Consider the following 144,179-nt stretch of genomic DNA (forward strand, 5'->3'; position numbering starts at 1 on the left):
ATATATTTATTTTTATTTATTTTTTTTACAGAGAGGAAGGGAGAGAGATAGAGAGTTAGAAACATTGATCAGCTGCCTCCTGCACACCCCCTACTGGGGATGTGCCTGCAACCAAGGTACATGCCCTTGACTGGAATCGAACCTGGGACCTTTCAGTTCTCAGGCCGACGCTCTATCCACTGAGCCAAACTGGTTTAGGCAAAACCATCTGATTTTTAATTTTTTTTAATATAGCCATCAAATTGTTTGTTATACAAATCCTCTGAGTCCTACTTACCTTCTATTTTTCTAGATAAATTGAAATTCTGAGAGATTTATCTATTGTTTCTATAACCATGCATTTTATCTCTCCTTTTATTGTTATGGGTTTTATTTTTTTATTTTTAAATACTTTATTACTTAAAGTATTAGATATGGCCGAAGCCGGTTTGGCTCAGTGGTAGAGCGTCGGTCTGCGGACTGAAAGGTCCCAGGTTCGATTCTGGTCGAGGGCATGTACATTGGTTGCGGGCACATCCCCGGTAGGGGGTATGCAAGAGGCAGCTGGTCGATGTTTCTCTCTCATCGACGTTTCTAGCTCTCTATCCCTCTCTCCTCCTCTCTGAAAAAATCAATTAAATATATTTAAAAAATAAAATAAAATAAAGTATTAGATATGTTTCTTTTATACCCCATTGACCTCTCCCCAGCCACTCCAACCCCCCACCCCCCAGCACATGCCCTTACTCCACTACTGTCTGTGTCCATTGATGAGTTCTATTTATATGTCTTTTACCTTAATGCTTAAAATATTTTACTTTAAAATGTTTAAAACGTACAGAAATGTAGAGAAAAGAGTGTGACAACATTGTCCACAACTCAAATTTTAAAAATTAAAAGCTGTACATAATTCAATTTTATAATCATGTCACATATTTAATACTGTACTTCAATTATAAGTATATCATTTTATTCATAATCAGAGGACTGGCATTCAAGAAGGGAAGATGAAATCACCTATCGATGAATAGAAATCTTTTAAAAAGGAGATGGATAGGCAAAGGTTTTCCTGTACCAGTGGACCAGCAAAAAGTAATAGATAAAGTGTCAAAACTGAAAATAGCCTTTGCCAGTTTTTCTCAGTGGTTAGAGCATCGGCCCAAGACTGAAAGGTTGTGGGTTTAATTCTGGTCAAGGGCATATATCTTGGTTGCAGACTCTATTTCCGGCCCTGCTAGGATGCATGAGGGAGGCAACCAATAGATGTTTCTGTCTTACAAAGATGTTTCTCTCTTGGTGTGTCTCTCCTCCTCCCTCCCACTCCCTCTAAAAACAAATGGGGGGAAAATATATATCCTTGATACAAAAAAAAAAAAATTAAAATAACAACAACAACCTGAGAAGTTTCCCAGGTAATTAATTTGGTTAGAAACCATCTTCAGGTAAAATTTACCTTCATATCAGCAAAAATGTATTGGTTGTATAAGTAAAGATACAACCAGAGAAATGAAGTCTGTTGAATATATATATACTGAGTGGCCAGATTATTATGATCTCTGAATGCATAATAATCTGGCCACTCAGTGTATATCCTACATTAGGGGTGTCGAACTCAATCAGAGAAGGGGCCAAAATCTAAAATCCAGCCTAAATCGCGGGCCGAATGGTTTACTGAACAGTCATAAACTGTCATTGTGATGGAAACGCAGCGGAGTGCAGTGATGACAGCGCGGTGCGGGCCACATTGCAAGGCCTGGCGGGACGGATTTGGCCCGCGGGCCTTGTGTTTGACACATGTGTCCTACATAATAAAAGGCTAATATGCAAATTGTCCCCTCTACTAAGAGTTTGACCAGCAGTCAGGTTGGCCAACTGCCCATGTCCCCTCCCCTTGGCCAGGCTGGCTGGACCGACCCATGCACATTGAGTTGCCAGATTATTATGTGTTCAGAGATCATAATAATCTGGCCACTCAGTGTTTATTAAGAGATTTATTACATGGAACTGGCTTATGCAATTGTGGGGATTGGCAAGGTAAATCTGAAACGCATAGGGCTGAACTCTGAATTTCAGAAAGGGTAGCCAAGAACTCTCAGGCATGAACTAAAGCTGCTTCCCACCTGTGGAATTTCTCCTTTCTGAAGGAACCTCAGTTCTGTTGTTAAGATGATAGAATGTTGCCAAGGATAGAATCAGCCTCCTCTGGATTATCTAGAATAATCTCCAATACTTAAAGTCAATTTATTACGAACTTTTATCATGTTGACAATATATCGATACCTTCACAGCAACACCTAGGTTAGTGTTTCATTGAAAAACTAAGGCTAGCCAGGACCGGTTTGGCTCAGTGGATAGAGCGTCAGCCTGCGGACTGAAAGGTCCCAGGTTCGATTCTGGTCAAGGGCATGTACCTTGGTTGCGGGCACATCCCCAGTGGGGGGTGTGCAAGAGGCAGCTGGTCGATGTTTCTCTCTCATCGACGTTTCTGACTCTCTGTCCTTCTCAATTCCTCTCTGTGTAATATCAATAAAATATATTAAAAAAAAAAAAGAAAAAAGAAAAACTAAGGCTAAAGCTTAGTTGATACATAAAACTGACCATCACTGAGACATGGAAGCATGGAACAGAGTGCGGAATCTTAGAGGGAAGGTGGGTGGAGCGTGGGTGGAAGGTAATCAACCAAAGAACTGTATGTATATATGCATAACCAATGGACACAAACAATAGGGTGGTGAAGGCCTGGGCGGGGGTAGGGAGTATGGGGGCAGGCTAGAGGGGGTCACTGGGGAAAAAAGGAAAACATATATAATACTTTCAACAATAAAGATTAAAAAAAAACACACACACAAAAACCCAAAAGCACAAAACTGACCATCACAGTCCATCCCTTGACAACTTGATATTTATACACATCTTCAAACATTTTTTGGTAAAAATTTCACTTCATGTCTGTTCTGACATCTTTGTTTTAATGGGAAGTTCTAGGACTAGTCCCTCAATCCTTCTCAGGGATATCAGGCATTTCCCCATGACCATGCTACCCTCCCCAACTCTTTCTGATCTCCTTCCCTATTAGCTTGTCTCCAGCCATTCTATTCCTCACTTGTTCCTGACATATAGCAATGTAAAGACTTTGAATGGTGTTTCCTGCCTGGTTTCACAGCATTGGACCAGAGCCTGATTTCCATAGCATGAATGAGCACGAACAATGTTATGCCAGATAAGACACTTTATGCAGGAAGCTATTAGGGCTGCATTTGGTCTCCATAAAGTGGCCCTCCCTATTTCCACTGTTGGTGGTGTTGCCTAAGTTTGTCCTCATCTCAACTATCTTGGCTCTATGATCATAAGGCTTCATCATGCCTTACTCTTGAGCACTGCTGTCAAGTCTCGCTTCTCTGATCCAATGAAGAATTTAGGGAAGAACTAGGATTGTGGCTGTAGTATGATCTAAAATGTTCTCTTAAAATATTCTTACTGCTTAAAAAAAATGATAAAAAATCTCCTGGAAACATAAAAGAAAAGTTAAGTATTGGTTCTGCTTCTTGATGAAAGTGAGTCTGCTGATTGAAAAGTAAACTAGAGCCGAAACCGGTTTGGCTCAGTGGATAGAGTGTCAGCCTGCGGACTGGAAGGTCCCAGGTTCGATTCCAGACAGGGGCATGTACCTTGATTGAGGGCACATCCCTGGTGGGGGGTGTGCAGGAGGCAGCTGGTCAATGTTTCTCTCTCATCGACGTTTCTAGCTCTCGATCCCTCTCCCTTCCTCTCTGTAAAAAATCAATAAAATATATTAAAAAAAAAAAAAAAAGAAGAAGAAAAAAGAAAAAAAGAAAAGTAAAGTAAACTAGAAAAATGGGGGGCAAAAGGAGGACAATCCAGGAGAACTCTATATTTCTTAAAATCCAACAAAATGTAAGCTAGCTTCAGTAGGAACATAAGAATAGAAATTTTAGACATTTAAGTGTCTTAAATGTTTACAAGAAGTTTTTTTAAGCAAATTAATTTGCTTTTCCAAGGAGATCGTCACTTTCAGCATCGGGTGCTTCATCGTCAACGTTTAATTGCTGCATTTATTGTAGACAGGAATACACATCAATGAGCGCAAAAGACCAAACCTATCTTACTGAATTCATCTTGCTGGGCCTCTCTTCAGATCAGCAGACCCAGATCATGCTGTGTGTGGTATTTCACGTCGTACCCGCTGACTCTATTTGTAAATCTCATCACTGTGCTAATACACCATGATTTACAATTTCATGCCCCATGTACTTTTTCCTTAAAAAACATATAATTTAACTCTCTCTGTTTCTCTATAATAATTGTCCTCCAAATGCTATTCCATTTGCTGGTAAAGGAAGAACATTTCCACCGAAACTGGTTTGGCTCAGTGGTAGAGCGTCGGTCTGTGGACTGAAAGGTCCCAGGTTTGATTCCAGTCAGGGGCATGTACGTTGGTTGTGGGCACATCCCCGGTAGGGGGTGTGCAAGAGGCAGCTGGTCAATGTTTCTCTCTCATCGATGTTTCTAGCTCTCTATCTCTCTCCCTTCCTCTCTGTAAAAAAATCAATAAAATATATTTTAAAAAAAGAAAGAACATTTTCTTTGCTGGGTACTCAATTCAGATGATTTTTTTTCCCTAGTAGCTGGAGGTACAGAGAGTTCCCTCCCAGTAGTGGTGGCTTATGACCATTATGTGGATGTCTGCAAGCCCCTTTACTATTCCACCTTCATAATCCAGAGGGTTTTTCTCAAGCTGGTCATAAAGTCTTAGGCCAGTGGCTCATTTTTGTCTCTAGTAGACACAGCTTTTACTTTATGTATCACATAATGGGAATAGAATGTAATTAATCATTATTTTTGTGAACCTCCAGCAGTCTTAAAATTGACTTCAGTAGAAACCTACTAAGCTGAAATGGCCCTCTTTGCAATGGGTGTTGTAATCCTTCTAGGTCTCCTCTCCCTTATCCTGGTCTTCTATCGGAATATTATCTCCACTGTGATTCAGATACAGTAAGGTGAGGGAAGGCTCAAGCCCTTTTCTACCTGTGGTTCTCATTTCCTTGTTTACTTCTCCTAAGGCTTGACCACATTTACTTACATGCATCCAAATTCCAAAAAAATGAATGGAGGTATACAAGAGGCCTGCATGTTTTATTCAGTCATCACATCCATTATGGACCCATTTATTTACAGCCTGAAGAACAGGAACAAGCATTTTTAGAAAATAGTTGGAAGATCAAGCCTCTCGGAGACAATCCTGTATAATAAAAGTCTTATGTGCTAAATGTCTGGTCATCCATTCAACCAATCAAAGCATAATATGCTAATGATGTGCTAAAGTCACTCAACTGCTTGCTATGATGCGCACTGACCACCAGGGGGCAGACACTCTGATCAGTAGGTTAGCTTGCTGCTGGGGTCTGCAGACTGGGACTGAGACCGGCTGGACATGCTCCAGAGCCCTCCCATGGTCCTTCCTGGCTGGCCAACCTCCTGTGTCCCTCCCTGGCCCTGATAGTGCACTTCTGGGGTCCCTCGGCCTGGCCTGTGCCCTCTCACCATCCCGGCTGAGAGCCCCTCACCCCCTGAGTGCACAAATTTTGTGCAGCAGGCCTCTAGTTATATTTATATTGATAAAGAGTTGTAGAGATGAAGCCATTCCAAAGTGATTTGACATATTTAACAATGTTCTCTCTGAACTGTTTCTAAGGTGATACATCAATAGGGGTCATGAAAGTACCCTGGTATATCTAAGATGTTTTTAAGTTTGATTACTGCACTTTTCTCAAACTTCTTTGTAGTTGTAGCTCACCTGCCTCAAAAGAAAAAGCTTTTTTGATATATTATTAATCTATTTGAAAAATATATAAATATTAAAAATATTTAACATTCTTCATTTACACTGTATTTTATATTCACTAATTGATTTTCACCCAGAGACATTACCTTTGAGTTCTAAACTCCACATCTTGTCAAACCCATCTGTCAATATTACCTCTAGCCATCCACAGACCTTGGAATTCTAACTGATGTCAATATGCTAGATGCTACATTTCCTATCAGAAAATATCAAAGATACCTTGAAGCTCTGATATGGAATCTTATTTTTTATTCTGTAGAGTCACAAAATACTGCTGTTGTCAATTCAGCCACACCTGGGGGAGCTGTTAGCACATAGACAATAATCTTTCATATATCACACACTGCTTCATTTCAAGGACAACTGCAAGCTTGAGGAAACAAGGATTGAGACATAGAACTTTCAGGGTCAGAAACTCCTGTGACATAGCTATTTCCTTTCAGACATGTTCTCCCCTCTTCTGCAGGCTTGTTTATGCCAGTACCCACTAAGTTCTCTTTTGAGGGGAAGTGAAAGAGAATGGATGACATGTGAGAACTAACTCCAGAAGTTGGGTGTTGTTCTGAGGGGTGACATGGCCCTTTTGTTCTTTTCAAATTACCAGTATAACCCTTTGTTCTGGTAGAAGCACCACCAGGGACCTACCTGTAGCTTTTCACCAATATTCAGCATATATACTGCCCCACCCCAACCCCCAATATTTTATTAGTGTTTAGAAATACTACCAATTCCAATTCCTGCTTGTGGGGCCTATAAGCATGAAAAGCATAACTGGGACCATCACTGTCTTGCCCATTTCTACTCATTTTTCCTAGCAGAAGTCCCATGACACAAACATATTCCATTATTTTGTGCTTCATTACATATATTCCCTGACTCGTCTCACCTCATCTGCCATGGAGCTTTTTGAAGGGATTATGTCATATAAAGATAGTGATGTTTACCACAGCCAAACCCTCCTTCCCCAAAGTGAAAAGAGTATGGGAGCAAATTATTTTTTTTCCTGGAACCATCTCAACTTTAAATTCTACTCTTACTTCATGACCTTCTCTTAAGGCACATGTGTCAACCACAAGGCTCGCGGGCCAAATCCGTCCTGCCAGGCCTTGCAATGTGGCCCGCACCGCGCTGTCATCACTGCACTCCGCTGCGTTTCCATCACAATGACAGTTTATGACTGTTCAGTAAACCATTCGGCCCGCGATTTAGGCTGGATTTTAGATTTTGGCCCCTTCTCTGATTGAGTTCGACACCCCTATCTTAAGGCATCTGCAAACAGATTGTGGGTGAAGGCATGCGCCAGAGAAAATGAGAAGGCCCCGAGGAAAGTCAGGCTTGCCATGTTGACTTCTGGCTGCTGCAGCTTCAATGTCCACGGCCTGTTCTGAGGAGCTAATGCTATTAATTCTATGATGGTATCCTTGCAGAACTGCATGTATCATGCATAAGAATGATTCTGCATGGAACTGTGGGCAAAACTACAATAGATTCACTATGTACATGTGATGTGTATTGTTTTCAGATTATGTGGACTAGTATGCATCTATACAAGAAAAAAAAAAACTGTTCATGCACTAAAGCTTCTTTGAGAAGCTCTGTTATAGATAACAGCAATTTCTTTTAGACATGCTGCTGCCTCATTGTCACCAGAAAGGGGCGGGCTTGTAGTGTGTGGGTTCTTTGTGCAGGAAAGATTTCACAACAGCCGTCCAGGCTATTTTGAATAGATGTTTATTAAAGCTGGAGACAGTGAAACAAGGAGGGCTTAGGAGAGAATCTAAGTGGGGCTGCTTTGGGTTTCTACAAATATTAAGTGAGCTAAGGCAGGGCTGTGGTTAGCTCACTGAGAAGTAAAAGTCACAGTGACACGAGTGAACCAAGGTGGGACTGTGGTAACCTCATTGAAAAGTCAGAGAAAAGGTTGCCTTGGAGGTTAGCCACAGGTTCAGGAACAAGCTGCTGAGGCCTATTGCTCCCCTGGTTGTAAGTCTCTTGGAGACACTTAGAATGTAGGAGAAAGGTGGGCTTTCTCCTGAGGCAGCTGTGCTGTTTTTTGTTGTTGTTGTTGTTGTTGTTTTTGTTTGTTTTTTTTCCCTTTTCTCTTTTGCAGATAGAAATCTTAGAGGAGATCTCAGGGGTGAGTTTCAGCAGAATATTCATCAGCTTTCCAGTTTTTTTTTTAATATGTTGATGTACCAAATGAGCACATAAAGGAATAAAGGTCATTTTCTGGAAAGCTTTGCCTCTACCTTGCATTTGTTTGGTTCTAATTGTTTTGTTGTTGTTACTTATCTCCCTGACTTCATCCATCCTTCAGTTTGGCTGGCACTAATTGGGTCTCTGTTATCTATCTCCCTGACTAAGGTGATTTAAGGAGAAGAGGTGTAAACCTTTTGCTCTCTGGTGTTCTTGGTTAAGGAAGATAAGATCTTGTGATTCACTAGATGGCTGTAAATTGCTTGAATTGTTTGGCCCTATTTGTCTAACCATCTGTTTTCCCTTTTCCCACTATTCAAAAAATTTCCTAACATCTAACTATCCTGTCTCATCATGACCATTCAAACAGAAGCTCACCTTTCCACTTCCTCTTTCTTTGAATTTAAGTAGCAGGGAAGTCATAACACATAATTGGAATGATCTTTGAATTATATAAAAACAATGTAACTGACCTCAATAGGAAAATGGGGGCATCAACAGAGTAAGAAAACAGATACTGACAGATATTTGTAAATGACTGGATGCCACACTATATTAATGACTGTGCAGTAGAGGCTAGATGAATTACTACATCAATAGAGAAACTAACAAGCTCCTGAAGTTACCATATTCTGGGAACAACTTGTTTTCTAAAGCAGTGTTTTTCAACCTTTTTTGGGCAAAGGCACACTTGTTTCATGAAAAAAATCACGAGGCACACCACCATTAGAAAATGTTAAAAAATTTAACTCTGTGCCTATATTGACTATATATAAAGTAATTCTCTTGAATAGGAATCAAATAAACACAAAGAAAGTATTTTATAATTACTTTATTATGAAATATTAAGTAAACAAAATAGTGAAAAATTATAAAATTCTTGTCTTGTCTGCACCTACGGCACACCAGGCAACATCTCGCGGCACACTAGTGTGCCGCGGAACAGCGGTTGAAAAACGCTGTTCTAAAGCAAATAGTATTCAGTTTTCAAAGGAAATAAATTTTCTTTTTTTATGCCCAGGTTGTATTACTGTTACTTTGTATTAGATCTACTCATAAGACATTGATTTCAATAGCACAATTTGAGTTCATTTATTAACTAAATATTTACTGAGAACTCTTCTAGATGGTAAATATATATTGCAATGAAAGAAGTTCAAAATTCCTATCCCCATAGACTTACACCAGAAGAAGGTGGTAAATAAATAAATTTATAACATAATATATCTGATAGTAATAAGTGCTATGAGAAAATAAAATCAAGGAAGGGTGGGTTGGCATTTTAAGTAGGTGGTTAGGAAAGTCCTTTCTGAGAAGTTGACATTTAAAGTTGAAAAAAAGGACCAATCAAGGAGAGCTTTGGGGGAAAAGGGACCAGGCAGAGAGTACAGAGTCTAAATGGCTTGGATCAGAATGAGTTTTTTGACATCAAGGCAGAGAAAAGGTCAGATTGGAAGGTGATGAGTGGACTGGGAGAGGACAATGAATGAGATCACAGAAACAGGCAAAGACTCAAGTGGGATCTTTGCATCCATTTCCTGGGGCTGCCATAATAAATTATCACAAGCGCTGTGGCTCAAAACAACAGAAATTCATAGTTCTAGATGCTGTTAACGAAAAAAAAAACATTGAAACCTGTAAAGAATTTTTTTGTGAGTTAATTTGAGCCAAAATTGTCGACACGTGCCGGGAAGCAGAACCTCAACGGATTGAGATAATGCTCCGGAGAACGGCGGGTTACATTTCTATATTGCAATCAAAGGAAAGGGACGTAGTTGAGTTACATGAAATTCATTGGTGATAGATTAGGGAGGTGGGACAGAGCGAAGCGGGGAAACCTCTGGGATAGGGTAAAAGGTTAAATGATGGACATGAGCTTCTTTCACAGAGATGGATACAGGATACTCTAACGTAATTAACAGTTGACAATTAACTTGATAACAATAACAATGAGGAATGTCTCGAGGCCATTTGTTGTGCCCTGAGGGGTCCGGGGTAAAAGGAAGTTACAAGTTACCCAGACATCTCGCAGATATGTTATCTTAGATGCAGGAAGGCAGAGGGGCTCAGTAAAAGATCAAAGTTGATCTTTGTCAGGTGAAATCTCTGGGACGTGACTACCTACTATAACTTGTTAGATATTTAATTTTCAAACCATCTCTTGTGGTTATCTTAGGTCTCTGGGTTTACAAGACCGCCACACAGGCCTTCCCTGAGCTTGTCAGGTTGGCTTGTGGATCTTTTCTTTCACAATGCCAAAAGTCTAACATCAAGGTATCTGCAGTCTGTGCTCTCTAAGCCTTCCTTGTACCTTCCAGTTTTGTATTCCTTGGCTATGGCAGCGCAGTCCAGTCTCCACCTCTTTCTTCACAGTGCCTTCTTTCCTCTGTCCTTGTTTCTTCTCCTCATCTTAAAAGGACATCTGTCACTGGTTGAGGGTCCACCCTCATCCAGGATGATCTTGTCTTGAGATTTTCCTTAATTACATCTCCACAGACATTTATTCCAAATAAGGTCACATTCTGAGGTTCCAAGTGGACATATATTTTTGGATGATACAATTCAACTAAGGCTGTAGCCTTAGAAATCCTAAAAAAGAGATTGGTTCTATTTTATGTTCAATAGAAAGCCATTCTGATATTATACTTTTAAAAGGTCACTTTGAGTCATTGTGTGGAGAATGGATAGTAGGTAGAAAAGCATGGAATCAAGAAAAGCAATCAGAAGGTCTCAGTAGTAGCCCAGGGGAGAGATGACCATCTAAACTAGGTAGAGAAGTGGAGAAGCAGAGATGGTAAGACATGTGGGTTGATAGCATGTACAAGATGAAAAAAGAGAGAAAGAAATATTCCTACTAAGTCTTTGAACTGAGCAATTCTGTGGATAATGGGAAAGACTCAAAAAGGGGGTAGTTTGGTGGGAAAATCAAGAATTCTCTTGTGCGCTTGCTCATGTGGTGCTTGGTTCACACAACACTTAGTATTTGTCTCACTACAATAAAGCCCACATTTAAACAGCCCATGTGTCTTGAGCAACATCATGGATTTCTTGCTTTGTTTGTTTGATTTTCCCCATTAGCAATTAAAGCATTTTGAGTACAATTGCAGACAAGAGTTTTGAAATCCCCTGGCTTCATCCAGACAATGGAGACTATATTGATGTCAGCTGCCTTTTGTGTTAGCATCATTATTGAAACACTATTTTAAAAAAAATTTTGACAGAGTACCTGGAGACTCCAGAGGTCCTTAGAATGATTTGAGAAATTGTAGTGTAATATCTGGCATCAGATAACATTCAGGTATTTTAGTTTGTGATAGAAATTAAAAAAAAAAAAAAAAAAAAAAAGGCCCCAGGGTATCTCTCCTTGTAGAAAGGTTAAGAAAAAGTTAATAGCACTGATTGCCCCAGGGGATTCCCTGTTAACAATGGCTCTTAGGACCTCAGGTTTAAATACTTCCTTCTAGGAAAATCCTCCACCCTGGTTCCTTGGTGAGTTGGGGATTTTAATAAAATGGTGCTCCTTGGCTTGGGATAGACTAAGACTCAGCCCAGATGATGTCCCAACCATCAGTTTATTTGGTAAACTGTAGTAGAGTTTGCCTATTAGGATATGAATAAGCAAACTGCAGAAACCACACCTTCCTTCATCCATTAACTTAACTCTTCATCACTGACCCCGTGGTCCGGGGTTTGCCTCCTGCCAGGCCACCAGGTGAGTGGGTGGGATGATGAGGGGGAATGAATCTTTTGAGAGAGTCTGAAATCTTGATTCCATTAATCTGGAGTAGGCTTTGCCTTTGATTTTCCATTTGGCTTCTATAGAGAATATGTGGGGTTTTATTGTTGTTTGTTTTGTTGCTTCTGAGATAATAGCCTCAGGAATCCCGTTCTGCAGTTCCTCTGGTGAGGATTAAGCTATGGATCAGGGATAGCAGAGTGCCTGCAAGGATTGTGGACACCTATTGCCTCTTCTTTTGCATTAAAAACTAATCTGCCAGATTCTCTTCTGCCTCTTGCTGTCTCAATGCTCTCCATTCAGGGATTTCTTCCTCATTCCTTTTAGTCACTCGTGTTTGGACACGGAGAATAGGCTGGAATGGATAAAACCTGAACTTTCTGCCCCAGGGTTCACAGATAGGATCTTCTTGTGGTCAGGAATCCCTGGACGGCCACACAAGGCTGTGTGAGCATGCCAACCTGTGTGATACCAGGCATCTGGTATCTGTCCCCTGTCACACTGAACTAGCCCTTCTTCATTTGGATGCCACTGATAGTCAGATCATTCACTCTCTTTAACCTGGTGATTGATCCTGGGATTTGTTTGTTTGTTAGTTTGTAAGAGATCATTTATTTAGTAAATCACAGAGGTAGAAAAAGTAATTCCCAAAATAAATGGGCTTAGGAAACAAGCTATAGAAGTAAAGGAAGGGCCTTTGGAGCTTGGAAATGAGGAAGCTAATGGTAAGGTGTCTGGGGCAGGGAGGTGGAAGGGAAAGGAGAAGGGAGGGGAAAGGTATGCGCATGCTCCCAGGAGTGAGAGCACCTACAAATAAAGTTTCAATCCTGGGGTTTTCTAAACCAAGATCCTTCCAACCTCAGATCAGAATTCATATCTCAATAGCAAACATAGTAACCTTTTCTCACATTTCTCTTGAGAGAATGAATGTGTTGGTGTGAAGTGTTGGCATGAGTCTATTTATTCAACTCACTTGGAAACCCCTTCTATGTGTCAGGTGATATTGCTATACAGATACTAGAGATAAGTGATACACACCTTACTGCCTGAAGAAGCAATTCAATCCAAGGAGACAAATACTTAATCCCATATTTAAAAGACACTGTATTACCTATCACATTTGGTCTTCACATTAAATTTTCCTAGCAACACACTGCTAGTTCCCAAGAATGGACCAAGAGCTAAAGAATGCAAAGGGTAAAAATAGTGAGGATAAGCATTTTCCTAAGCCAAACACTGGAGCCATGTGTTACCATACTTTGTCTTTAACAACTCTTTTCATTATCTTGCAGTTACTTCTAGATCATGATCTCACTATCATGAAATATTATATAGTATTATGAGCTAGCCTTTGCTGTCCTAAATTCTTTAAGTGGTTTACATTTTATTTAATCTCTAGATAAACATTATGGGACAGGTATTACTTATGTCATTACTTTACAGATGAGGAAAGCTAGCCACAGAAAAGCTAAGTAATTTGCTGTTGGTTGCCCATTAACTAGAAATCAGGATTCAAGACCTTCAGTTTAGCTGCAGACTTCCAATCAGTGAGCTATGTATGCTCTCTCCTTATAAATGAGGCAGTCCATGCTCAGTGGACTCTCACTACAGGAGAAATGTCTCTGGAAATACACAGACACTCCAAATACACATGTACACATAAACACCCCATTCACACTCCATTTAAAAGATTATAGTAACATCACACATAGTCTGATGGTTAGTTTTTCACTTACTAACCTGTCATCAAACTTGATAAGTCATCAAACTTGGATGAACAGCATTTTAAGTTTCACCTAAAAGGCAAATCAATCTCATTTGTTTTAATGTGCATGTTTTTATTTCGTGTTTATTATTCAGTTTTACTTTTTTTTCTTTTACTTATTTTTTGTGAATTGGATACTTAAATCCTTTGCCCACTTTTTGTAATGTGTTATATGTCTTTCATTATTGATTTTAAGAGATCTTTATATGTTAGGAATAACTTTTTTTCCTATTAAATATTTTCTTAGATTTATTTCTTTTAATTTTGTTTATGGTGGTATCCACTAAATAGAAGTCTTATTTTTTATTTGTCAATTACTTCATCTTACACCAGATCACATTTCTTATCAGTTATCATAGGCTTGAAATTGGCTCTTTTTAATTTTTAAAAAGATATACAACCAGATTGTCTTCAAATAATCTTTATCACCTTTCTTAATATTTGTTGTTGTTTTTTCTATTCTCATAGGACAAGACCCCTCAAAAAAGTTTTAAAATATCTGTTAAAATATGCCTGACTGTTATTTTTATGCTTACAGAGAGTTCTGTCATAGCAGATTAGCTTGAAAACCCTTAAAATTGAGAATGTCTTGTCTTCAGGGAGTGAGTGTGGGGAATAAGCATAGAGAATTAGGTGAAAGTTTAACCTCCTCTACAACCAATTTTTGATTAAGAAAGAAAAAGAATTGCAGGCTACAGAACAAGTGAGGAAGGCTTAGAGGAAACAGTTTGAAAATTTCTCCGAGTCTTTTGTTTCATCATCTGTATACTGTGAATAATAACTACCTCATATGAACTTAAAGAGGATGTAAAATAAAAAGTAAAGAATGTAAAATAAATATTAATAACTATTGGCACCAGAAAAGTGTCCAATACATGATATATAGTACTATTGTTGCCAAGGGCCTTATACAAGCGTGAAGAATAGATGAGGGCATGTTTAAAAGATGCTACTAAATGCACTGACCAATGAAGCAGTTGTTTTTCTTGATGTTTCTCAGCACCCTCTTCACATTGAAAGCAAATGACTGGTTAAGGACCGAGATTACAGACTACTATACCTTCCTTTAAATTTTCATTTCTTGCTTAGAGTATTTCTTTAGAATTATTTTGTAAATATGATGAAAAAAAATCAGCCTTCATAAATGCTATCATACAGTTTAATGCACAAAAATCTAATTGGCTTAAAGCAACATCCATTTGTGTGACTCTCAAACATACAAAAAAGGAAGGATGCACTGTGAACACATTAGAATCTTTTCAGGACTATGTGTTAGTCCTACAGCCTATGCAGGATAATTTATGCCCCTCTGATGCTAATAAAAAATTCAGGAAGAGAGAAAATAAAAAATATATTTTAATTGTCAGAACTGAGCAAAAAGAGAAGTCTATCTTCTAACATTTGATAGCTGTTAAGAATGAAGATCAATAGCCTAGTTTTACATACTGTTTATAAAATATCTAAGTTACACAGATTTTTCAAAAATAACTGAAATGTTTCTTTTCTTGGTGCTTCCTATAAACAGTAATATAAATACTCATGGGAGAAGAAAACCAAACCTATGTGACTGAATTTATCTTCCTGGGCCTTTCACAGGACCCACAGACACAAGTCCTGCTCTTCTTCCTTTTTCTGATCATCTACCTGCTGACTGTGCTGGGAAACCTGCTCATCATTGTGCTCACTCACATGGACTCCAGACTCCACACACCCATGTACTTCTTCCTTAGAAACTTGTCTTTTGCTGACCTCTGTTTTTCCACTACTACAGTCCCCCAGGTGCTAATCCACTTCCTGGTAAAGAGGAAAACCATTTCCTTTTTTGGGTGCTCAACACAAATGGCTGTTTTACTTCTGGTTGGGTGTACAGAGTGTGCTCTGCTGGCCGTGATGTCCTATGACCGGTACGTGGCTGTCTGCAAGCCCCTGCACTACTCCACCATCATGACACATTGGATATGTGTCCAGCTGGCTACAGGGTCCTGGGCCAGTGGAGCGTTTGTGTCTCTGGTGGACACCACATTCACATTGCGTCTGCCCTACCGAGGGAACAATATCATTAACCATTTCTTTTGTGAACCTCCTGCACTCCTAAAGCTGGCTTCAGCAGATACCTACAGCACAGAAATGGCCATCTTTGCAATGGGTGTGGTCATCCTTTTAGCTCCTGTCTCCCTGATCCTTGTCTCCTACTGGCATATTATCTCCACTGTGGTCCAGATGCAGTCTGGGGAGGGGAGGCTCAAGGCTTTTTCTACCTGTGGCTCCCATCTCATTGTTGTTGTCCTATTCTATGGCTCAGCAATATTTGCCTACATGAGGCCAAACTCCAAGATAATGAATGACAGGGATAAAATGATCTCTGTCTTCTATTCTGCAGTGACACCCATGCTGAACCCCATCATTTACAGTCTGAGGAACAAGGATGTCAAAGGGGCTCTCAGGAGAGTGACTGCAAAATAGTCTTTTTGAAGGTAGGGATCTTTGGTTCTGATAACAATTTTAGAAATATGGAGAAAAGTGATTTTGTTGTGAACTTGTCCCATTTCATTCCATCCCTCCCCTTTTTTTCTTTCTTCTCCTATCTCTTTTTAGATAAATTCAAAAATATTACCTATTCAAAACATAGGAAAAAAATATAAAAAGGGGGGGAAAAAAGAAAGGAAAGGTATAAAAAGAAAGGAAGGAAGGAAAAATGGAAGGAAGGAAATAAAATGCAGATAAGCAAGCAGTCACTCTCTCCAAGCCCATATAAGCTAATAAGCAAATTAAAACAAGTAGACATACAACTATATATAAAAAAAGCACAAAATAAACAAATAAAAGTATCATAAATATGATAAATGCATTTCTGGCAAATGGAGTCATTTCCTTCATTCTTGCATGAACTTATTAAAAATATTTTAAAAAATATATTTTATTGATTTTTTACAGAGAGGAAGGGAGAGAGATAGAGAGCTAGAAACATCAATGAAAGAGAAATATCAACCATCTGCCTCCTGCACACCCCCTATTGGGGATGTGCCCACAACCAATGTACATGCTCTTGACTGGAATCGAACCTGGGACCTTTTAGTCCACAGACCGCTGCTCTATCCACTGAGCCAAACCGGTTTTGGCTAAACATATTTTGAATGCTTATTATATACCCCAGCTATATTTCTAGAAACTTGAAATATGAATTAAAAAGTCTTCATGGTATTATGTTTCTAACAACATGCTATTATATTTCAGAAATTTAATAATTTATGAAATTTAAAAGAGAACACATTTAAAGATAGAAAATGGTAGAATTGTTCTAAGAGTATGCATAACAATAGGAAACTTGTGAAATACAAGCTGAAAGGGGTTCAATCAAGATGGCAACATAAGTAAATGTTGCTCACATCCTCCCACAACCACATAAAAATTACAACTAAAGTACAAAACAATCATCATTGAGAACTGCATGAAGTCTTATAACTAAAAAATAAAGAAGCAGCCACATGGAGATTGGTAGGAAGGGCAGAGTTGCAGACTAGGCTGGTCAAATACCCATGTGTAGTAGCTAAAAACTTGGAGGGATATATCAGTGGTCTAAATGCCCCTGATAAGCAAGTGGTCCCAGCCCCTCACCAGGCCCCCAGTCCAGGTTTCCAGCCCCTGCAATGAGAAGTCTTCATAACTTCTGGCTGCAAACACCAGCACAGACTTTTGGCTGAGTGAGACAAAATGGTGCCAGAGTCCCAGGTGTTCCACTTAAAAGGCCCTCACAGACTCATGCACTCTGGCTCCAGCACTGGGGCAGCAGCTCAAAAGATGCCAAAGTCAGACAGAAAGGAACTGAATTGTGTGGCATCAAAGAGCAAGGAATGGAGAAGTGCTGGTAGAAGCCATTGTTAATTTGCTGATACCAACCCTGAAGGTACAGATGGGTGCCATATCCGAGTCTCCATAAACCTGGCTAATGCTGTTTGCCCCATCCTTGGACTGAGACTCCACCCCACTCAACTTTCAGGCCCACCAAAGCTGTTTTCAGTGGCTTTTCCATACAAACAGCCTGTCTTAGCTCATGCTTTGGACTTTCCTAAAATCTCTCAAATAAGCAGCATCTGACCTTTGTGTGCTCATACTTCTTGCTAAGTGACTCCAGGCTCAGCACTAGTAGTAGCAGCTGGCCTTGGTTCACAGTTTGGCCTCTCCCGGGCACCTCTAAGCCCAGCATAAGTAGAAGTTGCTCTGTAACTAATGGTGGGTGTCCCCAAGCAGGGCACAAGTGGTGGCTGACCTTTGCCTGCACCTCCTGGGAGTGCCCCTATTGCTGAAGCACATCCACAAGAAACACACTCAATGGGGAGACATGGTGGGCACCAGGGCCCTGCTAAAGTAAGTCCTGTTCTATGGGGTTGGCCCCCATACAGCAAATCCTTCACAGTTGTTTTTCAGCTGATTGGCCTGGGGATAAATCCATCCCATTGATGCATCAACAACAATTAGGGCTTAACTACTATAGGAGAATGCACACAGCCCATACCAGTGGGGGTTGGGGGTGCACCTGGAGAACCCAGCTCAAAAGACAGGGCTCTACAGGACACTTACTACACAAGGCCATTCTACCAAGACTGGGAGACACAGCAGCTCTACCTAATATATAGAAACAAATACAAGGAGGCTTCCAAACTGAGGAGCCAAGAAAGAAAACATGTCCCAAATGAAAGAACAGATCAAAACTCTAGAAAAAAAAAATGGAGATAAGTAATCACCAGGTTGCTTAATGAACTTAAGGGAAGAGTAGATGAAGTACTTCAACAAAGGGTTAGAAAACTGAAACAGAACTAGAAGAAACACACACACACACACACACACACACACACACACACACACACACAAAACAATAGTAAGAAATAAAGAAATGAAATGAAGAATACATTACAGAGAATCAACAATAGAGTAGATTAACAAAGGATCAAGTCAGCAATTTGGAAAATAAGGTAGCAGAAAACACTCAATTAGAACATCAAAAGAAAAATAATTTAAGAAAAATGAGGATAATGTAAGAAGCCTCTATTACAGCATGAAATGTACCAACATTCACGTTATGGGGATAGCAGAAGGAGAAGAGAGAGAACAAGGAATTGAAAACCAATTTGAAAAAAACAATGACAAATACTTCCCTAACCTGATCAAGGAAATAGATATACAAGTCTTGGAAGTGCAGAGACACAAACAAGATGAACCCAAAGAGGCCTATACCAGACACATCATAATTACAATGCCAAAGGTTAAAGATAAAGAGAGAATTTCAAAAGTGGCAAGAGAAAAGCAGTTAGTTACCCACAAGGGAGCTCCCATAAGACTGTCAGCTAATTTCTCAACAGTAACTTTGCAGGCCAAAAGGACTGGCAAGAAATAAATTATGAAAACAAAGACCTACAACCAAGATTACTCTATCCAGCAAAGTTATCATTTAGAATAGAAGGGCATATAAAGAGCTTCCCAAATAATAAAAGCTAAAGGAGTTTATCATAATCAAACCAGTATTACAAAAAAAATATTAAATGGTTTCTTTAATTACAACAAGAAAAATGATAAAATACATATCTATTAACAATTGCTTTAAATGCAAATGGATTAAATTTTCTGATCAAAAGACATACAGTGGCTGAATGGATAACAAGACCTTTACATATGCTGTCTCCAAGAGACTCACATCAGATTTAAAGAGATACAAACTGAAAGCAAAGGAATGGAAAGAAAATACTTCATGAAAATGGAAACAAGCAAAAAACACTGGGGTAGCAATACATATATCAGACAAAATAGACTTTAAAATAAAGATTATAACAAGAGACAAAAAAAGACCCAGCAATTTCACCTCTGAGTATTTATCCAAAGAAAGCCAAAAAACACTAAAATGAAAGCACACATGCATCCATATGCTCATTGCAATATTGTTTACAATAGCCAGGATATGGAAGCAACCTAAGTGTCAATAGGTGAATGGATAAAGAAGAAGTGATACAATGGAATATAACTCAGCCATATAAAAGAATGAAATCTTGCTAACTGCAACAATATGGATAAACTTAGAAGGTTTTATGCTAGTAAGATAAGACAGGCATGGAAAGACAAATACCATTTGTGGAATATATAAAAAAACAAAAACAAAAACACAGAAAAACAAACAAGCAGAACAGAAACAGACATATAGCTACATAGACATACAGTTGCCAGAGAGGAGGGGACTTAGGGGGATGGGTGAAAAAGGTGGAGGGATTAAGAAGTCCAGATTGGTAGTTACAGAATAGTTACGGGGATGGAAACTATAGCATAGGAAATATAATCAATAATATTGCAATTGCTTGTATGATGTCAGATAGGCAGTAGACTTATTGGGGTGATAATTTCATAAGGCATATAAGTGTCTAATCAATTCGTTGTACACCTGAAACTAATAAAATGGACATTAACTGTAACAACACAATGTATACTAACTGTAATTAAAAAATAAAAAATTATTAACATTTTAAAAAATAAAGCTGAAAAGTTAGAGTCTAAATTGAGAAATGATTTGAATTGAATTCTAAAGAACTGGCCCAGCATATAACCCTGAAAATGCTGAAGATTGATGAATTTATAGGATAATGATGGAAAATGAGGGGAAATTTTCAGAAAAGGAGGGATGGGACACTGTTTTGTGCTGTAGTAAAGCATTTATGATGTAGACCATAGTTTTGCACACGATGACTTGAAGTGATTCTTGGATTGCTTTGTAGAAAGTATTTCTCAAGACAAGATGGGGTAGGGCAGTTGATCTCAGGAGCCTACATTTGTAACAAGACCCAGATGTTTCTTGAGCACATTAAAAATGTTATACTGCATTTTAGGCAACGGAACGGCTTTTATGTAAACTAATTATGTAATTACCTGCTTAATGTCTGACTCGTCCACTAGACTATAATTCCAAGACGGACTGCTTTGTTGGCTTCTGTATTACCACTTGTAGGGAAAGTGCCAGACACTGTTAGAGTTCAAGAAATATAATTTTGAAAAAATGACAAAAACCTAGAGTTTAGAAGAGAGATATTGACTGGAAAAATATATTCAGAAGTTTACTTCAAGTGGAGTTTGACAAACCTAAGGATGCATACCAAAATTTTTATCCAAGAAACTAAGTGCATGCATTGCAATCTTGAAAGAATTCTACTAAAAGGCAAGTGCCTCGTCCTGCTGCAGAGCATAAGGGTGGCAAAAATGGAGGAAATGAATATGTTTTGTAAAAATATTCTAGGGTAATTCTGAAGTGCAATCCTAGATGAGCTGTGATGTTGGAGAAAGACAGTGGGAAAGAATTGATGCCAGAACCTTGGGGTTACGAGTATTTCAAGGTGGATGAAGAGTAGCCAATCAAGGTTGGAGCCGTAAGAATTAGAGAAGCAGAGAACTGAATAAAGATGTGTCAGAGTGGTGAAAGGTGAAGCCTTCCAGGAAAGATTACTCAAGTGTCTCAGAGTTTTATATATTAATAAAGTGAAGTATGGTAGCAACCATACTTGGGTAAAAGCTGCTGTTTGAATTTTAACCCTGCTATTCTAGCTTCGGCACTCGCTTACTTGCTCAAACAATAGGGGAGCTGCCTCAGCTTCCAGATGGAGACCTGGAGGCTAAGGCAGTTTTCCTGTGCCTGTGGACCAGGACCACAGGAGATTGATTCCCACTGACTTAGTTGCTCCAGGAGTTGAAACTGCAGATAACCTTTAGAGATTAAGTTTGCTCAGGTCTGCTTCTGTACTATCTGCTGTCACAAGATAGGTCCACATTCCAACATCCAGCAGAATGTGGCTGGAAGCCGCCCTGCTGGTTGTTCCCAGTATTTAGAATTTAGAATTTAGAATTTTTAGAATTTTTTTTTTTTTTAGAATTTAGAATTTAGATTTTTAGAATTTTTAGAATTTTATTTTTTGGAAATTTTGGGATTTTTAGAATTTTTAGAATTTTTATTTTTTGGAATTTTTGGAATTTTTGGAATTTTTATTTTTTGGAATTTTTGGAAATTTTAGAATTTTTATTTTTGGAATTTTTGTAATTTTTATTTTTTGGAATTTTTAGAATTTTTATTTTTGGAATTTTTGTAATTTTTGTAATTTTTATTTTTTGGAATTTTTAGAATTTTTATTTTTGGAATTTTTGGAATTTTTGGAATTTTAGGAATTTTAGAATTTTAGGAATTTTTGGAATTTGGAATTTGAAATTTGGAACAAAGGAACATTTTTGTGGTTTGGACCTTTAAAAGGGCTGCCTACACCTGAAACGGCGAGGTCCTGTGGACTCCACCTGTGTGTGGTGTTCTCGCAGGCGTCCTGGCCAGTTCAATAAATCCTTACTGATTAGCAGCCTCCGGTGGTCTTATTTTTGACTCCAGGGTTCGACCCCACAACAAAAGGACTATTAAACTTGTCAACTCAGTTTTTTTTGTTTGTTTGTTTGTTTGTTTTTTTACCTTTGCAAAGATTATTACAGCAGAATAATGGAATGACAGTTACAGCCTTTTAGAAAGCATACAGAATGCATTCCTAAGGAAGTGACTTCTAAGTTGAAAACCAAAGGCTGATAGAGCTAACCAGCTAAAGATGTGCTGGGGTAAGATGCGGGAAAGCAGAGACTAAGCAGGGAGGAATACCTAGAGGGGTTTTTTTTGTTTGTTTGTTTTACACTAAGAGAGGCTTTCCTCACCCCGACCATAATATATGTTCTCCTATGTTACTTTCTATTTCTAGTTCTCATTTTCCTTTTACATAAGGTAATGCTAGTTGCTATAAAATAGGGATCAGCAAATTTTTTCTTTAAAGGGCCAGGTAATAAATACTTTTGGCTTTGTGGCCATACTGTCTCCATCATAACTACTCATCTCTATCACTGTAGTGGGGAAAATAGCCAGACAATACAAAAATAAATGTGTATCAACAAAACTTCATTTGTACAAAAAAAAAAAAAAAAAAAAAAGAAAAAAAAAAAAAAAAAAAAAAAAAAAAAAAAAAAAAAAGCATAGCCTAGTTTGCTGACCCTTGCTCTCACAGATAAATCTCAAATCTGGTGGCTTAACAGGCCGAAGTTTGTCTCATATACATAAATTCTAATTGGATCCACAAACAACGCACCTGCTCACATGCCATTTATTAAAACTCAATCATATAGCCCCACATAAACAAGGGGAACAAGAGGGACATGAATCTGGAGTGGGGAGCCTGACATTAGGACTTGGTTTTTAACCATTAAAATGTCTGGAATTTATTTTAGGAGATTTTAGATGCATTTTATATTACATTTCCCCTTAAACATTTAGCTATTCTAATACCATGGCCACTCATTTTCTCCACTAATTTCAAATGATGCACTAATATATATATTAAATTTCAATATATATAAAGGCATATTTGTCAATTACATCCCTATTGAAGGATCAGCTTTTTTTAAAAAAATATATTTTTTAATTGATTTTTTACAGAGAGGAAGAGAGAGGGATAGAGAGTTAGAAACATCGATGAGAGAGAATCATCGACCAGCTGCCTCTTGCACACCCCCTACTGGGGATGTGCCTGCAAACAAGGTACATGCCCCTGACCAGAATCGAACCCGGGACCTTTCAGTCCGCAGACGCTCTATCCACTGAGCCAAACCGGTTTCGGCCGGATCAGCTTTTGATAGACAGTTGTGAAGGGGAGAGCAGGGCATGAATGTGCAGTACATAGAGGGGAGGTTTGAAGAGGTGAAGGTAGGAGGCTGTCCTTTCTTATTTCCCTTCCTTCCCCTCCTCACCCCCTACTTCACTTTCTATTCCAAGTGAAGTATGGAGTAAGGCCATCAGCTGAGACAAAGGTGTGAAATGGTCACTTTAAGAAAGGAACTGAGACTGGATTCAAGAAGTGCAGTAGTGTGCTGTGTTCTGGAAAGCATGGCTGAATATTGGGGGGGAAATGCCCAAATTACACATTAATTTATTATTGTCAAATATATTTGCAATCAAATTGCCTGTGAGCTTTTAGGAAGTAGATAATAGAATAAAATATCTTCAGAAAGAGTAAAGAGAAAAGAGCTAGAACTGAATAGCCATGAAATGTAGCTTAATACTATGTTTATGAGAATATAATATGTGATGAAAGAAATAGAAGAAATTGACAGAAAAGGGAAGGAATATTTTAAAATATCAATAGAAAAGGGACATCTTTGAAAACAAAGTTAAAAACTCACCATATCAAGATAAATGAGAAATTTAATATAAAAGTTAAATGCAAATTGTAAAAAATGATTAAGAAAAATAAAATATATAAATTGTCATTAAGAGGTAGAATAAAAAATTACATCCTAACATTAAGAGGTAGAATAGAAAATTACATCCTAACAGTAAATTGTCATTAAGAGGTAGAATAGAAAATTACATCCTAACTGAAAGAACACAAGATAAGTGGGTAGATTTCACAACACAAGCATTTTTTAACACCTTTTTGTCCAAAAATCCTTATCATGGACATACTAAAAATTCAAATAACAAGTAAATTTGAAAATAGTTTTTACAATAAATATAACAAAGTGTATATGTAAAGAACAACAACTCAATAAGAAATATCTAAATAAATGAATTATGCAAATTAATACAATAGATTTAAATGTTAAACCTAATAAAATAAATGTACTTGTTAAATATAACATGGGAAAGGTGTGGTGGGTTAAAGTACACTTACATATTGCTGGTAAAAATGCAAAAATGTTTAACATTTTTAAAAAATCAGTATCTTTTTATATTGAGAATATTATATAGATTTGACCTTGATTTGAATAATTCTACTCAAAAATTTATTTTAAAGGGAAAATATTGCTTATACACCTAGAGATTAACATTGTTTCTATACATACACATACACACACACCATCACTATTAAATTTGCAATAGTGATGAAATAGCCAATTCTATTATAAAACATCCATATGATGTAATATTTTGTTAACTCATGAAAGTGTTCTCAATGCTATTTATTCGTGTAGGAGTTAATATTTATTAAATCCTCATTATATACCATATGCAGTTCTGTTATTTTCTATCCTCACCCCGGGATATGTTTTACTGATTTTAGAGAGAGAGGAAAGGGAGGGAGGGGAGAGAGAGCTGTGAGAGTGCAACATTAACCAGTTGCCTCCTGGATGGTCCCTGACCAGGGATCTAAGCACAATGTAGGTATCTACGTACCCTGAGCAGGAATCGAACCTGACACCTTTCGGTGTACAGGACCCCGTCCCAATCAATGAGCCACTCAGCCAGGACACCAGGTCCTAAAAATGCCTTCCTTTTATGTCTACGAACTTAGTTAACCCTCACAACAACTATGAAGAAGGTCTTACTATTACTGCCCAGTCACAGTATGTAGATGTGCGGACTACGGTCCAGAGAGCTTAAGTAACTTGCTCAAAATTATATTCAGTGGTCCCCCTTATTCTCAGGGGATATGACCCCTCAGTGGGCCTCTGAAAGTGTGGATAATACCAAACCCTGCAAATTAGGCACCGCCCGAGATTCACAACCACCACCAATAATGAAAGACAACAATGACCTGTAATGGAAGTTATGTGAATGTGGTCTCTCTTTCCAAACATATTGTGCTGTACTCACCAGGCTTCCGGTGATGATGTGAGAAGATTTATTATTGCCTTACCTGGAGAACGTCCACCTTTTCTCTTAGAGGAAGCAGTTTACAGCTTCTCTTTCGCATATGCAAACTGCCAGCATCGCTCCAATGTGTTTTGGGGCCATAACGAATAACATGAGGATTTCTTGAGCACAAGCATCGCGATATCACGAGGTCGATCTGACCACCGGGAGGGCTACTCAGTGAGGAACTGGTGGAGCCTCTGCAGGAGGCGCTGGGGGAAGGCGTGGGGAGAGACTGCTGATTTCACCGGGCTCCTCACCGTGGGGTGCCATTTCAAACTGATGAATTGTTCCTGGGGTTTTCCGTTTAAATATTTTCAGGCCCGGATTGACCCTGGGAAACTAAAACCGCAGAAAGCCAAACTGCAGATAAGGGGTGGTGGGGATGGCTGTATAAGTTAAGTGTGGGGTGTATTGAATTCAAAGCTCGGTACTCTGACCTCTGACCTCGGGGTTCTTTGTCACTGCTCTATGCTGCCACCATATAATGTAGGGCACATGTGTCAAACACAAGGCCAGCAGGCCAAATCCGTCCCGCCAGGCCTTGCAATGTGGCCCGCACCACGCTGTCATCACTACACTACGCTGCGTTTCCATCACAATGACAGTTTATGACTGTTCAGTAAACCATTCGGCCCGCGATTTAGGCTGGATTTTAGATTTTGGCCCCTTCTCTGATTGAGTTCGACACCCCTAATGTAGGGGGAGAAATCACTAGATATTAATAAATGTCACACACAAATCAACTCAGTAAAATGTATGCCAGCATTAAAAAGGGAAGGAAATGCATCTAAAATATGTGTAGAGATGATCTCTCCGTAAGGAGATTTTAGTTGGCTTTTGCCTACTTCTAGTGTTCTTAATGTTATTACTATTTGAAAGAGAACTTCTTTTAGTGTTAAAGATAGACTAATGTTTTATAATTGAAAAAAGAAAATGTTAGCAAATTTGAAAAAAAAAAAATTCTGCCACTTGCATGAGACATGTTATTTTGAAGCTTCAAAACAACTCACAGCTTTTGTTTAAATGTTTTCAAACCTGTAAACAAAAGGTAGTAGCAGTCATACTTAAGCTACTAGGAAATGAATATAAATTCATTATGTTGACCCCTTGTTTTTCAGAACAAACACGCAGACACACCCACACACATTAAGCACATGAGCCCTTTGCAATTGTAGGGACATTTCAAGACAACCTTAAGGAAATGGAAAAGCAGTTTTGTTTTGAGTCTGTGTTAAAGCAAAGTTATTTACCATGGACCTTGCTGATGAGCTGCCTTAACTTTTTATTTTATTCATTTCAGTAATATTTGGATTTAGAACAGTATAAAAACATTTCCATGCCAAAAACAAACAAAAAAGACAAACAAAAATCACCTGTTGGAGGGCCCAGGTGGGAAAGTTTCCATAATAGCTGATGTTTGGAAAAGGGAATGACACGAATCAAATACATACAAACTACTACTAGTTTGGGCATTAAACAAGGCTGCCTACATGGATCTTTAACAAGGTCAGTTAGTTGAAAATTTGCATAAATCTTAAGGTTCCCGCCCCTGATGTACGGGTCTTGGTACATCAGGCCTCCACTTGAAACTCCCTTTTCTTTGGGGCTAATGTTTGTCTGTTAGGACTCCCAAGGTTAGATGTCACGTCCCAGTTGGCAAAGGTCCCTAGGTCTGTTAAACGCAGTAGTTAACTGGGAAAACACCAAGTGCATTTTTTAATAGGATGTGTCTCATACCTTCTAAGTAGCCTCATGGAAAGATTTAAAAGAGCAGTTGACAAGTCAAGTTATACTCTGCACTCTGGTGTTCCTGTCGTGATTATCTGACTCTCTCAGAAATCTTCTGACTTTGAGGACGAATAAATTTCAGAATCAAGCCACGATCTCTCCCTAGAAGGTGGGGTGTGTCCGCAGCATGCACTTCCCCATGACCCTCCTCAAGGCCCCCATGACCTCCTTATTCCTCAGGCTGTAGATGAGGGGGTTCAGGGCCGGAGTGACAATTGTGTAGAAAACGGAGATGATGTTGTCCTGCTTGGTGCTGTGCAGGGAACTGGGCAAGACATACATGAACGTGGCAGCTCCATAGAACATCCCAACCACAGTCAGGTGCGAAGAACAGGTGACTAGAGCCTTCTGCCTCCCCTCATTGGAGGGCATGCGGAGTACAGTACATAGGATTAGTGTGTAGGAGGCAAGGATAGCAACAAGAGGGGGGATCAGAAAGGTCACACCCATCACATACACCATGAGCTCATAGCTGGAGGTATCTGCACAGGCCAACTTCAGCAGCGGTGGGATCTCACAGAGTAGGTGCCTGATCGTCCGGGCTTTGCAGAAGGGATAGTGCATGGTGTACATGGTATATACAAAGGCGCTCAGGGATGCAAGGGTCCAGGATGTGGCCACCATGAGCCAGCAGACCCTTGTACTCATGAGGACCATGTAGTTCAGAGGATGGCAAATGGCCACATACCTGTCATAGGCCATGAAGGCCAGCAGGAGGTCCTCTGCACCACCCAGCGTCAGAGCCAGAAACATCTGAAGGGCACAGCCCCCAAAGGAGATGGTGTTTTCACTGCGAAGAAAATCCGCTAGGGCCTTGGGCGTGACCACGGACGTGAAGAGGAGGTCCATGAGTGAGAGCTGCCCGAGCAGGAGGTACATGGGCACGTGCAGCCGGGCGTCCACTGTGATGACCAGGAGCAGCAGGCCATTGCTGATCAGAGCCAACAGGTACAGGATTGTGATTGTGGCACAGAGCAGCTCAGGAGACTCACTGTCCTTCAGGATCCCCATCAACATGAAGCCACTTCCCAGGGTGGAGTTCCAGTGCTCCATTCTGTGTTGTTTCTTCCGTTTCCTGGAACCAAATAGATTGGTGGAGAAATTTTGCTAAAATGATCCTTTAGTTTTTTTTGTGTGTTTTTTTGTTGTTGTTTTTTTGTTTTTTTATCTCTTAGTTTTATAATATCGAAGGCTTCTTAGATGGCCAACATGAATCCAATGAGATGATACCTTTCCCACTGGTAACTGACTTTACAGCTGGATCTCTCAGTTTCTGGATCTTTTCATTGTATTTTGATAAAGAACCATGTATAACAGCAATAGCCAAACATTAAGAGATCCCTGTATAAATATATTGTTCAGTCATCAAACATGAACATATATCTTTCCAGAAAGATTAAATCATCTCCCTCTTAATAGAAAGCTATATTATGTCCCCCCATGCCCTTGATTATCCTTGGACCTATCTTACAAGGTCAGACTAATGATTTAAGTACCCAGTTAGTGTTCTGTCCAGACCTTCTTTGAATATGAAATTCTAAAACAGGTACAAAAATAGGTTTGAATAAAGCACTTTCACTTCTTTTTTGCATATAATTTTGGCAATTTTTGCCCATTTGTTTTTTATCACTCAGGCTATAGGTACAAACCTCACTGGAAGAGCTAATGTGTTTCTACTTTAGTCACCTCTCCTGACTGAGAGGGAACACTTCAAGACTATCCCAGACTAGGAGAAGGTGTGTTTGAGTTGCTGTTGCTTTTAGAGTTAATCCTTTAGGATCAATGCAAACATAGGTTCTCTTAAAAAACAAGTCATGATATATATTTTTTAAATATTTTATTGATTTTTTACAGAGAGGAAGGGAGAGAGATAGAGAGCTAGAAACGTTGATGAGAGAGAAACATCGACCAGCTGCCTCTTGCACACCCCTCACCGGGGATGTGCCCGCAACCAATGTACATGCCCTTGACCAGAATTGAACCTGGGACCTTTCAGTCCGCAGACCGACGCTCTACTACTGAGCCAAACTGGTTTCAGCAAAAACAAGTCATGATAAAAATGTGGTCTGGGAGAACTCAGAAATATGATAACAGATGAGGCCCTGCCAAGGAAGATCAGAGTGTTTGTGCTGGAAAAGCTGGTGAAAGGTATAGGCTACAACACAGTATGTAATTATTTTGACATTTTGCTTGTTTCTATTGCCTCTTCTGAGTCCACAATATTTTAATGGTTAAAAAGGTGTTTGAGCATATGACAGGCACGTCATCTGCACTTAGATGGACCTTTGGAGGCATGTGTTATCAGATAGGTGCAAGTATACCTTATCAGAGGCAAGCAAAGACCATGGGATCTAAAGACAGGTCCTGATACTTTGTCAGGAAACAGATACCCAAGCCTGGCATGTAGCACAGACTCATCATCCCCATTGATTCCACTTTCTGGTTAGAGCACCAAGAATAGAGGGTATTGGAAAGGACTACAGAGCCACACACACTAGAGGCCCAGTGCATTTTCAAAGAAAATGAAAGACAGAATAGCTTAGTTCTTGGACTTTGTTTTGCAACAACCTAACTGGAGGCTGCCCCCTTTCCTGAGAAGAGAATCTTTGCTCTTACCTCAGGCTGTGAGGAGCCCAGCTGGCTGACCATACAGACTGCCCTGTGGTTGTTCTAAGGTCAGGAATGTTCCTGTAGAAATGGGAAAAGAAGAGAGGGATTTTCTATCAGCATCCAATTGGTTTCCTTTTTGCTACGTTTTCATAAGATCTGAGGAGTCTGACCAATGTAAGTATCACCAGGCCTTTCTGTGCCTCCTGTTCCTCGTCAGGTCTTTTCTAGTGACGCAGGAGCCACAGTCAGAGAGCTGATACAGTCCTCGGGTTGTTCCTATGGAGCAAGAAGACGGCGTTCCTGCTCTCACACCTGTGGAGAATTAGGAGAAACTGCTTCTGTCATGCAGTTTCCCAGGTAAGGAACCCATCCAGCTTTGGAGCAGTTGTCAGACTGAGTTCTTGGGTCTAGATGCTCAGATGTTCATTTACTGGTGCTACAATCTGAGAGCAAAGATGAAGGCAGCAGGGATCTGGAGGAAGTACATATTGGGAGCTGCCTAAGGGAGACCCTGCCAGGCCTGGCCTCCTTGTCCCTGGGGCCCACAGGAAGCCTGAGCCCTGCCCTGGGGGAGGCTGCTCTGTCTCCTTACCCCATGACCCAACCTCCTCTATCTATTCTACCCCTACCTTCAGAGGGACTTATTTTCTCAGATGAAATGGCCTCCCCTGGAAATGCTGGTCCAGGAAACAGAATATTAATGAATCCTCTTGGGCATGTTTCCTGGACTAGTATCCAGGAAATTCTAACTAAATTTGTCTTTATCCAAATCACCAATTTATGTGCTTTATCTAAGATATTTAAGATTAAAGTTAATAAAGGATTTTGTAAAGACTTTGTAAAGTTTAAAACCAAGTTATTTGTATTTAATTATTTTACAGAGGGGTTGAAATGAAGGGCTTAGGGAATATAGCAATAAATGAAAAATATCTTTATGATCTTTGGGCAGAGAAGAATCTTGAACAAGACACACAAAAAAAACACTAAATTGAAAGGAAAAATTGATGAATTAGACTACATTAACATTTGAAATGTTTGTCTATCAAAAGTAAGTGAAATGACAAGATATAAACCATAAGAATACATTTGCAACATGTATAATCAACAAAGATTTTGTATAAAAAAATGCACATAAAATGCCTGTAAATAGATTTTTAAAAGATACAAAACAACAGAAAAATGGAATAGCATGAAATATAAATTTTACAGAAAATAGGATCAGATTGGGAATAAAATTATTAAAATTCTTTATAATTAATTAGATAATGTTAAAGTCCTTGGTAAGAGCATTTCTGCTCACCAGATTGGTAAAAATGAAGGTGTTTGATAATAACTACTGGTAGTAAGGATGTGAAGTCTTGGGAATACACAGATACTTCTGATGGGAGTAAAACTTGATGCAACCATGTTGGGAAATATTTTGGCCCCAGTTTCTGAATCTGAACATTTGCATGTCTTATGGGCCAGCAGTTCCACTTCTGTTTATATTGATTTAGAGAAACTCTTGCTCATGATTCCCAAATAGATAGATGGATAGATAGATAGATAGATAGACAGATATCATAAAAGCATTGAATATAAAAATAAAAACCTGGGAACAAATCCAATGTCCTTCAACAAGAAAATGTATGTTATAGACTAAATTGTGTCCCAGCAAAATCTGTATGTTGAAGCCTTAACCCTCAATATGTCTATATTTGGAGATAAGGTCCTTAGGAGGATATTATTGTTAAATAAGGTTGTATGGACTCTAATCCTGCAGGACTGCTATCCTTATAAGAAGAGGAAGAGCTATCGGGGCGTGCTTACACAGTCAAAACCCTAGTGAAGGCAGAGAGTGAGAAGCCAGCCATCTGTTTGCCAGGAGGAAAGGTTTCACCAGGAACCAACCCTACTAGCACCTTGATCTTGAACTTCCAGCTTTCAGAACTGTTAGAAGATAAGTTTCTGTTGTTTAAGCACCCTGATCTATTCTATGGTATGTTGTATGGCAGCCCATGCAGACTAATACATAAACCATCTGTGATTATATATATATGATATATATATGTGTGTGTGTGTGTGTGTGTGTGTGTGTGTGTGTGTGTGTTTATTAGTGACCTGTTGCAGGAATATTCCTGCAGGACTTCTGGCGGGCTTCCTTCCACCACCACCTCTCCCGCCCCCCACCTCTCCTGCTGCAGCTAATAGGGCTGTGCCCATTCTGCCCGCCCCACTGAACCGAAGCCACCATTGCAGTCTCCACAGCCTCGTGAGCTACCACTACCGCTGTGAGCCTCGCCCTGCATGCCTGAGCCGCACTCGCTGCATATTGCTACCCTGTTTCCCCGAAAATAAGACAGTGTCTTATATTAATTTTTGCTCCCAAAGATGCGCTAGGTCTTATTTTCAGGGGATGTCTTATTTTTCCATGAAGAAGAATATGGTACACATTTATTGTTAAATGAAAATAAAGGAAATATTTATTACCTGTATAAGGTACAGTAGTACGTTAGTTGTCAACACAAACCAGACAAACTGTGAATCCTACAGTATCAAGAATTTACTCATTTATTCAATGACAATCATGTCATCATCTTCTGGAATATCATCATAACAATCCAATTCCTGAATTTCCTGGTGAATTTCTTGTGACTCCATTTCTTTCAGAATCAGTGGACCAAATCTCTCATGTTTAGCCTGGGGGAGGGGGGGGGGCTTAATTTCGAGGGGGATGCCTTATATTTCACTCAGAAGGAAACCTGTAAGTAGGTCTTATTTTTGGAGGATGTCTTATTTTTTGGGAAACACGGTATATTATCAGGTAGGACACACACACACACACACACACACACACACACACACACGCACACATACTAGAGGCCCAGTGCATGAAATTCATGCACTCAGGGGAGGGAGTATGGGCGTTCCCCGCCCCGGCCTGTGCCCTCTGACAGTGTGGGAGCTCCTGGATGGATAGCCCTAAAGAGGTAGGCCAGAGTCAGGCTTACCTGCCTCTGTGGCTCTGCACAGTGCTGCCAGGACCTGTCTCCCCAATTTTGCATGGTGCGGCCAGGACTTGTCTCTGCCCACTCATGCATGCCTGCTGCACACACAGCCTCCTGGTGATGAATTGTTAGAATGTGAAGTCATCTTGAAATGAGGGCATGACAACTACATAGGCTTTTATTAGTATTGATGCAATCGAACATTCTACAGCAACAAAAATGAATAAACAACAATTACATCCCACAAGGGAATGAATCATAAGAAACATATTTCTTGATAATGTCAAATCAAAAAGAACTTTATTCACACTGTATCGTTTTTATAAATATTAAAAATAAAAGATAATTAACAATGTAGTATTTAGGGACATGTGCATATAGGTTAAGACTAATTATTTTTAAGCAAGGAAATAATGAACATATAATCCAGGATAGTGGAATGACTAAAGCAGTGTTTTTCAACCTTTTTTGGGCAAAGGCACACTTGTTTCATGAAAAAAATCACGAGGCACACCACCATTAGAAAATGTTAAAAAATTTAACTCTGTGCCTATATTGACTATATATAAAGTAATTCTCTTGAATAGGAATCAAATAAACACAAAGAAAGTATTTTATAATTACTTTATTATGAAATATTAAGTAAACAAAATAGTGAAAAATTAAAAATTCTTGTCTGCACCTACGGCACACCAGGCAACATCTCGCGGCACACTACAGCGGTTGAAAAACGCTGGACTAAAGAATAAGATGAAGACACTCATTAAGAAACAATGGCATTGCCGAGACCGGTTTGGCTCAAAGGATAGAGCGTCGGCTTGGGGACTGAAGGGTCCCGGGTTCGATTCTGGTCAAGGGCATGTACCTTGGTTGCGGGCATATCCCCAGTAGGGGGTGTGCTAGAGGCAGCTGATCCATGACTCTCTCTCATCAATGTTTCTAACTCTCTATCTCTCTCCCTTCCTCTCTGTAAAAAATCAATAAAATATATTAAAAAAAGAAAGAAAGAAAGAAAGAAAGAAAGAAAGAAAGAAAGAAAGAAAGAAAGAAAGAAAGAAACAATGGCATTGTTGCCAAAACTGGTTTGGCTCAGTAGATAGAGCGTCGGTCTATGGACTGAAAGGTCTCAGGTTCAATTCCGGTCAAGGGCATGTGCCTTGGTTGCAGGCACATCCCGATGGTGGGTGTGCAGGAGGCAGCTGGTTGATGTTTTTCTCTCATCGATGTTTCTAGCTCTCTAACCCTCTTCCTTCCTCTCTGTCAAAAATCAATAAAATATTTAAAAAAAGAAAGAAAGAAAGAAAGAAAGAAAGAAAGAAAGAAAGAAAGAAAGAAAGAAACAATGGCATTGTCAATGTCTAGTTTTTAAGTCAGGTAATGTCCTCTCACTAAATTAGCTCGGAGACCCTACATTTCTAACCCACCTTAGGGGGGGCACTGAGGGCCCATTTCTAAGTTGCTGACAACAAACCAGGTAGCAAGGGCCCCTTTCATGATCTATCCTCTACCCCAGACCTTAAACTAGATTTTGTGGCACCTGTGAAACATGCTTTCCACCTCCTCCCCTGAAAAATTCAAAGGAAAAGGTGGATAGATGTAACTATATAAATATGGAAACACTTCCCTAACCAACAAATCCCATCACATAGCTAATAATAACTGAAAATAAATGTTGTTACATATATAACTGTCAAATTATGTCTTTTGTCTATGAGAGCAACAAAAAATCATTAGGATCAGAAAAAATAAGTAATATAAATGAAAACATCTGTTATATTTTATTAATACATTAATATATTAGCAAATAGAGTTCATAAGATTACTCAGCACTAGAAAGAGTATAGTGAGGCAGGAACAGCCACATACATTAAAATGTTTTTAACTTTGTGATAAGCAATTTGGCTCTTTATGACAGGATTTTAAAAAAATCTTTTTTTTTATTTTTGATTCCAGAGAGGAAAGGAGAGGGAGAGAGAGATAGAAACATCAATGATAAGAGAGAATCATTGATCGGCTGCCTCCTGCATGCCCCTTACTGGGGATCAAGCCTGCAATCCAGGCATGTGCCCTTGAGTGGAATCAAACCTGGGACCCTTCAGTCTGCAGGCCAACGCTCTATCTACTGAGCCAAACCAGCTAGGGCTTGTGACAAGAATTTTAAATTGTGATTTTGTTTAACTCATAGGCAAAGAAACTATCAGCAAATTCAGTTCTAGAAATCTAAAATAAAATCAAACACTCGTTTAAGAAAATTGATGGGGTACTAAGTTTAATAAATGCCTAAATATAGTACAGAGAACTCATGTAAGACATATCATGCAGTCGTTTAAAATTGTTCTTTCTTTCCAGTTATAAAATAATGAAATCATGGCGATGTAATGGACAGCAAAGTGACTATAGTTAGTAATAATGTGTTATATATTTGGAGTTGTTAAGAAAGTAAATCTTAAGTTCTTATCACAAGAAAAAAATTGTAAATATGTATGGTGATAGAAACTGATTAGACTTACTGTGGTGATCATTTTGTAATATATATAAATATAGAATCATTATAACATATAATGTTACTAGAGGCCAGATACATGAAATTTGAACACTTTGGGGTGGAGGTGGGGTAGGGGGGGATGCTCAGCCCAGCTGTGCCTTGCAGTCCGGAAGCCCTTGGGGTATCTGACTGACGCCTGAGGCCCTCTCTCCAAGGGCAGTGGGCTAAGCTGTCAGTCAGACATCCTTAGCGCTGCCGTGGAGGCAGGAGAGGCTCCCGCCACTGCTGCTGCATTTGCCTGCTATGAGCCGGCTTATGGCTGAGCAGTGTTCCCCCTGTGGGAGCACAGTGACCACCAGGGGACAGCTTCTGAGTTAAGCATCTGCCCCCTCGTGGTCAGTGCTTGTCATAGTGACTGGTTGTTCCACCATTCGGTCACTTTGTATATTAGCCTTTTATTATATAGGATATGTCGATTATATCTCAACTTTAAAAATTAAGTTTTTAAAACTATTTAATATGTATTTATATAGTAGTCAGCATGTTTTAAGCATTATTTCCCAGGCTCTCATCTATGCACTTGACATTTGTTATCTCACTCAGCTATCCTAAAAATATTATGACATCATCAAGAGTCCTATTATTATCACCACTTTTAAGATGAGCAACTAAAGCACAAAGTTCAGTCTAACATCCAAAGACACACAGATGATAAAGGGGGAGCAGAGATTCACACTCAGCACTCTGGGACACCCACCCCACCACTGACTCCCTAACCCAGACTATAGTGGTTCCTCTTAACAAAGAAAAAGGTTCACCAGATTTTAAATAATAAAAAAGCAAGACTTTAATTAACATGTACATAAAAATTCTGTAAAATACATATATGGATACTCTCCTCCCCCACCCCACCCCCGCAAAAATAAATAAATAAATAAATAAATAAATAAATAAATAAATATAAAAAAAGGAAAACTTTACAGGTGATTTTTGCTTCTGTCTAAATTTCTAAATTTTCTTAGTTTTGATAGTGAACTTGGTTTAATTTTATAGAATAGCTTTAGCTTATACATAATGGTTTAGCTTTATAGTTTAAGCAATTAAGATGACTTCTGTCAAGAAAAGAGTATTTGAGATTTAACAGAGCTCTGTCTTAACAATGATTCCTACTATGTAAGCCAGGATATTTTGGAGCTTCTGAACAGATTTAAGTCCCCAGCTTTTGTTCTAAAATTTCCAACACCAGTAAATCAAATGGTAAAATAAACCACATGTAAGTGAACTAAAAAATGATTTGCATATCTGACTCCATTCCTGTGGATACAGATTAATACATATACTCACCTCAAGAATATAAAATTCTCTTTAAATTTAATTTTTAGGTTTAGGCAGTATACAAATGGCCCAATTAGCCTTTTTGTCTATTTCAACATAAGTATTACCTATATTTCTAAATTTATGTATTCAATATGTATTTCTACTTAAATCTGGAGTATAAATCTATTATTGTTTCTAATTGCTAAAACAACCATTTACCTAGTAACCAAGAAGCCTATTATATCTTCTTAGAATATTTCTCTTTATTAATTGTCCTAGAATCTAATTCAAAGGAAAGATGTCCTGTGCCAGAGGCTAAAGCAAACAGCAGTTAGCTTCAAAAAGAGATACTGGAAGGCCAATGCACTCTGGTATCCAGCAAGGCTGAATATCAGCACAAGTTTTGCTCCTACTGTGATTTTAATGGCTTGAGGCAACTTCCTGGCTTGATAATCCTTACATTGTTTATCAAAATTTACCTTTGATCTGCCTGTATGCATTGCTAAAGGGAAAATGTGTATTTAGAGTGTATAAAAAGCAGATGGGATCCAGTCTCAAAGTGCCTCTTCAGGAAAAGAGGTTTCCACCTGGCCCCTCATGCCTTCCAAACTCATATTTCTTGTATAACATTTTCATTTGTGCGTTGGCCCCTCCTTCAGATCTTAAACCTCACCATGCAGGTTGGGGCAGTCTTCCCCTGATGTTAACAGGCTATTGGAGTTTAGGCAGCCTAAAACTATTGCTGCTTGTCACTGCTACATGACACTGAATTTAAAACGTAGTTCCCTGTCATAAACATGGTTATTATGTCAGAAAAGTCCGACCACAGAGGGAGTCTAGGATATCCCCATCCCATGCTTTTCTTTTTTTACTCCTTATATGACATGGGCTCCCAAGATCAGGGTACATATCTCATCCAAGTGCAGTTTAAGTTTCTATACTGATCAGCTCTACAGTAGAATGGAAATGAAAAAATATGTTAAATATTTGTATCATCTCACACAGAGTATCATATAAAGACTAGCTGTGTATAAAATTTTGATTTGGAGAAGGTAAGTTAGAGAGACAAGCCTTGATCCCTCTCTAGAAAGTGGGGTGTGTCCGCAGCATGTATTTCCCCATGACCCTCCTCAAGGCCCCCATGACCTCTTTATTCCTCAGGCTGTAGATGAGGGGGTTCAGGGCCGGAGTGACAATTGTGTAGAAAACGGAGATGATGTTGTCCTGCTTGGTGCTGTGCAGGGAACTGGGCAAGACATACATGAACGTGGCAGCTCCATAGAACATCCCAACCACAGTCAGGTGCGAAGAACAGGTGACTAGAGCCTTCTGCCTCCCCTCATTGGAGGGCATGCGGAGTACAGTACATAGGATTAGTGTGTAGGAGGCAACAATGGCAGAAAGAGGGAGCAAAAGGAAAGTCACACCTGTCACGTACACCATGAGCTCATAGCTGGAGGTATCTGCACAGGCCAACTTCAGCAAAGGAGGGATCTCACAAAGCAGATGACTTATTTTCCGGGACATGCAGAAGGGGAAGTGCATGGTATACAAGGTATGCCCTAGAGCATTCAGGGATGCAAGGATCCATGATGTGGCCACCATGAGCCAGCAGACCCTTGTACTCATGAGGACCATGTAGTTCAGAGGATGACAAATGGCCACATACCTGTCATAGGCCATGAAGGCCAGCAGGAGGTCCTCTGCACCACCCAGCATCAGAGCCAGAAACATCTGAAGGGCACAGCCCCCAAAGGAGATGGTGTTTTCACTGCGAAGAAAATCCGCTAGGGCCTTGGGCGTGACCACAGATGTGAAGAGGAGGTCCATGAGTGAGAGCTGCCCGAGCAGGAGGTACATAGGCACGTGCAGCCGGGCGTCCACTGTGATGACCAGGAGCAGCAGGCCATTGCTGATCAGAGCCAACAGGTACAGGATTGTGATTGTGGCACAGAGCAGCTCAGGAGACTCACTGTCCTTCAGGATCCCCATCAACATGAAGCCACTTCCCAGGGTGGAGTTCCAGTGCTCCATTCTCTTCAGTTGCCTAGAACCAAATGGATTTTCAGTGAAACCTTTTCTCAGGGAGTTCACCCTTATTATCTATGGGGTGGCCAACAGGAATCCCATGACATGGTACCTCTTCCTCCTCGTACCTATGTTTGCTTTATGACTTCTGACTTTTTGAATCTTATTATTGAATTATGTTAAAGCATGTTGCTAATAGCTGATCATTAAGAATTCCCTTTAGCTGAAACCAGTTTGGCTCGGTGGATAGAGCATCGGCCTGGGGACTGAAAAGTCCCAAGTTCAATTCCGGTCAAGGGCATGTATCTTGGTTGCGGGCACATCACTAGTAGGGGATTTGCAGGAGGCAGCTGATCAATGTTTCTCTCTCATTGATGTTTCTAACTATCCCTCTCTCTTCCTCTCTGTAAAAAAATCAATAAAAAATATATATATTATATTAAATGTATTCCCTTTAAATAAGATATCCAAAAGGATGAGCTCAGACTAGCATTATTTGTAGATAGATAAAAATATATCTGTCTGCATAATAAAGAAATTCAGTGGGCATTGCTTTAAAATCTAGCTGGTTTTCTGCTCAAAATATACTTGGATTCCAATTCAGTGTTGAAGTTTTCTCATTATAAAGCTCTGTGACATCTTCTCCTCACATGTGACATCTACTTTATAGATGTGACATCTGCCTTCCCTTTCCAGTCTCACTGTCATTGACAGCTTCCTGAACTGGGGCCTTTCATCTCTTGGAAAACCTGCTCTCTTGTGTTCTTGAAGTGTGCTCACATCTTTGGTGAGCACACTGCTACCCTTCTGGAGGGAAAAAGAATTCTGGGCTGAGTTGAATGGCCAGGTTGGTATAGATTTTGGAAGGAAATCTGCAGGAAAAGAACAGAAGGTGTTTGCTACTTTGCAGATAGTAACAAGATATTTCCCCAGGACGTATCAGGGGAAATGGTAATATATGCTATTTGCAAAGGTGTGGCAAGGTGTTTGTGTTTAGGGCATTTGATAGAAGAGGACAGCAATAAAGGAGGCAACTTTATAGAGAAGGCCCCAAACTTTCCCATCACCTAAGAGTAGAAGCAAGACACTGATCAGGAAAATCAGATTGCTCTATCTTACAAATCTGACTAAATGATGAAGGATGCCGATCCTGCTTAACCCTGAACCATATGATAGTGCTGATGGGAGGGATTAAGGTGGAGAGAAAATGGAGAGAGTGGGGTCTGTGGGTTAGTGTTCACTTAGCTTGCTCTTTATGACTGTAGAACTTTCACACTTGGATGAAGGACTTAGGAGTCACTCTAAAAGAGAAAAATTCAGGACCAAATCCTTCATTTTTCCCTTGTATCATCTGCTCCTAATCTTCTTATCTTCTATTATGTCATCATCCTGATCATCTTAGAATTGGGACCTTTTTAAGGAATAGGATGATAAAATCCTAAAATAAGAAGCCTCAATATGATGTACCTTTTTTTATTCATTCCAAAAATATTTACAAAGGATCTATAATGTACAGGCACTATAACTGTGAAAAACAGTTATTTAAGCACCAACACACATCCACTGGTGATGACTAATATGTGAAGGAAAATAAAACATACTCTGAGTCCATATAAGTGAGGTTTCAGGAAAAAATTCCCTGAACTACAGGCTGGGAATGAATAGGAGGCTGCTAAGAAAGAAAGGGTCAGGGTGTAATAGAGAAAGAGAATAACATTGTGAAGACCAGGACACTGAATCATAATTTAAGAATATCCTGCCTGCCCTTTTACTACAATAAAGTCTGGGCAAGAAGCCCGTCAGAAAAACACCCTCTGTAAATCTGTCCTTTCATTTCTTTGGGTCCGAGATCTTGGCTTTGCATCACAAAACCAAAACGGTAGGTTTAACCTAAGAAACATTGGTTGGACTACTTTCTTTGCCTATTGACATCAACAAAAAGACAAAAATCGAAGATAAGCGCTAGCAATGTTCCTGGTAAATATTTGCCTTGAAATACTTTTGCTTTTGTTTAATTAAAAAGATATATAGATAGAGTAATAAAGGGGAGAAAATAATTAGGTAGGCACAATTATCCTTATTTCTGCACCTGGAGTATAGACAGAGTTTTAAAGAGCAGGGGGACAAGGGCTTAGGTGGCATGGTGATCCTTAGAGCTCTGGGTTCTACCTTTCTCCCTTCTTCCCCTTGAATCTGACCCCTGCTCCATCTCTCTCCTTTCCTGTTCTCAGTCCCTTTCCTTTAGGGACACCTAAAAATAAAGGCCAGAGGACACGCTTTGGTTCTACAGAGGAAGAGCTCCCTGGAAAACTGCTGGTGGTGGGAACTTCAGATCAGAAAAGTCAGCAGAGACTAAGATTAACAAATGGGGAACTATTATACTTCATAGGAAGTGATCAGACCCAGCCAATTAATCAGATGGAGCTAAGACTTTGTAAGCATATTTTAATGTTATTTTTTATGTATCATTGATCAGTATGTTTTTAAAATTTTATTATTTCAATTGGCTTCCCCCCCCCCCCCCCGTGACTTTAGACTTTAGTGTCACACAGACATATAGGGAAGAGCCACTTTAAATGACCCTTTTTTTTTTTTTTTTAAGGCCATACCTCAGACTATTAGAGGCCAGGATAATTCAGGTCCAGAAGGAAGTACTAAGACTTTTACCAGGACGCATAGGAACCCAGGTCTGGTCAGTGGGACAGATAGATTGTGGGTGCACCCACATGGACAGGGTACCTAGATTGTAGAACGGAGTGGGTGAGCTATATACCATGTGTGGCTAAAAAGTCTGAGAAGCAAAGCAAGACTTCCAGGCTCCACATAATTTCACTGAAACAGAGACAGAGTCCATACCTGAGAGGAGCAAGGGCTCAGCTGCCAGACCACACCTCCTGCCCTGTGACTTACTTGAGGGATGAAGATGTTTTCTAAAAGTCAGAGGAAGAGGAGGTGGTTCTCCTGGCAGAGTGGAGTGCAGGTGTGCATATGGCTGAGTCTGAGATTGAGGTCAGCAATTCCTTAAGTTACCGGTACAGCACATTCTCTCGCAGGGTAGAGATGGATGCAGACAGGAAGCTGAAAACCTAGAGCAACTTCCCGGGGAAGCAAGGAGTGGAGTCGCTGCAGACTTCTCTCATCTACTCTCCCTGCGTGAAAGCCTCATAGCCTTGGTGTGGTTCTGGCTGAGTTCTGGCTTGAGGTTCTCAGATTTTCATGTGTTCCCATTCTGGTGGGGTTCGTAATCAAAGATGAACACAGCAGAGATTTGGTAAAGAGGGCATGGGGAGGAGCTGCCCAAAGGAGGCCCTCTGGTGCCCAGCATCTCTGTCCCTCGGGCAACAGTGAGCCAGGACCCTGTCCGAGGGGAGCCATTTGGCCTCATCCCATCAGCTGACATAACCTTCCCTGAAAATGCTGCTCTAGGAAACAAGATTTTAATGAATTCCCTGGGCAGGTCTCCTGACCTCCCATGCCTGCAAATGTCACCCGTTAAATGAACTCTGAGGTCTGAAGCCTTGTTTTGTCCCATATGAATTTGCTAAGGCTGTTTCCAAAATCCTAACTATATATACAGACCCAAGAATTGAGCCCCCCACCCCCAGATAGCCTTATAAAGTATGTCTATGGGTTCTATAAATGCTGCCACTCCCCATGTCACTCTTTGTGCCTCTAGGCTTGGCTATTACCAATTAGAGGGAACTGAACTCTTTAGTGGGTCTATATCAGATCTTCCTTCATTGACCTTTAATTAGCATCAAAGCAGTGACATATTAAACCTTCTATGCTTTTAGGTTAGTTGTTTCTCTTTCCTACTCCCTCTCATTCACGTGCATGAATGTGTAGTAGGGCCTTGCTCTGTGTCCAGTGGGCTCAGCTGCTTCCTGCTCTGGGATGATGACACAACCCTGCCTCTACCCATCACAGCTTTAGTCAAGCCATTCTCATCTCTCCCCAATATTTTGCCATTCTTCAGTCTCTCTTTAATCATGCATTTTGCCAGTGAATGCTGAAACTGCTGCTGGAGTTGCATCTTTTTTCTTTCAACTTTAAGAAAATTAATAACAAGTTTTTATTTTCTGACTAGAGGCCACGTGTAGGATCGAGCCTAAACCGGCAGTCAGACATCCCTCTTGCAAGCTGGGACCATTGGCTCCTAACCACTTGCCTGCATGCATGATCGCCCCTAACTGCCTCTGCCTGCCAACCTGATCACCCCATAACTGTCTCTGCCTTGGCCCCTACACCTTAGACCCAGGCTTTCCTTCCTCTGGCCGGCCACAGGCACCTGGGACCTGGGTGGTCTTCATCTGGGGCTGGCCACACCTGCTGGTGCTGGGACTCCGGGCAGCTTCACTGGGGCCCGGCTTTGTCAGGAAGGATGTCCAGAATGTCATCTGGAAGACATCAGTCTAATTAGCATATTATTCTTTTATTAGTATAGATCATAAAAAGAAAACCCAAGAAAATTATTGCACAAATAAAAGATATATAATACAAGATCTTTTTTGTTTTCTCAGTATAAAAGGAACATATCCCAAAGAAAGTTTTACACATGTAAAATGTAAGAGCAGCACTATTCACAATAGAGTAAAAACTGGAAACCACACTTATGTCCATCAACAACGAAGTGGATAAATATTCACAGAAAGGGACTTTATCCAGCAATCAAAAAAAGCAATTAGAAGGACATACAACACAATAGAAAGTGATAAAAGAGAGTCCTAAGATTACATATCATGATATTCCTTTCTAACATTTAAAAACTCAAATAAAAAGAAACATTTTAGGACTACTTGTAGATTAATACAACTATATAATTTAGAGAAAAAGAGAATGCTGGACATAAGATTTGAGATAACAGTTACTACAATAAAAGGAGACACAGAGAAGGACTGGTGGTGACCTAATGTTTAGATGAAAGACATTGTGAAGGCCCTGGCTCTCATTTTGGGTGGTGAATTTATGATAATGATGAATTAAGTCCCACTTATAATCCTGTTTTCTACTTCATGATAACATAAAGATCACAGGTGAGTAAATTCATCAGATGCTTACTTTGTTCACCTCTTCATTACTCCTTGGCCGTTAGTTTCAGAGGTTAGAGTGCCTCCTCCACTTCAGCACTGATTTCAGTTATTACTGAGATTCTTCCTCCCATTACTGCCTGCTCTATCTGCTTCTCCATTTACACATTCTTTTTGTATCATGAGTTCTCTCAGTCTTCTAATGTAGCTTCCAAATATGGTCAAGACTTTCTTGTTCAAAAAACAATTTGGGGGCTTTCTTTAAATGTTTTCAGACTATTTCTCAAAATGCCTCATATTTTTGTCAAGAAAATTGTTGAAAAGCATTTCTAATAACTAGGTCTACTTCTACTTTGAATTGCTTACTCATTATTTATGAAGTAACCCTTAATATCTGCTATCTCAGAAGACTCAGAAACTATAATAGCACAATCCAATAAAATAATAGCTGTCCTTACCTTCTCTCCTCTAAAGCATGGTGAGTTTACTCAATTAAGAGGGCATTTCCCTTAGGGCAGAACTGCAGAAAGAGACCATAAGATAACAGAAAGGTATAAACATCCCCTGAAGAAAGAGCATGGCTTTCTCTTATCCCAGAGATAATGAAGCCTATTGAAGTTTCACTCACTTTTTAGCTGATTAAATCCAGTATCACCATCTCCTACTCCATCTCAGCTGATTAGCTTTTCACTAGGCTCAGCAATGCCCTAATAACAAATTCAATGACAATTGAATAAATATTCAATATTAATTCAACCATCCTTGTTTAGGTTTCTGAATTATTAAAAAACCAAATGGGTCTTATATTAATTAGGACTATGAGGAAATTTAAATATCATCTAATTTAATTGCTTATTGATTTTATAAATCAGGATTTTTATTCCCAAGAAAAATTGACTGGATTATAGTTAAAAATTAAAGAACAAAATTATTGTTTCAAATTCAATATCTCTTCTTTTTTTGCCAAATAATCTACTTTCAGTCCTCAGCCTTATTCTTTTAAAAAATATATTTTTATTGATTTCAGAGAGGAAGGGAGAGAGATGGAAATATCAGTGATGAGAGAGAATCATTGATCAGTTGCCTTCTGCATGCCCCCCACTGGGATCAAATCATAATCTCTTAGTTAATAGTTCTATGCTCAACCACTGAGCAACATTGGTCAGGCAATCCTCAGCCTTTTTGAGTATTCTTTCACACTTGCTGCGATTAAATACTCCTTATTTTTTCAATATTTTGTATTTTTATGACATACCACTATGGCCAGATTTCCTTGATAGACTTTGGATAATCTTTTATTAACGTAATCATTTCATCTTATTTTAATTTTAGGTTTAAATTTGGCTTTAATCAAGATGTTTCCAAATGAATAAACAAAGGAATTTCATAGATAAGTCCTATAATCACGATAAAACACAGTAATGGAGATAGTGACTGTAAAGAGTATTGCCAAAGACTGGATGTTTGGAAAAGGCCTCTGGAGAGCTGACAATAGTATTGAGAATGAGCTCACACTGTTGAGGATGAGTTGGGTGTGCCAAGAATAACTGGCAAGCATTTCAGACAAAGTGAACAGCAGAGTTCTTCTAATGACTTGGATGTGAGGATGAGCTTTACATTTTTGAGGAAGAAAAATTGTGGCTGGAATATAATGACTATAGATTTTAATACAATGGACTCCGTGTATGTTAATTAAGAAAATTACAGAGATTAAAGCATAAAATAGTTAAATAATATGGTAAATAAGACCCCTTCAGTCTTAAAATTTTTAAATAAGATGAAAATTTTTATTTAAATATTGAACATCACAGATTTAATAGATAAATCTAACAGAATATCTAGGACACAAATCCTCTGAAGAATAGTGATTCTGTGATTATATAAATTGTCAAGATTACTTTTCCATTCAGTCATTGTCTCTCAGAATGAAGCTCCTTATTTGAAAGCATGATCAAGTCATTCTCAATTCTGCCGACAGGTCAAACTGGTTAATCTTGTATATAAAACCTCTTAAGAATACAGTACAAATTAGATAATCTTATGCATAACTTGTTTCCAAACTTTGTTTTCTGTCACACACTCTCACCCACCCATTTCTGTGCTTTGTGTGATAGTCTTCTTTAGGCATTTTCTCTGGCCCATTGCTGCTTTTGAATTCACACATCCCACTAAAACATTAAGTCTCATTTTAAAAGTCCCATTCATAAAATACTCCTAGTCTTCCAATAAACTATTGTCCTTACTTTTGATTCGCACAACATTTTTTCTTTTTGCTTTAAATATTTCTTATTTATTTAGCTTTAAAAATAACTATCTCTATGTTTGTATTATATTGTTAGTGGGTTGAAAGCTCTTTTAAGAAAAGCAATTAATTTTCACTCCTATTGTGAGGTTCTGGGCACAGTGTTTGCACAGAGTAGTTATTTAATGAATATTTGTGGAGAAAAAAATCAATTGAAGCAAATAAAGCAAGAGAAGAAAAGGATGGGGCTAATAGGGGCTATTCTTATCAATCACAATGTTCCAAGTACTAAAGAAAAATGTCAGAAATTACTTTCTCTGACGGTGAACTATTTTCCAGACAGCTTCCTGAGAGTGGCCTTTACATTCTTGTTCCTCCGGCTGCAAATGATGGAGTTCAATATTGAAGTCATTGCTTTAGAAGTCGGTCTAATGTAGATAAATAGTCCAGAGTCATAGTAGAGAACCACAACAGTGAAATGGGAGTCACGGGTAGAGAATGCCTTGACTGCATACTAATCACAGTGGAGATTATGTGCCAATAGGTGACTAGGATGAGGGAGACAGGTGCTAAAAGGATAATCGCACCCTTGACAGGAGGGCCCTCTCAGCATTGTAGGTGTCTATTGAAGCCAGCATCAAGAATGCAGGAGATTCACAAAATTAATGATGAGTTACATTCTGTGTCTGGTAGGGGAGATACAGTGTAAATGCACTGTCTACTGAACATACAAATGTCCCTCTGATCCAGGACATCCAGACACAAATCCCCTGAGTCGTGATAGTGGAGTAGTGCAGGGGCTTGCAAACTTAGGTCACAAGACATAACCACCAGAAGTGCACAATCTGTACACCCTGCTAGGAGGAAGATAGTTATCTGTAGTGAGCACTGAGCAAAGGAAGTGGCTTTCATTTTATAAGGAAATAGACCAGCATCTGGGAAGCAATGCTTGTAGAAAAGCAGAGGTCAGCAAAGGACAAGTTTTTAAGGAGAAAGTACATGGCGGTGGAAGTTGAGATTCAGTTTCAATAAGGATTATTATGAGCAGGTTTCCAAATATACAGAAATGATTAAGAAAACATTAAAAAAAGTAAAATTTGGGTCTTTGGGTCCTGTGAACGTCTCAGCAAAATAAATTCAGCCACAGAAGTTTGGTCTCCTCCCATTGATGTTTATTCCTATTTACCTATCATCAGAAAGAGAACAGATACATTCTTAATTTTCAATTTCACATGATTTATAAATAAGTACAATGTTAACAAGTGCACATCATTGAAATGTTGGTTTTCAGCTCATTACTAGGTGCCAGTTAGCATTAGGATGCATACTGTGTTTCCACCAGTATACATAGCTGTTAAGCACATTTTCCTCACTTTATCTACATGGCAGTCTGAGTTTCGCACTCAATATGGCTTCTTATCTAATCCTTTTATCTATATCTATATTTACCTATATCTATATCATCTATGTCTATATATTTCTTTCTTTTTTAAAAAAAAAATATATTTTTGATTTTTTTCAGAGAGGAGGAGAGAGGGATAGAGAGCTAGAAACGTCGATGAGAGAGAAACATCGACCAGCTGCTTCTTGCACACCCCCTACTGGGGATGTGCCCGCAACCAGTGTACAAGCCCTTGACCGGAATCAAACCTGGGACCTTTCAGTCCGCAGGCCGACGCTCTACCACTGAGCCAAACCGGTTTCGGCTATTTCTTTCTTTATGTATATATTGTTATGAAGATAAATTAAGAAAACTAGGAGCAGTTAGGGGTGACCAGGCCTATGGAGGGGGGGGGGGGGGAAGAGGAGAGGGGGAGCTGTTGAGAGCGACTAGGCCAGCAGGGGGAGAGGGCAGTTGGTGGCAATCAGGCAGGCAGGCAGATGAGTAGTTAGGAGCCAGTGGTCCCAGATTATGAGAGGGGGTGTCCCGGATTGGAGAGGGTGCAGGCTGGGCTGAGGGGAACCCTCTCCCTATGCATGAATTTTGTGTACCAGGCCTCTAGTTTCAAAATAAAAAACAAAGGTCAGTGAAAAATATGTCCATAATAGAGAAGGAGGTTCAAATATAGTTTGGGAGATCAAATAGACACATTTTTGTTATTAGTCCTTGCTTTTGTCCCTAGTGTTTTTAATAAAGACGCTTCCTAAATAACAATACAAACAGGGTAAAAGAAGAAAAGAGAGCTGTATACCCATGCACCATAATCCTGGCCCTTGTACAAACATTTCATATGACAAAGGAAAAGTTTAATACTGAGAAACATAACATAACGAGACTTTAGTGCCTGTTCGAGTGAAAGATGTCAGGACCAAGCAGGAGCTTGAACATGTGAATTGGATATTAGCAAATTTTACAGCTCATGGTACACAATCTCAGCTCACCTCTGAGCCCAGCTTCAGCTGTGGTGGACAGTTCTGATTCACCAGGCACCACTGATATTTTTCCTCAAGGACCATCACTCTGGCTTTCTTTCTGCCCAGGGTGTTGGAAGTATGGGTTGTCCCAGAGGCAACCTTTAACCAATGGGCAATGGGAGTTAATGAATAAATACACCAGACACTTCTGGAAGGCATTCTGTATGCTTCTTAGAGGTTTTATCTCTATGGAATTAAGCTCTGATTGCCTGTAGCTGTGTGTTTTACTCTTACTATTATTATAATCCCTATGGAACTTTTTTTGAAATTTTTTTCCTAACCATCATTCCTCATAACCCTCGTATAATTTTTAAAAATATATTTTATTGATTTTTTACAGAGAGAAAGAGAGAGGGATAGAGAGTTAGAAATATTGATGAGAGAGAATCATTGATCAGACGCCTCTTGCACACCTCCTACTGGGGATATGCCGGCAACCAAGGTACTTGCCCTTGACCGGAATCGAACCTGGGACCCTTCAGTCCGCAGGCCGATGCTCTATCCACTGAGCCAAACCGGTTTCAGCCCTTGTATAATTTAATAGCACAGATATACTATTTATATATGTAGATGTATATATGTATATATATGCACTAGTATACACACATAAACATATTTACTTTTGTACTGCAGCCCTTTGGAGGGCCACAAACCATTCCAACAGCTAAGATTTTTTTCTCCTTCCTATATTGTCCCCATTGAGAATGCATTGTGAACAACTTCATTAATCTACACTTTAGAAGTGTTTAGTTGTTTTCTGTATCACTCTTACTGCTTCCTTAGAGCACTTCTTGGAATTACTTCTCAAATAAACTACCTACACCCAAACTCTTTTCTTGGGCTCTGCTTTCAGGCACCTAAACTAAGAGAAAAGTATGGGACATAAGATAGAGATCTGAAGAGGCGATATTGGTTAGGCTGCCTTCTTGAGCCAGGGAGTCCCAGCTGTGTTTGATAATAATAACCAACACTGCCCAGCTGGTGTGGCTCAGCCACTGAGCATCAATCCATGAATCAAGAGATAACTGAATCAATTCCCAGTCAGAGCACATGCCCAGGGTTGTCAGCCCGATCCCCAGTAAAGGCTGTGCAGGAGGCAGCTGATCCATGATGTTCCTCTCTCATCGATGTTTTTATCTCTCCCTTCCTCTCTCTCTAAAAATCAATAAAAATATTAAAAAAAAAACCACAATAAAGAACAACACTTATTTAGTGCTTAGTTTCCTGGCACTGTCCTAAGTAGTCTATGTGTATTAATTTATTTAATTTTAACAACAATCCTATGAAATATATTTTCAAATCTCTATTTTACAGTTGACAAAATTAAAGGTAAAGATGTTAAGTAACTTGCTAGTCACACAGATATCAATTGTCAAGGTGGAATCCAAAGCTCTAGAGCTTTTAAATCTTCAATTTAATTTCATTCTTAATTCTAATAGCAGCAGCCAGTAGTAAAAAATTCATTCATGCTGGTGGATTTGGCTCAGGGAAACCCAAGCAATGCTCAAGAGACAGAGGAAATTATCCTCAATCTCAAACATGTTCATAAATGAAGCTGGCTAAGGTTAGTTTTCAGATAATGTCAATTAGATAATAATCTACAAAGAGTCTTGAGTCTTGGTCATTATTTCCTTGCTAGTTTGTTTTTGTTTTTCTTTTTTTCTTTTCTTTATGAACTATTGGAGATAGTTCCCTAGTCTTGTACCAATCCTTTTAACTCTCAGTTACATTCAAGGCTATCCCTGAAAAGTCCTTTCACTTCTTCATCAAGACTCTTTGCTGCCCTAGTTTCCTCATCCCAAATGTAATCCCTTTAGGCTGTCCCCTACTGTCCAATGCTACCAAAAACATCTAACTGTAACTTGTCTTTATACTCATACATATTCATGACTTAAGAAATTGGCCCCTAAGAAATCCATCAGAGCCAAATAGTGTTATTACTTTCAGCAATGACCACAGCAGAGTTATATTCTGGTCAGTGTTCAAATATATAATTTCATTTTTCTGAACACTTGGCCAGCAATATCGAGGTTTAAGTTCAAATGAGGCCAGGATGGAAATGTTAGTAAATGCTATGGTGGTACACATTTTGCAATATATAAACATATCAAATCAATATCTTGTACACCTTAAATTTACACAATGATAAATCTCAAATAAAGCTGGAATAAAAAATGAGCTTTACTCCAGTGAAAATCAATAAAGGAAACCTCATCCCTAACCAGTTTAGAGCATTGTGGGAAGTGACAGTGGATGACTTCTGAGGCTAGATCATAAAAGGCCCTACAGCTTTCACCTGGACTTTTTCTTTCTTTGTTATGCAGTTGTTATTTTATTTTATTCTTTCTTTCTTTTTATTTTTATTGATTAAGGTATTACATATGTGTCCATATCCCCTCATTGCCCCCAACCTCACTCCCATACATGCCCTCACTCCCCAGTGTTTTACATCCATTGGTTATGCTTATATACATGCATATAAGTCCTTTGGTTGATCTCTTACCTTCCCCCTCTCCCCAGCCTTCCTGCTGTAATTTGACAGTCTGTTTGATGCTTCTCTGCCTCTGTATCTTTTTGTTTATCAGGTTATAATGTTCTTTATTATCCATAAATGAGTGAGATCATGTGTTATTTTTCTTTTACTGACTGGTTTATTTCACTTAGCATAATGCTCACACAATTTACAATAGCTAAGATTTGGAAACAGCCTGAGTGACCATCAACAAATGAGTGGATTAGAAAACCATCTACACAGTGGAATACTATGCTGCTTTTAAAAAGAAGGAATTTTCACCATTTGCAGCAGCATGGATGGAATTGGTCTATTTTTTTTAATTAAGATTCTGTCTTCAGCCCTGAGATGCCATGAAAGTCCAACTATCCTGAGATTATCATGCTAAGACACAGTCAGGTTAGCTCATGTTGAGAAGCCTGATGGAGGGAAAGAGGAATAACTCAACCCTCATTGAGTCCCCAAAGATATTCAAGTTATATATAGTCTATGCCCACAAACATCATGAAGCTACCCTCACACAAATTATAGATTCACAAGCCAAATAAATGATAGTAGTTCTGGGTTGTTGTTTTTTTTAATGCAGAAATAAATAACAGAAGCACCATTTTCTCTTGTGCCCATTTGCTTTCCTTTTTTTTATTTTACCTTTAATTGATGTGGTCTTGTAGATAAAATTCTTTTAAAATTATCTTAAATTTCCCATGGAGAAGCACAGCATCTATAAAAAAAATGAATGGGAATGTATAAATAAATATTAGGTGTTTAAAATAAGGCATTTGGTTCCCATCTCATCCATATGACACACTCTGTCTCACTCAACAGTTGATTGAATAACCATGAAATTGTGTCACAAACACCTTATATCTCTTCTGTGATGTAAAATTAGGGAGTGTGGCCGGACTTTTTAGAATTTGTTTTTCTGTGCGGCCTGCTTCTTCAGTGTGCCAACTGATGGTCAAGAACTTCACTTGAAGCTACTCTGAAATAAAGATTTCAGAAACAGAAAACAGATAAGATCTATTCACGAGGTATATGAGGTATGTGTGTCTTCTCCATAAGTCCTTGGATATGCTCCCTCAAACTTTCCCTCTCTCCCTGTTTTTTAGATCTGTTATCTCACTTCGGGAGCCGAATCTTGCTTGCTGATCATGACAATTTCTGTTCTGTTCTATCCAGGCCTGTTCTTCCTCTGTCTGCTAATGAGGCTCTGTTCTTTTAACTCCCTCATTTGGGTCAGATAGTCTCTCAGTTTTTCTGGGTTTTTTCTTTTGGCCACTTCATATCCATTCTCAGCCTCTCTATTTTTTCCCCCCTCTAACTTACAGGAAGCTGACTCCTATGGGCTATATCACCCAGGATCTTTTACCCTCTGAACAGGAACAACATTAGCTTGGAAAATGAGAAATCTTGGCAGTTTTATAAGGAAAGAGTCCATAGGAGATGTGCCGCTCCTCCGCACCTCTGCCTTCCAGAGCTCCCAAGTCTCAGTGTGCTTTTTCCTGACAGTCCAGTTTCACCCCATATGAGCCTGGGTTCCCTGAATCTTGCCCGGAACTGGAGTTCAGCATAGAGGGAGGCTTTGTATCCCTCCATTTGAGTCAGCCAGCCGCACATTCAGCTGCCCGCCCTTCCGCATGCACCAGGGCCTCCACACCTTTGTCCTCCACTGAGTCTCAGTGTCCTTTTCTCTTTCCTTCTAGTTGTAGAATTTTCACTTGGCCAATTTTCTGGTCATTCTGGATGATGTCTGCTCTGTCTTCCAGTTGCAGTTTGGTAATTGTTGTGCGAGGCAGCAGTACAGGTGTTTACCTAAGCCACAGTATTGGATCCTCCCACAATGTTATACTTTACCTGGCTAGCTTTGTCAGTTAATGTGTACTGATACTGCTCAAGATTGCTAGGCCCATTCTGTTCCTGGTGTCCACTGTCTCAAGGGTCCAGAAATATCATAATTAATGAAACTAATTTTCTTTTTAGACTGAGGTAAGGAATGGTGAAGGTTTTCTTTTTAAACTCTCAAAACCAGAATGATATTACCCATCTGAGAATAAATGGTGCTGATAGCTACAATTCCTAATGAAGCCAGCTAGTATCAACAAATTCAAGGTAAATGTCTGACATTTCTCTCCCTCTTAAGGAGTCCTTCAGTAGGACTCCCCACTATAATAAAAATAATAGCTAATTATTGTTGAGCAGTAATTAAAAGCCAAACACTATGTTATGTGAGTAACATGGTTATTTCTTTTAACTTTCTAGGATATAAGTACTGTTATTATTCCCATTTCACAAATGAGAAGACAAAAACTTTAAAAAGCAAAGTCACATGTCCTATTTCAATTAGCAAGTGATCACACAGGGTTTTAAACTTAGACTATTCTGACTAATATCCAAAATTTATAAATTACCCAGATAACTCAAAACACACACACACACACACACACACACAACAAAAAACAAAACAAAAAAACACACACATAATTAAAAAGTGGGCAGAAGGCCTGAATAGACACTTCTACAAACAGGTCTTGCAGATGTCCAATAGGTATATTAAAAGATGCTCAACATCATTAATTATCAGAGAAATTCAAATTAAAACCACAATAAGACATCATCTCACACCTGCCAGAATGGCTATCAACAATAAGTTAACAAACAAAAAATGTCAGCCAGGATTTAGAGAAAAAGGAACCCTTTTGCACTGTTGCTGGGAATGCAAACTGGTAACACCACTATGGAAAACAGTATGGTGCTTCCTCAAAATATTAAAAAATGGAATTGTCTTATGATCCAGAGATTCCACTTCTGAGTATAAATGCAAAGAAACCCAAAATAGTAATTTGAAAGAATATATTCACTTCCATGTTCATTGCAGCATTATTTACAATAGCTAAGCTATGGAAACAACCCAAGTTCTCATCATCAGACAAGTGGATAAAAAAGCTGTGATACATACATACAATAGAATATTAACCATTAAAAAAATGAAATCTTACTATTTGTGACAGCATGGCTGAATGTAGAAGATATTATGCTAAGTGAAATAAGCCAGATGAAGATAAGTACCATGTGATTTCATTTATATGTGTAATCTAAAGAACAAAATAAACAAACAAAAGGGAAACAGACTTGTAGATACAAAGAACAGACAGATGGCTGACAAAGGGGAGAGGGGTGAGGGGGCTAGGTGGAAAGGGTGAAGGGATTCAAAGTACTAATTGGTAGTCACAAAATAGTCACAGGGATATAAAGTAAAGCCTAGAAAATATCAACAATGTTGTAGTACTAGTTAACTTTCAGGTGCTAGGTGGGCACTTGAAATATTGGAGTGGAAACATTTTGTTAAGTATATGATTGTTTAACCATTGTGCTGTGCACTTGAAATTAATACTATCTAATAAAAGAGTAATATGAAAATTGAGTATCACTCCAACATACAAGGTGGCTACCCCCATGTGGTCAAAGATGGCTGCCCCCATGTGGACACAAGACGGCTGCCACAAGATGATCAGTAGGGGAGGTCAGTTGAGAGGGACCAGACAGGCAAGGGAGGGCAGTTAGGAGTGACCAGACTAGCAGAGGAGGAAAGATGGAGGCGACCAGGCCCACAGGGAAGGGCAGTTGGGGGGAGGGACTATGCCAGCAGGGGAGAGCAGTTAGGGGTGATGAGGCTGGCAGGGGAGGGCTGTTAGAGGTAATCAGGTTGGGAGGGAAGGGTAATTAGAGGTGACCAGGCCTGCAGGGGAGGGCAGTTAGGGGCAATTTGGCTGGCAGGGGAGTGCTTAGGGGGCGATCAGGCTGGCAGGCAGAAATGGTTAGGGGCAATCAGGAATACAGACAGGCATTCGAGCAGTTGGGAGCCAGCAGTCCTGGATTGTGAGAGGAATCCCAGATTGGAGAGGTGTGGCCTGGGCTGAGAGACACTCCCCTTCCCCATGCACAAATTTCATGTACCGGGCCTCTACTACAAAATAATGTTAAATGCAAATTGTAATTAAAAACACTTAGATCAGTCTGTATCCAATCCATGCTCTTGCCACTAACTAGGTGGTGAAGATCTTAAATTCCAAAAAATTGGACTTGATTCAATAAATAATGAGATGCACTTGAAAAAGTTTTAAATCAGGGATGAGATAACACTTTCATCCTTTTTCTGGTTCTCATTTTTCTCTCATTAGGTGTGGGCTGGAAATTCCCATGCAGCTGGTATCACCACACCCCACATTACTCAATCACTTAGAAAAAAAAAAAAATCAAACTAGTTTTTTACTGTACAACCGCAATCCATAAAGACAGGTAGATTTCTTCTACTTGACGGAGCAAATTTCCATCTCCGTGTAGGACAAAATTGGAAGAAAGATCTAGGATTCATACTGGTGAGTATACTCTTTTTGCAGGGGCCCATGGTGGAGTGAGAGTCTCTTCCCTTAAATGGGACATAGGACTGAGAGATCAGGGAGGCCCCAGTCCTCTTTTTCTCCTGTATTAGGTAAGGAAGTCGACATGTTTCTTCTCTTTGCTTTCCTTTTCCATTCGTCTCTCCTCCTCTCCCTCCCATCTCCTTCCTTTCTGCCTGCTCCCCTTCTCATCCCCCCACTACCCCTCCATGATCTTCTATGGCTCTATTGTGATTTCTCTCTGGCTCTCCCATGTTACTCTCTGTCTTTTTGTCTCCTTTGTCTTATAATTCGGTAAGGTCCTGCTTTAAGTAGTACATGGTTTGGGGCTCTTTGCTCAAATTTAGGAACCCAGGGAGGGAATCCTCATCAAGAACTCCAAGGCTGAATTATCCCTGATAATCTAAATGCACAAAGTGCAACTACAACTTGGGTCAGCCTGAACTCAACTAGGAATTGACAGTGTGCAGCTTAGGGAAGGTCTCTGGACAGACTCAGAGACTGTGTTGGACACATGGCTTAGCCACTAACTAACATGTTATGTGAAACAAGCTTATCATATGCTACCTCTAGGTCCTAGATTTCTTATCTGTGAAGTGGAAGGGTTGCTTAGACAATACCCAAGGTAATTTCCCATGGCAGTCAGAAACTCCTATTGATTATATATAAGAATGTTTTCTATCAACTCATTGAAGTCTTGTCCCACTTTTTGTTGTCATTGTCATGGGAACTGGGCAAAATCATGTCTTCTGCCTATACCTATCTTTGTCCTAAAGCACAATAGTAAAAGAGATCTGTGCTGAGATCCCCCATCAGACACTGAGCAATTGGGGAATGGTAATTTGCCTTACTTGTCTTTGACACCCCAACATATATTGCCTGGCCTATACCAGATCCTTTAAAACAGCTTTGGATAATTATTGAATGAATTAATTAAATAAATTGAATGAATGGCAACAATTGCTATATCCTCTGGACTCTTACACCACACAAAATTACTGTATTAAGTTTAATAATATCTGTGCCATCATTGTGTCTTCCATTTTTCAAAATCTCCTAAGGTTGGTAAAGTTATTCCATTTCTTTTTTATGCCCCATCATCTGCCATAGCACCACAAAATATAATCAATAAATGCTTATTTAAAAAATAAAATTGTGATTATTCCTCCTTGGCAGAGCCTACCCAGGGCTCCTCAGAGCCTGGAAAACTAAGGTAGTAGGAGGTAAACGGGGGTTAGGGAAGAATCTATGTCTCTAGTATGCAAGCACCATATTTCAATACTTAATAGCTGATAAGATCATACCACAACCTAACAGCTGAATATCTGCTCAGCATGAATAGGGCCATTATCCTACTAACTTTTTTTAAGTTATTGAGTAATGTGGGGTGTGGTGATACCAGCTGCAAGGGAATTTCCAGCCCATACCTGAGTGATTTTATCTATTTTTATGATTTTTATTATCATCTATATGCTGGTTATTCCTTAATCTAAATCTTCAGTCCAGATAGGTTTCTGAAATACAGGACTGTGTAACCAGCTTAATAGTAGATGTGGTAGTTAAGGCTGTCATAGAAACTTGAACAAGTTACATCTCTGATTTATTATCTATAAAATACAGAAACAATAATAACTTGCCTCCTAGGATTGTTGTAAGTAAAAAATTAAACAATACATGTATATTAATTAGTAGAGTGCCTGGAAAATACAAAGCACCCATGTTAACCTCAAACTCAATGTATCACAATGGAATCAATCATCTTCCTCCACCACCAGACCTGCCCTATACGTTGTAGTGTCCCAGTCTCAGTAAAGTACCCAATTAGGTATAAACCTAGGAAACAATATCAAGACCCCCATTTCCACAAACAATAAAAAAAAAATCCACTCACTGAAGTATACACAGTTCCCAAAACCCATCTAATTGTATTCTTTTTTAAATATATATATATATATTTATTGATTTTTTTTACAGAGAGGAAGGGGGAGAGATAGAGAGCTAGAAACGTTGATGAGAGAGAAACATCCACCAGCTGCCTCTTGTACAACCCCCACCGGGGATGTGCCCGTAACCAATGTACATGCCCTTGACTGGAATCGGGACCCTTCAGTCCGCAGACCAACGCTGGGAGCCTTCAGTACACAGACCAACGCTCTACCACTGAGCCAAACCAGCTTCGGCTATGCATATTCTTGTATGTAAATTTTCTTTCCTCCATCAAGAGACTATAAATGAACAAACAAAAAGTCCTACTTTTTAGAACTCTTAAATGAGGTTTTGATTCTATATCTTTTTCTCTGTCTTTCTTAACAGAGTTCTACCTTTGTCCCACACCATTTCCTACTTGGATCACAACATTAATTCTCATTCTCTTTGTCTCTCTCTCTGACCCTTGCAATTTTTTTCTTTACCTCTATGATAAACTGAATCATGATCCTCCCCAAAATATATGTATGTTCTAATCCCTGGAACCTGTAAACTTTGCCTTATATGGCAAAAGAGACTTGGCAAGGGTAATTAAGTTAAGGATTGTGGGATGGGAAGATTATCCTGAATTACCCAAAAAGGACCTAAAGGTGATCACACAAGAGACACACAGATAGAGTTTTTTATTATGAAAGAGGAGATAGTAATGTGACATAGAAACTGGCATGATGAGACCACAGGCCAAGGAGTGCCAGCAGAAGCTAGAAGAGGTAAGAAATGGATTCTTCCCTGCTAGCACCTCAATGTTAGCCCCATGCAACTCATTGCAGACTTCCAGCTTCCAGACTATATAAAATAACTTTTTGTTGTTTTAAGCCATTATGTTTATGATAAATTTTTAATAGCATCAATAGAAAAGTAATACAATCTCCTTCATTAAAAATGTCTCCCCCACCCGGCTGGATCATTCCTATCAAATATCTTAATATCGCCAATACCTAAAACAAACACATAAACTAAACTTCTTTAAGCACGTTGTCTATTCCTGTGATAGTCTCTTTCCTCTGCTATAGTAAGAGCAAAAAATATTAAGTATTACCCACTTCTACTGGGCTTTTTTTCTCCACCCATGGGAATAGCTTTTTATCAAGGTCATCAGTGGCTTTCATCTTAAAAGACATATGATCAGTTTTCTATCCTTATCCTCCTGACCTCTCAGAAGCATTTAACATGGTTACTACACTTTCCTTTATAACACATGTGTCAAACACAAGGCCCCCGGGCCAAATCCGTCCCGCCAGGCCTTGCAATGTGGCCCGCACCGCGCTGTCATCACTGCACTCCGCTGCGTTTCCATCACAATGACAGTTTATGACTGTTCAGTAAACCATTCGGCCCGCGATTTAGGCTGGATTTTAGATTTTGGCCCCTTCTCTGATTGAGTTCGACACCCCTACATAACATACTTCCTTCTCCAGGCTTCAGGATCCCAAGTATGTCTCATTCCCCATTTCCTCCTCTGTGGATGCTTCTTTTTAGTCTCCTTTACCTCTGTTCTAAATGGTGCTCTCTTCCAGGGTCCTTCTTTCTTCTCTAATTATCCTTTCTCTTTAGCCAAGCTTACTAGTCCCATGCCTTTAAGTACTCATCCGTTAAAAGATATTCCCCACTTTAGTCTACTTACCATTGCCACTTACTTGCCTAATTGGCATTACAAATTAAATATGAACTCCAATAAGCCTGTTATAAACTTTGACCACATTAAAGTACAACCCCATCATAACTATTTGCTCAGGTCAAAATCCTAGAAATCAGCTGTATTAATTTTCTATCTCTGCATAACTGATTACCATAAAACTAAGCAGCTTAAAATAAGACCCATTTATTACTGCACAGTTTTCATGGGTCACGAGTCAGGTTTGAATTAGTTAGATCTTTTGCTCAAGATTTCAAAAGGTGGCAATCAGCTGACAAACTGAAATTCGCATCCAGGGCTCTGGTCCTCTTCCAGGTTGTTAGCAGACTTCAACTTATGTAGGAATGAGGTTCCCATTTTCTTACTTGCTATCAGTCAGGATCATTTCCAGCCTCTAGGCCAGTGGTTCTCAACCTTCCTAATGCCGCAACCCTTTAATACAGTTCCTCATGTTGTGGTGACCCCCAACCATAAAATTATTTTCATTGCTACTTCATAACTGTGATTTTGCTATTATGAATTGTAATGTAAATATCTGTGTTTTCCTATGGTCTTAGATGACCCCTGTGAAAGGGTCGTTCGACCCCCAAAGGGGTTGTGACCCATAGGTTGAGAACCCCTGCTCTAGGCCTATAGCCCACACAAGCAGTTTGCATTCGCACCCAGAGAATCCTGCTGACTATGACATCCTTGAGTTTTCACTTTCCTTCGCCCATAAAAAAATTATCAATAATTCTAGTTAGCTATGCCTATTAGATAAAGCCTGAATTTGACCATTCCTCATTATCTTCCTTCCTAAACTATTAGTCCAAGTCACCATTTCTTTAGACCATTGTAACAGTCTCTTAACTTTTACCACTGCCTTCTTCCTTGTAATTTCTATTCTCCATCCTCATGCAAGTGACACAGTAATCTTACTAAAGCTCAACCAAATAATGTCATTCTCAAGCTTCAATGTTAAAATTCTCTAATTGGAATTTTGTTAAAAATAAATGAGATCAAGCCAAAAACGGTTTGGCTCAGTGGATAGAGCGTTGGTCTGCGGACTGAAAGGTCCCCAGTTCGATTCAGGTCAAGGGCATGTACATTGGTTGCAGGCACATCCCCAGTGGGGGTTGTGCAGGAGGCAGCTGGTCAATGTTTCTCTCATGATAGATGTTTCTAACTCTCTATCCCTCTCCCTTTCTCTCTGTAAAAAAGTCAATAAAATATATTAAAAAAATAAAATAAATAAATGAGATCAAGTGTGCAAAGCAGCCTGCCCATGATATGAACGATGTTCAATACATACTAGTTGCCCATTTAATGCATAGTGTTACTAACAGAGGAAAATGATTGAAGTACATAGATAAGTATAATTACAAGACAAAATATGTGTCATAAATATTGTTGAATGTTGAAAGATAGGTAGCATTACATCTTTTGGAGAAAAAAAATAGACTTTGGGGGGAAAAAAAATGACATTTTATAGTAACTTTAAGAATAGCCAGGGTTGATGGAGAGAAAAGAGATAGATTGGCGAAGACAGTAGTTTTGCTGATATAATAAGTGGTGGTGATAATAATAGCATTATCATAAAAAATTTATATACCTATAAAAGTTACATTTTAGGAGTAAGAAGCAGAGCAAAAGGTTGAGGATCCTATACGTTACAAAAAAATCAGGAAAGTGATTTTCCATGCCCCTATTATTTATACCAATTTTCACGTGCAAATTTAATCTCCTAAAATCCCTTTTAATCTACCCAACATATACAAGTAATGAAAGTATAAATATTTTTATTCGCTATCCCTATCCATAATGCATTTGCTTTTTAAAAACATTTTTTTACTTAAAAACTTTTTTTAATTTATTGAGAGAGAGAGAGAGAAATATGAATTTATTATTCTACTTACTTATGTATTTATTGGTTGATTCCTGTATGTGACCTGTGCACTGATTGGGCATTGAACCCACAACCTTGGCATAGCAGGCTGATGCTCTAACCAACTGAGCTACCAGGCCAGGGCTGCATTTATTTTTTTCCCTACCTACTGAATAATAGCATGGCTACATTTTCTTTCCTTTTTTCTGCATAACACAAACCTCCATAAGACCCCAATTTCAGTCTCTTCCCCACAAACAGCCATCATCTAATAGAGAGTCTTGAGAATTCCAGCAGTGGAGCACAATTGTGGAGAGTGAGGGGGCAAGGTAAATAGCCCCAAAGCTTTGAGGAATATCCTACATGTATTACCAGCCGTGGCCAGTGCTGCTCAGTGATTAGAGCATTAGCCCATGCACAAATAGGTCATGGTCAAAGGCTGGGTTGCAGTTTCCATCCCCACCCTGATTGAGGTGCACATGGGAAGCAACCAATCAATGTGTCTCTAAGATCCATTTTCCTCTCTCCTTCCCTCCTTCCCCTCCTCCTCCTCCTTCTACCCCCTCCTCATCCTCTTTCTCTCCTTTCTCCTCCTCCTTCTCTTCCTCCCTTCCACTCTCTACAAATCAATGGGAAAAATATACTTGTGTGAGGGTTAGGAAAAAAAAAAAAGGACATGTATTATCAGTTCATATTTTCCACTTCTTTGCCTCACTTCTCTCAAACCACTGGCCTCATGTGTGCTTCCCATCATGCCTATCATTTTCCATAACCAACTCTCTGTTTCACGTCAGTAACTGCCTGATCATCAGTTTCCCAGCATTTAGCTGCACAGAATGGGGAGCAACTCGAAGACAACTCTTCTTTACATCCTCGAGGACCTCTTAGAGGAGGAGTTCACAACGTTCAAGTTTCAACTAGCAAACATAGCTATTTCTGAGGAGTACCGCCGCATACCTCGGAGCACCCTCCATCAAGCATCCCGAGTGAAACTTGCTGACCTACTGATACAGTTCTACGGGGACGGATACTCCAGGATTGTGACCAAGGAGGTCCTGATAACCATAGGCCAGCGCAACCTAGCAGAGAAGTTAAGTCAGGGTATAGAAAACCGTGAGTCTACACCTAACCTACTCCTCTGTTTGCTGGACATGACTCAAGACTTTTTCTGAAATCTTCATATCTTAATTAATTGAATACACATAGAGACAGCATAAAATATAAAAAGAACTGTGTGTCGTGGCACTTTTAAGATTTATTTATTGAGATAAATTTCACATCTAAAATTCCAACCTCTCACCCATGCTTGAGTTTGATTCTGATACTTGTTCAGTATATTCAAACTGTCCTTTTTTTTGCTTATAGTGTGCCTTGTGACTTATCAAAATTGTACATAATGTACTAGGAAAAGAAACTGAGGTAAATCGCCCCTTAGTGTGAGATTTTATGTTTGTCCGGCTTGGAGTTAAGTTCTGCTTACTGTTGGCTGTAGCTGTGGTGTCACGGGCTAAAAATGCCTCTATTGTCCTTGTTTTAGTTTCTCGGTTGTCTTTGGGTCTTCCCGGGAGCGTCTTGAATAAGAAGCTTATACAGAGTCCTTTCATTTTCTCTAGTTATTAGACAAGAACCCTATCAATGTGGTGGTAAGGTAGGGAGGAAGGCAGTATTCCAAAGTCCAATGACTATACAGTTTTATATCATCAGTGGGGTTTTTGGCTTAAAACATAATAAGCATTTCCCGTAGTCTTAATCAATAATTCTTAAGTACTGTTTTATATTTTCTGCTCTTATACAGTAGAATTGACTAAAGAATATTGGGTATTTGACATAAGCTCTAGAAGGGCTTGAAAATCAGGTTTGAGGCTATTGAGCCAGGCACCAAGTCCAACAGCACATCACAGAAGTAGCCCAGGAGGATGCCAATGTCTGTGTTGATAGCTGTAGACATCACAGCTTGTCCGACCTCCCGCCTGAGGCTGGCACTAGAGATGGCCACTGGAAAATGAATGTAGCTTCTGTCCCTGCTAATACTATTGCCACAGGGGACTCTATGCGGTTCCTTCGTCTCTGCTCACTAGCTCCTGGTTCTATTTTGAATGGCTACATATTCTCCATCCTGTTGGTGCTCTTCAATAATGTTGCCAAAAATCCCACGTCAGACATTTTAGTGTTTCCAAAATATCAACACAATGCAGAATGTTGTGAAAATTACCTTCATAATGCATCATGGTGCGTGTGTTATTTCATTCCCTTAAATTCCTAAAAGTTGGAAGCAGTTAAATAATTTTCTAGAATTACTGTACCAGCGCATGAATTATGGTCATTTAAAAATGTTAATTTATGGGAAGAGTTTTATCACTTTAAAAATATATTTTAAATACTTATTTTTATTTTGTTCAAAATGTTATTCATGTATATAGTTAAAAATTAAAACATAACCTTGACCCTTTTCTCATAAAATAACCTCTCTGAACTCAATTTTTCTTTTTTTTCCTTCTTTTTAATCCTTACCTAAAAATATGTTTTTATTGATTTTGGAGAGAGAAACATAGATGTGAAAGAGAAACATTGATTGATTGCCTCCCATATGCACCCCAACTGGGGATCAAACCCACAACCTAGGTAATGTGCCTTGACTGGGAATGGAGCCTGCAACGTTTTGGTGTATGGGCCAGTGCTCCAATCAACTGAGCCACCCATTGTTTTCATTTCAATTTAATTTATTGGGGTGACAATGTTAGTAAGATCATATAAGTTTCAAGTGTACATTTCTACAATACATGGTCTGTATATTGCACTGTGCACCCACCACCAGAGTCAAATCTTCCATCACCATACATTTGACCCCCTTTACCCTTTACTATCTCCACACCCTTTCCTCTGGTAACCACCCTACTATTGTCTGTGTCTATGAATTTCTGTTTGTATTTCTTGTTTGCTCATTGTTGCTTTCAGTTTTATACGCTTTCAGTTATTTTGCTTTCAGCAAAATTTATATAGTTCTTAACTTTTTCTGTCTGACTTATTTCACTTAGCATGATATTCTCAAGATCTATTCATCACCCTGACTGGTATGGCTCAGTAGGTTGGTGCATCATCCCATACACTGAAAGGTGGCAGGTTTAATTCCTGGTCAGGGCACATATCCGGGTGGTGGGTCAGATCCCAGGTCAGGGCATGTGTGTAAGGCAAATGATTGATGTTTCACTCTCATATTGATGTTTTTCTCTCTCCCTCTCCCTTCATTTCTCCCCCCACCTCAAAAAAATTTATAAAAGCATGTCCTTAAGTGAAGATTAAAAATGTTTAAAGTTTTTTTTATAAAATGGCAGAATTTCATCTTTTTTATTTTTTATTGCTGAATAGTATTCTATTGTATATATGTACCACATCTTTTCTATCCAATCATCTATTGAATGACACTTCAGTTGTTTCCATGTCTTGCCCATTATGAATAATGTGGCAATAACATATGGGTACATTTATCTTTGTAAAAAGCCCCTCTTCTGAGTTTTAAAACATTATTTTCAAAGATCAACTTTTTTTTTATGGTAATGACTGCCATATTTCTAACAAGCGTCCTTTTACCACTCTTCATAGGTTAATCAATATCACATCCATTAGTTCCATTAGTTTATCAATACCAATATAATTTCAATATAACTTATTACTATCCTACAATGAGCCTTCTGCTCAGTTTATGCCACCTCTTGCTTGCCCATCCATTCTCTTCCAGATAGACTTATGGCAGTATTTTTAGTTTATATAAAGTTTTCATTTGAATTTTACTTTTTTTAACTTTTAAATTTGGTCCATTATGAGAGGCAATAGCTCAAAACTCACCCAAATACTTTTATTCTTACATGATCAAGTTGAAAACTTTAATTTTCTTAAAATCATAATGAAAGTCTTTCAACTTTTATTTATAGTTTATTTCTAAATGTGCAAATCACTTACCTATACTATTATATTGATACATATGTAAATTCCAGTCATAACAAAATCAAGTATAGTTTAATTATTATAATTTTTTTGTTTTTACTTTTACTTTCATGAAAATTTCTCATTATTTTTTGCCTTGTGCATGTTCATCACATCCTTATAGTCTTCCAATATCTCAACTATCCTATCAAGTTAATGGGCTCTTCTATTCACCTATTTGTTTCCTAATTTCCTCCTAGAGCCTTCCTAAGAAATGGTATGCAGACAGTGAACTTGCAAGGGTGTTACTTCCTGGAAATAACTTTAATCTCTTCTCAAACTAGAAAGGTAACTGGTTTGAGGTAGAAAATTCTTTTACCTTATTATTTTTGAAAGAAATAAGTAATTACTGATAGTGAATCTGACGCCAATCTGATTATCACTTTTTCATCAGTGGTCCATGGACTACCCTGCCCCTGCCATGAATGATATTAGGGTCTTTATGTTAGATGTTCTAAATGTGTAGTGATATAGAGTATTTTTTTTTTTTCCGATTTCTTATACTGGAAACTTCACAAGCCTGTTTGCTATGAACCTAATGTCCTTTAGCTCTATCATCAGTGATGGTGAAGTTTCACAGTCCTAGCCACAAACTAATCTACTTATAGCTACAAAATAAGCCCACAAACCTGTCATTCTGACCCTCCACTCTTGGTTATTAGCAGGTAGGGAAGAGGCTAAGCTTTAGCAACAGGACAATTCTGACTCCATGTTTTAATAATCATGAGAATAATAAACCTTGTTTTCCCTCCAAAGCTGGATCTTCCATTGATAATAAAGCTCCAAAGAAGAGGAAGCAAGATAAAGAAACAGGACCAGATGGATTGCAAAAGGTTTGTAATCACCCCAGATACTTTACTCAGGAAGAGAGAGGGGTTTCCAGGCCATAGAATGCTCACAATCTCAGAGGCTTACTGGCTTCCATATCCTTTGATATAACAGAGTCATTTGGCATTAGAAACAATGTGCCTACAAGGTGTCTTGGTGAAAAGCAGGATCCCAGAGAGGCCTGGTTATGAGTCCTGTCACTTCTGTGTAACCAGGCATTTGCTTGATCTTTTAATGAGCTCTTCTTCTCCAAAATGAGAATAATAATAATAATGTATTATTAAAATTGATGGTTACCGCCTGGCCAGCATGGCTCAGTAGTTGAGCATCAACCTATGAACTAGGAGGTCAAGGTTTGATTCCAAGTCAGGGCACATGCCTGGGTTGCAAGCTCGATCCCAATTGGAGGGTGTGCAGGAGTCAGCAAATCAATGAGTCTCTCTCTTTTTCTCTTCCTTCTTCTCTGAAATCAATAAAAATATATATTTTTAAAATTTGTTGGCTACTAAATGAGTCAAATTCGTTTTCCTTTCAGCTTTCCTCACTACCTTCATTTTTTTTTCTTTTAAAAATATATTTTATTGATTATTTTACAGAGAGGAAGAGAGAGGGACAGAGAGTTAGAAACATCGATGAGAGAGAAACATCGATCAGCTGCCTCCTGCACACCCCCTACGCCCCCAACCAGGGTACATGCCCTTGACCGAAATCGAACCTGGGACCTTTCAGTCCACAGGCTGATGCTCTATCCACTGAGCCAAACAGATTTCAGCACTACCTTCATTTTCTGCTTCTGCCCACACATACTAGATTGCTTTCTGATTCCTATTTATACTCAACCTTCAGACATCTTTTCCTGTGCTTCCTCTTCTCATTATCTAGAATATATCCACCCACTTACTTTGCCTAATAAAATCTTACTCAATTAATAATATAGCATGCACAAACTGGTGAAGACAATAACTACCTTGTGGTAATTGTTTTGCTATTTTTTAAAAAATTATCTTCTCCTCCTTTCCCCCTTCCATGAGTATATGTTACATCAGTTTGGTAAAGCCTTTCCTGGCTTTGCATCCCTAGATAATCTAATCACTTCTTCAAATATGTTGCCAATGCATTTTGAGCTTGTCACCATTTATGTATATCTTCAGTATTCTATTATACAATAGCACAGTATAATTAGCTACATAGTTAAGTTTTAAGCTCTTCAGCCTATATCATGCTTCATCCCTCGGTCAACCCATTACCTAAAACTTAGAAGTACTCTATTATTTGAAAATGAATGAATATATTTACACACTAATACTTGATAAACTTCATACTTGTTAAACTTAAGCCTTTGTTATAGAGAGACAATAGTCATTATCATTGTCTATATTTCTTTCTAGAAAATTAGAAATATATTTAACAAAAAGAAGACATCCAACGAATCTGCTTCTAGTTCCAGAGAGCTTCAATCAAGCAATGATAAAAAAGAAACAGCCCCAAATCAACACTTTCTTCACTTACTCAGACAGCTTAACCTGGCAAGTTATTATCCCAAGAAAATGACCAAAGTCAATACTCTTTTGATAAATAAGACCTCCCTCTGTGACACTCAGCCAAAGGCTGAGGGGGAGCTACCAGTTTGTTTTCTAGAGAAACTTTTGGTATTAGATTATCATTTGCGGTACCTGGTTTACAGAGGCAATTTAGATACAGTATCTACTGGGCCCCAGACACTTAAACCCACAGAACTAGGAAGAACATTTGAGGACTTTTTCATTATAAAAAAAACAAAATCAGCTTCAACACAAACTTACATCCACCCAATGGACATACAAATGGCAATTTTTCACTGTGCAGATGACTTCACAAGACAGTATGTTTTAACCAAACTTTCCATTTGTCAATTTGCTCTCCCACTTTTGGTGCCCAGTCCTTGCAGTCCCCAAATTGAGTTTCCTCTTTGGTCTCTCAGGCAAATCAGGAGAAGCTGGAAAGAGGTGGAACAAATGGGATGGGAAAAAAAAATTAAGAATTATAATAACCAGCTGATCAGTTGGCAGCCTATACACACTGTATCCTTCATAAGCTTTGGAAATTGTGTCTCTACTTCTAAATCACAGATTCTAAATTCACTTCTGAGTAAAGGCAAACACGACCATTTTTCCTACCATCATCCCAGGGAAGGCAATAATAGGTGTCTTTTGATAGAAGGTATGGTGGAAATCTGCTGGTTTTTCCCAGGTGGGAGAGCTGAGGACAGATTTGAAAACTGTATTGCCTTCACCAATCTCCATGGAAATGCTGAAACACATGAGAGTCAGGTTAGATTCCTACAAGAGGTATCCTCAGTCACTGTCATTCTCCTGTCAACTTCTGCTTTTGACAAAGTGAATAGTTCCCTTTTACATGAAATTTGGAATTCATCCAAGCCTCTCATCTGTTTGTTTGAAGATGTAGAAAATATTATGGATGGGAATTCTGTTCACAAAGTGAGAATTGGAATCAAGGATTTAAATAAGGTAGAATTAGCTGGTAAAATTACAGCTACATTATCACAATTGCTAAAGAAGTCTGGATCTCCTCACAGTTTGAGTGACTGGGCCAACGTTGCTAGGAAGTATAAATTTATTATTGACGAGAACCAAGAAGCTTGCCAAGAAGCAGAAAAAAGAACTAAAATCCTTATGGACATCTTGAGAAAAGTGAAATTATCTGAGATAAAGGAAAAGTTACTACCACTTCAGGGAAGTCTGTGGCATGATTGGTGTAAGAAGGATAAGGAACTCCATCAGCTGAGAGAAAAAGGAAATAGGAGCATTGAGAAATACACACAGGAGATTGAGAAGGAAAAGCAGAAAATACGCTGTGAACAGTATCACAAAGTTATTAACCTTAGTGACCTGATAAATTACTTCCTTGAAAGTCTTCAGTCACACCCAGAGACCCATATAGAGCTCTACTTTCTGGAGGGGCTGAGTATGTTAATAGATCAACTAACCACCAGAGAGTTAGACAACCTCCACCAGAAGCACAGTTTCCTGTTGGCTCAGGTGAGAACAGAGAAGGAGAAGCACTCAAAGAGAGAATCCCTCCGAGACTGGGAGGCTGAGCTAGATGCTCTTACCAAAGAGATCAGGGACTCCACCCTGGGAATTGAACATCTCATGAGAGAAGTTGGCCAGATCTATGAAGCTCTAGAAGAAGCTTCCTCCCAAACACATACACTGTTTGTCTCCCTTCCCCAGATGGCTGCTGACCTGATGATATCTGGGATTCCCATTGAGCTGATGGATGGGGATGCATCTTATGTGCCACTGAAATGGGTGGCAGCTGTTTTTGACAAGGTCTCTGAGAAACTTGGAGACAAACGAGTATTCGTTCTCTCTGTCCTGGGCCTGCAGAGCTCAGGGAAGTCTACTCTACTGAATGCAATGTTTGGGCTGCAGTTCAGTCTCAGTGCTGGAAGGTGTACCCGGGGGGCCTACATGCAGCTCCTGAAGGTGGAAGAGATGCTCAGGGAAGAGTTGGGCTATGATTTTGTGCTTGTTGTAGACACAGAAGGACTTCGGGCCTCAGCACTCATTAACAAAGCACAGAATGAGGAGAATGAGTTGGCAACCTTTGTCATTGGGCTCGGAGACCTAACTCTAATCAACATTTTTGGGAAGGATCTATCAGAAATACAAGATATTCTGCAAATAGCCATCCATGCCTTTCTCAGGATGAAACAACTGAATATCTCCCCAAGATGCCTATTTGTTCACCAGAACATAGAAGAAATTATAGATACAAATCAAAGCATGGAAAGACGAAGGTGGCTGGGAGAGAGACTGGATGAAATGACACTTGCTGCAGCCAAATATGAACAATGCTCAGATGTAGCTACCTTCAACGATGTCATTCAGTTCGATCCCAAGACCCACATCCATTACTTTGCTCACCTGTGGGAAGGTTCTCCCCCAATGGCCCCCCCTAATCCCTGCTATAGTCACAATGTTCAAAAGCTGAAGAGCAGGATTCTTAAGAATGCCAAAGAAGAATCCAGGGGAAACATCTTGAAGATATCAGAACTTAAAATCCGAATACGGGATCTATGGAGGGCCTTGGTGAATGAGAATTTCATTTTCAGGTTCAAGAACACCCGGGAGGTCTTGGCTATGAGTAAACTGGAGACCATGTACAACAGGTGGACCTGGGAGCTGAGAAGTCATGTGCTGGACTTAAATAATCAGCTGTCCAGCCAGATTCGGAATGGAGAAGCTGAGGAGATCAAGAGAAGTTTGATCGACAATAAAATTGTAGATAAACATGAAGCCATTAAGCAAGAACTCCAAAGATATTTTCGAGAAGACAGAGATAGAAATATCTTAGCTCAGTGGAAAGTAAAATTTGAAGATGATTTGAAGAATCTTAAAGAGGAGCTTACAGTAGAAACTATGAGAAAATGTGAGGATTTAATTAGCGGAAAGAAAGTACAAGACCTTTGGGAAGAGCATCAATTAAACTTTGAACATATGTTATTAGAAAAAATCGAAGGGATGGCTGTGCCCACCATTGGGAAAGAGCTGCATGATAAGAAGCTGAGAGATCTTTTCAACAAGATTTGGTCTGAGAATATCTCCATTTTATTGCCTGCTACACTCCCACCTGCTGAGGATCCTGATATTGATATTGAGCTAGAGAACATCCTCCTGGAGCATTTTAAACAGCTTCCCAATATTGTGAACAAAATTAGGTACCGTGATACAAAGAAAACGTTTTGTATCAATTACTCTAAACATGTTATCACCTTTCAAAAGTTGCAAGTATATGGGCCCTCTCTGGAAGAGTTTGAAAAAGATATAATAAACAAGACAACAGCTCAAATTGTAAAGCTGGTTAAAGAAATGATGCATAAAAGAGAACAACTGAATGAGGGTTATAGTTCTAGTTATTTCCATGAAATTCTGCAAGTGATCAATCAGGAGGCTGAGGATGCATCTCAAGGAGCCAGATTCATGCTGACAAACAGATATAAACTAGAACTTGCCCTAGAGCTATGTCAAGAGGCAGCAAACAGTTTTAAAAAGATGCGCATCACATTCAAGAAAACAAACAACCCTGTCCTGTACCTAGAAAGTAAAAGGGAGGAATTTTTTACTAAACTTAAGTTGTCCTAGAAAAACCATTGAAACATGGACTTATTTCCTTTGGTGTATAATATAGTTTCTGCTACCTAGGAAAAGGGGGTAAATACTCAAAAAGCTGGTCAGATCCTCACTTAGCTTTTCTCCTCTGTTACATTGCTTTCGGTAATGAGCATTTTTGTGTTTTGTTGTGTTTTGTTTTTTGTAACCCAGGTAATTAAACATTGTATTTTACATCTCCTCTGGGAGTTTTGTAATTACTATGTGCCTGTGTAAATAAGTTTCCAAACTAATATTTTTTAAAAGTTGAAATTGAACAATTACCAGAAATAACACAAAACGTAAAATTCATTTTTTATTATTTCAAAGTAATACAAAATTACATAGCAAAGAAAAATTTAAAAATCAAGACTATATTGGGCATCTTTTCTTCTTCCTCCCCCCCCCCCTTCTTTCCTTGACAAATTCCTTCTTATATTGCTTAATTGTTAATTGAGTCCCTGCTATTTGCTAGGAATTTTGCCAAGTGTTGGGCATATAGAGAAATATAAGACATGGCTTCTGGGTACTGCATGAATGAGCAAAGACAGTCTCTTTATGTTGGACCTTAGGTTGTCTATTTCTTCACAGCAGCCTGCCACCCATTAGAGCAAAAGCCCACTGGTGCCAATTCAACATTTTACACAGCCAATAGTTGTTAATATAGCCCAAACAAGCACATACCATGCTTCCCTGCTCTGTACACTTTGCAAAACTGATCTCATTGAAAGAAAAACTTCAGGGCTATATAGACCCCAAGCTGTGGCTGTCCTTTGGAGCTCTATGATTTAAAGACTCACTACTGAATGGTAGGTCCCTCTTTGACCCCCTGGGAGTTCCTCTCTCCTTTTCCCCTTCTAAGTAGATGCCGCCTCGGGATGGTCTCATGCTGCCAGGGACTCTCCCCCTCCTCTAAGGTGCAAACTTGTCACGTCACCCAAATAAAGTTAAAGTTCTGCTGCTATCTTGCAGTCCTGCCTTTTACCTTGCTTAGCCCTGAACCCCTTCAAACCTCCTATGCTGGAGCCCGCATGTTTTATTCAAGATGTGCTTGAGAGGAGGAAGTAAATATCAGTATCTACAATAAATTACAAGATTTGTCATCATGGAAGTAATTAAAGCTTTGCCTAGGCTCAGAAAAACATCAGGAAATGCTTTTAAGATAAGGCACATGAAGCCTGAGCCCAATCTAGAAGAACAAGGACTGTCAACCAAAGGAAAAAGAAATTCAAGTAGGAGGAAGAGCTTGAACACTCTGAGGAATTAGAAGTCCACTGAAATGTGGTTAGAACACAAATTGTGTATGGGGCCCGGTAGGAGGTTAAATTAGATAGGAAGGCAGGTGCCATGTTATATAGGTCTCTTGGACTCTCATAAAAATATTTTATCCTGGGAATTTTAAAGATGCATAATTGTGCTGGGCAATTTCCTTTTGTCTCTTTGGGACCACTCTCAACTTTCTACATTGAACGCTTTGCATCATATACCATGAAGCTAATCTTACTAGTTTGAATCAGCTAGGCTTCCTTGCCTTCTGACTACAGATTGGTTTTGGCCACTGGGAGGTTTCTGCAGGTGACTAGCAGGGCAGAAGGGGATGGGGAGGGACAGAATATTTGAAAAAGAAATCATAAACAAGACAACAGCTCAAATTGTAAAACTGGTTAAAGAAATGATGCCTAAAAGAGAACAACCGAACGAGGGTTATCGTTCTGGCGATTTCCATGAAATTCTGCAAGTGATTCATCAGGAGTCTGAGGCTTCATCTCAAGGAGCCAGATTCATGCTGACAAACAGATATAAACCAGAACTTGCCCTAGTGCTATGTCAAGAGGCAGCAAACAGTTTTAAAAAGATGCGCATCACATCTTTTGAAATCAACTAGGCTTTCTTGCCTTCTGGTTTCCTGCCTCGTCTTTCTGGTTTCCTCTCTGGCCATCTCCGGTGAGCAGTGATCCTCTCCTTCAAAGACAGGTATTTGAGAACTTTTCCTTCTGGCTCCTGCTAGCCCATGGTGCTTCGCCATCATTTTGACCTTACCCTCTGAAGTACTCTTTTCACTAATTTTTAAAATTACCCCTAATGACAGTCAAAATCACCCTATTTCTGGAAATTGAAGAAAAAAAAAAAAGAATATTTGCTCAGATTAACAGGGAGGAAGCCAAGCAAGAAATGTGGTCATATTTTTGAATCTATGTGTAATTTATCCATGAAATCATTCAAATGTATGAGACAATAAACATTAGTTGTAGAGCTAAAATAGTTTCACTTTGAGGAAATAAGAAGCAGGGTGACATCCGTTCTGGGCCCAGCCCTCTGCACCCCTCCCCATCCCCCACAGCACTGAGGAAGAACAAAGACACGTCATAAGCATGTAATAAGCCCAAAACAGAGAAGAAATGCCTGGAAGACTCTGGGCAAGCTATGAGATCTCTTCCTTCTGGAGGGTTGTGAAAGTTCAAATTACACAAGGAAGAACAGGGAGGCAGTGTGATGCCTCTTGTTCTGCGCTTATTTGATCTTCACAATTACAACCTGATTTGAGTGTAGACTATGTTATAGAGCATAAAGTGAGTGATTTCCCTATATTAATACACAATTTCATGTAGATGAAGTCCAAAACTCAGAAATAATAAAGCTGAATATGTCTGACTTAGAATTTCTTTCTTTCTTTCTTTCTTCTTCTCACCATTGGTGATGCCACCCTCAGAGAAGGAAACAAAGAGTAAGGCACAACTGTTTGGTGAGGCCCTGTGTTAGGCCCATTAAGCTCAATATTCTATTTGTTTCCTTGAGTAAAACCATTTGGGCACTATTATCCACAGTTGCAGAAATTTCAATTCAGAGGACTAAGAGAAAAACCATGAATCGATTTAGCAATTATTTCCTGAACACCTGTTATAGTCCAAGAACTCTGCCCAACAGCCAGCAGAATAAAAATGAATCTGAGAGTGTCCCTCCTTTAGGAGTTGGGGTTGGGGAAAGACCAGTGGAAAACAGACAAACAATAGATGCCAAAAAGATCATGCAGCCACTTACAAAGCTATCATCAACAAGATGGTGTGAGATCAGAGAGGGATGGAAAGACAGAGGTAGTTCCCTGTAGGTGGGTCTTCGGCTAGAGGAGATACTAATACTACATTCAGAATTTGTAGGAGAATCGAATCAAGCAATTATAAATATATCTGAAATAATAGCTTTATAAAAGGTATCCATAAAATAACAATTTGAAAATTAATAGTAATCGTAAATTAATAGTAAAATTTACAGAGCAACAGCAATTAACATTGTATACTACCAGACCAGAAATACAAGGATCAAAGAAATCAATGAAAAAAAGCATAACCAAATAAAATACCATTATAGAGAGATGAGTATTCAACAAATGTGGTTGGGGAAAATGGCATATTATTCAGATAAATGTTTGGTAGATCATTACCTTATATTTTAAATAAAATAAAAATCCAAATGTAAAAAACTCCCATAGAAGTGAAAAATGTTTTGAGTAATTTATAATCTTTCAGTGAGAAAACCCTTATAATAAAACCAAAGTCAGACCATATTAAGGAATAAGATATTGATAGATCTGATTTCATATAAGTTAAAAACCTTTATATAGGAAAAATAAAGCAAAATGAAAATCAAGTTTGAAGGTATGAAAGAAAGGAAAAAATATTTGCAATATGTAAAAAAGGCAGAAATCTGCCATCATAATATATGAAAATTTTATAAAATGTATTAATGAGCATGAAAAATAAACACACCCAAATGAAAATATCTAAGAATATTAAAATGCATACCCAGCTGGGACCGGTTTGGCTCAGTGGATAGAGCGTTGGCCTGTGGACTGAAAGGTCCCAGGTTCAATTCTGGGCAAGGGCATGTACCTTGGTTGCGGGCACATCCCCAGTGGAAGATGTGCAAGAGGCAGCTTATTGATGATTCTCTCTCATCGATGTTTCTAACTCTCTATCCCTCTCTCTTCCTCTCTGTGAAAAATCAATAAAATATATTTAAAAAAAATAAATAAATAAAAAATAAAATGCATACCCAAACAGCTGAAATTGAAATGTAAATAAATAAATAAATTTTATAGTGTGGTGAAGGCCCAGGAGGGCTGAGTGTAGGATGGAGGGGATCAATGGAGGGAAAAAGAAGGGAACATCTGTAATACTTTGAACAATAAAGATAATTTTTTAAAAATATCACATAAATAAATAAAATAAGTGTCAATGTCAATAATATCCAAATAAATGTAAATTGAAACACAATGCAAACAAAGTTGATAATAATTAAAATAAATAATTAAAGTAAATGTTAGCCAGCATATGTAGAAATGGAAAGGATAATATATTGCCTGTACACAGGAGGGCTATTTTGTAATGTGTACCAAAAACCTTAGTAAAGGACATGACCTAACAATTCCACTTCTCAAAATTATCCTAAATGTATAAATGTATACAAGACAATTATGGAAAGATATTCATCACAGAATTGCACATAAAAGAAATTTTAGAAACCATTTAAATGCCCATTACTTGGAGGTTGCTAAGAAGATAAGTAGTTCTGACTAGAATTTAATTCAGAAATTTGAATTTAATAAATTTAGTAATAGAATTTAATAAGAAAAATGAGGCAATTCCTTATATATCTACATAGAAGGATGTGAAAAGTCTCTATTTTCATAAAACTTACATTCTAGTGGAAAGAAGCAATCCTATATAATAAAGAGCTAATATGCAAATGGTTGTCATGCCCTTGCGCCCTCAAGGCCGAACTGCTCAGATGCTCAACACTGGGGAGAGAGAAATGGGGACCATCCAGTCTGTGGTCTGAGAGAGGGACAAGACACCTGCCCATGGTCCCCGGTGGCTGCTGCCAGCCTGGGCAAAGCTGGCCTTGGGTCCTGGGTGCCTGTGGCTGTCCAGAGGGAGGGAAGGCCAGGTCTCAGATGCCTACAACTGGCCAGAGGAGGGAATCCTGGGTCCCGGGTGCAGAGTGAGGAAGAGGCAGTTAGGGGCAATCAGGCAGGCAGAGGTGGCTAAGGGTGATCAGACAGGCAGAGGGGTTAGGGGCGATCAGGCAGGCAGGCAGATGAGCTATTAAGAGCCAGTGGCCTCCAATTGTGAGAGTTAGTAGGACATCCCCCGAGGGGTCCCAGATTGAAGAGGGTGCAGGCTGGGCTGAGAGACTCCCCTCCCCCCACCATGCACAATTTTGTGTACTGGTTGGGGAGGGGGTTGGGGGGAAGACGAGTGGAAAACAGACAAACAATAGATACCAAAAAGATGATGCAGCCACTTACAAAGATAATAAATAAATAAATAAATAAATAAATAAATAAATAAATAAATTAGAAAGTGAATACTATATCCAATGGTGGCTGGTGTTAAGAAAAACAAAATAAAACAAAGAATTGCACATTAAAGAGAATAGCAAATATTAGATATAAAAAAAATCCTGCTATTTATTACAGGCTCCTCAGGTGAGACTTTTCCAGGTAGAGTGAAATTTGAGCAGAATTCTGGAGAAAGTGAGGGTTAAGCCGGGAAAATAGATTTTTGAAGAAAAGGAACAAGAGCAAAGACCTCAAAGTGCAAGTATGCCTGGGGTGACTGAGGACCATCAAGGACGCCAGTGATTGTATCACAATGTGCAAGGGAGAGGGGCCAGAGATGAAGTTCATGTGGAACCTTGTGGGATATTATAAGGGTTGTCACTTTGGCTAAGAGTGAGTTGGGGAGCTTTTGGAGATTTTCTAGCAAAGGAGTGGTATCATGCTTTCAATTTTAAAGATCATTCTCAATACTGTGTAGAGAACAGACTGAGAGAGGAGTGGGGAAGAGCACAATGACAATGACAGCACAGAGAAATTAGTTAGGAGACTATTGCAACAGCCCCAAAAAAAGAGATGATTATAGCTTGAATTAGGATGATTGTGGTTAGTGCCTTACATAGTCAAGTGCCTTACATAGTCAAGTGGCTTGACTCATGATATATTTTGTGATATAACCAACAGGATTTGCTTAAATTGGATATGTAAAGAATATGCCTGGGTTAATCAGTTTGAGGGTTCAAAAATATTTTTCTAAAATGGCATCCCAAATTACATCAACTCTAAGTTTCTGTTTAACCAAACTAACAATAATCCTGAATAAACTTCCTCCTCAAATATGACCCCAAACCCAGAGGCACTTTTAGTGATTAGTAATCTCTCTAATGCTCTCAATATTCACCAGTGGTACCCTTTTGGTCCAATGAAAGTGCACAATTGCTGACATATTGCTGGTAGCTCTTCTGTGAGGCCACTCCTACCACTTCCCTGCAGCTGAATATCCTTCAGGACTCTCTGCAAAGGCGGCTATCCCAAATCCCAATCTACAACAAATTATCTACATTTACTCTAACTAATTCCATTGGTGGAAATTTATCCAGGATCCTATATGCTCAATACCATTATTTATATACTAGAGGCCCAGAACACAAAATCTGTGCATGTGGGAGGGCATAGACCTGCCATCAGCCTAGCCTGCACCCTCTCCAATCTGGGATCCCTCTCACAATCCAGGAATGCTGGCTCCCAACTGCTCACCTGCCTGCCTTCTGATTGCTCCTAACTACTTCTGCTTGCCACCTGATCACCCACTAACCACTCCCCTGCCAGCTGATTGATGCCTAATTGCTCCTCTGCCATCCCTTGGAGTCCTGTACACCCCTAACTGCCCTCACCTGCAGATCTAGTCACCACTAACTGCCCTCCCCTACAGGCATGGTCTCCTCCAACTGCTCTCCCCTACAGGAGTCCCCCCTTCAACTGCCCTTTTCTGCAGGCCCAATCGCCCCCAACTTCCCTCCTCTTTAAGCCTGGTCACCCTTAACTGCCCTCCTTTGCAGGCTTGATTACTCCAACTGCCCCCCCTTGCAGGTCTGATCCCTCCCAACTTCCCTTCCCTGCTGGCCTAATCGCCTACAACTGCTCTCCCTTGGGGGCCTGGTCCTTCCCAACTGCCCTCCACTGCTGGCCATCTTGTGGTGGCTGTCTTGTATCCACATGGTGGCAACCATCTTTGACCACATGGGGGTAGCCATCTTGTGTGTTGGAGTGACAGTCAATTTGCATATTACTCTTTTATTAGATAGGATAATAATGTCTATAAAGTTACAAGTGATTTCCCCTGTGTTTGCTGGTGGAAGTTTTCTTAAACTTCGTATTCTCTTCTTCATAATTGGTTTCAACATCCCCAGCTGAGGTTGAGATAGAGTTTACACTAGAGGTTCCTTTGAGCAGGACTTGAAGGGGAAAAATGAATTTGTTGAGCCCCTACTCCAGGTTAGGCACTAGGATTATCTCATTTGATCAATACCATGCATTTTGGTAAAATGGAAGACTGGGGAATTAAATGAGTGACCCAAGATTACATAGTTAGGTAGTAGTGAGAAAGGACTCTGAGTCCACTTTCCTTGTTAACACATAACTTTAAGAGGACTACTGACAATAGCTCCCTCTTAACAAATCATCCTAAATTCTCATATCCCTGTCATCTGCAAGGATAATGCACCTGATAACTTGCTCAGAAATTCATGGCTTTTAAAGTGAGTAGGATAAAGGTATGATAGGACAGAAGAAACACGAAAAACTCAGAGTTCACAGGAGAGAAGGGGGATGGTCTTCTTTTACACTTCCTCTGCAAGCAATGCTCTACTTGTTACAGCTGAGCACTGCCCTGAGAGATAGGAAGAAAAGCCAGCCGAAGGTAGGAGCTGGTGCCTCTGTGTCTTTCCCTGATGTGATATTGTGATATAATCAGGAATATATATTTGGTCTTCGTCCCAGTTCCTGACACAGGGCTCCTCACACCCTTGTGATAATTCCCCAGTTATAAGATCACAAGGAGCATCTTTTAATCTAATGAGGTGACACTAGTTGAGCTCCTAGATGGCTCCTGGCTGAGACTGGTCACCAGAAAAGTCAAAGCCATGATTAGAAGCTTGGTATCTTGAGCCACAGCCCCGTCCCATCTCTAGAGAGGGGAGGGGCTGGAAATGGAATTCATAGTAAATTGTGCCTATGAGAGAAAGCCTCCATAAAACCCCAATAGCATGGGTTTCAAAGACTTTTCTGGTTGGTGAATATAACCATACCAGAGGGCCGGTGCACAAAATTTGTGCACGGGTAGGGTCCCTAGCAGCTGCTGGCTGCTAGCCGGGGCCTCTCTTCCCCCAGCTGCTGGCCAAAGCCTCCCTTCCCACCCACAACCCACTCAACTGCTCCACTATCCTGCCTCGGTGCTGCTCTCGTTGGGGCCCATCAGGGCCAGCAGCGCCTCCCCTGCCATCCACGGCCAGCTCCACATCACCCAAGTCTGCCAAGTTCCTCACCACCCCCTGGTGGTCAGCACACATCTAACTCCCAGTTGGTTGAACTCGCACCTGTAGGGACAATTTGCATATTAGCCTTTTATTATAAAGATACTGGGAGACTGATGCACCGCAACTGCATGGAAACAGAAGCTCCTGTACTCAGGATCCTCTCAGACCCCAACCCTCTGTATCTCTTAATCTGCATCCTTTATCCTATCCTTTAATCCTAAACTTGTGAACATAAGGAAAATGTTTCCCTGAGTTCTGTGAACCACCCTAGAAAATTAATGGAACCTGAGAAAGGGTGTGAGAACTGCTGATTTGTAGCCAAGTTTGTCAGAAACGAGTAAGTACCAGGGAACCTGCTGGTTGAGATTGGCATCTGAAGGTGGGGCTGAGCCCTTAACCTGTGGGATCTGTCGGAATGAGTTGCATTGTGGGACAGCTGGTTGGTGTTGCAGATTTGCTTGGTGAAGGGAAAAGACCCACACCTCTGATGTTGAAACAAAGGAAGACTGGCTTGTTGCTGATTTGCCTGAGTTATCTGATTTTCCTTCCTTTTCTCCTTTTCTTTCTTAAGTGTTTTAGAGATGGATTATCTCACTCCATATGACTTTTAGTCAAAGCTTGTGGAAGGATGGAACTATGGTGGAAAACTTACGGACTCCTTCATTCTCAAGGTCCCTTGCGCCTCTCTGGACTCACTCTAATTCTGGCCCTGGATGTGCCCCTGGGTCACTGACTTTCTCTAGTATTTCCAGGGAGGTCTCAGCGGCTTCCTTTTCCTTTTGTTTATTCTGAGAAAGGGTAGAATTTTTCAAACGTAACTTAAGTTGGAAAACTGGTTGGCAAACATGAAACCTACAGAAAACATCTTGCAAATAAATTTCAGTTATTGCTTAACAAAGATCCTGTGAAAAAGCACACAAGTTTCTAAGACTTGAGATGAGACCTGAAAGTGAAACAAAGTCTCTTCTCAGTGCTGAGGGTTGACCTGAATAACAGGAAGTGGCTGTGGTAGACAGGGGTGTGGGAATCTGGTCTTAGGCCCAGGGATTGCTTACCCTGCTTCATTTATTTAGGCAACATCTACAAAGATCATACCATATACTGAAAAAGTGCTCACACTGTGGAGGAGTCTGAGATGGATCAGACATAGACTCTATCAAATGCAGATTCATAGCATAGCGATAGACATGACATAGGCAAAGAGACAAGACCCAGCAAAAGAGTGAAAATAACTCCCCAAGAACTACAACTTGGTGGCACTCAGAGAAAAACATAGAAGTTCAAATTAGAAAAAGGAACATCCATAAAACAAAAGGAAATCCTACCATTTGTGACAACATGAATGAATCTGGAGGCATATGACCACACTTACATGTGGAATCTAAAAAAAGAAAAAGAAAAAGAAAAAAAACTCAATAAAAAGAGATCATACTTGTAGTTACAAGAATTAGAGGTGGGGAGGAGAAATTAAAGGAAGCTGGCTAAAAGGTACAAACTTCCAGTTATAAGGCTAATAAGTACTGGAAATGTAATGTACAATATGATGACTATAGCCAACACTGACTGCTGTGTGATATAGAGGAGAGTTGTTGAGAAAGTAAATCCTAAGTGTTCTCATCACAAGGAGAGCATTGTTTTTATTTTATATCTTTCTTTTTTTCTTGTATCTACACTGAGTGGCCAGATTATTATGATCACTGAATGCATAATAATCTTGCCACTCAGTATATAATACCTCTAACATATATATATTATATATATATGTTATATTTATATATAATATATATATGTTATATTTATATATATACTATATATATATATATATATATATATATATATATATATATATATGTGTGTGTGTGTGTGTGTGTGTGTGTGTGTGTGTGTGTGTGTGTTATAGGCCCCATGCATGAATTCCCACATGGGTGGGGTCTGGCCAGAATGGCAAGGGGGAGGAGACATGGGAGGTCGGTTGGCCTGCTTGCTAGTTGAACTCCTGGTCAAGGGGACAATTTGCATATTAGCCTTTTCTTATATATCAATATGATACTAGAGGCCCGGTGCACAATATTCGTGCATGGGGTGGAGGGGTGTTCCTCAGCCCAGCCTGTACCCTCTACAATCTGGGACCCCTTGAGGGATGTCCAAATGCCCTCTCACAATCCAGGACTGCTGACTTTCAACTGCTCTCCTGCCTACCTGCATGATTGCTGCTAACCACTTCTTCCTGCCAACCTGATCACCCCCTAACCACTCCCATGCCAGCCTGATTGATGTCTAACTGCTCCCCTGCCAGCCTGTTTGAACCCAACTTCCCTCCTCTGCTGACCTGGCCACTCCTAACTGCCCTCCCATTCAGAGTTGATCACCCTCAACTGCCCTCCCTTGCAGGCCTGGTCCCTCCCAACTGCCCTCTCCTTCTGGCCATCTTCTATGCACATAGGGGCAGGATCTTTGACCACATGGGGGCAGCTATCTTGATCTTTTGTGTTGGAGTGATGGTCAATCTGCATATTATTCTTTTATTAGATAGAATAGAGGCCTGGTGCATGGGTGGGAGCCAGCTGGTTTGCCCTGAAGAGTGTCCCAGATCAGGATAGAGGTTTCCTTGGGGTGTGGGGCCTCCTGGGAGAGGGGTCTGTAGTGGTTTGCAGGCCAGCCACACCCCCGGTGACCCAAGCAGGAGGCCCTGGTATCTGGAATTTATTTACCTTCTACAATTGAAACTTTGTAGCCTGGAGTGGAGCCAAGTTCCCTGTTCAATCCGGCTGTCGCCATTTCTGTTTGGTTTTATTTATCTTCTATAATTGAAACTTTGTAGCCTTGAGTGGAGGCAGGGAAGGCTAGAGCAGGCAGAAAGCTTGGCTTCCATTGCCAGGGAAATCCAAGCCTCTCAACTGCTCTCTGTGACTACAGCCATCTTGGTTGAGGCTAATTTGCATACCCGCTCTGATTGGCTGGTAAGCATGGGTGGTGGGCGTGGTTTGAGTAGAGTGATGGTTAATTTGCATATTACTCTTTTATAAGGTAGGATGTTTTTATCTCTCCCTCTCCCTTCCTCCCTGAAATCAAATATATTTCTTTAAACATGATGGATGTTAGCTGAAACTTTTGTGGTAATTATTTCATAATATACCTGTATGTAAATCCAATGATCATGTCATATGCCTTAAACTTATACAGTGAGGTATATCGTTTGTTTCTCAATAAAACAGGGGGAAGTGGAAAAAACCTTGCCTATTAGAAAATACCTGTGCTCCTACACTAAGCAAAAAGAATAGGAAAAGATAAGTCTTATTGTTAAGATAATATGCCAGCCCTCTTACAGACTTTTTGTTCCTCATGTTAACTCACTGAAATAGTTGTTAATATCTTCACACATACATGAAAAAAATAAGCTCAGAGAGATAGGCTACTTTTCCTATTCAATCATCACACATTTCTTGATTACCTATGTATGTCATGCACTTTGTTAGAACTAGGATATAAAAATGAAAAAGACAGATCCCCGCCCCCAAACCAGGAGAAGCACAGAGAGGTGGGATGTTTGAAGTTTGGGAGACATTATATAAACAAGCAAACAGATACAATGCAGCACCATGTGATAAGAGAATTACAATTGTATACTAAATTCTATGGGAGAACAACACAGAAGAGCTCAATGTAGTCCATGAAGGTGGAATGGTGCAGGTATACTGGGAGTGAGTAGAGGTAATATGAGACTATGTGGGTAGGATTTCTGGAGGAATGGACAAAATGAGTATGAGGTCCATCAGGAAGAATATGTGTGTGTCAGACATATAAAATTTGAAATAGAAGAAGAACAGTACTTATCTTATCTACAAGCAATACTATCATGAATTAGATCCTGGACAGAGATAATACTCAACAAAACAAAATGCTTTACATGGGATTTAGGTTTGAGGGTGTCAAACAAGTAAAAACTGAGGCTTCAATCAAATCAAAAGTTTATTTGAGATCTTAGGGGTTTTAACCTGGAGACATAGATTCAGGAGGCACATGGAAAGTGCTCTAAGAGGGGCAGGTTGTGAGAGAAAGGAGAAAGACTTTAAAAGGCAAAACCACAGTTTTTCATGCCTTGTTTTGAAAGAATTATGATTGGTATAGGCAAAAATAATGTTAGTCTATAGACTAGGTTATAAGCTAGTTGCTAGGTTGGATTTCACAGAAATGAGCCTCATTCTGATAACTGCAACAGGATGTGGACGCTTGTGGTTGGCAGTTTAAAAGTTCATCTTCTATCTGGTGATAAATATCAATAAAACCAACTTTGGCCCCTCCACAATAGTGACTCTGTTTCAGATGTTTCTGTTCACATGGGAAAGCAATCAGAAATAACATCAGTAAAAAGCTCTAATGTAAAAGAGAACAGTAAATTATCTCCTTCTCACCATAAGCACACAATATGCTTTTAGAGTTTAGCTCATGTTAGTGTTGAATTAAATCATCCAAATCAGCTAATATAACATTAAAATTTTTAACTCAACTACAGTAAAATAGCTACTTTTAGCAAAATGTTTTTTTGTGGGAAATAAAAACAAACAATTTTAATTAGTACTGAAAGCTTTTCCCCTGTGCTCACCCATCTCCAACTGTGGTACACACACACAGTCACACACACACACACACACACACACACACACACACACTAACATTAGTCTTTTATTTGGAGTAATTTGAAAACCCAGGAGTCACAATAAAAAAAATGAACAAGCAAACAAGGAATTTCTTTTAATCAGCTGAATTTTTTAAAAATATATATTTTATTGATTTTTGTACAGAGAGGAAGGGAGAGAGATACAGAGTTAGAAACATCGATGAGAGAGAGTCATCGATCAGCTGCCTCTTGCACACCCCCTACTGGGGATATGCCTGCAACCAAGGTACATGCCCTTGACCGGAATCGAACCCGGGACTCTTCAGTCCCCAAGCCAATGCTCTATCCATTGAGCCAAACAGGTTTCGGCAATCAGCTGAATTTTTAAAAAGATAAAAACAACCAACAAGAAGTGTGAAAGCAGTTTTTCCCTTCTTACTTGTAAAGGGAACCTAAGTCTGGGCTGGAGACCATAGTCAGCAGCTTACCAGACTCTGGAAAGCAACCTACTCTACATGCAGGTCTCTCTGGAATAATCTGAAAACCGGAGCTTGGCTTCAAGGAGACAAGTAGGTGAAGAAGGAGGAATATGAGGGAGACAGAAAGATACAACAACAGACTCTGAGACTAAAGCAGAAACAGAAATTGATGGAACTAGTCATAGGGAACAGTCAGAGACACAGGCAGGTTAAGACATGCTAAGAACACATCACGAGCCCTAGCTGGTTTGGCTTAGTGGATAGAGCATTGGCCTGCGGACTCAAGGGTCCCAGGTTCAATTCAGGTCAAGAGCATGTACTTTGGTTGTGGGTACATCCCCAGTAGGGGGTATGCAAGAGGCAGCTGATTGATGTTTCTCATTGATGTTTCTAACTCTCTCTCCATCTCCCTTCCTCTCTGTAAAAAAAAAAAAAAAAAAAAAAACACAGCATGAAACTGGCATTGTCTTTGTTAAAAAACAAACAAACAAACAAATCCAGCTCCAAATCTGAAGGAAAGGGAATACAATATTGAAACAGATAATGAAACAATATAGTAATTTGGATTATCAGATAAAAATAAAATCTAAACTTTGTAAAAATACTTTATTTGACAGAATGATTACAATAAGGGGAAGGAGACTATTGCAATGGAGGTGGAGAGAGAAACAAACATAGAGCTACAAGTTTCTGAAAGAATGCAACTTAAATATGAGTTAAGCTTTTCCCTGCAGAAGAGAACTTTATTTTTAGGGAAAGGGACAAGAAGGTTCTTCTAGAAAAAACAGGGTATTAAGGGAGCAGGATAGTAAGAGAGTGCTGATTCTTAGGAGATATCATTAAGGATGGGTTATAGGCTGGGTCAGGAGGTGCTTAATTCACCTGGAGTAAGGTGAGAAGGTTAACTCATTTTTCAGCTGCATTATGAAATTTTAGTTCCATAAGAAACCTTGTTTCAATTGATCAGTGAGGACAAACAGCTCAGCTCACCTTATTTAAGAGGTAAGACATGAGAATTTAAAGGGTCTGTGTCTGCCCTCATTATAAGTGAAAAGGTGAGATATCGGTGAGTCTTATCTCTCTAAGTCCTAAGGGAAAGAGCAATCCTTTGCAGTCAGTTGTTTATTAGAACACAAAAAGGAGGCTGTATTTCTTTTACTCTCCTGGAGTAAAGGGATCCAGGAGAAGTTTAACATTGTTGTTATGGCTCATGTAGGAACAGAAAAGAGAGGCACGAACTACATCCTGAAGTAAATGGAAGACTTCACCAATGAGAAACTGGAACTGAGTGGTCAGGAGTATTGAAGCCTGAGCAAGGAAGATGGGGAAGGGCTGGAGTAACACAATATTGGAGGGGAGGAAAGTTTCTCTACTGCCCTTCTGAGTTCATTGGCTAGTCTAATAATTAAATTGACTTAGGAGAGATTAACAGGAGAAAACCACATATAATTACATACATATAGGAGCCCCAGAAAGACATGAAGACTCAAGGCAGTGAGGCCATGGAGACGCATGTTCCATCCTGAGCTAAGGAGAAGAGGGTGGGGTCCGGGGCTTCAAAGGGAAGAAATACGATTTACAGGAGATGAGAAGAGCAAATGGTTGCTCAAAAAAGTTAGCCAGGCCAGGTAGATCAGTCTAACATAAGGTATTTCTGGTAATGGCTCTCTTCCAGGTACAGGTCCCACATCTAAATTCTTTCAGGCAGTTAGGGGAGCAGTAAGAAGCCTTTCCTGAGGCGGATGGGTCTTCATTGCCTTCAACTCAACAATCCACATGCCATTACAGAACATATTGGGGTGGCATGTTCTGCTCTCCCTCAGTGTACAACATTAAGGAAATCATGAGGAAAGATGGCACAATGTGATTTCTAAGAGAAGAATGTGAACTGGAAGGTAGGGGGGGGGGGGGGGGGGGGGGAAGAGTGGATACAAAAGGGTGCTCTGACCATAAATTCCTAACTGGGCAGCTCATGGTGGGTAGACACACCCCAGCCATAGAGCTGATTTAATAAAAGGAGTAGCTTTGCTTTCGGCAAGCCTTATCCATTGTTTCTGTGCATCTATAATAAGTAAACACACCTTTTTGAAATGGCTCTTTTCAGACCCCTCAGAAGCAAAACTACCTAGAAACCACCTGAAAGAGAGTACATAATCTTGGTGTAAGTCAATCCCCACCTTGCTTTCTCAGACCTTCATGTAATCTTCCTTACATTCCCTCCTTAATTCAGAATGCATAAAAGAAGCTGCTAACTGCCACTGCCATCTGTTGGCCATTTGTGTGTTTTCTTGGGAGAGATGTCTGTTCTCCTCATTTTCTAATTCAATTGTTTTTGTTGAGTCTTGATTTCTATATGTTCTTTATATATTTTAGATATGAAGCCCTTATTGGAGCTGTTGTTTGTAAATATCTTCTTCCATTATGTTGGTTGCCTTTTTCTTCTGTGATAGTTTTCTTTCTTTGTAATGTACTTATCTGCCTTTGTTTTTAGAGTAATTCTGGCCTAAATAAATGAATTTGCATGTATTCCCTCCTTCTCATTTTTAAGAAGAGTTTAGAAAAATTTGGAGTTAAGTCTTTAAATGTTCGGCAGAATTCGCAATGGAAGACATCTGGTCCTATGGTTTTCTGTGTTTAGGAATTTTGCTTATCAACTCAATCCCCTTACTTATTATAGGTCTGTTAAATTTTTATATTTCTTTGTTAACATCCATGGGAGTTTATATGTTTCTAAAAATATATCTATTTTTTTTTCTAGGTTACCCTATATTCATAGTAGTATCTCATGATTCTTCGTATTTCTTTTTAAAATTAAAAAACACGCTAATATACTTGCTGTCTCTTGACTATACAACTTGAGTTTATAATAGTACAGTTAATAAAACATTGAATTATAATTTCCCCACTTATTTTTTTTCTTTGTATTTCTGTGATAGTAGTTTAAATGTCTCCTCTGTTAATTCTGCATTTATTTATTTGAATCTTTATTTTCCTTAGTGATCCTAGCTAAAAATTTATCCATTCCGTTTATTTTTTTCAAAAAGGCAGATATTCATTTCTTTTTTTTTCTATTTCAATTAGTTAAACTCTGATCTTTGTTTTCTTCCTTCTGCTAAGTTTAAACTTAGTTTCTTCTTCTTTTTCTAGTTATTGGAGGGAGGTGTTAAGTTAGGTTGTTTAAGATTTTTCTATTTTTCTACTGTATTTACTTATCACTACAAACTTCCCTCTCAGAACTACTTTTGAAGATCCTGGAGATTTTGGTTATGTTGACTTTTGTTCCAAATTATTTCTTTTATCTCCTTTTGATTTTTCTTTGACCAATTGGTTGTTCAGGAGTATGTTTGTGTTCTATCCTATGATCAATCCTGGAGAATATTTTAAGTGCACTTATTAGGAATATGCATGCAGCTGCATGCAATGTTATACAACTGTCTATTTGGTCCATTTTATATCATGTATGTTTCAAATCCAATGTTTTTGTTGATATTTCCTGTAAATAAAAATTAAAAGATTTCATTAGCATCCGGAGCATGCTTCTCTCTTTGTCCTTACATTACATAGGGATTAAAACAGCAAAGCACTGAAAGCACTTTTCTGAGAAAATCACTGATCTGCAAATTGTGCCCATATCCTTCCCAAATTCTATCTCTATCCTGTTTGTGATGTGTGTGTTTTATCTTGTGTTCACCCTAAACCTCATTGATACACACACACACACACACACACACACACACACACAGTCTCCTAATTACAGTAATTTAAAAAAACAAAATATTGCAATAAAAATAAACAAACAGAATTTCTTTTATTCAGCTGATCTTTTGGAAAATCCAAAAGTGAAACCACTCTTTTACATCCTCCTTGGTGTATAAATTCAGAGCCTCGACCACAGAAGAGCCTAGGTCTCAGGTGGAGGTCAGAGCTTACTGGGCTCTGGGAAGGAACTTCCTCTCCATGCAGGGCTCTGAAGTGATCTGAAGACAGGGGCTGACCTCAAGGACACAGGTAAGTGAAGGAGGAAAATGGGGTGGACAAAGATGGAGGTAGGACTAAAATAGAAGCAAAAATTTATGGAAATAGCAAGAAAGAACAGAGAAAAAGCAGATTAAGACATGCTAGGAACACTACATGAATCTGGCATAGTCATTGTTCTAAAACACACACCTAAATAAACAAACAAACAAACAAATAAAAAATAATAAAAACAGTTCCAGATCTAGGTAAAATGGATTAAACTATTAAACAGACAATGAAACAATTTGGCAATCAGTATTATCAAATAAAAATAATCTAGACAAGCCAAAAAAGATTTTTTGACAGTGTTATGGAATATGGAATTTATGGAATTGTCGCGAAGAGATGGACACTTTGAGGTTTCAGGAAAAGCCTTTATTCAAAGCAGCACTGCTGGTTCAGGGAACTCTAAGATCCAGATCCTGAACAACTTAGACAATGAGGTTATCTCTTTATATATTTCTCAGTTGCTTTGTTCCTTACTACCAAGCTTCTGTAGTGGTCTCTCACACCCCTGACCCCCCTTGAGAATCAGTTAGAATGGTTAATTTAGATTGTATCTTTTTTTTTAAAATAAATTTTTATTGTTCATATTATTACAAATGTTCCTTTCCCCCCCTTCTCACCCCACCCTCTGCCCTTTCCCCACCCCCCATTGTCCTCATCCATAGGTGCACAGTTTATGTTCAGTCTCTTCCCACATCCCCCTCTCCCCATTTCCCCAAGAATAAACAGTTCACTCCCCTTCCATACCTCTGATTCTATTATATTCAACAGTTAATATTGTTCCTCAGATTTTTTTTTTTTTTAGTTTCCTTGGTTTTTAGATTCACTTGTTGATAGTTACGTATTTGTTGTTCATAATTTTTATCTTTATTTACTTTCTCTTCTGAAAGAACCCCCTTCAGCAATTCATATAATTCTGGTTTGGTGGTGATGAACTCCTTTAGCTTTTTTTTTTTTTTATTAATGAAGCTCTTTATCTGACCTTCGAATCTGAGTGATAGCTTTGCTGGATAGATTATCTTTGGCTGTAGGTTCTTGCTATTCATCACCTTGAATATTTCTTGCCATTCCCATCTGGCCTGCATGGTTTCTGTTGAAAAATCAGCTGACAATCATATAGGTGCTCCTTTATAGGTAACTACCTTCTTTGCTCTTGCTTCTTTTAATATTCTCTCTTTGTCTTTTGCTCTTGGAATCTTAATTATGATTTGTCTTGGTGTGGTCCTCTTTGGATTCCTTTTGTTTGGAGTTCTGTGCACTTCCAGGACTTGTAAGTCTAATTCTTTCACCAGGTGGGGAAAGTTTTCTGTCACTATTTCTTTCAGTATGTTTTTGATATCTTGCTCTCTCTCATCTTCTGGGACCCCCATAATTCTGATGTTGGTTCGCTTGAAGTTGTCCCAGAGGTTTCTTACATTATCTTCAACTTTCTGGATTCTCTGGCCTTCTTGCGTCTGCGGAGGAGTGTCTTCTGGCTCTTTATGTTCCAAATCTTTGACTTGATTCTTGTGATCTTCCATTCTGTTTTTAGGACTCCATAAAATATTTTTTATTTCAGACAATGTATTCTTTATTTCTTGTTGATCCCTTATTATTTCTAGTTGATCCCTTTTCATATCCTCATAGGTCTTGTTTATTTTATTGGCCTGTTCTAGGAGATTCTTGAACAACCTTATAAGTGTGGTTTTGAACTCTATATCCAGTCGCTTTTTGTCCTCCATTTCTTTCGTTTGTGATCTATTTGGTTTAGGCATTTTCGCAGGCAGCTTTCCTGATGGGGCAGGGTTTCAGGGTGGAGCCTTCAGCCTTGGCTTCTGTCAGCCCCGCCCTATGCGACTCCTGAGACTCAGGGTCCTTCAGTACTTGTTGCGAGCGTCTCTGAGAGAAAGGTGCCCTCGATTTTCGCCTGCTGGCAAACTGTCTATGCTCTCCCCCAATGAGTCCGGTATTGGGGTTCAGTTCAGTTGGTAGTGGGATTGGAGGTGGCCTTCAGAGCAGTCTGGAGCCCCTGTCTCCTTCCCGTCAGGGCAATCCCGCGGCACAGCCGGCCGGCCCTTCTCTGCGTGCAGTGTGCTTGCCTCCAGGACCTCCTTTCGCCGCTTCCCCGGAGTCCCGCCTTACAGCCCGGCTCCCTATGGATGAGCCTGGGTCCCCCGGGTCTGGCCTAGAATTGGGGTTCAGAGCAGTTGGAGCTGGGCCCAGCACAGTCGGAGCTTTTCTCTCCTTCTCGCTTGGGACCGCCAGCCAGGCACTTGGCCTCCCTCCTCTCCGGCTCTGTCCTTTCCGCGTGCGCCACGTGTCTCCGTACCTTGGGCTTTTACAGCTCCTCCGCGCTTCCTTCTGGTTTTCTCCTTGCTTCTTGTTGTAGAATTTCCAGTCAGTCGACTTTCCTGTAGTTCTGGGTAATGTCCATTTTATATTTTAGTTGTATTTTGTTGAAATTTTTGTGTGCGGCTGCGGCTAGTTGCCTACCCGAGCAGCCATCTTGGATCATGCCCTTACTTCTCTAGATTGTATCTTAATGTCCACCCTGAATGGCTCCAGTGACCTCCTTCTAGTTAAGCTGTTACATCCTTGGTTTATGACCCCATTGTAAATTGGAAGTATTTAGGTAAATAGCTCTTGTGAGACCAGATAATTAAGGAGGAGACAGTGACTGCAGGAATGTGCATTATGGACATTGATTAACTTAGGTCCAGAGTCCTGTCCTTAGTTTTCCTACATTCTTTCACAAATGGAGTTAATTACCGGCTAGCAAGAGAGTGCAGTAGAAAGCAGGTTACTGGAACAAATTCAGGTTGCTAACCCCAAAATGTCTTATGCTCCCCATCAACAGGATTATTGCAGTGAAGGGAAGGAAGCTCTTGCGATGTGGAAAACAACCCAGCCATAGAGCTTCAGGCATCTCACAGGCCGCGAAGAAAGGAACTGTCTTCACAGGGAAGGAGCAACAAGGTTCCGCTGGAGAGAACAGGTGTGGAGGGAGTGGGGCAATCAGGGGACGTCTTCCCCAGACGTTTGCTCACTTTCAGGCAGGATCTGTAAAGAAGGGTTGTTGGCTGGATAGCAAGGAGGGTGGGTCAAAGTTCAGGGGACAGGAGAAAGGAGAGAAGCTGAATTAAGGTTTACTTACAAGCAGTTTATTTTGATTGATCTGTAGAAGCAAACAGTTCAGTTCATCTTTATTAAGACATAAATAATGATTAAATGGTCTGTGTCTGGCCTCTATTACAAGTAAAAAGGGACATTAGTGAGTTTTATCTATAAGTCCTATGGGGCAGGGTGCTTCTGTGCAGTAAGCCATGTGTTAGGGGAAATCCCAAAGTCTAAATTCAGGTTTGATTCTGAAGAACTGACCTGTATCTTATTCAAATTCATTAGAGTTTTAATAGGAGAAGCTCACATCCCCGGGCAAAGCAGCTGCTTGCTCCCAGTGGTGGCCGGCAGGGACTAAATCCACACCCTCCAAGAGCAGGTCTCTTCTCTATAGGGGTTAACAGGGAAAGCATATGGTGGGTACTCACATAGATCACCAGAAAGAACAATGCATTTCCCTGTTAATAGCAAACATCCACACTCATTAACCTCCTTCCTGGGGACATGACCTTTACCTCTGGGTGGCATGCCAGCTTTCTGGGTCATCAGCAAACCTGAGGCTACAGAGTTAAATAGGGACAGAAGGTTAAACAAAGAATCCTACATGATCCAGACCCTTTACTGCTGGAGACAGTTTTGTTGACTGGTCTAATAATCAAACTGACATAAAACAGATTAACAGGAGAAAACCAAATATAATAACATATATACAGAAGCCCTCAAAACACATGAAAACTCAAAGGCAGTCAGGCAATTGAGGCTCATACACCATCCTGAGCTAAGGAGAAGGGTGTAGGAGTCTGGAGCTTCAAGCAGGACAATGCGAAGAACAATTGTTTGGTGAAAAAATGTTTGCTGTGCCATGCAGATAAGTCTTTCCGATTATTATTATTATTATTATTATTTTTCACAAAATGATGAGAAGAGCAAATGTTTGGTTAAAAAAAATGTTTGCTGTACCAGGCAGATAAAGTCTTTTTTTATATAGAAAGTTATCTCTGGTGACAGCTCTCTTCATGGTATAGACTCTCTATGTAAAAGAAAAAAGAAAAAAAAAGTATTTAAAAGAGAAGTTAAAAGCTTTTTGTGAGTCTGCTAGGTCTTAATCTCCTTTAGCTCAAAACAATCTGCTTGCCAAATTGGCACACGTATTCTGTATCCCCTCAGTATACAGGATTAAGACAACTGTGAGGTTGAGGAAGGATGGCAGAGTGTAGATTCTAAGAGAAGAAACTGAGCTAAAAAAGTAGGAAGAGGAAAAAGAGTGAACTAGGTTGTGGCTAGATTATGAGAGGTCTTGAAGGTTATTGCCATCCTAAAAAGTTACCTCATTGCAGTTTTAGATTTTGTTTCTATGCTGACCATCTTTTCATGTGCTTGTCAACCATTTACTATCTGCTTTTATGAATTGTCTGTTCAGTTCAAACTTTTTCCTCATTTTTTATTGCATTCCCTTACATTTTAGAGCCATAACAGTGTTTATATAATCGGAATATGAGTGTTTTTGCAGATAAAAGTATCACAGATATTTGGTTCTTAATTATCAGTTGTCTTTTGTTTGTTTGTTTGTTTGTTTTTTAATTGTTGACATTATTATAGATGTCCTCTATTTTCTCCTCCTTTGGCCCCTTCTATCCAGGCCCAGCCACCTGTACCCTGGCCTTCACCACTCTGTTGTCTGTGTCCATGGGCTATATATATATATATATATATATATATATATGTATGTATTCTGTGGCTACTATCTTCCCTCTCTTTTATGCAATTCCCACCCTTACTCCCATCCCCTCTGACCTCTGTTGGTTCTTTTCTGCATGTCTCTTTATTTTGTTCATTAGATTCCACATATTAGTGAGATCATGTGGTATTTGTCTTCTTCTGACTGGCTTATTTCACTTAGCATAATAATCTCCAGGTCCATCCATGCTACCTGAAAGAGTAAGAAAGCCTTCTTTTTTTACTGCTGCACAGTATTTCCTGGTGTAAATGTACCATAGTTTTTTTATTTTTTGTTTTTTTATCCATACATCTGCTGATGGCACTTGCGTTTTTTCCAAATCTTAGGTATTGTAAATATTACTGCTATGAACATAGGGGTGCATATATATTTGTTCTGGCTGATGTTTCATGATTTTTTTATATATTCCTAAAAGTGGGATCTCTGGGTCAAATGGCAGTTCAATTTTTTAATTTTTTCAAACACCTCTGTACTGTTTTCCATAGTGGCTGCACCACTAGGAATTCCCACCAGCAGGGTACTAAGGTACCATGGTTCTCGCATTTTTGCCGCACAGTTTGTTTGTTGATGTGTTGATGGCAGCCATTCTGGCATGTGTGAAATGATACCTCATTGTCATTTTAATTTTCATCTCTCTGATGATTAGTGACAATAAGCACGTTTTCATGTCTCTTTGTCTAAGTGTCTATTTAGGTCCTTTGCCTATTGTTTAATTGTATTATTTATCTTCCTTTTGTTGAGTTGTATGAATTTTATATATATTTTGGAAATTAACCCCTTATCCAATGTATCATTGGCAAATATGTTCTCCCATACAGTGGGTTTCCTTTATATTTTGAAGGTGGTTTCTTTTGCCATGCAGAAACTTTTAATTTGATGTAGTCCCACTTATGTATTTTTTTGCTTTGTTTCTCTTGCCTTAAGAGATGTTTTTGAAAATTCTGCTGTGTGGGATGTCTAAGATTTTGCTGCCTATGTTTTATTTAGATTTTTATGGTTTCACAACTTACATTATTTTATTCCTTTTGAGTGTATTCTTGTGTATGGTATAAGCTGTTGATTCAATTTCACATTTTGCATGTACCTGTCAGATTTTCCCAATACCATTATTTTAAGAGACTATCCTTATTCTATTGTATGTTCTTGCTTCCTTTGTCAAATATTAATTACCATAATGATGTGGGTCAATTTCTGTGTTTTTTTGTTCTGTTCCATTGATCTACATGTCTATGTTTTTTTTCTATGTATTTTATTGTTTCAGGTCTTATATTCTAGTCTCTTTTGAGTTAATTTTTGTGTATGGTATCAGATAGTGGTCTCATTTCATTCTTTTACATGTGGCTTTTCAGTTTTTGCAACAGCATTTATTGAAGAAACTTCAATTGTATATTTTTGGCTTCTTTGTCAAAAATGGATTGCCCAAATCAATCATTATGATATACCACATTAACAAAACAAAAGATAAAAATCATAGGATCACATCAATAGATGTAGAAATAGCATTTGAAAAAATACAACATCCACTTATGATTAAAACACTCAATAAGATGTTACAGGAGAAAAGTGCCTTAACATAATAAAGGTCATATATGACAAATCCTCAGCTAATAGTGTACTCACTGGTGAAAAACTGAAATCTCTTTCTCTAGTATCAGGAGCAAGACAAGCATGCCCACTCTCACAAATAATATTCAACATAGTAATAGAAGACCTAGCCAGAGCAATCAGACAAGAAAAAGAAATAAAATGCATCCAAGTTGGGAATAAAGAAGTAAACCTGTCGCTATTTGCCAATGACATTAGAGTACACTAAAGACTCCACCACAAGACTATTGGGTACAGTAAAGAAGCACAGTGATGATATGACAGTCAAACTTATATTTTTCACTCCCACATCTTCTCCATTAAATATGTCTTCTTAGAATAGTGCAGTTTCCTTTAGTGTAATACACCACTTGACTCAATTTATAAAATGAAATTTGGTGTATTTATAAAAATGACAATTCCTTAGCAATGAGCTAGATTTCCCATCTCAGAATCTCTGTGAGTGGGGCTGGAAATCCACATTTGTAAGATGTCCCCAGGAGATAATTATGCAAATAAAGACTAAGAACAAGCACTTTGAAATATTAACTCATACTGTAACTGGACAACCAAGGGGTCCAGGTTGCCTGTCACTATTTTAGTCAATTAAGCAGAGATGGGGTTGAATCATATATGATGAGCATTTAATTCAGAATTATGGGAGAGTAGCAAGTCATCCACAAAAATCTGGTCTGGACCCCACCATAAACCAGCTGCTTATATTGGATAGAAGGACAAGATTCCATGGGAAAGTAGGAATTATAGGTATGGAAAAGTGGGCATGGGATAATCATTACAGGCTACAAATCATGGAGGCTGGTGGGGAGAGGTGCGGGGAGTCACAGAGAGCAGTTGTCTCTGGGCACCTGGAACCAGATTATAGGCTGTGGGTTGTAGAGGTCAGGTTCCTCCTGGAATAGGTGTCATGAGGTTGTAAATCTTTCCATAATGATAGGTAGTTCTCAGAAGGAGGACAGACTGCGTCCAATGTTAGCTCTCATGTCCCAGGGCACACAACTCTCAATGAGGTTAGAATGTGCTTTCTCTGATTAGAACAGAACCATCATGGTTAGCAGAGCATGATTAATATTTCTTTTAACTGTAGCAAATTCTAATAATATATTCTATTTCTAACCCTATGAATATTTTTAATTTAAATTGGCTTAAATCCAAATCTAGTTATATCAGGCAGAAGAGTGAAGACATTTCAATATTTAACACCTCCATTAATTTGCTGCAATTTTGCCTTCTTAGAGTAAATTGCTGCCTGCTGTGAATCCATCTCTATAATTTGGCAGTCATATAGAATAAAGCTTAATGATAAGCTAGAAAGGGAAAAAACAAAAACATTGTATTAAGTCTCGCAAACATTTTTAAATATGGGCAAATAATCTACCTCCAGGACACAAGTCATTCTCTATAGGTAAAAGTAAAGTTCATAACAATTAAGGGCCCTTTTTTTTTGCATTGCCTCTTCCTTCTTTCTACCATCCATTTCTCTACTTCTTCATTTACACAACCCCTGCACGTGCTTTGAGTTGCACAAGAATACAAAGAATGGCTTATTGCCTTTGGAAAATATTAGAACAAGTGCCTGGTACATAGATCTTAGATAGGAACACTATTATATGTATGTATCTTAGAGGATCTTATATAATGAAAGGGTAATATGCAAATTGACCCTAAAACAGAATGACTGGGAATGACCGCTCATTATGACATGCACTGGTTAGTGTGCTTCCACAGGGGGAGCTCCACTCAGCCACAAGCTGGGATGAGGAATGTGAGTGCAGCCATGGTGGCGGGAGCTTCTCCTACCTCCTCTGCAACACTAAAGATGTCCAACTAAAAGCTTTAGTTGTGCATCCCCTGAGGGCTCCCCATCTACCAGAGGGATATCTGACTGCCAGCTTAGGCTCAATCCCCCAGGGAGCAGGCCTAAGCTGGCAGGTGGACATCCCCCGAGGGATCATAGACTGCAAGAGGGCACAGGCCATGCTGAGGGACCTTCCTGCCCCATGAAGGCATGGATTTTCCTTTACCAGGCCTCCAGTAAATCAATAGAAAGAGAAAACATATCTTAAATAAGGATAGAATTCTGTGACTGATGATAGATCCTTACTGGAACTGACTGTGTTAACTCTTTATGTGACCACAAAGGATTTCTTCCCACTCTCGCTGAGGGTGAGGAGGAAGTATACTAATATATTCCTTAAGTGTAAAAGTAACTTCCTCCTGTGGAAAATATTAGTGTCTTCTGGAACTACCTACACCTAGCAAAGGCCTTTGCATTATTCTTCAGCAGAGATTATCTGCATATGCTCTATAACTACCAGGGGCTTGGTCCTTAGGAAGGACTACGATACATACATGAGTTGATTTCCACATTAGGCTTTTTCTAGTCAACATAAAATCTAATTTGTTCCATTAAGCTTAGTGATCTAAGGTGGTGTCCATTAGGATAAAAATTGGAGCTCCCAAATTCCTACTGGATCATCTTTTTCCTTGGGTATACATCAAAGGCCTACCACCTACCTTCAGATAAGATCTTGTCTTTGGATCCACCCAGCTCTTACACAGAGAGCTTATTCATGCACAGTGCAGAGAGAGGAGCCTAATAGTGTAATGGAACACACACTGATTCTCCAGCTGTCCAGAGGAGATAATAATTATGAAGTCTACCTTCCTCCGTATATGTCTTTGTCTTTGCCCTTAAAGTTACAGCTCTGAGAATTATAGCTCAAAAGGTTTAGGCCTAAGTCTTAGAAGAAATAAACAGCTTCAACTTCTGTCCTACTTTTTTTTTTTTTTTTTTACAAATATTTTTATTGATTAGAGAAAGGAAGGGAGAGGGAAAGAGAAACATCAATGATGAGAGAGAATGATGAATTGGCTGCCTCCTACCTGCCTCCTACTGAGGATTGAGCCCATACCCTGAGCATATATCGTGACCTGGAGTCAAACTATGACCTTCTGGTTCATAGGTCAAAGCTCAACCACTGAGCAATACCGCTGTCCTATCTTGTTGGTTCCTTCTTAACCTAGTTGGTAGTCAATGGCTGTGGGAATTTAAAGGCTGGAGAGGCCTTCCTTCGGTCTCTACTTCTCACATGTAAAAGAGAAAAGAGTCTCCCATTTGTAGACAATAAGAAAAAAATCAGGGCTTGCTAAAACATTAGCAGAAAACAGAAATAGCATCTCCCTTAATTTTCAGTGTATACCAACATGATAAAAGTCATTCTCCAGATTGCAGCAATCTTCATGTCTAATATTTCTTATTTATTCATGCCACAATTACCAGGAGATGGAAAACTAGCTCAGAAAGTTAACCTGCAGAATCGGAGTCCTTGGCTGCAACTGTGACATGTTGTTTTAAGTTAAAATTCAAAGGAAGCAGGCAAGGCCTTAATTCAGGCCATTCTGTCTTGATCATTTCTTTTATTCCCAATACAAGCTTTCCAATCCTTATCATAATTTGACATTTGAGAATCCAAAATCTAGTATTTATGCACCCTTTAGTGGCAGGTTGGCCATTTCACTTTCAATATTCATAGTCTCCTGGAGATTGGAAAGGGCCACTCTATCTTGGGAGTTTCTATTTTCCCTACATTGCCATCCCAGTCCTATAGAACCCTCTGCTCCTCAGGCCTAACTCATCCCATTCAAGCACCTTTTGTCCCTGTTTCTAACATTTTCCAAGAAATGCTTGCGATTTTCCTGGTTACTTTGTTTTCAAGGCCAATCTTAAACAGAAATCATCTCAGCAAATTTACCTCCACTCACTGAAAAGAGAAGGAGGCACCAAATTAATTTCATGTCTTGAATAGCCAGGCTATTATTTCTTAGCCACCTAAACCTCAAGTCCCTTATACTAGTTTAACATTGAAATGGGGTGACAAAACATAGAATAAAGTTTATTTGTATTCCCAGATAATAGCCATACCTACTTGGCTCAGAGGGATATACTTCTTAGAGTTATGTTTATCTGTTAATTACTTTCTGTACCCTACCCTTTTACACAGAAAAACTCCCTGAAACCCAATCTGAAGACTCATGACTTATAAATTCTTTGTTTAGCTGTTCTAGGTCCCCAATACGAGCTCCTTTATCTCTATTTTCCTAAATTGTGAGACATTCTCTAATCCCTAGAAGAATGAGACTCTCCCATTTTCATGGTGGTAACTTCCTTAAGGTCCTCCTCTCTTTCAATGGGATTTACCTCACCAAGTCCCACACCACACTGAGAACTGAGATTGCGGTTCCATCTGGGGCATTAGAAAGGTTAATAGATAAAAGGAGTTAATATTTATTGAGCCCTTACAAAAGGTAAAACACTGGGAAAAATACTTCGTGTTTTATAACTTGGCACACAGATGATGGTAGCTCTAGGATTCAAGGCAATATAATGCCCTCCCCTTGCATCTCGCCATATGTAAAGGGATTTTTTTTTCCCCGTATGCAATAATTTTCCCAAGTCAGTTGATTTTGAATTAACCACTTAATCAATTAGTGGGCTTTGATTTAATAAGTTAGAGATCTTAAAGATAGACTGAGCCCTTCCTAGGTCCAATAATTTTCTCTCCTGCTGGTTTGAGGATGCAAGCTTCCCTGTTGGGAGAAGGCATCTGGAGCAAGGAACTGTAGGCAGATTCTAGGCTCTGAGAGCAGCCCCAGATGACAGCCAGAGGAAAACGGGACCTTAGTTCTATAACCACAAGGAAATTAAATCTTCCAGCATGTATAAGCTTGGAAGCAGCCTTTCTCCAGTTGAGACTGGATGAGAAGTCAACACCTGCATTGCAGCCTTCTGCCGCCTCAAGCAGAGGATGCAGATGAGCCATGCCAGATTCCTGACAGAAACCGATATGTGTGTTAAAATGCTAACTTTTTGGCATTCTGTTACACAACAATATGAGGATAACAGATTTGGTACTTAAAAGTAGGGTGCTGGAAGGAATACCTAAGGACATGAGAACTGCTTTGGAATCAGGCAAGTGAGCAGGGCTAGAAGAACGTTAAAGAGCATGACAGAGAAAGCCCAGATTGCCTTGAATAGACGGTTAGAAGAAACCTGGACTTTAATCCTATGGTGAGAATTATAGGAGAGAGAAAGAAAATGATTCTTGTTATGTAATGGCAGAAAGCTTACCAAAATTGTGCCCTGGATTTACAGACAAATCAAAATTTACAAATTGGTGGTATATATGAGTAAACTTCTAAGGGAAGTGTTAAAAGTGCCTTCTGGCTTCTTCTTGCCGCTTTTGATAACATTTGAGAGGAGGAAGATAATTTGAAGAAGGAATTATTGAAGAAAAGAAACCAAAGCCTCATAATTATGAACTTTCTCAGGATCTCTCTAAAAGAAAAATACAACAGAATTAAGAGATTCACTATCATAAATCTCTTCTGAGTATAACTCTTCTGGGTATTAGTTTCTTTTGCTAAAACCTCAGAAAGCTCAAAAGGTAATTGTTGGTGGGTGTTTTTTTCCCCTTTATTGATTTAAGTATTACATATGTGTCCTTATGCCCCCATTGCCCTCCTCCCCCCGCCCCATGTCCTCACCCCTGGTGTCTGTATCCATTGATTAGGCTTAGATGCATGCATATAAATCCTTTGGTTGATCTCTCCCCATTACCCCACCCTCCTCTACCTTCCCTATGAGGTTTGACAGTCTGATAAATGATTCTCTGTCTCTGGATCTGTTTTTGTTAATCAGTTTATGTTGTTCATTATAAAAGATAATCATATTAAACAAATATTAGAATCTTTACCTTTTAATAGGAAAGTTTAATCCATTAACATGAAAACAAATACTATTTTTTTTTTTAAAAAAAGGACTTATTTCTGCCATTTTGTTTGGCTTTTCTATATCACGTCTTTTTTTTCATCCTCAATTCTTCTATTAAGGTCTTCTTAGTTTTTTTTTTTTAATGAAATATCATTTTAATTCCTTTTTAATTTCCTTTTCTGTGTGTGTGTGTATGTGTGTGTTTGTGTATTTTTTTTTTAATTTTTTTTAACATATTTTAGTATCAGTTGCCTTGGGGTTTACATTTTAACCTCTTAACGGTTAACCTTATAATAATCTACTTTTGAATTAATACCACATAGCTCTCATAGGTATCAAAAATTCTGATGCTAGGCTACTCCATCCCTCCCCTTTTGTGGTGTTGTGCCAAAAATTACATCTTTATAAGTTATGTGGCCATTTAATATAGATTTATAATTATTGCTTTATGCATTTGTCTTTTCAAACAAATTGGAAAGAAAACCAAAAATACAGTAACATTGGCTTACATTTTCCTAAATAGTTACCTTTACTTGTGTTATTTCTTCTTATGGCTTCTAGCTACTATCTCATGTCCATTTATTTCAACCAGAAGGACTCCCTTTAGCATTTTCTGTAGGATCTATCTATTAATTATGGAGTCCATCAGCATTTGTTTACCTGGGAAAATCTTCATTTCTCCTTCATTTTTACAGGATAGCTTTGCCAGATATAGGATTACTAGAGGCCCAGTGCATGAAATTCATGCATGGGGGTAAAGGGGGGTGTCCCTCAGCCCAGCCTGCACCCTCTCCAATCTGGGATCCCTCTCACAATCCAGGACTGCTGGCTCCCAGCTGCTCACCTGCCTGCCTTCCTGATTTCTGCTAACTGCTTCTGCCTGCCAGCCTGATCACCCCCTAACCACTCCCATGCCAGCCTGATTGATGTCTAACTCCTCCCCTGTCAGCCTGTTTGCCCCCAACTTCCCTCCTCTGCTAGCCTGGTCACCCCTAACTGCCCTCCCTTGCAGGGTTGATTGCCTTTAACTGCCCTCCCTTGCAGGCCTGCTCCCTCTCAACTGCCCTCCCTTGCAGGCCTGGTACCTCCCAACTGCCCTCCCCTACTTGCCTGATCACCCACAACTGCCCTCCCTTACAGGCCTGGTTCCTCCCAACTGCCCTCCCCTGCTTGCCTGATTGCCCACAACTGCCCTCTCTTGCAGGCCTGGTTCCTCCCAACTGCCCTCTCCTGATGGCATCTCATGGTGGCTATCTTGTGTCCACATAGGGGCAGGATCTTTGACCACTTGGGGGCAGACATATTGTCTGTTGGTTAATTTGCATATTATTCTTCTATTAGATAGGATAGAGGCCTGGTGCATGGGTGGGGGCCAGCTGGTTTGCCCTAAGGGTGCCCTGGATTAGGGCGGGGGTTCCTTTGGGGTGTGGGGTGGCCTGAGCGAGGGACCTATGATGGTTTGCAGGCCAGCCATGCCCCCTAGTGACTTAAGCTGTGACCCTGGTATCTGGGATATATTTACTTTCTACAACTGAAACTTTGTAACTTGAAGTGGAGCCAAGCTTCCTACTTGCTCCATGGTGACAGCCATTTCTGTTTGGATTTGTTTACCTTCTATAATTGAAACTTTGTAGCCTTGAGTGGAGGCTTAGGCTGGCAAGAACAGGTGGAAAGCTTGGTTCCTCTTTTGCTGAGGAAACGCCTCCCTCCTGCTCTCTGTTGCTTTAGCCATATTGGTTGAGTTTATTTGCATACTTTCTCTGATTGGCTGGTGGGAGTGGCTGGTGGGTGTGGCTTGTGGAGCAGAGTTGTGGTTAATTTGCATATTACTCTTTTATTAGGTAGGATTAGCTAACAGTCTTTTTTTTCAGTACTATAAATATGTCATTTCACTATCTTTGGTCTCTATGGTAACTGCTTACAAATCTGCTTTGTTTTTCTTTTGAGGCTTTTCCCTTGTATATATGATAAATCATGTCTATTCTGCTGCTTTCAAAATTCTCTCTTGTCTCTCCTTGTTTCAAAAGTTTTATTATAATGTGAGACAGTGTAGATTTGTTGCGTTTGTTCTTGCTAGAGTTCGCTGACGTTCTTGAATGTATAGATTCATGTATTTTATCAAATTATGACTTTTGGGGCATTACTTCTTGAAAATTCTTCCACATCCCTTTATCCCTCTCCTCTCCTCCCGGTCTTTCCATTATGTATGTTGTAAGAGTCATAGTATCCCACAGGTGTCATGGGCTCTCTTCACTTTTCTTCATTCTTTTTTTCTGTCTGTTCTTCAGACTAAACAATTTCAATTCACCTATCATCAGCATTTATGGTTTTCAATTCAGCCTGCTCTGATATTTTTGACTGAAAAAGAGCTTCTGTAATAAACCAGACATCGAAAGTATCCTCACAAGGTGATCTGATAATAAATTTCTACCTGGGCAGGTCATGGTGGGAAGTCATGTCCCAGACCTATAATTTCTTTAGTAAAAGTCAAGCCCACTCCATTGTTCTTGTACATCTAGGTTAATATACCTTTGAAATGCCAGAGTAGCCCTAGCCAGTTTTACTCAGTGGTTAGAGCATTGGCCTTTGGATTAAAGGGTCCCCTGTTCGATTCCAGTCAAGGGCACATGCTTGGGTTGTGGGCTCGATCCCCAATAAAGGGTGTGCAGGAGGCAGCCAATCAATGATTCTCTCTAATCATTGATGTTTCTACCTCTCTCTTCATCTCTGAAAATCAATAAAATAAATATTTAAAAAATAAATGTGAGAATAATCCCCTTTTTCATTCCCTTGGAAGCATAACCACTCTCAAGGGAGCACTGAGATATTCCTTTTCTGCATGTCATCAGTTTGGCTCAAATAAACTCTTATAAAATTTTTATACAGGTTTGGACATTTCTACATTGACATGTTGAAATTCTTCATCTCAGTTATTGTAATTTTTAAATTCAGAATTTGTTTGGTGCCTCTTTTTTCTTCCTGAGTGATTCATGATTTTAATAAGCCAGAGTCCCTTTGACCTACTGCTTTATTATTTCTCAGAAATAACCATTTCTCTTTTAGCTATTTTTCCCCCTGAAGATTAACATCATATTTCTAAATAATATTCTACTATAATTTCTTAATTAATCTATTTTTTGTTATTGACACTATTACAGGTATGTCCCCCTTTTCCCTACTTTGTCCCCCTCCACTCATCCTCTGCCCCCCTCCACAGGTCTTCCTCACTTTATTATCTGTGTCTATGGGTTATGCATATATGCGTAAATGTTCTTTAATGAATTTCTTCTAGTCATTCCCCCACCCGCCACCCCTCTCCCCTCTGAAATCTGTCAGACTGACTGTTCCAGGTACCCAGGCCTCTGGTCCTTTTTGTTTGCCAGTTTATTTTGTTCATAAGTGAGATCACATGATATTTGTCTTTCTCTGACCTGCTTATTTTGCTTAGCATAATAATTTCTTGGTGGATCCATGCTGTCACAAAGAATACAAATTCCTCCTTTTTTATAGGCACCTAGTACTCCACTGCTTAAATGTACGACTACTTTATTTATTTTTATCCACTCATTTACTGATGGGCACTTTGGCTATTTCCAGGTTTTGGCTATTACAAACTATATCTCTTTATTGATGGTCACTAATTTGGAGACATCATTCCTCTGATGTCCTCCAACTCTCTATCAGTGGTTTCCTTGAGCTCTATTTAGGCCAGTTAATCTAAAGTCTATGCCAAACAATTCCTATAAATTGCTTCCTCATGGACAGTTTCTGTTATTTTTTTTTCCCCAAAAAAATGGGCCATATTTTTAGTGTGTTTTTTTGTGTTTGTTTTTTTTTTACATGCTTTTCATTTTCTTATGGATAAGTAAAGATTTTCAATAACTATAATATGGTAACTCTGGAAGTTATATTCTTCTTCATGGTCAAGGTTTGTTTTTCTTGGTTGCTGTGTGTGGTTATTTGTTTAGGGACTTTTCTACTTTTTCCTATAAAGACAATTTGTGGTCTATGAAATGTTTTCTTTAACTTATGCTAAGTTCACATGTTGACAGAGATTTTTTTTTAATGCCTGAACCAACACCCCACCATCATCGCTCCCTTTGCCCCACCTAACTCCCCTCCTAACACACACACACACACACACACACACACACACACACCCTTTGCTTGTCGGCTCAGTGTTCAGCATTCCTTCAATGTTTAGTGGAGCCATTTACAACTCTGCCTTAGCCTCCACTTGAGCCTAAGGATTATTAGAGAGAAGAGTTTATGGTTCTAAGTACATATCCTGCCCCGAGTTTGCACGATACTGTCTAAATTACTATACACAGGGAGCATTTTAATGTCCTACTTCCACACAAAATCTCTCTCCCCCGTTTTTCTTCCCAGGTTTCCAGGAAGTATATTCTTTGTCTCAACCTCAATCTCTTCCCCAAGGCGGTAAGGGTTGTTCATTTCCCTTTCATTGTTTTTAAGAAATGCCCTCACTTGACTGCTTTCCCCTAAGAAAGCTTTGTGTTAGGCAAAACAAAGCCAAAGTGCCTTATATCAGTCCTCAGACAGCCTCAATCATATATCAATAGACAAACATAATTCTTATAGAACAAGATGACTCTTCACCCTTTTGAAGCAAGAACCAGAGTTTCATAATGGAAATATGGGCTGATATCTTCAAGACCTCTAGAAGGAAAGAGCAGGGGGGGGGGGGGTACCAAAGGCAATAAAAATGCCACAACACTCCCCTCCACCTTCAAGTTGCCTTTTTCTTCACTTGACAGTCATTTGGCTGCTATACACCTTTGACAACTTTGTAGAGTTCCAATGAGGTTGAATCTGATGGTTTTTTTCTTGCTTGTTTGTAGTTGCAGTGGAAGGATGGGTCCTCAGAGCTATTTACTGTTTATATTTGCTGATGTGACTCTTAGATAGTTTATTTTTCATAATGGCTGTGCTTAATTATTGCCTTACAAAATTCATGAAAATTTAGTGTGCTCGCTTCGGCAGCACATATACTAAAATTGGAACGATACAGAGAAGATTAGCATGGCCCCTGCACAAAATTCATGAAAATTTAGCAAATGGTTCTCATGAGCCAGTACAGACTGGTTCCAGCACACTGGAATAGATAGTAACTGAGGATCTAACAGTTTGCCAAGATCCCTGAGCCTAGATTGGCTCTCCAAATGGAGGGGTTTTCTTCAATGATGAAGAAAATATTAGAAAATTTAAATTAATCATGCTTAGAATTATTCTCCACAACCAAGTGGGCTTTGTCTCAGTTATGTAAAGGTAGTTCAAAATTTAAAAAGCAATGCAATATATCACAGCAGACTAAGAAAATTCCTGTCTGTATGTACGTGTACATGTGTGTAAAATCTTGGCTATTGTGACTAATGCTGCAATGAACATGGGAGTGCACACATCTCTTCAATATCCTATTCACTTCCTAGGATATATACCCAGAAGTGAAGTTGCTATATCATATGATAGGTCCATTTTTAATTATTTGGAGAGACGTCCACAATCTTTTCCATAGGAGCTCGATGAATTTCTATTGCCACCAGCATTGCACAGGGTTCCCTTTTCTCAACACCTTTGCCAGCACTTGTTTTCTCATCTTCTTAAGAGTAGCCATTCTGACAGGAATAAGGTGATATCTCATTGTGGTTTCATTGGCATTTTCCTGATGAACAGTGATGATGTTCAGCATCTTTCATGTACCTTCGGCTATTTGGATGTCTTCTTTGGACAAATGTCTATTTTTAGTTTCTCTGCCCATTTTTTAATTAATTTTTTGGAGTTTCATATTTTTGTATTTTGGAGTTTTATATTTTTGTATTTCATATATTAACCCCTTATGCAATATAAGGTTTGCAAGTATTTTTCCCATTCTGCATGATACCCTATCTTTGTTTGTTTCTCTTGCTGTGCAGAAACTTTTTTGTTTGCTGTGCTTCCACTTGATTTTTGCTTTTGTCACTTCTGTTATTTAGTTATATCCAAAAAGAATTTATGACAAACAATGTCAAGGAGCTTCTTTTCCATGTTTACTTCTGTAACTTTTACAGTATAAAGTCTTATGTTAAAAACTTACACCATTTAGACTTCATTTTGTGAGTAGTATAAGATAGGGGCCCAATTCATTTTTCTACATGTAGTTATCCAGTTTCCCAACACCACTTATTGAAGACAATCCTTTCTCCATTGAGTGTTCTTGACTCCTATGTCTAACATTAGTTGACCACTTACGCAGAAGTTTAATTCTTGGCTCTCTATGCTGTTTCATTGGTCTAGGTGTCTATTTTTATACCAATACCATACTGTTTTAATTACTATAGTTTTGTAATATAGTTTGAAAGCAGGAATTATAAAGCAGGCTTTGCTATTCTTTCTCAGGATGGTTTAACTATTTGTGGGTTTTTATGAGGCCACACAAATTTTAAAGTTGTATTTTATATTTCTGTGAAAAAAATGACATTGGATTTAGGATAAGAATTGTGTTTAATCTATAGATGGTTTTGAGTAGTCTGAACATTTTAGCAGTATTAATTCTTCTAATCCATAAGTATGAGATATCTTCCAGTTGTTTGTGTCTTTTTCAATTTCTTTCAGCAAAGCCTTTCCTTCTAGTTGTAGAATTTCCACTCAGGCAACCTTCCTATGGTTCTGGATGATGTCTGTTTTGTCTTTCAGTTATAGTTTTGAAGTGGTTGTGTGAGGCAGCAAGTTCATTTGTTTCAGACTTCTAGTATATTTTATAAAACAATGAAATGATAGGATGAGAAAGCCTTAAAGATTTGCATACTTTTGTTGTTTTGTGAAATTTCAACGTAGGATATTATTTCCATTGCTTTTCTGAGAATGTCAAAGGGAAGGAGGGAATGAGGGAGGAAGAGGAAAAGACAGAGAGAGAAGGAGGGAAGAAGGGAGAGAAAGAGAGAAAGAGAATGAAAGAAACATCACTGTGAGATAAACACATCCACCAGTTTCCTCCTACCCGTCCAACCCAAACTGGGAGCATAGATCAAACCCACACCCTGGTATAGCCCTTGTTAATGAATTAAACCTATGACCCTTTGGTGTAGAGGCTAATGCTCTACCCATTAAACACACCTGCCAGGGAAGAGACATTTTTAGTACTCTTACCTTTTTTTTTTTTTTTTTAAGGTGGCTGACACTTCTAAAGATCATGACACAGGCTAACTGAGTGACTTTTCTTTCCACAGTGATGGACACAGCAGACACCTTCTCTCATGAGCTCCTTGTCAGAGGACAAAGGGGGCAAGATCTCCAAGAGCTGCTGAGAGAAGTAGGACTGGCAGTTGAATACTGGTTGCCAAAGCTGCAGGAACACCTGGGTGTGAACAGTATACAAGCCTTACAACACTTAGAAGAAGACGACCTCCAGAAGCTGAAATCCCAGGCACAACATCCCTGGGAGAAAAGGGCTCTGGAGAAGCTACTTAACTCAAATAGCCTTTCTAAGTTTCAGGAATCTCAGATAAAAATAATAAAGGAACGACACAAGAAGGCAGAACAGGCATTGCAGGAGCTAAGAGTCTTTCAATCAGAAGGGAGGCAACGACAAGAAGAGGCAGTGAGGAAAAAGGAGGCAGAGCTGAGACAGGAAATGGAGATTCCCAAAGAGTACTGGCCACCCCCCGAAAAATCCTTAAGAGAAGTGATGGAGCAAATGCATAAACAACTCAACCTCATGGAGGGCACACTGTCTCACAGGCAAAACCTCCCAGACAGAGATCTCGTGAGATGGGCATCTGGAGGGCTGGCGCTGCAGGGAATTTACAAAACCAGCTCCCACAGCAGCCTTCTAGAGAAGAGAGAGGAGATACTCAGTGTCCCCAAAGAGTTCTTACTCTTTGGCCCTGAGCACAGCATTCGGATGGAAACCAGAGAATTTACATCTTCTCAAGAAGAATCCAAGTTCAACCAGATGACAGAGAAGCTGGGCTTCAGTGTAATTGCCTCAGCCCAGGGTGGACGTTGGGGATTTAGCATGGAAGCTGGTATGGACTACAGTAAACTTTCGGAATCCAAGGAAACCCAACAATCACGTTCTGAGCACTCATATTTCTGCTCTACCAAGTTCAGCTATGTTCCACTTGCCTCCTGCCACTTTTCCATGGATCAGCTCCAGTTCTCCAAAGCTGCTCTTCAAGAACTGAAGTGCATTGAAGACCTTGTGGGTCAGCCTGCAGACACAGACAGACCCCCCTTGCTGAGGCACAGGGTTGATGCTTTCTTCCATAGGTTTGGCTCTCATGCCAACCAGGGCCCTCTGCACCTGGGAGGAATCTACTGGTGGAAAGCCATATCAGAGGGTTTCCGAAGTGAGCAGCTGGCAGAAGTAAAACAGCAGTCAGCAGAGGCCCTGAATGGTTACATAAGGGGCAGCTACAGTGGCTTTGGAGTGAAGGTTGCTGCAGGTGTGGATGGAACAGGCTCCCATTCAGAAACTGCAACCCAAAGTACAACTTTCCAAAACCTCCAAACCAAAGTTGAATTATCTGAGGCTCAGACAGGTGGCCCACCAGAAGCAAATGGCTTTCTCCATTGGAAAGCTGGCCTAATTGCCAGTAATCAAACCTGGAGTGTCATCGACCGGGGACTTCAGCTGGTGCCCATTTGGGACATCATCCTTTCCAACCACAGAAGTGATTTTAAGGATCCATATCAGGTAGCTAGCTTACTGAATGATAGCTACAAAGCTCTGGCATGCTTCACTGCCCAGACCCAGTATGCAGAAGAATTACTGAGTTCTGGGAAGGAGGCTGGGGTTTCCCTAGAGGATGTGAAATCCTGGGAGGTATCTGACCCTGAAGAGCAGTTTCAAAAACTGATAAATTTCATGCAAATATTGAGCAAAAAAACAAACAGTTATGACACTTGGGTTAACATATGCCTCACAGATCCGGGTCTGCAGAATTTTCTGGTAAACACGGTTAATTTTTACAAAAATTCTTCCATCAATAAAACTAAGTTTATTAAATCTCAGTTGCGCAGCCTTTTGGATCCTCACATCTACAGAGTGAAAAACTTTCCTCAGGCTCATTCCATCATCCAGTGGGTCTTCCAGCCAAAGTCAGTGCAGGAGCACAACAACATCTCCCAATTTACTGAGCTAATTAAAATCTTAACGGAAACCAAGAATGACCTTATGGAAGTGAAGGAGAAATCTGGGCCTGCAGAAAAAGTGGAGGAAGCTCAGAGGAAGGCCACGTATGAGGTCAGTTTATCTCTTGGCAACTTCTTGAATTACCTCCAAAAAATAGAGCAGCCAGACACACAGCTACTGCTACTTTCCATTGCAGCTGGTGCAGGATATCATGTGGAAAACAATAATTTTCAGCATCTCCTGGGGTGTGAGGAGTTAGACTTCCTACTGCATAAAATGCAAACTGCCCAAGATAAATACCAGGAACTCAAAAATATTTGCACGTACAGAGCTCAGGCATTTCTGGTGCTCACAGGTCTGACAGCTACCGTTGGAGTCATGGCTGTTCCTCCAGAAGAAAAAACACAACGCTTGGCATTAATAAGGAATCTCCTGGGCCAATCTTTGTCAAATGAAGTTGTCAGTGTCCTCTCCAAACCTGGAGCAGACTATGATTGGAAAAACCTAGAGAAAGACTTAAGATTGCTCATTGATGGTAACTATGATGCCACCATTTCTTCATTACAAATGGATGGTATAATTAAAGACTTGCAAAGTATTTTCCATGAAAGGAAAGAACCTCATGAACCACGTGATAATGATAATATCAAAGGGGAAGTCATTAAAGATACAGCCTTCCTAGATTTACTCCATAATCTAGGCTTAGAAGATTTCTACCCAAAAAAGATGAATAGAACTAACTTCCATCTGATCAACAAGACTTCTGTGTACAACAGTCAGCCTAGTTCTGAAAGGGAGCTTCCCATATATTTCCTTCAGAAGCTACAAGTTCTGGATTATGGGCTGCGATACCTCGTCTTCAGAGATGATGGAAACACACAGAATCAAGTCAATCTAAGTGACTCAAATAAGGACAATGAGGCTTTTAACCCATATAAATACTTGTTTGAAGACAGGGATATTCCAATTAACCCTTCACCCTCTAACCCTAGGCCCCATATTCACCCTCTGGATATTCAGATGGCAATTCTTCACTGTGCAGATGATTTTGCCAGACAGTATATTTTGTCCAAACTTTCCATTTGCCAGTTTGCACTCCCTCTTCTTATACCAAATCCCTGCAATTCTCAAATTGAATTCTCTCTCTGGTCTCTCAGTCAAATTAGAAGGAGCTGGCAGGAAGCAAGGAAATCACCAAGAGAGGAGAAGATCAATTACAAGAATAAGCAGATGTGTAGAGTCTCTACCCCCATTGTGTCCTTTATAAAAGTTGGAAATGGCTTCTCTGCTTCCAAATCTCAGATCATGAACTGTCTCCTGAGTAAACGTAAACATGATGTCTTTTTCCACCGCCATTGCAGAGGGAGCACCAAAGACTGTCTCTTGATGGGGGGAGTGGTGGAAATCTGCTGGTTCTGTCCTGGCGGGGAAGATGAGGACAGATTTAACAACTGTGTGGCCTTCACCAATCTTCATGGAGATGCAAAGGAACATAAGAAGCAACTCACCTTCCTGCAGGAAGTCTCTTCTCTAATTGTCGTCCTGATATCAACTTCTGACAAAAATAAAGAAAATCAAAAAATTATTTGTGATTTGTGTCAGTCTCCAAGACCTTTGATCTGTTTAGTTGATAATGAAGAGAAAAGCCTGGGCAATAATTCTAGCCAAAAAGTCATAATTGGAATCAGAGACAGAAATGAAGCAGAATTAACAGATGAGCTTGTTACTACAATCAGACGCTTGCTGGAGCTCTCAGACACTGCCCTCAGCTTAGAGGATTGTACTCCAATAGCTCGCAAGCAAGGATTCCTTATTGACGAAGACCAGAGAGACTGCAAGGAAGCCAAAGAAAAGGCAGAGGTTTTAATAGCTCTACTGAGACAATGTAATATATCTCAAGTAAAGGAAAAGTTATTACCCCTTCAGGGACACCTATGGCATCTTTGGTGTAAAAAGGACAAAGAACTCTATCATTTAAGAGAAAAGGGGAATCGAAGCATTGAACAACACAAGAGTGAGATTGAGACAGAAAAGCAAAGAATACGGAATGAACAGTTGAAAAGAGCCTTTCCTCCCAATGAATTAATGCAGTCTGTCCTTGAAATTCTCCAAAATCACTCAGAAATTCAAACCACACACTACTTTTTGCAATGGCTGAGTGTGTTTTTGGACAACCTGACTGCAGAACACTTGGAAAAACTGAATGAAAAGAAAAACTATTTGTGGTCACTGATACAAGCAGAAAAGCAAAAGGCACCAAAGAGCACTGACCTACAACGCTGGCAAAAAGAGATAGACGCTATCTCCACAGAGATTAATGACTGCACATTGGGAATTGAGCAACTTCTCAGAGAACTTGGCCAGATCTATGAAGCTCTGGAAGAAGCTTCCCCCACTAAAAATACCCTTTATCTCTCCCTTCCCCAGATTGCTGCAGATCTGATGATATCTGGTGCTCCCATTGAGCTGATGGATGGGGATGCTTCCTATGTGCCTGTAAAGTGGGTGGCAGCTGTTTTTGACAAGGTCTCTGAGAAACTTGGCAACAAACGGCTGTTTGTTCTTTGCATCCTTGGCCTACAGAGCTCAGGGAAGTCCACCCTGCTGAATGCACTTTTTGGGCTGCAGTTCAGTGTCAGTGCTGGCAGGTGTACCCGGGGGGCCTACATGCAGCTCCTGAAAGTTGAGGACACTTTCACAGAGGAAATGGGCTTTGACTTTGTGCTTGTTGTGGACACAGAAGGCCTTCGGGCCCCACAACTCAGCAATAAATCCAAAAACCGTGACAATGAGTTGGCAACCTTTGTCATTGGACTTGGAAACTTGACTCTGATCAATATTTTTGGGGAAAATCCATCAGAAATGCAAGACATTCTAGAAATAGTGGTTCAAGCATTTTTGAGGATGAAAAGAGTAAAAATCTCCCCTAGTTGCATTTTTGTCCATCAGAATGTGGGGGAAGTCACAGCTAAAGACCAAACAATGGAAGGAAGAAGGGAGTTAGAACAGAGACTCGATGAAATGGCAGCTACAGCAGCTGAGCAAGAACAGTGCTCAGATGTAACCCGCTTTGCGGATGTTATTAAATTTGATGTCAATACTCATGTCTACTACTTTGCTCACCTCTGGGATGGCAATCCCCCAATGGCCCCTCCTAATCCTCGCTACAGCCACAATGTCCAGGATCTGAAAAGTAGAATTCTTATGGCTGCCAAACAGGAGTCTAGGGGCAGCATCATGAAGATCTCAGACATGAAATTGCGAGTTCAAGATTTGTGGAGAGCCCTAGTAAATGAGAACTTTATTTTTAGTTTTCGGAACACTAGAGAGGTCATGGCCATGAGCAGATTGGAAACCATGTATAACCACTGGACCTGGGAACTAAGGAGGCATATGCTATCCTTGCAGAACCAACTCATCAACCAGATTAAGAATGGCAAAATCCAGGAACTAACAATAAGCACACTTGAGGCTCCGGTTACTGAAAAATATACAGCCATCCAACAAGAACTGGAAAAATATTTTAATGAAGACCCAGATAGTGAAATAATAATTCAGTGGAAAGCAAGTTTTGAAAATAAACTAATAAACCTTAAAGAGGCACTTATTTTTGAGACCAAAAATAAAGCTGAGGGACTTATCAGTTATAAAAAGAATAAAGAAATACTAGATAACAAAAAGTCAATTTATGCAAAGGAATTACTGGAAAGAAGCCGAGAATTGGCTTTAAGTCTAAAGGACAAAGAATTGAGTGAGGAAGAGCTGCATGTCAAATTCAATGAAGTTTGGGTAAAATGGGTCTCTGAAGTGTCCTCAACTGTCCCTCCAGTCACAGAGCCTAACATTGATGTAGATTCTGAAGGCATCCTTTTGGAATATTTTAACAAGGAGACAGATGTGGTGAATAGAGTGAAGGAAAAGTCTAAAAAAGTATTTGAAGTCAATTATGAAGAACATGTCAAAATGAGCAAAAGGTTGTATGTATTAACAAGGAGTTTAGATGCAACTGATAAAGAGTCCATAAAGAGGACTACTGACAACATTATTTCAATATATACTGAAAAAATTAAAAATTTAAATGGGCAACAATGTGATTACAATAGAAGTGATTTCCATGAAATCCTGAGAATAATAGAAGAGGGGGTGAAATCTGTACCCACTGAAGCCACATACACATTTACAAGTAAGTACAAAATTGACTTATCTTTGTGTTTATTCCAAAGAGCATCTGATCATTTTAAGGAGATGCATGAGGCATTCAAAAGAGCAAATGATCCTGTAAATTATTTGGAAAGCAAGAAAGATGATTTCCTCAGGAGTTTTAAGATCTCTTGTCAAGGAGCAACCTCAGTCACAGCATTTGTTGATTTTCTGTGGGAAAAACTCATTCCTGCTGTCTATGACATGATTTTGGAAAAAATGACCCTTAATATTGCTGGGAACATGCGAGCTTCATGCCCAGAATTTAATGGAAACAGGGCTAACCTTGAGAAACACATTCTTATCTCTCTGGCAGAAAAAGAAAATTTTGATGATTATTGGCAGTACCTTCATAACCCAGAATCGTTTTTTAGGAATTACATTCAAACCCATATTAAAAGATATTATTCAGAACAAAATAACCAAATAAAGACTAATTTACAAATAAGCATAGGTGATATCAAGAATGCCATCCTCTCAGCTATCCATGAGTCCACAGCAATGGCCAAAGATAAAAGCAGCACTGCCTCTGAGTGGTTGGATTTGTTCTGTGATCACCTGGGGAGTAACTTGAACTTTCCACGAAAAGACTTGATAAGCATTGAACACCAGGAATTAGAAGATATTGAGTTTCTCAAAGAAGCCATGAGTGAACCTTTGGATAAATTAATGATCAAAATAGAAAAGATATATTTGTATAGTCCTGTAGAAGACAAGGTTCTTGAAATCCAGAAAGTGCTCTTTGAACATCTCTGTGGCTGCTGGAAACAGTGTCCCTTCTGTGGAGCAATTTGTACAAACACAATCCCTAACCATGACGGAGACCACAGTGTTCCTTTCCACCGTCCTCAGGCTGTCAGTGGAGGCCGATGGGTTAACAGAGACTACTTTGTTATTGAGTCCTGTACTAGTTTGGTTGCAAGTGATCGTTCATTTATTTTGAAAGATGATTGTAAATTCCCATATAAAAACTATCGAGAGGCAGGAGGGGAATATGCCACATGGAGCATTAGCTCAGACACATCCACACAGCCATACTGGAAATGGTTTGTCTGTCACTTCAGATCAAACCTAGAAGAAAAATACCAGAAAAAATTTACAGGTAAAGCTGAAATCCCTCAGGCATGGACCAAAATCACAAAGCAAAATGTGCTTGATGACTTGAAAGAGCAATAATACTCAATGCCCACAAAAAAAAAATACCAGAATCTAAACAAGAGTTACAGTACCTGGACAAACTGAAAATACCTCCTCCTCACAATGAGAAACTTTATTTCCATTTTTTCAAATGAAACAGCTAAGAATAAATCAATTAACATTTCAATAATGTAAGACACAGACACATTGAACAGAACATCAAACTTCAGAGGAACGGCAGGGGAAAGCAGAGGGGAGGTAGAGGTCAGATAAGAGATCAACCAAAGGACTTGTATGCATGCATATAAGCATAACTGATGGACACAGACACCAGGGGGGAGGGATGAGGGTAAGTGCTTGGGGATGCGGGATGTCAGGGATTGGTCAATGAGGAGGGAAAGGAGACATATGTAATACTATACGTAATAGTTTAAACAATGAAGAATTAAAAAGGAATTTAAGATTTGCTGTTAAAAGGACTTCCTTTTTCTTTTTTTAATTTTGTAATAAATTTTTATTGTTCAGATTATTACAGGTGTTCATCTTTCCCCACCCCACCCCCCATAGCTCCCCTCCACCTGATATCTCACTCCACTCCACCCCACCCCATGCCCTTATCCCCTGCCACTGTCTTCATCCAGAGGTGTAAGATTTTTGTTCAATCTCTTCCCACACCCCTCAGTCCCCCTTCACCCTGAGAATTGTTATCCATCCCCCCTTTTCTGTGTCTCTGATTCTATTATATTCACTAGACCCTTTTGTTCTTCAGATTTTTTATTCACTTGATTTTTAGATTCCCTTGTTGGTAGGTATGTATTTGATGTCTTTTTGTTGTTCATAATTTTTACCTTTTTCTTTCTCTTCTTAAAGAATACCCTTCGGTATTTCAAGTAATCCTGGTTTGTTGTTGATGAACTCGTTTAACTTCTTGTTTGTGAAGTTCTTTATCTGACCTTCAATTCTGAATGATAGCTTTGCTGGATAGAGTAATCTTGGTTGTAAGTTCTTGCTGTCCACTCCCTTCTGGCCTGCATAGTTTCTGTTGAGAAATCATTTGGCAATCATATGGGTACTCACTTGTAGGTAACTAGCTATTTTTCTCTTGCTGCTTGTAAGATTCTCTCTTTGTCTTTTGCCCTTGGCATTTTAATTATGATGTGTCTTGGTGTGGTCCTCTTTGGATTTCTTTTGTTTGGGGTTCTGTGCACTTCCTAGACTTGAAAGTCTATTTCTTTCACCAGGTAAGGAACGTTTTCTGTCACTATTTCTTCCAGTAGGCCTTCAATATCCTGCTCGCTCTCTTCTTCTGGCACCGCAAAAATCCGGATGTTGGTACGCTTAAAGCCATCTCAGAGGCTCCTTTCACTATTCTCACACTTTTGGATTCTTCTTTCTTTCTGCCTCTCTGGTTGGGTGTTTTTTGCTTCCTCATATTCCAGATTTTGGGCTTAACTCTTGGATAAGGTAACCAGACATCCTGCTTTTGGCAGGTCAATCCCAATTTTTAACAATTTGTCCCAGTCCCGTGGCGTTTTAAAGAAGTCCCGATTTTTGGAAAGATTCTTTTAAACCTTTTGGACTTCTTTAAAATGCCGTGGGACGTGGAACACATTGTTAAAAATCGGGACTGTCCCACCAAAAGCGGGACGTCTGGTCACCTTATTCTTGGAGTACATTGATCTACAGTTGATTTTCTGCATAATCACTGAACCACCCTGGTTGGGCTTGAAAGGTTTAAAAAAAAATAAATTTATATTGTGATGTCATTATAAGACAAACAGAAACTAGCATAAATTAAAGAAATCCTTTCATATTCAGATTCTTTTCCTCTAGGAACCAGCATTATTATATTATTTCCATTCAGCACAATCTGGTCTAATTTAGTAATCCTTTCTTCTTGTGTGATTTCATTAGAGGCAGCAGCTGCATTAGATAAGTGGTAGCCTTAGCCACCATGGCAGCACTGGAAGTGGTCTGCTTGCACTGAGAAGTTTTGAAGTAGATCTTGCTCTCTCTCTTTCCCAGAGGATAAAAATATGAGAAAGTCCAGGGAATGGGTGTGCTATGGATTAAATCTTTGTGTCCTCAGTGGGATCAGTGATCAGTACCCTTATTAGAAGAGATACCAGATCTCTCTCTCTCTCTCTCTCTCTCTCTCTCTCTCTCTCTCTCTCTCTCTCTCTTTCTCTCTCTCTCTCTCTCCCCCTCTGCTCCTCTCCCTCTCTCCCCACCCCACACAAACATGCATAAACCAAGGAAAGAACATGCAAGCATACAGTAAGAATCTAGCCAACTGCAAGCCAAGAAGAGAGTTCTCACCAGGAACTGAGTCAGCCAGCATCTTGAGTTTAGATGCTCTAAAACTACGTGAAATAAGATCCTATAATCTAAGACACCCAGTCTATGGTATCATGTTATGGTATCCTGAGCTGACTACAAGGTTTGTTTAAAGATGACTCCCATTGGACTATGTGGAAAATCATAATGAACATACCATTTTTCCTATTGCCTTGAAATTGTAATTCTCCTTAATCATGCTAGCCCTTCACTAAGGTCCCAGAAAGCCATTCAGCCATTTAGAGTAGAGCTGTGCTACATAAGCGGACAAAGAGTGAAAAAAAGCTTTCATAATTACACTGTCATGATAATTACTAAATCTGCTGTCTTTGAGGTAGTAGTAGTGCATGTGAAACGTTGGGCATGCAAATTAATCTCTCTCTACTCAAGTGCCCTCTCTCTCAAATAGTTGGGGAAGATAAATTCATTGCTATATAGAAGCATTTAGTGCCACACACTGAGTAAGTATACTCTAAGGCACATGTGTCAAACACAAGGCCCGCGGGCCAAATCCATCCCACCAGGCCTTGCAATGTGGCCCGCACCGCGCTGTCATCACTGCACTCCGCTGCGTTTCCATCACAATGACAGTTTATGACTGTTCAGTAAACCATTCGGCCCGCGATTTAGGCTGGATTTTAGATTTTGGCCCCTTCTCTGATTGAGTTCGACACCCCTACTCTAAGGTATTATAATGATACTAGTGGCCTAGTGCATGACATTCTTGCATGGGGAGTTCCGGGTGCGGGGGGGGGGGGGGGGGGGGGGGGGGGGGGGTGTCTCTTCACCCAGACTGCACCCTTTCCAATCAGGGACACTTGGGGACATCCGACTGCTGGTTAAGGCCCAAACCCTGTGGGACATCTACCTGAAACGAACGTTGTCACTGGTAGTTAAATGTGAAAAGAGAACCCAGAAGGCTGGCTAACCTTAATGGCTCTGAATAGTCAGAGCTATTAACTCATTGTTTAGTTGAGACTTTGGTAGTTGAAGCAACTTTAACCTGTTAATCATATGTAAATTCTTGCTGATTTTCTATTGTTGGAATTTCCAGCCTAAAGGATGCGGGTGTATCTCAGAACCTCAATAAAAAATAAATAAAAAAAAATAAAGCAAAAGCCCAGAGCAGTGGGTAGTCCTCCCCCTAGAGGTGGACTCCCACCTAGCACCCCATTTTCCCAAATGAACTTTTTTCCAGTCTCTTTTCATTTGTGTGCGACCTTCTCCAGGAACTGGACTCTGAAGTGGAATCCTGAACCACGTGGGACATGATAAGGGATCCCACAGACATCCCTCTCCATCCTGGGACTGCTCGCTTCTAATTGCTCACATGCCTGCCTGATCGCCCCTAACTGCCTCTGCCTGCCTGCCTGATTGCCCCTAACTGCTCACCCCTGCCGGTTTGATCTTGCCTTAACTGCCTCTGCCTGCCTGATCCCTGGGGCCCAGGATGCATGTGAATCAGATTCCTGGCTGGCAGACCACTGACAGCAATTTATCCAACAGTTGATTCTGCATGGAATTGGGGCTCCCTCCTCCCTCCTATCAGGGTCTGGTTTGAAGGCTGACCACACCCTCAAATGCAGGAGACCCAGAGTTCCACTGTGCCCTGGCCAGTCAGGGCCAACAGCCCCCTCCTGCCAGAGCACCTCGGTGTCCCAGGGCCCACAACCCTAGCACAATGGCATCCCAAGGCCCACAGCCACCTCGGCAGTCAGTGCTGGTCACCGTGGCCCCCTTGGTGGTGGCGGTCAGTGCTGGTCACCGTGGCCCCCTTGGTGGTGGCGGTCAGTGTTGGTCACCGTGGCCCCTTGGTGGTGGCAGTCAGTGCTGGGTTTGCTGCAACACCCATGGGAGCCAGGGCAGAGGACTGAGAGGTCAGCAATTCAGCCTGCTCATCATCCCGGCCCACCTGAGCCTAAAGTGTCATCAGTCCCCCTGGCATTAAACACCACCTGTATACTGATGACTCCTAAGACATATGTCTCACCCACACTTCTGTCAAATTATCAAACATTTGCCTACTTAATACCTCCATTTGGAGGTCTTAAAAACATCAAGCTGGACATGCTCAAAACTGGATTCTAAACATACCATTACACAAAACCTGCTCTCTCTACTGACAACCTTTCTCATCTAAGGTAAAACTAAATCATTGTTTCAATTCATTGTGTGGCTCTTGTGGAGTTATTGGTCTCCTCTTAAATCGGGGGAGAGGAATGTAGGACCTGTCTGACCTGCAGGCCTCATAAGGCCGGATGATTTTGTATGGCCCGCCAATGATATTACAAATATCCAAATGGACCTTGGCAGAGAAAGGTTCCCCACCCATATAAGATTTAAATGCTTACCACCAAAATCTCCATTATTTTCAATAACATACTTAGGCTTGACCTTCCCCACACTTTCAAATAAAGGTAGTTCCTTTAGGGTAGATATTCAGGACTCTCTGTTATTGTGAACTTCCTTTTCTCCCAGAAAAAAAATCTCTGAGCCAGTTCTATAGCCAAAAGGGAGAGCAGCAGCCTCTAGTCTTCTTGGCTTGTCTTTCCCAGCATGGAACCTCTGCCCTACAAGGGAGCCAAGGCAAGGTCAATGAGGTCCCAGTATTTTCATCCTGCCATTGGTGGGCTAGGATTTCCAACCCAAGAAGTATGAATGGGAGGAAAGAAGGAGCCCCAATCTCTCTGCAACACTCTCCTGCAACTTAGCCTCTGCAACGCAGAGCTGGTAGGGATGAGTGATTTTGGCTGCCTGACCCTCCCAGAAAGACACCTTATCCCTTGTTCAGGGGCTGAGGCAAAAGGAAGCTAGAACACAAGACTGGATATGCACAAATTCATTGTTTTGGGGACACATTCTTGAATTATAAAATTTAATGTATCATCTAGGACCTCAGAGCATTGGAAAAGTTCCCTGTCTAAAGAAACTCACTAAAAGTAGGGAGGCTCTTAGAAACTTAGATCAAAAACCCACACTGAGAACAATAGAAATACTTGAGTTTGTGAAATAATAATAATAATAAAAAGATAACAGTGTGATGGCCATGCTGGGATGGTTAAGTGAGGTAAAGTCAGAAGAATGCACAGGACCATTGCCTTACATGAGAAAGCCCAAAGAAAACAATATTCATCAAGGCATGAGGAATGTCCAGTGGCAGCTCTCACTCATTAACACCTATGGTGATGATGGAGCTCAGAAGTAATTAAAATAATGTGCAAGCACTTAACTACTAGAAACCAGGAGGATGTAATTAGCGTAACATGAGAAACAGAGAGGCAACCAAAAGTTCACTACCCACAGGGGTTGTGAAGATGGTCAGTAGTACAAGGCCTTGGTAAAGATTGCTATCATCTAAATGGGTTTGAACAATAGGATCTAAGAGAATAAAGAGGCATCATGCTCTGGCCAGTTTGGTTCATTTGGTTGAGCATTGCCTTATGCACTGAAAGATAGGTCACCAATTCAATTTCAGGTCAGGGCACATAATCAGGTTTCAGGTTTGATCCCAGGTCAAAGTGGGTGCAGGAGGTAACCAATTAAGTTTCTCTCTCCCTCTCCCTTCATCTCTTTATAAAATCAATGAACATCTTTTTTTAAAAAGAAAGTGCAAAAAGTAAATAAGGGTTACATAAGATTCATACACTTGTTGGGAAAGAGATGCATATTTTTTGAGAGGTGAGAGAACATAGGCCTTCTAGAGGTGACCAGCACTTAAGAATGTAAGGAGTGGCCCACACTCAGTTGAGAGCAGTGAAGAAGAGCATGAGACATGGCTGCCAGATGGGTAACTCAGTAGTAAGAGATAATAAGAAACAGAAAACTGGATGGAAAAAAGATAGGTAAAACCAATGAGCAGAGCAAAAATAAGCTTGTTTCTGCATGGCCTTCAGGGTAAGGGTAAGAAGGGTGGGGTCAAAAAGAAAGCCTAGGCCTTGCAAATGATGCCCTTCTTGCCTCAGCACATAGTTATTCTGGTCTCTAGAGTCACAATGAAACTGGAAATCTTAATGTAGGGTCTACAAATACACAATGCAAGCCTCACAACTAATAAATACTGGTCTTTGTAATATCACCACACACACTGTCAACCACAAATTTCCCTTGCTCTTCCCCTGCCTCCCATTCGGAACTACAGCTATCCATCTCATGGCCTTCCATCTTATTCTGAAGCCCTACTTCAATCATCTGAAATTCCTCTGGAGCTACATGGAACTTGTAGGCCCTTCTCAATCCACCAGATGGCAGTAAAGAACCTTATGAGGACAATTCTGAGAGATGTTTTCATTCCCTGTTAACACTTGAGGCCAGATCATTCTTTTTTGTGGGAGACTGTCCTATGTATAATAAGAAAGGGCCATCCATATATTTTCCCAGCAAGTGAAATAGTTTTATTTCACTGTTGTCTTTAAAACCACAAAGACACTAAGCTCTTCATATAAAAACATAAGCACATATAAGTATATTTTCTAGAAAATTATTATATAGACCCTCTCAGAAAAAAATAAACCTCATTAATATGGTTTCAGTGAAGGTGCCTGGAAACAATTCACATCTGTTCTGATTCCTGAAACATACCATTTCACAAATGAACCTTTTGGTTCAAAGTATAGATTATTATCATCAGTACATGTTCCTGTGTTCTCACACATTGATAATACACATATAGAATGGAGGATTACCACTAAGTACTCTATTGGTTCATCAGCCTTTTCTGCAGGTTCATCAGCAGGTTGAGCAGGCTGTGCCTTTCTCTGTGGCCTTTCTTCAAGGCCTTCCAGGAATGGAGACACATCATCATCATCATTATAAATCATAAACTCCAAGTCTTTACTAACAGGTCCAATGGAAACATTCTTCGTAGTTAGGTCCTGTTCTGTAGGAATTGTCTCTCTTAAAGCACGCAGATTATGCTTAACCAGTTCATTCAAATTGCATTCCATAAACTCAGGCATATGTCTGTCCAAATAAGTATGAGCTGGTTAAAAATGACACAAATCTGCTGTCAAAATAGTTAGCAGATAGACAGATGTGGACTACAAGAGGGCCCATATCATCATAACCAGGAATAAGCAATCCAACAGCATACGGCCTTTAGCCATAACTTTGTGTTGGTATCTGGGTCTTGCTTCCAATTATAGATACAAGAGGAGACACAGGAAGAGGTCTGTCAAATACAAATATGGAATCCAAACACTCCTGGCGCATAAAATTACATAACAGTCTAGCCCCAGCAGTAAGTCTCACAATTGAGATACCAATATGTCAACATGGAGAATTGTTTTCTGGTGAGCTACAAGTCCTGAGTGTGCTTTCCTCAGTGTAACAAACACCTGCATGGGGTTTCTTATTTCAGACCAACTGTGGCTACACATTGATTGACAGCTTCCGTTGCATATTCAATTTGATGAATCCTGCCCTGAGGGCTCCAAACATTGACATCTTTGTCATACTGGTTGCAAAACTTGGTTCCAACTTGGGGCGTGGCTGTCCCCTTCTGCAGACCTGCCTATCAATAAGCACAGCCAAAACTAAGGCCTGGCCATCTACAGGAATGTTTATGCAATCAGATGTTGATGGAATTTTTAAAAATATTTGCTGTTGGCCGAAACCGGTTTGGCTCAGTGGTAGAGCGTCGGTCTGCGGACTGAAAGGCCCCGGGTTCGATTCCAGTCAAGGGCATGTACTTTGGTTGCGGGCACATCCCCAGTAGGGTGTGTGCAAGAGGCAGCTGGTCGATGTTTCTCTCTCATCAACGTTTCTAGCTTTCTATCTCTCTTCCTTCCTCTCTGAAAAAAAATCAATTATATATATAAAGATTAAATATATATATATATTTGCAGTTGTTTTGCTTTATATTGAATATATTGGGGTACAGGGTTCAAGTATACAACTCAGTAAAATATCATCTGCACACTGCATGGTGTGCCCATTGCTTTTAATAATACTTATTCATTTAAAAATATTTTAATGTGGAAAAACACAAAAAAAGAAATGTAAAACACACAAAAATCCCACTCTTCAGATAAATTTCATAAATAGTTTAATGACAATCCTAAGCATATGGACACATAGTTAAATATGTGTAATTGTGCATATATAATAGTTTACTATCCTAAAATTTCCTTTCCACTCAAAATTTCCTAAGGCGATCTTTTGAGATAAACAATATTGAATAATTTTAATGCCTGAATAATATACATTTATTTGTACCTAAACAGATCTCCACCAGGTGGCAACCAGGTTCTAAATTTCCACTATTATAAATTGGATTGCAATTAACATATCTGAACATATATCTTTTGCACAGGCTGAGAATGACACTGTTTCACACTCAACATTTCTGTGTATCTAGAATTTTGCCAGGATCCAGAGCTTTATGAAGTAAATAAGAGATAGATCTTATTCCCAAGATATGCACAGGCTAGTACGCAAAAGGAACACAGGGAAAAAAAAAAAACACATATGGTGAATGGCATAGAAATACAAAGAATAGTGTTAGCCAAAGATAAAGAGAATATAACTGATTTGGGGGGTCTGGGATGGCTTCACAGACATAGGCCTTGGAAGAATCCGTATAAAAATTAGTCCCCGCTACTTTTTTTTAAATGGTTATTTTATAAGGATCATTTATTTAAGTGCCTATTTCCTCCTGCACTCTGTGTATAGGTGAAGGCCAGCCTTTCTTCTTCATATGCCCTGTATTTATCATAGGGCCTCATATGTACTAATTGTCACAGAATTTCCCAGGTGACCGGAAAAAAACAGGGAGGACTCGGAGATTCACGCAGAACATTTTATTTTTCAATGTACTGATACAGTTACTCGGGAGAGTCTGTTTCTCCAAAGCCTGAGCAAGTGAATATGGACGAAGCTTTTCCTTCATACCTTTGGTTTCTTTGTCCCCCAAATATGGCAGGCTTCCAGACCTTTTGTGGGCTTTGCAGAAAAAGCCTTTTTGGTCGGGATAGGGAATGTGAGAAAGGCCTGGCCTGCTGCCAGTGCTGATAACCCCCTCTGGGGGATTGTGTATGGTTCATGGCGTATAGCCTCAGTAAAATGGGAGTATTCTGGGACACTTGTTCTGTAAGGCAAGCCAGGCAAGCATCAATGGAGTTAATTATGCATTAGAAGGCAGGTTACTGGCACAGATTCAGAATGTTAGCTCTGTCCCCCCCAAAAATGTTGTATATCCCTTTTTAGAATCTTCAGTAAAGGGTTGCTGAATGGGCGTATTTATTATAAACCTTCTTGTCATGAGAGCATTCTCCTGAAAGGAGAGAAGGGAGAATTATATAGAAACAAATGGGCTATAGATACAAGTTTAAATTCCCTCTCAATTTTCCACACTCAAAGACAGACAAGGAAACAGGGATGGGAAAAGAGAGAGGAAGAGAGAAAAAGGTAAATTAGTGTATACCTTTCTGGTCCTTTCTTCCCTCTTCTGAAAAGCTCAGCCAAGAAGAAATCTGAATGACCTTGCAGAAGGGCATAGTAAAAATCAGATGATATGGAGAAAAGTTTTACTCTCCTTATGTTACTCTACAACAGAATGTAATATTCCTTCCCCCCACTTTCATTCATGGTCATCAGGAGAAAAAAAATAGTCTCAATTCAGTTTAAACTTTATTCAATCTGACAATTTAAACATTCTTTTAGAAAGTGTGTAGTCTCTATTGGAAAGAAAATAATGCTTAATCACTCAGAGAGCTTCCCCTTGAGAAAGACTTTTCCTGTTGTGGTGGCTGCCACCTGCTGGTCTCCTGAGCATTTTCCTTCATACACCTAATTGCTAAATATTCTGCAGGATAACCCTGCTGAATTAACTAGTCAGCTTGGGTTCTAGACTTTTGGCAGGGACAAGTTCCTGAGTTGTTATTACCAAGGATTTTGCTGCCTGCACAACCCCTGAGTTTACTGCCCCCTCTATCATTCTGAAAGTTGGCCCAGCAGTCCACACTACTTGAAGGCTGAGCCAGCTCACTCTGATGGTAGGCCTATGGAAACCCAAGGGTTTCTTTATTGTTGTTGTTAATCCTCACCCCAGGTTATTTTCCCCATTGATTTGTTTAGAGACTGGAAGGGAGTCAGGAAGGAGAACGGGGATGAGAGACAGAGAGAGAGAGAGAGAGAGAGAGAGAGAGAGAGAGAGAGAGAGAGAGAGAGAGAGAGAGATGTGAAAGAGACCCATCGATTGGTTGCCTCCTGCATGTACCCCCAACCAGGGCCTGGGATCAAATCTACAACCCAAAAACACACCCTTGACTGGAACTCAAACCCACAACCCTTCAGTGCAGGGACTGATGCTTTAACTAATTTGCAACACCGGCCAGGGCACAATGTGTTTCAACTGTGCACCCACCACCACTCAGGGCATCTTTAAACCCCGGTGCCTCTCTCTTCATGACCTAGATGTGCTACATTTCTGTGATTGAATCCCCAACTTGAAACAGAGCCAAATCCATTTTGAATATCAAAGACGAACATTACCTCAACCTTATATTTTTAATATGCTTTTGTTGATTTCACAGAAAGGGAGGGAAAGGGAGAGAGAGATAGAAACATCAATGATGAGAGAGAATCATTGATCAGCTGTCTCTTGCACACCCCCAACTGAGAATCGAGCCCATAACCTGGGCATGTGCCCTGACTGGGAATCTAACCTTGACTTCCTGGTTCTTGGGTCAAAGCAACATCACTTAGCAACATCAGCCAGTCAGCCTCAGTTCTTTAAAAGTTTCCTTTATTTTTAAAAAACCCTTTCTTGTTGAAAGCAGACTGTCAAATTACAGCAGGGAGATTGGGGAGATCTGGGGGAGATAAGAGATCAACTGAAGGACTTGTATACATGCATATAAGTACAACTAATGGACACAAAACTCTGGGGAGGGAGGGTATGTACGGGAGGGAGGGGGCATTGGTATATGTACAAAAATAATAATTTAATTAAAAAATATATTTTAAAATAAACCTTTCTTGTTGAAAGTATTAAATACTTCCTCCTTTTTATCCACTCCCATGCCCCAGGTTCTCACCACCCCATTGTGTGTCCACAGGTTATGCATATATGCACTCAAGTTCATTGGTTGGTCTCTTCCCATCCACTCTCCCCTGCCTTACCTCTGAGGTTCAACAGCATACATTTCCTTTATAAAGAATTTTCATGCTGAAACCGGTTTGGCTCAATGAATAGAGTGTTGGTCTGAGGACTGAAGGGTCCCAGGTTCGATTCCGGTCAAGGGCATGTACCTTGGTTGTGTCACATCCCAAGTGGGGGGTTTGCAGGAGGCAGCTGATCGATGTATCTCTCTCATCGATGTTTCTATCTCTCTATCTTTCTCCCTTCCTCTCTGTAAAAAATCAATAAAATATATATTTAAAAAATAAAAAAAGAATTTTCATCTCCTCTTTGCCTCTCATGGACTAAGGCAAAGCCCTAACTATGCCATCTTCATCTGTATGCTCATCCCCAACTTTGGTGCAGTTTGATGACTACAAAAACTGTGCTCCTTCCCCTTCCCTCCATTCCTTTAGCCTAAAAGTTATCAGGTTTGAGGATTAGAGGGAGAGAAACTGGAAGAAAACTATCTGGCCATAGCATATCATACTGGTCTGGAATCCTCACAGAAACATCCTCATTTACTTATAAAACCCAGGATTGGGCCTAAATGGGCAGTCAGACATCCATTGAGGTGTCCCAGATTGGAGAGGGTGCAGGCTGGGCTGAGGGACACCACCCCTCCATGCACAAATTTTGTGCACCAGGCCTCTAGTATCTTAATAAAAAATAAAAAATAAAAATAAAAAAATAAAAACAATAGCAGCCAAAGGGCAGAAATTCTGTAAGGATAAGCCTTTGTAGGCCCAGCTGCCTCATGGCCCTATGGCCCTGCCCCTGCCTGAATCCCCCCTTGGCCTGACGCTGACAACTTCTGCCACCACACCCCCGGGCTTCCCTCTTTGGAGCAATTGCAGAGCCCCCTGATTGATCACCCTTCTGGCCAGTGACGTCAGCCTCCCTCTGCAAGGCAATCATGGGGTGATGGCCCGGGTCTGTGACCAATCACATTGTACCCAACTTGGCTGGCCTGGCGCCAGTGCTTGTCATAGTGTGGTCCCCGATGGTGTCCAAACCGCTGGTAAGTAAACCTTAATTCAGCTTCCTTCCTTTCTCCTGTGCCCTGAACTTTGACCCACCCTCCTTGTGACTCAGCCAACAACTCTTCCCTAGGAGGTAAGAGAGGCAGCTGCCCATTGACCCATGGCCTTTCCCCCAGCAGTATGTGGTCACAGAGAAATTTCAAGTCAGTAATTTGGTGCACCCAGAATTTAGTATTTGAGGAAGAACTTGAGAAAATGAAAGCAGGAAAGCCAAGCAAAATTATATTCCAAAGGGCCCTGTAAGACATGATGATGTGTTTTGATTTTACCCTGAAGACCACAGGGAGCCACTGCAGGATTTATAAATGAAGAGAAAGGCATCAGATTAACATTCCAGAAAGATCATTCTTGCATCAGACTGGAAGATGGATTAGACAGAGGGATCAGAAGCAAAGCAACCAAATAGGAACCTGGTTTAGGAATTCAAGGGGAGTTGACTGAAGACTAGACTCAGAGGCAGGGAAATTAGAGCTGACAGATCAGACAGCATTGGAAAAGACAGATTAGATCAGAGCTTGTGTGGGGTTACATGAGGTAGAGGAAGAAGTTGAGTTCTACTGCCTGCTTAATTATTTCTAAAAACGTAAGAGAACCCAAAGTTATCTTATTTATTCAAGTATTTTCAAGTTCATAGTCTGCACCCCTGCCCAACCCCAATTGTAATTCTCAAAGGTCAGGCATCTACCCTCCCTTCTTCATCCATCTCACAGCACATAAGCATTTCTCACCATTCTGAAAACCCTCAGTAAATATGTCTGGAATAAGTGCTGGGATTTTGAACATATTTTTGCTAACTCTGTGATGCAGAGCACATATATAATAAAGTTCTCTTAAAGGCACATGATGGATTCAAGAGAGGAGAAGTATCAACAAAGAGAAGGGTGAAAATGTTGGGAGAGGCCTTCTCAGAAGTAATGAGTATATTAGCATCTGGTTTATAGAGAACTAGAAGCCTGGTGCATGAAATTCGTTCACTTGGAAGGGGGAGTCCCTCAGCCTTGCCTGTGTCCTCTTACAGTCTGGGAGAACCTTGGGGTATGTTCTCCTGCTGGCTTGGGCCTGCACACCATGAGGATTGGGCCTAAGTTGGCAGTTGGTCATCCTCTCCCAATCCAGGACCCCTTGCTCCTTACTGCAATCTGCTACCTGCTCCTTAGTGCTGCTGCAGAGGCGGGAGAGGTTTCCACCACTGCTGCTGCACACACCAGCTATGAGCCCGGCCTCTGGCTGAGCAGCATTCCCACTATGGGTGCGCACTGAGCATCTGCCCCCTGGTGGTCAGTGTATATGATAGTTACCAGTTGTTCTAGTTGTTCTGACTTAATGGTCGCATAGGCTTTTATTATATAGACTAGAGGCCAGGTGAATGAAATTCGTGCAGGGGAAGGGGGTGTCCCTCAGCCCAACCTGCACCCTCTCCAATCTGTGATCCCTTTTAGGATGGTCCATTTAGGGTGGTCAGTTATCCCAATCCAGGACTGCTGACTCCCAACTGCCCTCCCCTGCAGGCCTGGACCCCCAATGCCTTTTCCTGTTGTCCTGGTCTCTCCCAACTACCCTCCCCTACTGGCCTGACTCCCACCAACTGCCCTCGCCTTCAGGCCTGGTTTCCAGCCCCCAAAATTGCCTCCTCTGAAGACCTGGTCTCCCACAACTGTTCTCTCCTACAGGCCTGGGTCCCTCCCCCTCAACAGCCTTCCCCTGCTGGCCTGGTCTCCCCCAACTGCGCTCTTCTGCAAGCCTGGCCACTCCCAAATGGCCTCCTCTGCTGGCCTGGCCATCCCTAACTTCCCAGAACTGCCCTACCCTGAAGGCCATCTGGTGGTGGCCACCTTGTGGTTGCCATCTTTGTCCACATGGGGGTGGCTATCTTGTGTCTTGGTGTGATGGTCAATTTGCATATTATTCTTTTATTATGTAGGATTAGATTAGAGAAAGATGAGGGCAGAAGTGAGACTAAATAATGAGAAGTGAATAGGAAGCACTAATACATTTCATCAGCAAACATTAAGCCAGAAATACAAAACCAATTCAAATTCCCACCAACAGTACAATAGGGATCCCTTTTCTCCAAGTCCTCCCCAGCACCTACCTGGCTTCTTGTTGACAGCCACTCAAACTGGTATGAAGTGATATCTCATTGTGATTTAATGTGAATTTCCCTGATGATTGGTGATGTTAACTATCTTTTCATATGTCTGTAGGCCATGTGGATATTTTCTTTGGGAAATTTTGCTTGGCTTCACTGCCCTTTTTTAACCATTGTTTCAGTTTTTTTATTTGAGTTGTATAAAGTGTGTGTGTGTGTGTGTGTGTGTGTGTGTGTGTGTGTGTGTGTCTGTGTGTGTGTGTGTTTTGCATTTTGGATATCAGCCACTTATCCAATATATGATTTGCAAATATATTTTCCATACTGTAGGTTATCTTTTTTTTTATTTTTCTGTGAGGAAGCTTTCTATTTTTTATTAAAACTATTGGAGTGATAACATTATATAAATTTCAGGTGTAAAACTTTATATGACAATATCTGTATACGTTACTGTGTGCATACAACCTGAAGTCTAGTCTCATTCTGTCAGCTTGTCTTTGAACCCCTTTATCTTCTTCATCCTTCCCCCACCTCCTTTTCCCCTGATAACCACCATTCTATTGTCTCTACAAATTTGTAGGTTTTTGTTCTTTGTTTTATGTGTTAATTTCTTGCTTTTTGTTTTATATCTTACAAAGTGAAATCATATGTTTCTTGTTCTTTTCAACTTGACTTATTTCACATAGCATCAGACCTCTCAAGATCCGCCAGTGTTGTCACAAATGATATTTCATCTTTTATGTTTAAGTAATATTACATTATATATGTGTACCACTTTGTCTTTATCCAACCATCCATGAAAAGATACCTGGGTTATTTTCATGCCTTGGCTATTATAAATAATTCTGCAATGAACATAGGGGTACATTTACCTTTGAAAATACACGTTTTCAAATTTTGGGGGTAGATATCCAGAAGAGGAGATTCTGAATCATAAAGTGACTTTTCTTAAATTTTTTGAGGAGCCTTCATACAGTTTTCCATAATAGCTGTACCAGTTTACATTCCCAGCAAAAGTGAATGAGGGTTCATTTTTCTCCATAACCTCTTGAACCCTTGTTATTGCTTGTCTTGTTGATAACAGCCTTCCTAACAGGTGTGATGTGGTATCTCATAGTTGTGATTTGCATTTTCCTAACAGCTAGTGAAGTTGAGCATCTTCTCATGTGTCCATTTTGCCATTTCTTTTCTTGGGAGAAGTGACTGTTCTCATTTTTAAATTGGATTGTATTTTGTTGGGCTTTGATTTGTATGTTCTTTATATTTTTTGTATATTAACCCTTGTTACAGCTATGAATTGCAAATACCTTCTCCCATTAGGTTGGTTGACTATTTCTCTTGTGACAGATTTCTTCCCTTGTAATAAACTTATCTGCCATTATTTATAAGGTAGTTCTGACCTAATTAAATGAGTTTTCAGGTGTCCTCTCCTCCTCATTCTTTTAAAATATATTTTTATTGATTTTTTAAAGAGGAAGACAGAGGGAGAGAGATAGAAACATCAATGATGAGAGAGAATCATCGATTGGCTGCCTCCTGCACCTCCCCCGCACCCCCAATAAGGATCAAGCACATAACCCAGGCTTGTGCTGTTCATCAGAATTGACCCTGGGACTATTCAGTCCACAGGCCTACGCTCTATCCAGTGGGCCAAACCAGCCAGGTCTTTTCCCTTATTTTTTTAAGAAGAGTTTAGAAAGAGTTGGTCTTGATTATGTAAATGTTTGGCAGAATTTGCATTTGGCCCCATGGTTTGTTGTGTTTAGCAGTTTTTCTTATCAACTCAATCTCCTTACTTATAGGTCTGTTCAAATTTTATATTTCTTTATTATCATCCAAGGGAGGTTGTATATTTCTAAAAATATATCCATTCTTCTAGGTTACCCAATGTTCAGAGTACTATCTCATGATTCTTGTGTTTTGTTCATTTATAAAAACACAAAGATACTTGCTGTCTCTTGACTATACAGCTTGAATTTATAATAGTACAGTTAATAAAACATTGAATTATAATTTCCCCACTTATTCTTTTTTTATTCTTTGTATTTCGGTGGTAATAGTTTAAATGTCTCATTTTTTAATTCTGCTTTTATTTGCATCTTTATTTTCCTTAGTGACTCTAGCTAAATATTTGTCAATTTTGTTTTGTTTTGTTTTCCAAAAAGTCAGGTACTGATTTAATTTTTTTTTAATATATTTTATTGATTTTTTTTACAGAGAGATTGAGAGCTAGAAACGTCGATGAGAGAGAAACATCGACCAGCTGCCTCCTGCACACCCGCTACCGGGGATGTGCCCACAACCAATGTACATGCCCTTGACTGGAATCAAACCTGGGACCCTTCAGTTCGCAAACTGACGCTCTACCACTGAGTCAAACCAGCTTTGGCTGATTTAATTTTTTTCTATTTCAATTATTTATTCTCTGGTGTTTGTTTTTCTTCCTACTGCTAAGTTTGAGCTTAGTTTCTTCTTCTTTTTCTAGTTTTTGGAGGGAAGTGTTACTAGTAAGTTAGGTTGTTTAAAGTTTTTTCTATTTTCCTGATGTATGTATTTATCACTATAAACTCTCCTCTCTGAAGTGCTTTTGATGCATCCCATTGATTTGAATTATGTTGAGTTTTCATTTTCATTTGTTTTAAAATGTTTTTATCTCCTTTGGATTTTTCTTTGACCCATTGGTTGTTCAGGAATATGTTGCTTAGATTTGCCTTCTAACCTATGATCTATCCTGGAGAGTATTCTGAGTGCACTTATAAGGAATATGCATGCAACTGCATGGAAAGTTACATAACTGTTTATTTGGTTCATTCTCAAACCTATGAGTCAAATCCAATGTTATTTCTGATTTTCTGTCAGGATGGCTTATCCATTACTTACAGAGCAGTATTGAAGTCCACTATTACTATGTGGTTGTATACTTCTCACTTTGATTCTGTTAGTGTTTGCTTAATATATTTAGGTGCTCTGAAGTTGGGTGCACATATACATTTATGACTACTATATCTTCTTGATAAATTGACCCTTTTAGCATTATATATTAACCTTATTCGTCTCTTACAGCTCTTTTTGGATTACAGTCCATTTTAACCTGAAGTAAGTATAGTCACCACCACTTTATTTTGGTTTCTACTTGCCTCAGATATTTTCCTATTCATCTGTGTTGAGTCTATGTATCTCCTTAAGGATAAAATAAGTATCTTGAAAGAAAGCCACCATAACATTTCAGCATTGTGTGTTTCAGAGAGTTTATAGGTTGATGAGTACAACCCTCTCCTGGGAGGAAGGTGCACTACAACTCCACCAGGACAAGGCCCCTGCCCTCAGGACCCTCACAAACTCCACCATATGTGTCTCTTCATCTGTACCCTTTATCACATTCTTTAATAAACTGGTAAACATGCGAACTATTTCCTTGAGTTCTGTGACCCACTCTTGATATGTAATGGAGCCTGAAAAGAGGGTTGTGGGAATACTGATTTGTAGTCAAGATGGACTGAAGTTGTGAGTACCCAGGGGACCTGCACCTCGGGACTGGAATCTGAAGGTGGGACTGAGCCCTTTGCCAGTCGGATGGGACTCGATTCAGGTGGACAGTGTCAGAATGAGTTCTACTGTAGGCCACCCTGCTGGTGTTGTGGACTTGCCCATTGAAGGGAAAACACCACACAACTGGTGTTAAAACAAAGGAAGACTGGATTGTTATTCCTGGGTTACCCGAAATGTCTTCCACTTCTCCCTCTCTTTCTTCTTGGCAAGGATCTCCCACCAGATTTTAGAAGAGGCAGCTGGAAGGAATTATCAAGGGGAAATGCCAGGCAGATGGACATTTATTTTTAGCAAACACTCCTCACAAAAACAAGCATTTCCCAGAATAGATCTAAGAATGAGAAATGAAACTGAAAGTCTTTTGTCTATTTTGGGCTTTGTCCTTAGTAAGCAGAGGCACAGTGGTGGAATGAACTCTTCTGTGAATCTGATTTTGAGGCTATAGGCAATTCAAACAACGTTTGCTATTTTATCACATACAGAAAATGTGTTCAAATGTGACAGACTCCGAGGCAGTTCAGGCACGGACGCTATCATCTGTAGATTCCTAGTGTTGCCAAAGGCAGGTTTGGCTGCCTGCTGTGATGAAAGCCAATACTCATGAAACAGGTGTTGGTAAGTTCAGATGCTGGCTTCCTGAGAAGATGGCTGATTCCTGTCTGAAAAACGAACTTTACATCTCTGGTGAAGCTGGTGGCTTTCATAAGGAGAGGAAAGGGAAGTGGGAGCATGCAGGCAGTGTTCTTCCTGGTTATGGTAAAGATCTTAGTGTCATTGCCAAAATCGGTTTGGCTCAGTAGAAAGAGAGTCGGCCTGCAGACTGAAAGGTCACAGGTTCGATTCCGGTCAAGGACATGTACCTTGGTTGCAGGCACATCCCCAGTACGGGGTGTGCAAGAGGCAGCTAATCGATGACTCTCTCATCGATGTTTCTAACTCTCTATCCCTCTCTCTTCCCCTCTGTAAAAAATCAATAAAATATATATTTTTTTAAAAAGATCTTAATGTCATCAAGTTGAATCGATCTGCATCAGCCTAATTTCTGTCATCTTTAATCTCCTATATGGACAGGAACAGAAATGGTTGGTCCCTGCCATGTACTAAAATAGAAGCTAAAATACAGATTGCTAGCAGAAATAATCGGCTTCCTCTTTTTGTTCCAAGAAACATGTTAATTTGTTAATTCATATTTAATTCTGGTTAGTACAATATTGAATAAATATTTTATGCTTTATATTCTCTGTTACAATATCATCACAATAGATGAGCTATAAACATGATATAAGGCACAGCCTATGAGTGGGAAATAAAGGTCCCAAGAACCATTAAGATGGTGGCTCTCATATAAAAAATCTCAAATATTTGAATTAAACAACTCATGAAACATTGCACTTGTAAACATTCCCCTTGATACATCTTCTTTTCATAGATTTGAACTTCAAACCAATTATGCCAGAAAGAAAAATCTGAATTTGAATCATTATTTCAGGCTAAGCTTGTTATCCCCTTTAATGTTATGTGAGGTAGGTAGTACTACTGGCAAAAATTCATTCCACCACTCAGCTGTTCTCATTACATGGGTTGCAGTTCCCATTCACAAGACCTAAGTAAATATAACTAGTACCTCTTGGATGCTGGGTTCAAATCTGTCCTGACTGGCATTTCAACTACTGCCTATTAGAAAACACCAATGCCTCTAGGGAATATAATCTATAATATTGCAATAACTATGTATGGTGCCAGGTGGGTACTTAAATTACCAGGGAAATAATTTCCTAAACTATGTAATTGTCCAACCACAATGCTGTGTACCAGAAACTAAAATAAAATAGTATTTAAAACCACTGTAACTGAAAACTGAAACTTAAAATAAAGAAAATACCAATGCTCCTATCTAAGGGAAAGACTAGGAAGAGAGATGTGGGTAGAATTTCTGGAGGAACTGAAAAGAATGTGTATGAAGTTCCCTGAAGAATACCTGTGTATTGAATCACAAAAGTTTGAAATAAAAAGAACATTATGATAGGGAGCACCGGTCTGCAATCAATATTATAATGCATCATATTCAGGAAACATGATAAAGCAAAATGCTTTACATGGGTTTAAGTCTGAGGATCAACTGTCAGAAATATCATTACTAGAAAACTCTAATATGAAGGATACAACATAGCAAAATTCTCTTTTTCTCTCCATAAACACAAAATATGCTCTTTAGATTTTTATACAACACACCATTAAGAGCTTAGCACACTTTGGAGTTGGATGATCCAAATCAGGTAATATAATATTGAAAGAGTTGATCATTTTCAAACTAACTATTTCTGGAAAACAGAGTTTCAAGACTGGAAACTAATTGTAGCATAAAAGTCCTTTACGAAAATAAAAACTAACAGATTTCATTAGCATGGGAGCGTGCTTCTCCCTTTGTCCTTAGGTTACAGGAGAATTATTGATAGAACAGCAAAGCTGAGGAAATCCCTGATCTGCAAAATGTACTTATGCCTTCTCCCAAATTCTATCTCTATCCTGCTTGCGATGGGTGTTTTCAATCTTGTATTCACCCTAACCCTCACTGGCTCTCTCTCTCTCACACACACACACAATTAATTAGTCTTCTAATTACAGTAATTTTAAAAGAGTTGCAATAAAATAAACAGAATTCCTTCTAGTCAGCTGATTTTAAAAAAGAAAATAACAAGCAGCAAAACCAAAAGTGAAACCACTCTTTTACATCCTTCTTGGGGTATAAATTCAGAGCCTCCAGCACAGCCAGAGCCTAAGTCTCAGCTGGAAGTCAGAGTCTGCAGTTTACAGGGCTCTGCAAAGGACTTCCTCTCCATGCAGACCTCTCTGGAGAGATCTGAAGACAGGAGCTGACCTCAAGGACACAGGTAAGTGAAGAAGGAGGGAAATGGGGTGGACAAAGACAGACTCAAACTAAAATAGAAACAAAAATGTATGGAAATAGCCATAGGGAGCAGTTAGAGAAACAGCAGATTAAAACATGCTAGAACACTGCATGAATCTGGCAGTCATTGTTCCAAAACACATACAGAAAAAAACACTCCCAATCAGGGTAAAAGGAGTAAACTATTCAACAGGCAATGAAACAATTTGGCAATCTGTATTACCCAATAAAAATAATCTAGACCAGTCAAAAGAGACTTTATTTGACAGGATTATTGCAGTAAGGGAAGGAGACTATTGAGGTGTAGAAAACAACCCAGCCATAGAGCTGCTAGCATCTCACAGGCCGCGAAGAAAGGAACTGTCTTCACAGGGAAGAGCAACAAGGTTCTGCTGGAGAGAACAGGGGTGCAGGGAGTGGGGCAATCAGGGGACGTTTTCCCCTGAGGTTTGCTGACTCTTAGGCAGGATCTATAAAGAAGGGTTGTTGACTGGATCTGCAGGAAAGTGGGTCATAGTTCAGGGGACCAAAGAGGAGGGAAACTGAATTAAGGTTTACTTACAAGAGGTTTATTCTGATTGACCAGTGGAGGCAAAGAGCTCAGTTCATCTTTATTGAGACAAAAATAATAACTAAATGATCTGCGCCTAGCCTCATTACAAGTGAAAAGGGACATTAGTGAGTTTTATCTCTAAATCATATGGAGCAGGGTGCTTCTGTGCAGTAAGCCATGTGTTAGGGGAAATCCCCAAAGTCTAAATTCATGTTTGATTCTGAAGAACTGACCTGCAGCCTTATTCAAATTCATTAGAGTTTTAATAGGAGAAGCTCACATCCCCGGGCAAAGCAGCTGCTTGCTCCCAGTGGTGGCCGGCAGGGACTAAATCCACACCCTCCAAGAGCAGGTCTCTTCTCTATAGGGGTTAACAGGGAAAGCATATGGTGGGTAGTCACATAGATCACCAGAAAGAACAATGCATTTCCCTATTAATAGCTAACATCCACACTCATTAACCTCCTTCCTGGGGACATGACCTTTACCTCTCGGTGGCATTCCAGCTTTCTGGTTCATCAGCAAACCTGAGGCTACAGAGTTAAACACGGACAGGTTAAACAAAGAGCCCTACATTTTCCAGACCCTTTACTGATAGAGTCATATGACACCCTGCTTCTTCCCTTCCAGTTTTGTTTACTGGTCTAATAATCAAATTGACATAAAACACATTAACTGGTGAAAACCAAATATAATTACTTATATACAGAAGCCCTCAAAACACATGAAAAATCAAAGGTAGTCAGGTAATTAAGGCTCATACACCATCCTGAGCTAAGGAGAAGGGTGCAGGAGTCTGGAGCTTCAAGGGGGAGAAAAACAATTGACAGACTGATAAGAGAAAATGTTGGGTGAAAAATGTTTGCTGTACCAGGCAGATAAGCTCTTTTTTTAATATATAAAGTTATCTCTGGCCCTAATCAGTTTGGCTCAGTGGATAGAGAATCGGCCTGCTGACTAAAGGGTCCCAGATTTGATTCCAGTCAAGGGCATGCACTTTGGTTGCAGGCATATTCCCAGTAGGGGGTGTGCAGGAGGCAGCTGATCAATGTTTCTCTCTCATTGATATTTCTATCGCTCTATCTCCCTCCCTATATCTCTGTAAAAAATAAATAAAAATATATTCTAAAAAATAGCTATCTCTGGAGACAGCTCTCTTCCTGGTATAGGCCCTCTATGTGAAAAAAATATAAATAAATAAAAATTAAATTAGCATTTAAGAGAGAAGTTAAAAGCTTTTCCTGAGTCTTAATTTCCTTTAGCTCAAAACAATCCACTTGCCAAATTGGCACATGTATTCCGTATTCCCTCAATATACAGAATTAATACAACTGTGAGGTTGAGGAAGGATGGCAGAGTATAGATTCTAAGAGAAGAAATTAAGCTAGAAAGTAGGAAGAGGAAAAAGAGTGGCTGTGGAAGGAACTGGGTTGTGGCCAGATTATGAGAAGTCTTGCCGAGGCCGGTTTGGCTCAGTGGTAGAGCGTTGGTTCGATTCCGGTCAAGGGCATGTACATTGGTTGCGGGCACATCCCCAGTAGGGGGTGTGCAAGAAGCAGCTGGTCGATGTTTCTCTCTCGTTGACGTTTACCTCTCAATCTCTCTCCCTTCCTCTCTGTAAAAAATCAATAAAAAAATATTAAAAAAAAAAAAAAGAAGCCTTGAAGGCCATGGCCAGGTAATATGATCATATCCTAAAACAATGAGGAGTTTTCAAAAATTTGTAAGCAAATGATTTAAATATGAGTTTCAGGATGCAATGTCCATGATGAACTACAATAGGGAGAAAAGTAACAGATTCAACAGCTTTTCATACAAATAAGTCAAATAAATAGGATAAACTAATGCCTAATCCTATACAATAAAAGCATAATATGTAAATCGACCAAATGGCCGAACAGTGGAACAACCATCTGGACACCATCCAGGTCCTCGCAATGACACACATTGGAGCCAGGCCAGCCAAGTCGGGTACAATGCCATTGGTCACGGGCGCAGCCATCTCCCCATGATTGCCCTGCAGAGGGAGGCTGAAATCACTGGCCAGAAGGGTGATCAGTCAGGGGGCTCTGCAATTGCTCAAAGAGGGAAGCCCAAGAGTGTGATGGCAGAAGTTGTCAGCATCAGGCCAAGGGGGTGCACAGGCAGGGGCAAGGCCACAGGGCTACGAGGCAGCTGGGGCTGCAAAGGGCTTAACCTTGCAGAATTTCTGGCCTTAAACTGTTAGTGTTTTTTATCTTTTTCCTTTTTTATTAAGGTATTATATGTGTACATATCTTACCATTTCCGACCCCTACCCTACTCCCATGCATTCCCTCACCCCCTAGAGTTTTGCATCCATTGGTTTTGCTTATATGCAGGGCTGCTAGTGTTTAATAAGTATCCTACAGTAACCACATTTTAGAGGAAGAAATAAGAAGACTGAGATTCCATGATATACAAGGTGCCCACATCACCATTTCTCCCACCAGAAGTGGATGGATACCCCAAAATGGCTAGAGCCAGGAAGTTTGGATGAATTTGTAATTCAATAAACCATTCTACATACTTAATCCAACACGGACAAAGAGCATCTCCAAACTCAAAGGGAATAATAATGTTCCTGGACAGGAAGGGACCTGGATGGCCTGGAGCAGGTCTGCCTCAGGCCAGCCTGTAGTGTGTGGGTTCTTGACTTTGTATAGAAAAGATTTCACAACATGAGTCCAGGTGATTTTCTGAGTATATTTATGAAAGCTGAGGACTGTGAAACATAGGAAGAACTTAGGGTAGGCTGTGCAATGCTTCAGATTCTTAGAAACATAGGAAAAAAGTGAGCCAAGGCAGCTGCTCTTAGCTCACTGGGAAGTCAGAGGAAAGGGGGCCTTAGAGATGGAATCAGGGGGTCAGCCCAGGACAAGCTGGCACTGCCTTATTCCCTCCTGGTTGTAAGTCCCATGGGGACCCCTTAGAGGTTAAGGGGAAGGGACATGGGCATGTTCTAGTCTAGAGTGAACCCACAGTGAGTCTTTGTCCTGAGGACATTTCTCTCTCTCTTTTTTTTTGTCCAAGGGCAAGAATCTTAAGGGAGGGTTTCAGCAGATTATTCATCAACTTTCTAGGTGCAATTTTAATGTGCTGATGCATCAAAATGAAGGTATAGGGGAATTTGGGATAATTCCTTGGTCTCCTTTACTGTTTTATTTTTATCCTGGGTCTGTCTGGCTTTAACGGTTTATTTTTGTTTTTGTTTTTTTGTTTTGTTTTGTTTTTTTATTCCCCTAACTTCATTTGTCCTTGGGTTTAGCTTGCACATTAATTGGGTCTCTGTTCTCTATTTCCCAGATGAGGGTGATTTAATCTCTGAATTCCCTGGTTAGGGAGGTGAGGTATACACCATTTGCTTTCAAGTGACCATGATTTGGGAAGATAAGCTCTTGTGGTTCACAGGCTTGCTGAACATTATTCAAATTGTTTGTCATCATTTAATTTCCTTGTCTCACTTCCCCAGGAATTTTCTTAGCTTCTTACTATCCTGCCGCAATAGATAGCATCTAGGATAGAAGACAGAGATACTGAGGTAAGTGAAAAATTTTTTTTAACTTTTTTATTTTAATATAATTGACATAAAACATTGTTAGTTTCTATTGTACAACACAATGATTTCACATAGGTGTGTAACAAAATGATCACCACAATGTCTACTTAATGTCCACCACCACACACAGTTGCAACCTTTTTTTCCTGTGATGAGATCTTTTAAGGTTTTACTCTCTTAGCAACTTTGAAATATATAATATGGAATTAACAACTAGAGTCACCATGCTGTACAATACATCTTCAGGGCTCATTTGTTTTATAACTGTTATTATCTTTAGACCTTCTTTTTACCTATTTGATCCCCACACTCCCACCCCTAGAACCTACCAATCTGTTCTCTGTGATTTCCCTTGTTTTTGTTTCTGTTTGTTTGGTTTTAATTTTCACATAGAAGTGAGATCATACCTGTTCTTCCTTCACTGACTTACCTCACTTAACATAATACCTTCAAGATTCATTTATATTGTTAAATGGCAAGATTTCCTTCTTTTTTATGGTGGAATAACATTCCATTTTCTGTATCCGTTTAGCTATCAAAGGACTTTCGGGTTGTTTCCTTGTATTGGCTATTGAAAAGAATACTGTAATGAAATGGGGGTGCCAGTCTTTCTAAGTTAGCATTTTCATTTCCTTCAGATGTTTATCCAGAAAAAAGTGGGAATGCTAGATAATCCAATTTAATAGACACTGGAAAAGGTTGGACATGGCAAGAAGAATCTAAATCAGCTCATGATTAGCACCAGAGTCACAACTCCTCATTCACATATTCTCTAACCACTCTCCTTCCTACTACCTGCTTATTTCTTTCTTAGCACATAATACAATCTGAAGTTATTTTGCTTATTCGAGTATTTACTGGTTTATGGTTTGTTTACTCCCACTCGCAAAGGGCAGGGGTCTAACCTATCTTATTCAATTATCCTACAGCACCTAGAGTATTCCCCACCTTGCTGACACCCCTCAATAAATATGTGTGGAATAAAGGCTGGTATTTTAAACATATCTTTGCTAACCCTCAGATCCATAGTACTAATTTGGTCTCTTTTGTTTAGAAGCACATCATCATGATAGGTACAAAAAAACACAGGGAGTTAACACAGAGAAGGTCCCTAGATTTATCAGGATGAAAAGGTTGGAGTGGTTTTCTGGACTGGGAAAGTATAGTATGAGTATCAGGTTTACAAAGAATTTTTCTTTAAAATATGAGAGCAGAACTGAGAAAAGAGAATAAGTGCGCAGGATACATTCATTGGTTCATTTTCACAACAAACATTTATTGATCCAGAAGGACCTTTTTTTCTTTTTCTTTTTTCAGAAATTTGACAATTAAGAATATCTACACTAATAAAAGAGAAAGATGCAAATTGACTGTGCCTCTGCTACACTCTCCAGCCAATGAGAGTGAGCATACAAATTAACCCAGCTAAGGTGGCAGTGGCCACAGAGCTGGAATGAGCAGGAGGCTTGGGTTGCCCCCAGTGATGGAGGAAGCCAAGCTTCCCATCCGTCCTGGCAGGTCCTGGCCTCAGCACAGGCTAAAAAGTTTCAATTATAGAAGATAAATAAATCCCAGATACCTGCTTCCAGCTGGCCCTGGCCTCTGCTCAAGGAGGCACTGAAAAAAAGAAGGAAAAAAAAGAAAAAGGAGTGGGTGGGAGCTTAGATGGCTAGCCTGAAAACGGCCATCACCCCCTCAACCAGGCTGGCCAGGCACCTTAGTGGGACCACCCCACACACACACACCCTGAAGTGGGTGTGGATAGCCTGAAATGGCCCTCAGCCCCTCACCCAGACTGGACACTCCCCCTTGGGGTGAGGCTCCCCATTAGGGGGCTTGGCCAGCCTGCAAACATCCATCCCGCCCTTCATCCAGGCTGGCCAGGCACCCTAGCGGGGACCTCCACCCTGAAGGGAGTGTGGCCAGCCTGAAAACAACCCTCAGCCCCTTACCCAGGCTGACCAGGCATCCCACTGGGACCCCAACCTGATCTGGGACACCCTTCAGGGCAAACCAGCCAGCCCCCACCCATGCACCAGGCCTCTATCTGTACTAATATGCTAATTCGACTGGGAGATATTCCAGGAGACCTGCTGGATGTTCTTCTGGATAAAGTCATGGTAGCAGGGCCAAGGTAGAGGTAGTCAAGGCCAAGAGGGGAGGGCAGTTGTGGGTGATCAGGCTGGTGGGGGGCAGGACCGTTGGGGGTAAGCAGACCAGCAGGGAGGCCAATTGGGGGCGAGCAGGCCATCAGTGGGGGTCAGTTGGAGGTGATCAGGACAGTAGAGTGGGAAGCAGTTTGGAGAGTACAGGCCTGCAGTGGGGCAGTTGTAGGCTAGCACACTGGCATAGGGGACAGTTGGGGTTGATCAGGCTGGCAGGAGGCCATTGGGGGCAAGCAGGCCAGTGACAGGGGCATTTGAGGGTCAGCAGGATGGGAGGCAGAGTGGTTAAGGTCAACCAGGCAGACAGGCAGGTGATTGGTTAAGAGCCAGCAATCCCAGATTGCGAGAGGGATGTCTGATTCCGGTGTAGGCCCGATCCCTGTAAACTGGCAGTAGGACATCCTTTGAGGGGTCCCAGATTGGAGAGGATGCAGGCCAGCCTGAGGGACACCCGCCCTCCCGCCCCCCATGCAAAATTTTGTTCACCGAGCCAAAAGTATACAGAAGATACAAACCTACGGAGGAGTCAGCATCCAATCTGTATTTAAATGGATGGGAAGGCTTGAGCATGTTTTCTTGTCCAAAGCAAAACCATGAAAGCAAGGTACTCAATATATTTGACTTGATATATGGAACACAAGACCCATGGGGAGGTGAGCAGGAACAGGATTTAGAGCACAGTCAGCATTGCAAAGACATTCGGGACACTTCTTCCTTCGGGACCAGAAAAAGAACACAAGAATGGAATTACAGTCTTAATTTGAAGATAAAAATATGTGAGAAAGATCCGACCATATGATTTCTCCATTCTCTAGAATTAGAAGTGAGGTCACCAAAGGTGAGAGGAGCCTCAACAATACTGTTTCATATCATCTTTCCTACTGTCCTAGTCCCTCTCTGTGCTTCAGGATTGGGGTTCATAGGATCCTTTCAGGCATTTTCTTAATTATTTCCCTATCCTCATTGTCAAGCAAAGTGCCAGCATTTAGAAAAAGGTCAATGAGTGTCAATCAATTATGATGTTGTCATATCTGATTGTAAGGACAGAGAGAGAAGAGTCAAACATGACTGTGTTTGGGGCCTGAGACACTAGTAAGATGGGAACAGGACGAGTGGGTGAAAAGAACAAGAAGAAGAGGTTTGGGAAGAGGTGGGTCCAATTTGGGATGCACTTGTTTATATCCCACCGCATGGCCCCTGCTGCTGAGAGCCACATCTCTGTCTGAGGCTGGCCCTGAAGGGGTTCATTCCTTTCAGCCTCCAGGGACCGAACCTTCTTCTTCACTCGCCTCAGTGATACACACACACCCTCCCAGCACGTGGATGTGCCTTGTCCAAGGTCCAGTGCAGTTCCTGTCTGTCCTCAAAGCAATGCCTCATGCTTCAACTGCAGCTTGGAATTTACTGTTAACCACTAGATACACAAGGACAAAAATGGACAAAACTGTGGGAAGGGAAAAATTATCCTCCTGCTATCTGACTTCAGAATACTTCAGGTAAAGTCGCAGAGTCTCACTAGTCTAAAAGCAAATTAGAATATGGGGTGTAACTGGTTTCAGGAATGTCACGTCTAATGTGAGCACATAGTTTCCATATAAAGGGGCTCTATGAACCCCCATTGGAAGCCTCATAGAAGCAGGTATCATGTGAGATCCTCTATCCTGACTTAAATTATAAGTTTTTATTTTTATTATATTTTATTGATTTTTTACAGAGAGGAAAGGAGAGAGATAGAGAGCTAGGAACTTTGATGAGAGAGAAACATCGAGCAGCTGCCTCTTGCACACCCCCTACCGGGGATGTGCCCGCAACCAAGGTACATGCCCTTGACCAGAATCGAACCTGGGACCTTTCAGTCCGCAGACTGACGCTCTACCACTGAGCCAAACCAGTTTCAGCTAAAATATAAGTTTTTATTATTTTATGTTAATCTCATTGCGAAATAACTTATACACAATCAAATGCACCCATTTAAGATATACATTTTGATGACTTTTGCATGGTTAAACCCATCAAAACCTTGAAACCATTCCCATAGTTAAGATATAAAACACTTGCATCATGCCGAAACATGCCTAGTGCTCTTTTGCTATGTATGCCTCCCTGACCATGCAGCCAACCACTGCTATGCTTTCTGTTACTATAAACTAGTTTGTATTTAATAAAAATGAAATAATACACTCATGTGTCTTT

At 39.9% G+C, this 144,179-nt stretch overlaps 6 protein-coding genes and 4 pseudogenes across 10 annotated transcripts in view; 6 read left to right on the forward strand and 4 right to left on the reverse strand.

Moving 5' to 3' along the window:
• The first annotated feature begins 4,077 nt into the window (after nucleotides 1–4,077).
• LOC118713198 lies at nucleotides 4,078–5,203 on the forward strand (annotated as a pseudogene).
• Nucleotides 5,204–15,078: 9,875 nt separating this feature from the next.
• On the forward strand, nucleotides 15,079–16,002 carry LOC118713523 (olfactory receptor 2D3). The gene has a single exon (XM_036428153.1). The coding sequence runs from the start codon at nucleotides 15,079–15,081 to the stop codon at nucleotides 16,000–16,002; it is 924 nt and encodes a 307-aa protein (XP_036284046.1).
• Nucleotides 16,003–26,771: 10,769 nt separating this feature from the next.
• Nucleotides 26,772–28,072, reverse strand: LOC118713235 (olfactory receptor 2AG1). The gene has a single exon (XM_036427642.2). It carries the CDS (start codon nucleotides 28,061–28,063, stop codon nucleotides 27,113–27,115), a length of 951 nt encoding a protein of 316 aa, XP_036283535.1. The 5' UTR covers nucleotides 28,064–28,072; the 3' UTR covers nucleotides 26,772–27,112.
• A 9,406-nt stretch (nucleotides 28,073–37,478) lies between these two features.
• LOC118713239 (olfactory receptor 2AG2) lies at nucleotides 37,479–38,497 on the reverse strand. The gene has a single exon (XM_036427646.2). The coding sequence runs from the start codon at nucleotides 38,441–38,443 to the stop codon at nucleotides 37,493–37,495; it is 951 nt and encodes a 316-aa protein (XP_036283539.1). The 5' UTR covers nucleotides 38,444–38,497; the 3' UTR covers nucleotides 37,479–37,492.
• Nucleotides 38,498–45,846: 7,349 nt separating this feature from the next.
• Nucleotides 45,847–46,885, reverse strand: LOC118713341 (annotated as a pseudogene).
• An 8,025-nt stretch (nucleotides 46,886–54,910) lies between these two features.
• LOC118713340 (interferon-induced very large GTPase 1-like) lies at nucleotides 54,911–70,656 on the forward strand. 2 transcript variants are annotated; one of them, XM_036427789.1, is made up of 4 exons: nucleotides 54,911–55,009; nucleotides 61,311–61,629; nucleotides 65,254–65,330; nucleotides 66,714–70,656. In XM_036427789.1, exons 2-4 carry the CDS (start codon nucleotides 61,353–61,355, stop codon nucleotides 70,470–70,472), a joined length of 4,113 nt encoding a protein of 1,370 aa, XP_036283682.1. In that variant the 5' UTR covers nucleotides 54,911–55,009; nucleotides 61,311–61,352; the 3' UTR covers nucleotides 70,473–70,656. The 2 variants fall into 2 exon arrangements, with proteins under 2 accessions (XP_036283682.1, XP_036283684.1); XM_036427791.1 differs by having other exon boundaries at nucleotides 61,329–61,629.
• Nucleotides 70,657–83,949: 13,293 nt separating this feature from the next.
• Nucleotides 83,950–114,721, forward strand: LOC118712451 (interferon-induced very large GTPase 1-like). 4 transcript variants are annotated; one of them, XM_045578128.1, is made up of 3 exons: nucleotides 83,950–83,998; nucleotides 87,918–87,953; nucleotides 107,404–114,721. In XM_045578128.1, the coding sequence occupies exon 3, from the start codon at nucleotides 107,406–107,408 to the stop codon at nucleotides 114,684–114,686; it is 7,281 nt and encodes a 2,426-aa protein (XP_045434084.1). In that variant the 5' UTR covers nucleotides 83,950–83,998; nucleotides 87,918–87,953; nucleotides 107,404–107,405; the 3' UTR covers nucleotides 114,687–114,721. The 4 variants fall into 4 exon arrangements, 2 of the variants coding, with proteins under 2 accessions (XP_045434084.1, XP_045434083.1); XR_006740929.1 differs by lacking the exons at nucleotides 83,950–83,998; nucleotides 107,404–114,721 and adding exons at nucleotides 90,805–90,942; nucleotides 94,458–94,637 and having other exon boundaries at nucleotides 87,724–87,953; XM_045578127.1 differs by lacking the exon at nucleotides 83,950–83,998 and adding an exon at nucleotides 90,805–90,942 and having other exon boundaries at nucleotides 87,742–87,953.
• On the forward strand, nucleotides 105,166–105,261 carry LOC118713897 (annotated as a pseudogene).
• A 6,556-nt stretch (nucleotides 114,722–121,277) lies between the features above and the next one.
• Nucleotides 121,278–132,319, reverse strand: LOC118713199 (annotated as a pseudogene).
• A 3,191-nt stretch (nucleotides 132,320–135,510) lies between these two features.
• Nucleotides 135,511–144,179, forward strand: part of LOC118712452 (interferon-induced very large GTPase 1-like) — an 87,762-nt gene continuing 79,093 nt past the window's right edge. The window contains exons 1-2 of the mRNA XM_045578129.1: nucleotides 135,511–135,674; nucleotides 135,961–136,096. The gene's annotated coding sequence lies outside the window, so the exon portion shown is untranslated. The remainder of the gene's footprint in view (nucleotides 135,675–135,960; nucleotides 136,097–144,179) is intronic.

This window comes from Pipistrellus kuhlii, unplaced genomic scaffold (assembly GCF_014108245.1).
Source record: "Pipistrellus kuhlii isolate mPipKuh1 unplaced genomic scaffold, mPipKuh1.p scaffold_m20_p_9, whole genome shotgun sequence".
Classification (NCBI taxonomy): domain Eukaryota; kingdom Metazoa; phylum Chordata; class Mammalia; order Chiroptera; family Vespertilionidae; genus Pipistrellus; species Pipistrellus kuhlii.

What these genes read in the sequence shown, in the direction of transcription:
- LOC118712451 (XM_045578128.1), top strand. Translation starts at nt 107,406, where the DNA reads ATGGACACAGCAGACACCTTCTCTCATGAGCTCCTTGTCAGAGGACAA.
- LOC118713340 (XM_036427789.1), top strand. Translation starts at nt 61,353, where the DNA reads ATGGGGAGCAACTCGAAGACAACTCTTCTTTACATCCTCGAGGACCTC. An exon ending in AAGTCAGGGTATAGAAAACC is followed by an intron (nt 61,630 to 65,253) that starts GTGAGTCTACAC and finishes TTCCCTCCAAAG; the next exon opens with CTGGATCTTCCATTGATAAT. An exon ending in GACCAGATGGATTGCAAAAG is followed by an intron (nt 65,331 to 66,713) that starts GTTTGTAATCAC and finishes ATTTCTTTCTAG; the next exon opens with AAAATTAGAAATATATTTAA.
- LOC118713239 (XM_036427646.2), bottom strand. Translation starts at nt 38,443, where the DNA reads ATGGAGCACTGGAACTCCACCCTGGGAAGTGGCTTCATGTTGATGGGG.
- LOC118713523 (XM_036428153.1), top strand. Translation starts at nt 15,079, where the DNA reads ATGGGAGAAGAAAACCAAACCTATGTGACTGAATTTATCTTCCTGGGC.
- LOC118713235 (XM_036427642.2), bottom strand. Translation starts at nt 28,063, where the DNA reads ATGGAGCACTGGAACTCCACCCTGGGAAGTGGCTTCATGTTGATGGGG.